This window comes from Motacilla alba, chromosome 3, assembly GCF_015832195.1.
Source record: "Motacilla alba alba isolate MOTALB_02 chromosome 3, Motacilla_alba_V1.0_pri, whole genome shotgun sequence".
NCBI lineage: Eukaryota > Metazoa > Chordata > Aves > Passeriformes > Motacillidae > Motacilla > Motacilla alba.
Window position 1 is genome coordinate 62,292,097 of NC_052018.1, and position 144,179 is coordinate 62,436,275.

Genomic DNA, 144,179 nt, shown 5'->3' on the forward strand with positions numbered 1-144,179 from the left:
GAGATCATTTAGGGCATTACAACAGTGTCTATAATCAGACTGTTCCAATGCTCTTGTAAGCCAAGGAGAGCTCTGCTGGCAGCACTAATACTCATTTCTTGATTGATAGCGAAATATCTAATGGAAATTCATGTTTTGTCCAGTTCTCTTGTTACTACAGCTGTGCACTGAAGGTGATGATGCAGTAAGAAAAAAAGTATTGTTCCTTTTCCCAACAAACTTGGTTAAAATTCCAATGTTTAAAAATAGATACTGAGGTGATTGTGAAAAACAGTTGCTGTCAGTACCAGGATGCTTTGGTGGTTTAGAAACTTGGCATAAAAGTCTAGGTTTTCCTAGCCCAGATATCCTGGCTCAGGCTCCAATTCCATAAACCGCACGACAAAGGATATTGTAAAAGTACGCAAGAATTACACTTTATATAAGCATGGGCACTTTCCAATCTCAACCAAAACATTAGCACAAAGACTTTACAATAACAGAAATGACATTTGATCTTTTGTAAATTTAACTTCCTCTGAATTTGTGTTCTCATTCTTTTTGTATTGGGCTCCTATTTTACAGTTGACATGAAAAAGAAGAAAACCACAGATCATTAATTTGGAATACCACACAATTAAATGCCAACTTTTGGCCCTATGCTAGTACATCTAACACCTCACATTAAGAACAACATTTGTCAGCAGTATCTATATATTTGTATCTAATGTTTTTTCAATACTAGCAAACAAGATAATAATTGTTTTTTGAAAGGCATTCCTATAGCTCACCATTGAATTTGCATGCATTGTATTGTACATGCACTGATATGTCTGTACACAAACCACCTCCACCCCCCAATTCTGCTTCAGGAAAGAAGTTTCTGTGCTGTTAGTTTCTCATAGCTCAGTATTATACAGTCTCAAATATTACTGTTACAATCACATTCTGGAATGTGATCATACTTAAGCTTGTGCTTCTGAAACGTCACTTACAAAGGACACTGTTAAATATTCCACCTGAAATTACTTCAGAAATTTGAGAACACTGCCTCCAGTATTAGTAAATCCAACTCATTTGAAAAAATCTTCACCATTTCATAAAGGATGACCTCCTATGCAATGCACTTTTTAAAGACTTCTGTAGGAATCCTGAAGTATAATATGGAACTTTCCCAGGAGAGAAATGAAAATAGAAATAACTGCAAAACCAAAGTTTTTTAAGTAACAAACACTGAACAGACTGACTAAAATTCTAGCTTACATAAGTAGCAAAACTGAACATGGTATACCCGATAAAAATCTGACAGAGGCCTCCTTCTCCTTTCTTAAGCAAGACTTAGAAGATTGAGAACTCACAATCCAAAGGAGAATGGCCAACAAGTATGTAGGTGGCAGTCAGACTGAAAAGAAGATTTGTTAACTGCAGCGTGGAACAAAATCAGCACTCTATTTAATACTGAACTTGTGTGGGGAAGCAGTTGAGAGAAGCTATGTGTTGATACTTTATCATTCAGAATGCCTGTAAAATGAATCAGTCAACACTTAAAAACTCACATAACATTTAACAATGGGGCCATAAATTTCAGTGTCTGTCACAAATTCCAATTTGGAATAGTTATAGCATATGTACCTACATTCTCCTGACATTTTCAAATATGTACACTGTTTGAACTGTTCTCCAACACTGATTTGTACTTTTGGGCTATCTCCTGTATTTAAAGCTGTCTCAAAGCCTATACTTAATGGAATGGAAATGCTTTGCTATAATTTACTTTAGGCATCAGTTTAGATGACAAATATTCCGTCTGTTACATCAAAAATTAGCAGCTTAATGATGGGGTTTAAAACATCTTTTTATGAGCTGTTACAAAATTTCTCAATTAAGAAATAAATGATTACAGCAAAATCATTTTATGGAAAATAAATTCAATAGGTTATGTTAGGTATTGTGGTCTGGAGGTTGGTATTAGGATATGTTCCATTTTACATGAAATTTTATACAGTAAATCTTTTAACACTAATTTATTTTCAGAAAGAATGTCTTGCTAGCTTCTCTAAGAAATTCTCAAACTTTTGTATTACAGTTTCCATCTCCATTCTGCTCAGAAACATTTACTTTAATTTCTTTCTAGGCAGAAGAAAGATAGCATATGTGCAAAAGATCATTCAAACACACTGCTTATGGCTTTTACATTGCTTATCACTTTTTTACTGATGATTCCCTGGTTTCATAGAGGAACCAAAAGGTACAATATAATCATGGCCAACAGAAAATATTTTATACACTTTAAGAAATACTTAAATTTTCATTTTCAAGCATAGTTACGTATTCCATTTCAGATAATTCAATTACAAAAAAACCCAACAACTTTAATTGAAAAGCTTCAAATCAATACAACATTATATCATAGCTTACTTATTTTTGCATGTAATACAAAAGCCTCAAAGTTCTTTTTATTATTTTATAAATAGAAATAGGAAAACTGAATATTTTACTACAACTTCTGATGACTGAAGCTGGTTTTAAAAACAGTAGTATGATCCTGAAATGAAAGAAACTTCTGACTATTTTATAGCAATGCTAGAGTGTAAACCAACAACTATATATGCAGAAGACTTGGCAGTAATTCAGTGTGATACTGAAGTGAGAGATCTATCTTGGACGAAACACTGTACAAAATATACTTACTGCTCAGGTCTGTACAGCATTACTGTCAAAAAAGTTTCACATAGTTTCATTCTGAATTTCCCCAAATGACAATAATCTAACCCAAGTCACTGTCCAGATTAGCATGCTCTACCATATCAGAAAGCAACACAAAAAATACCACATTTTTATCTTTTAAGTCTCAGTCAACTAAAGTGCTTAAGCATAGGTTTTTAAGTTTCATATTATCTGTGTGAAATCTGCTGTCAAAGACACTACACACTTTAAGGGATACAACCAGCTAAACTTTAATGCATGCTTATGTTTCTTTTATTTTCTTTTCCTTTCTTTTTGCTTTGAATATAAGACTCATTTTAGTCACTCCAAAGCAGTGCAGCTATAAATAACATGGATTTGATCCAGCAGCTTGGAAAGACAGAAAGATCAGATAAAATGTCATTAAAATTATTACATATATCAGACGTGCTTTATGGTGTACTCAATTATTACGTCACGCCAGTTAAAAGACTGTGTATTCTTTCTTTTAAACAGCATGGGGGGATTTTTAACAAAAAAGAGCTCTATAATTGCAGTGGTAGACCTCATAAAGACTCAAAATTCAGTTTCCAAGGTATTTTAATTGAATCCCAAGTCCAAAAGTCTTCACAACAAAGCAGACAGGAAAAGTATTAGTTGGAAATACAAAGCTCTATGACACTAATAACAGAGACAAACCTATAGTGTTTTCATGGCTGAAAAACGAGCTTTTATCCAGCCTCTTAAAAAGATGGAACAGTTTTGTTCTTTCAGTAATTCTTCCTGAAAGCTCCAATTATTTAGAATCTCTGCGTCCAGTTTTGGGATCATTGTTGATAAATATTAGTATTTTCTCTTAATTACCCATACAGATATATAAAATTTTAAGTGCTCACACAGAAGGAGCAAGAACCAATAATCAAGAATACATGTAGTAGTCCATACCCCTGTGGGGGATTAAATTGGAACACCATCAAAATTATTCCCTCTGAAGTATCAAGAGAAGTTTTTTCCAGAACATTTTCAAACGAAATACAAATGTCCTCAAGACTCCCTCAGCTTAGACTTATGTCTCAGATAATACAAATACTGAAGTAATTTACTTATAGAAAAGTCCTTCCCAGTGTGGACCTGTCAGCCTTCTCACATTCAGCCTCTCATTTCAGGAGGAAAGCACTAATCTTAGTTACCATTTTAAAGCTATTATACCTATTAAATAATTGTTTGCAATAATAAAACAGGAGTAAGAATTTTAACAAAACATCCTAATTCTCAAGTTTTTTACAGTGAGCGTTTTCCAATTCTGATAATTCAAATACTGCAAATGAATGCTAACTCTTGAGTGGTGTTCACAGTAGTTTCTGTAATATTTTGCATACATCAAGCCACTGCATTCATGTTTCAAGCTCCACTGTCTTTAAAATGAAAACAGAGATTCCTACTGTACCATTAACTGCTAATCTGGAACTGAAACAGTGGTTTCATAGTCATGAGTGATAGGATTGAGAATTTCTGTGTAACGCCACTTCCCTAACAGGTACAGTAATAAACTGTTAGTTCTTTAGGTGAAAGACATGAATCTGTTGGATTAAAGCTTCATTCTCTGCCTGTAATGAGTAACTTGAGGGCCTTCTGTAGATTTTGCACAGCAGTGCTCACATCTTCATACTGCAACGCACTGCCAGCATATTTGCAATATTTTTGAGCTCTGGCAAAGTCCTCTGGAGTCAAGCGGACTTCTCCTGCAAAAACATAAATATTACAGTTACTACAAAGGAAATCTGACCTAAGCCTCCTTTCTTATGACTTTTATATTTTACTGATGTTTTGTTTGTGGTGATATTATGAAAATCAGGCTAATATTTGTGGTAGTATTATAAAGACCAAGCTACCAAGTATTTCTTCTGTTCTGTTCTCTTTTCTTTCCATTCATATAAAGCTTAACTTCTTTGCTATTGAAAAATGTGAGGACCTTTCTAAACACTGGTATTTGCATGACCCAGTGCCTTTCAAAAGTAAGCCAATACCTTTGAGAAAGATCTGCTCTTCATCTAAGACAGCAAAGGAGAGCTTTTATATGACATTAAGTTAGCTGTAATCGTGTTACAACCTTCAAGAAACAAGGACAGCGCTTTTGGTGTTTACAGCATAATTACTCTGCTTTCTTCAGAAACAATACATAGTTAGAAACTGTTCCTTCTCAACTAGAATAACTTTTCAGAATGTAGAAGCATTTTTTTCACACATTTTATGTTTCTGTTTTTCCAAATAATTTTTGTAACACTGGAAAACACTAGCAAAAAATATTCCCATAATATAGTATAAACCATAGTATGTTACTTATTAATCAGAGTACTCTTGAAGTAAGTTAAAACTTCAGGAATTCTCTTGTGCTCAAACACATGCATTCAGCCTTGGAGAAGACATAGTAGGGACTTAAGCCCTAAATGGCAGAAGATTTTATATGTGAATAGTATCACTGATGTGGGTGTAAAATAAAGCCAAACTGTGTTACTGTACCTCCTTCCACCCACAAATTCACTGTGAGTTTTAAGGCTAATCCCACTGTGAGTTTTAAGGTCACTCCAATAATGGACTAATTTATATATATCCAAATACAAACAAATTATAAAATCTTTACTCAGGTTCTTTCAAAACAACATGTAAATGATGGATTTTTATGGGCACAGACAAATAATTATATAAACCACTAAATATTATGCATATATTTAATAACTTCCCACACAGAAGCACTGAATAGCATATATAAGCACTGAATAGAGAAAATGTGCTTGTAAATGCACTGTACATTTTACATAAAATTTAGTTAAACGAAGATTTAGCTCTCTAAGTACATTTTAATCTTAAGCAACTACATGAACATACTTAAAAGCCATTTTTATGGTGCAATTTCCATTAGCTAAATTTTTTCTTTCAAAATAGAACTGTCGCTAGCAATACTGTGAGAATGTTTACTAAAGAATCTCCATTCTTATCAAAAAATGTCTATTATATTTGCTTTTCCTTCCACCAATCTTACTATTTAAGAACATCTTTTGAACAAATAAAAAAGAAAACCTGGGAATATTAAAAATCAGACTGGTCTGCTGGTTTCCAAAACAACCCTACCCAAATAAAATCCAAAAGCCAAGCACACTGAAGATTAATTTTATCAAGTTTTAAAATATACTCTAGATCTCCACTTATTTTCCTTTCAATAAATAAATATAACCATTGAGGGACATAAAAACTTTGTGGGCTCATTATGATTGCAATGTATATTAATTTCATGCTTAGTAAGTGAAACCACATTAAATGTCTTAAAATACATACACATGTGAGTAAATACACGTGAGGGAGTGCATAAACACAGGCACACACCTCAGGTATTTTGTAACTTCAGGAAAGTCACAGACTAAAAAGCAGCTGGGGTCAATCTGTGACCACATTTCTGAACATCTTTAAGAAATTAAAAAGACCAAGTTTCCCTCAAAGTAGCTTTGTGCTATGATGCCAAAAGAAACTACAAAATTATTCTTTAAAAACTGGCCAAGGCATCAGTCCAGTATTCAAATAATTCATTGGAAGCAAGCCTAAATTCACCCGCCTAATCTTATTTTTACAGTACGAGCTCTATTAATGTTTTGCTGGCATAAAGCCTTATTTATTATGAAATCTACCTCAGATGCTATTATGACACAACTTGAGGGAAAAAAATTATTCGTTTTAAATTTATAAACCAAAATTTATAGAGTAAGAGGGTTGATCTTTTGATGTGCTCAGTAGCCTGAGCTCCTATTGAAATCGACACCTCACATCGGAAAAGCAAAATAGAAACAAACCAGCTCTGAAGTTTTACAAATAATGTAAAACTTAACTGCAATGACTGTACTTACATCAAAGGTATAACCACAAAAGTTAGTAACCTACTTCAATTTACATATTCAAAGATTAAGCAGTTTTGGAGGAAATGCCCTGGGGGTCCTGGCGGACACCGATGTGCCCATGAGCCAACAATCCACCCTTGTGGTGGAGAGTGACAATGGCATCCTGTCCTGCATTAGGAAGAGCACTGACAGCAGGTGGATGGAAGTGATCCTGCCCTTTTCAGCCACATCCTGAGTGCTGTGTCCACTTCTGGGCTCCTCAGCACAAGAGAGACAGACCGACGTGCTGGAGACAGTCCAGCAAAGGGCCACAAAGATGACTAAGGGAATGGAGCATGAGAAGCGGCCAAGAAAGCTGGGACTGTTCAGCCTAGAGAAGAGAGAGCTCAGGGGGATCTTATATCAAGTACATAAACACCTGAAGGGAGAGTATTAAAAGGACAGAGACAGGCTTTTTTAGTGATGCCCAGTGACAAGACTAGAGGCTGAAACACAGGAGGGGCTTGTCTAAAAATCAGGAAACAGTTTTTACTCTGAGGGTGACTAAGGTCTGGGACAGGTTGCCCAGAGAGCTTGTGGTGTCTGTCCCTAGAGAGATTCAAAACCTCTTTTTAGAACTAGCAATGACATTTTTTTCTCAAACTTCTTCAGTGCAGGAAATTAAACCACAAGGAGGGTGCATGGGCAGAGGGAGACAAAAAGGACATGGTCCCGAGTGACTGGTTTTACATGACCCTTCCTTGAGCAGAAGGGTTGGACTAGACCACCTCCTGAAGTCATTTCCAATCTCATGTATCCAGTGATTTTTGGCTCTAAGAAAGCCCAACAACACTGAGATACAAAAGGCATATTGTATTTATTCTGAAACAAACCTGCTTCCTGTGTTAATCTGAAATTATTAGGACTGTAGTTATATTACTGAAACATGACAGGAACACGGAATCTGTAACAATGAGCATGATTCTCTTAGTTTAAGAGAAATACAAAGTGAAACTGATTTGACTAGAGATGCTGAAATCATTTTGGGAACAAAACCAGCTTTAGAATGAAAGTAATGTGCATTTTACATAAATACATTTGCTTCTCCCTGGAATCCTTTTCTACCCTTCAGATGTTTTTCCTTTTTATGATGCCCAAATATAAGGCAGATGATTTAAGAACGTTTCAATCATACAAATTGGTGCATAAAAACAGTGATGGAAAAGGTAACAAATGGTTTTTGAAACAAGATACTCTTTTTTCCCATTAAATCACTTGAAATATTTGAAATATAAGTACTCAAGAATTTCTTTTTAAGACCATGAAAACACATTCAATGTCAAATTATTATTTTTACTTTGTGTGTAGAATATGAAACATTATACACACAACTACAATGGACAAATGCCTTCTTTATACTATGCCACCTGTGGAAGGGACCATATGGCAACATAAGAAGATCTTATAAAATCTGTGTAGCACAACTATGAATGCCTTTAGTGTTAGTAAAATCTAGGGGTAATAAATTTTTTAAGACAACTACACCAGAGAAGTGCACACACACATACACAAAGTTGCTGCATAATTCTACATTCTGTTGTCAAGACACATTAACCCATGATTAAATGCAAAAGCTTTGACACACTTTCAAAAGTCAGTGTTAAACTGAAACCTCTTCCCACAGGACAGGACAACTGTTGAAAGATTTATGCTAACTAAAAATCAAAGAACACTATTCCTTTAACTTAAATCTTTCTTTGATAAAATATTCTACTCTTCTCCACCTAAAGCTTTTCTCCCATAACAGCTTTAATCAAATGGCCTCTCCCATGTTATGGGAAGCAAAGAAAAGATATAATTTATCTTTAAAATATACATTTGATCTTACTACAAGAAAGAGTCTTGCAGGAATATGTGGAATATCCTGTTTGGCTATGCCTATACTACCACATTCAACACTGCCAAGGCGTCTCAGCACTCAAACTTGACTGTCTACAGTGTCAAACTGCTGGAACAGATTCCAGTATGGTTTTGGCCCATGAAAACTAGCACTTTCCCAAACAATTCCTGGGCATGACTTGCGGTCAGAGCAAGCTACAGACCATTCAATATGAGCAGTCTTAACAAGCTACCTTATTTAGGTTTAAAAGTTTAATAATATGGATGTGAGAGGTTCTGTGCCAGCTGTTCTCCATGCCAAATATTTGCAAGCCTGTATAATTTGTTAGCATGGACACAGACATCGTGTCTAAGTCATGGAACAAATGTACCTTGCACTGTGCTAGCTCTGTGGATCTGTTGGATGGAGGGCAACACTGATCCCTCCTTCCCGTGCAAAGGAAACCTCAGTTCCACAGGAATAGTACACACCTCAATATGCAGCAAGGATCTAGCCCAGATATGTATATTGCAGCTCAGGAACTGGGGAGGGCTCATGGGTCCCACAGTTCTGTACATCCATTAACAGATACAGGCATTTCTCAATCTACTTATGGGTTAGAGAACAAGGCCACTGTTAGCATAGAAAGGACTCCTCAGCAGCATGGGAAGAATGCACAAGACAATGACAGGCAAGGACAAACACTTTCCATTGCTCTCCACTTCTCTAACTTCTTAACTCCACACATGCCAAGAAAACCATCAGTGTACCACTGCTGACACACGCCCTACGCCCTCTGAGACTCCTGAATAACTGACAGTGTGTTTTCTAAGCTTTCAAACCAAGAACCTGTATGACCTTTATGATTTCTCTGCCTGCACTTTTGTAGCACTCCCTCATAAGAATGTGACACTTTGAGCTATTGCAAGACCCAAACTTGTAGTGACACAACAGAGATGTGCAGAGGAGGAATGCAGGCATGCAAATCTGCAGGTTAGATCAAGTTAGGAGATCTATTATGGTGCTTAGCAGGGGTCTTAATCATTTAATTACACAATATTACCTATTACGAATTCTCATAAACACACTTAATTCCTTCTTATTTATGTACTTATTAAACCAGGTTATCTCAGGTAGGTGGTAAAAGGGAGCAGTGCAATCATATTATTCAGATATGAATAATGGAATGTCTTAAACGTAATAAAAAATTAAGTTTCAATCAAAATTATGACATTTTTGACAACCAGAAACAAACACTCAAAGCAAGAAACAATGATGACTAAAATTTTTGGAGTTGTTACCAAAAAACCTGGTACAATGACTGTCTAGAAGATCATGATAAGCCAGTTAAACATGAAAGCTTTGCTTCCAAAAATCACAAAATTTGCCATCCAACTAGTTACTATGGCAAGGCTTAAGTAAAGCTTTGAGCCATTTCAGTTGAGGAGCTACCAAAACCCCCACAGCAGTCCCCAAAACTCAAAAACTATCACCAAGTTTAAATGTTACAGCTACAGGTCTGAGGTGTTGTTTTCAATGAAATGAGTTACTGCCACATCAGACATCAGTGCCAGCTCAGCTGGCCAGAGCAGGGTGCTAATAATGCCAAGGTTGTGGGTTTGATCCTTGTATAGGCCATTCACTTCAGAGTTGGACTCAATCCTTCTGGGTCCCTTCCAGCTCAGACTATCCTGTGATTCCGTGATTACAGTAATATGCCAGAAAAACTGTAGCACCTATAGTACCTTTTGCTTTTCAGGAGAATACTAAAGGTTAGTATGCCTCTATCAATGGCAAATTTTGTTATTTTTATTTCTATTGTAAAAATGGCTTTCTAATATATTAGAATGAAAATATCCTTAAGCATTCTCTATGCCAGCAGATTAAAAACAAGTTGAACATTGAATTCCAACTATAGCGTTTGATTGAAGCAAAAATGCTTTTTCAGAACAGTTATTTTAACACAGACACAGTCTTCAACAACATAATAAAGTAACTAAATATCTCTAAGTTATAAAATACAAGAATATACCTATCTCAACTTTGTAGTCATAACAGGCAATGTTTTACTGTGGTTAGTATTAGAACTTAACATAGCAAATTATGTATAATATTGTATACTAGTGAGAGCATATCCTGAGGAGGATAAACTGTAGGCCTCCTAGACCTCCTCCTCAATGAACATCCATGTTATATTGCCAAAAAAATCTGATTATTACAAACAGATGTAATTATGGGGGGTTTTTACACTCTTTTCTCTTTTCCATGGACAAAAAAATTCTTAGAAAACAGTTACATATGTACTCATGTACCATATGTACATGAGTTTTCAAATGAAAATCTAGGATAATTCCTGCTTCATTGTCAGTTACTACTCTTCCACAGGCCATGGTTTCTCCAGGGTTAGCCCTTATGTGTACACTTAAAAGCATGGAATACGCAAGCAGACATAAAATACATATGATATAGGTTATCAGTAATTTCAACATCAAAGACAGATGACATCTTAGAAGATAAAAGCCTTGATTAAATGGTACATCAAAATAACATCATTAGCAGTACCTTACAAATTGATTTTTTAATTTAGCACAGGTACTACTTCCAGTCAGGAAGCACACACTATTATTCTGCACAAAACTGCAACTTGAATGTTCTATGAATTATTTTATGAAATTAATAAGTAACTTACATGCTGACCCTGTAGAATAAATTTTAAGTAAAGGGAATGTATATTAATTACAAAAATACAATTTGGCAAGGTTATCAGGAATATAGGCTTTGCAAAGTATATCAGAACCTCACCTGAGAAGCAACAATATAAATAATAAAAAGCCTTATGCAATGCTAGCTCGTTAGTTCAAAGTAGTCACACAGACAACACTATATTGTAACAGCTTTCAAAAACTACTAAAATCTTAGCAACACAATGATTAGATGTTGCCCACTCTTTTTAAAATTCTGGAATAGTGTTCAGATAATAGTGACAATATTTGTCAAACTTCTTCCTTCAGTGCAGGGGAGACACAGAGGACACAGTATGTCCATATACAACAATACAAATGCCACAAGCTTACCTGCAGACTGAGCACTGTAAAGGGAAGGATCAACCAGAGGAATATTCTGAGGAGCAGGCTGAATGGTGTTACTTGTCACTCCTACAAATCAATGCAAAAAAAGGACCTGGATTATTTTTACTTATTGACTTTAACAGTAAGCAAAAAACCAGAACAGATATACCTTATGATTTTCAAATTACGCAGCTGATAGCATACGAATTCTGAAACAGTGTAACAAATAATTTGAATACTTTCACTTCAAATAGAAATGCTTTACAAAATAAAACAGAAGAATGTACAGACTGCCATCCATTTTACCAGTACAGGATTTCACAGAAATTTAATTTCAGGCATTAAAAAAATAAGAAAATACTAGTCCAAGAGACACTGGTTACCCTGAAGTATTGAGAAAAATTTGCTAAAGAAAAGTGTGAGTAAACTTTTATATTTGAAACTTAAATTCTACATTCTAATACCAGAGGCAGTCTATATTATTATACTTTTAAAGCCCGGTGTCAGTCACCTCACACTTGCCAGTTATCTCCTTCCTAATTCCTTTGAAAACGATTAATGAGAATAAAAAAGCTAGCTAAGTTTAAAAGGGAAATAATGGTGCTAGAAGAAGAAACAGCACTTATGCTGTGAAGTGTTCTTGTACCTGCATTCCCATTTTAGGTACACTCATTTGTTTTGATCAAAAACTGTATTTTTGCAATATGTCCAGAACATGCCAGACTAGCATAAAGTTATTTCTGCAACATCTGCTGTCTAGGAAGAGAGTATAATCACTTTTCTAAATTACATCACTCCACTGAACAATAGGTGGGGTTAAAACTATATAATGCACAGAATTCATGTATTCCAACAAGGTACATACTCCATAATTTTCACATCTTCCCAGACCCAAAAAAATCCCCACCTATCAGAAGTATTTCCCTTTGATAAAGCTGAAGAAAGAGCATCCTGAACTCTTCATAGGGTGAAGCATTTTTTAAATGAGAAAGTAAAAAAAAAGGAGGGATTGTGTGACAAAAAATCTCATACATTTGATAGCATAAAAACGTATCTGAACAATAAATGATCACTAGGCTTGAAATAAAGATATTTAATTTTTTATTATTATTAATAATTAATTAATAATTCTGCTCTATGTTTATTATAAAGAGGTCCCATAAGGTAAAAAAGTTTTATTCACCAATCACTTAATACTTTTTTTTTTTAAATAAATACAGCATCTGGGAAGGAACTTGGAATTGCCAAGAACTTGGTTTTGGTCCAAAAATTACATGTAATAATAAGAAGGATGTAGGAGCCAATATGTTTAGCCATAGGGACAAAATTCCCATTAATTATATTGTCTGAAGTCAATCACTAAAGCTCTTACATGGGAAAAGGGGCACAAGCCAAACCAAACCAAACCAGTAGGAATGGTACATCAGGCATGATTGCTATAGGGTTGTAACAATTTCAACACTATGTTGATAAGCTCCCACATGAAGAACAGCAGTCTATCTGCAAGGGAAAGCTACATATCAACTGAAGTAATACAATTCCATCTATAAACTGGAAGATTCAAATTGTGCTTCACAGTACAGATGTTGCAATGCAACACCATTTACTGATTTAAGAGAAGACAAATTCTGTCTGCAGGAGCAGTCACTTTCTTAGTCCATATATGTGTTTTGTAAAAGTGCTCCTAAACTATGATTTACATATTTCAAGAAAACATTAAAAAATATTCCCAGTGGCATTTTTATGATTTTAGCTTATGAAGATCCTTTTGCCACACAATACTGTGTTATTCTACTTTCTCTGTCATGGACTAGAATTTGGGCAAAAATTCATCTCCCGCTGAAGGCATGGATTTCTCAGGTGTGATTTGGAGATACCTGTGTTATGAGGTACTTCAGCTGGTGTGTTGGCAGGTGCATGGGCACCTGGTGGTATATGGATGCCAGTGTAATTACTAGTTGGTATGTTGTTAGCTTCATATGTAGATGATGATGATGATGAAGCTGTTCCACTATGGACAGAAGATGACCCCGCTTCTTCCCTTTCAGCATCTGCTAAAATTACACAAAATAGGAATTATTGCAACTACTATGTATAAACACTTGAAAACTTTGGCGTTCCTTAACACCACCTTTCAAATTTTTATTGCTAAAAAAACTGCCATCACACAGTGTGACGTAAAACATCAACCCAAACTATATACGTTTGATTTGAAAAGGTAAAAAGCAACATACAATACAACAAAAATCTAGACACTCACATACTTTCAAAGATCTCTTCTGTTCAACTTGAAGAGTAATTTCCTCGCTTGTCTGAATATAATCTGTCTCATTAGAACAATTTGTTACACCTTTGTGTTCTGCATCCAAAGTAGTTGAACAAGTTATTACAAATAGACAGTAATCTACATTTTAACATATACATGAACCAGAATATGGAAAAATGTATTTGCCTTACTAACTCTTCATAAAAGGCTAGAGAGTGCCAATTCTTTTACCCCAAATCAAACGACAAATAAATAAGAACCAAGAGGAACTTTGGGAAAGTAATGCCAAACAAGAAACTAAATGCAGCTTAGCCAAGTCATAATTGCATCTAGAACAGTTAGAATACATAATGAGCTGTAAGAATAATGAGGTTCAATATACTCCACAGCATGTACAAAGAACATACATATTTTTGAATTTAGTCGTGTTTTTAAGGTTCTGATCTACTTTATTTAATACCGCTTTAAAGGCTAAGGATCCAGTCAATTCAGAATATATGGTTGATTCCTGCTCCTTCCTGAACTTAATTGAATTAAGTTCAATTTAAAAAACTGATTTTCATTTACTGTGTATGCATTCACCTGTATCAATAATGTCAGATGGAACAAGCAGTTCTGGGAACTGCTTATTTAACAGCCAGTGCTTGAAAGGGAACAAAAAAATAAGGGAGGACAAACCTTGTATGTGTGTAGAGCTAGCAAAAGAGATCCACATTGATCTTCAACTACACAAGACTATGAGTTATGCAAACACTTCTGCTGCTTAATAATTAAATGGTCTGCTATTAAAAATATAACTATTATAAATAGCAGAATTGTTTCCCATGTAGTCCTTCTACCTCCCAGAAAAAAATTCACATGCTACCTCTAGGAAAAATGTCTAAACACCTTCTAATTTACAATACGATTTACTAATAAAAGCCTATAAAGCAAAGTAAAATCAAGTATTGTTATTAGAGCATTTTTAGTGGACTTTAGTAAATACACTCTGGTTTTATGGCACAATTACTGACACATGCAAATGAACACCTGGCAGTTTTCCGGAAGACAAAAAACACCTTAAGATGCCAGATTTTTCTTTTGCTGTATTTTTTGTTAGTAAGTCATACTGCAATATTGTGTGGCTAAAATGCATGCAAGTAAAATTAAATGTCTGAAAACTGGCAAAAAGGTGAGATTGAAGAGTAAACATTGCATGTGCTATCTTTTAAATAATAATGTAATGTTAGGAAACTATTGTTTGAATGCTGCATTTTTCACTGGTTTTGGTGTCAACTAAAAAAAATTACTAAACACTTTCAGAAAAAATAATGAACAAAAACAGAGGCTTACTTTACACAACATGAATGAAACAGTTACACACAACACTCATCACGCTGTCTGAAGGTGAGGCTGCCAAATATTAGTTGAAACACTGTTACCAATTATTTACAGCTTGGGCAAATTGTAGCCATAAAGTCGGAGTTTCCAAGCTGGGTGTCTGCTAGAAGCTAGGATTTTGGGAAAGCTGTTGTAAAAATTACTAAGCAACTGTTGAGGATGAGGCAGCAAGAGAAAATGTGCTTCCATTGTGCTTACTATCTCAGCTATGAGAAAATACCTGTAAATTCATGCCCATATTTAGGCTGTTAATGCATTTATTCCTTTATTCTGCCCCTTGCAGCTTCCTGTTGCCCTAATCTGGTTCTCAAGGCACATTCTGATTTCCTTCTCTGCACTAGGATTACATATCCCATATCTGCAACCCTTTGCCACATACTTGTGTCCCTCTTGCACTGCCCCAATTTTCTCTCCAAGCCATTCCCACTTTCAGCTTCCAACTTCCTCACTGCACAGTTCAGTGTCTCTACTCACTCCTGTAACAATGCAATGCTGAGGCCAACACTGGCCACAGAACACATGAACTCAACGGGTTAAAGTCTGGCAATGTTAAAAACAACCAAAAAAAGGTGTTAGAAGTGCTAACCACCAGTAATAACAGTGCCTGCAAGAGGCAAATTCACAAATAGGCAATCTACTTTTTAATCAGGTATATGTATCAAAAGATTAAGCTCAACTGTTTGATTTACTCATTGTGCAACTGGCCAATGTTAAAACTGTATTAAACATAAAAGCAGTTTTGCTTAAGTTAACTCTTCTTAGTCTTTCAAGTGCCCAAATATCATAAAAGCATTGTAGCTATTCTTTCAGCAAAGCAAATATTTAAAATATTCTTTATCAAAGACTAAACTATTAGAAACATTTTAAGATATCCACTCTCAGTATTTGTGAATAGTTTTTAACAGTAGTGCCAGATAGAAGTATTTCAGGCTGTTATAAAAGAACATTTAAATCAACAGAGGTTTTAAATTCTATGGTTAGAATGTCCAATACATAATTGAAAAAAAAAATCTTTTCCAGGGAATGAGAAAGAATGCTACAAAATTAGAAAATTATTTTCTCATGCAGCAGCAATAACCTAGAATTCAAAGTTCCTTACAATTTGCTTAAAAATGCTGAAGCTAGGCTGTGAAACAGTGACACAATTGTTTTACATTTCATTTCAGCTCCAGCTGAGTTTCTTGTCTTGGAACCTCATCAGCTTTTGTGCTTGAATCCCAGCATAATGTACTCACAAGCTCTTTAAATTTTCTGCAGAGCTGCCGTATACCCAGACCACCTGTTTGTTTTTTTTTTTTTATTTTTATTATTTATTTACTGAAGGCAAAATTTTGTGAAATCATCACTGCAGCTCCACAACCAACCATCCAAAGATACTTTTATATAAACAGAGGATTCTAAAGGCTTAATGGCATTCCCTTTCCTTGTGTAAGCAAGCACCAAGCATGAGTTAATTTCAGCAGCTCAGAGCACTAAATACAAAATTAGCAAAATTTTTATAAGGAGTCCAGACTCTTCCAGTTCTCTGGACTCCTATTTTTCATGAGTTCAGAGAATTATAATCAATATAATTTTTTTCTTTGTCTCATTCTGCTGAGTTGTTTCTCTTTTGCTTGAGATGTTGCCAAGGATTCACAATGTAAGGTTCTATTTGAACACTGCTTTTAAAAAACAAACCAAACATGTATTTTTTTTTTCACAACATTGAGAAAAGAACTCAAAACTCCATCACCTTTCCCACACTGTTCTTTTTAGTAGTTGGAACTATTAAGCTTTTCTGAAATGGAAATATAGCCTGCATAATATATATTGCAATGAAGGTGATTAAATTTAATGTATTTACTATGGCTATAGTATGGCTATTTAGGAAGTTTTTTTTCCATTAGTGTAAAACCTTGTTGGATGACCTAGGGCTAATGCTAAGTAACCTTTATGTGTATTCTCGGACTTGTATTCCAACTGCATTAATAAATTAAGCATGTCATTTTAAGGTTTCCATGGTGGCATCCTGACAAAAGCATCCATAAATCCAACAGCACAACTGCATAAAGCATGCCTATGTACTGTAAAAACATCTCCAAGAGTTACAGTATGGTTTTCAAGAATCACAAAAAAAAAAAAAAACAAAACAAAACCCAACTTTGGAAAAAAATGGTAATTTGTCAAGCTACAGAGACCTGGTTTCACTCTGTTTAAACAGACTTTTTCCACATGCGAGGGGAGGAAGAAAATGAGCAAGCAGAAAGGAATGGGGAAGGTCCAGTCATACATTCAAACAATACTGCTTTTCTTCTTACGATGCACAAAGAGGAACTGAAACTCTTTTGTATTGATTCTTTTCATAAAAATTAATTTGCATAAAATTTTTGTCTCAATTATGTGAGACATTATGGACACCTACACCATAAAGCTAACCATAAAAAATAAACATCAACATGTATTTTTAATTTCATTTCTGAGAAAATTAAGAGTGTGAGAAATAATCTCTCTACATGAAATACAATTCAACAAAATAAAAAATCAAAAACCATACTATCAAGTTACATATCTTGCAGGCTCCCTATTAAAAAGGATGTTAAAATTTTGATTCACTCAGCATTTGTGTCCCTTTTAAGATGCATGTAGACATACCCTGGTAATGAAAGCAAAAGTCTTCACCAATTCCCATTACCACTTGTAATGAACTGCAAAGAATACTAAGGATTTGAAGAAAGCCTGAATTCTGCTTTCCTTCCTACAACAGTTTATTTTGTAGCATTGAGCAAGTCAATTACTTCTGTGCATTAATGAAAATTAAGAAAGAGCCTATTTGTTGCTCTATTGAGAAATAATTAGCTTCTACAAGTTGCACACATGGATTTTTAGCAAAAGCTTTATAATGTTTACTTAGAAATTCTATTTTTGCAGTTGTTTAAAATTCAGTTCGCTTCACATACTCAGGTCAGCTTTACCACACTATGAGCCTGACCACTAAAAGAGCACTCATTTAAAGCTGAAAATATTTAACTGAAACTATTCATTACATTCAATATAACAAGAGATTTTTCTCTCACATGTTGCATTCTCCATTAAATCATCAATCTGCTGCAATTTGACAAAGATGAAGTGATGTTTGCAGTTGGAATTGCATCATAAGTATGTCTGGCTACAGCTGCATGGACAGCTAAGGAAAAGGCCTTGGAAAAGACTGTAAGTTGAAGAAGAAATTAATTAGTTTACTAATGCTTCACTTCAAATACAGCTGTGCCTACACTGGAGCACATTTCAGTGGGTAAGATACCCATGCCAGTGTTTAAGTCTGTAGGGTGCCTTTAGGTTAGGAAAACATAATAACAAGAACAAACAAGTAGCTTGGATATAAAACTATCCTACTCGGTATTTGTTCACAAATATTTGAATTTACTTATGTTGCAGTGTTTCTGGAACACTAATATATAAATAGTATTTTATCCAGGAAATTGCAAATAAATTATATTTGGCACCCAGGCTCTTAGACACTATAAAGATAATAATAAACTGAAATAGATGTTCAGTACACATTCTCCTTAAAAAAAAAATCACGATAATATCCTTTTTTTTTAATGTAACACTGTCCAGGACATATAAATTACAATGTGGAGATGCATCAAAATGTGAGATTACATGATGAAAAGATTGAGAACCAGAAGAGAAACTAGTTTTCTAATGTTTTGACATGTTCAGAACAAAAGTACTAAGTAGAAAATTACAAGTCTACTCATAACTTATTAGAAGTAATATTTATATTACTTTATATTAAATTATATTTCATATGTGTGCACAAATATAAATACAGTGGTCAAATATATTTATACATACATTCAGAAAACTTTATGCAGCCACCCCTATAAGGTGGCTCTACAGGTCAGATACATACTCTACAAGGCAGATCTTTCCCTTTAGCACTGTAGATTCTATTGACCCTTTTAATTGGGAAAAATTTGTATTACTAAATCTAAGCTTAAGAGATAAATTAGCATCAGCTTAATTGACAAGCCACAAAGTTTCACATGCCAGCTCAGAGGAAAATGACAAACTATTTGATGGTCTCAGTTGTTCCACTAGGTGTGTGAAGAATGATACACAGAGGTTGATATTGTGCAGAATTAGTCTGTTTTATTCTGCATAGTGAAAATATCCATTCCAATGACATCCTATCTCATAAGAAACCAAACTTTGAAATTTGTATTCAATCTGCATTGAGGAGAAAAGCAAAGAAACTGGTCACTAACAAAACCTATGAAACTGATCACTATCTAAAGCAAAACAACTTGTTCTGACACACACTCAGTTTGGTTAAGTGGATGTCCTTGGAATTAATCTCCTTAACTGTTAGATAAAGTGGGAACCTCAAGGAATCCTGTACAGGGAGCTCAGGTAGCCAGGGGAAGCAACTGAAAACACAAGGAAAAGGAGGATGAGTGAGAAAGAGGCAGAAAACCCAACTCAGTAGACCATAAACCTGTTTTGAAGCTGACATTATTACACAGGGAGAAAGGAGCTGTCTCACAATCAGGTCTTTGCTTTGAAACTGAATTCACTTGCCATCAGTCCCCTTTTAACTCCTACTTAACTTCTGAGAGAGGATAAACTGGCAAAGGGATCATAACTTTACAGAATAGATTTAAAAGAGGGACTGTGGTTGGTGTTAAAGAAATGTATGGTTCTGGCCCAAAGCTGACAATGCCTTCTTAGAGAGTAGCTGTATACAAAATAATAATCTCCACTACAAGGAAAAGAGTACTTTATTAAATAAATCAATCACACAGTAAGGTCCAATAAAAATAACAGCAGGAGAAGCTGAAAAGAAGAAGGCAGTTCATTGTGAAAGGAACATCAAGCTGGGATGCTGTGCTTCCTGAGGGGTGCTCCCTGAAGAACTGTGCATACCACCACTTCACCTTAGCACAGCCTTCCGCTCTTTTATAAAGAAAAGGGAAACACGTACCAAAACTCTCTCCTTCCATTCCAATGGGGCCAGGCTGAGGAGTCTCTCCATTCTTTAAGCAGTTATGAATGTATGCTGCCTTCCACCTGGCGTACTTCCTGTGCTGGGCATTCTGGGGGAGGGAAAAGGCCAGCCATTTTAACCACTCACTTCTGCAAATTAATGCATTCAAAACAGAAATACAGACATCTTTTCCACTTTCTCTGCTGTCATTTGACACCCTTTTAAAGATAAACATGGAAAATTAATAGGCGAATTACAAAAAATAATTAAAATAACAGCTCTAACAAGATCTCAGCATGAAAAGAAAATATGGAGATTTTCCATTAGTGCAGCATATCAGGAAAAGGAAATAAATTATACCAAGAAAAACTAGTACGAAAGACATAGCACTGTGTAGTAATTACTGACATGAAATAATGATGAAAGCTTCCTATCTCCATAAACTTTGATGATTACTTACTTTAGATTTAAATACTTGAAACTTTAAATGCCACTGCTGCTTATCAGAAATATGGAATTTCTTCTAATTATATTATTTTAAAATTTAAAATTTTATTTAAAAGCATCAATACAGAAAGGCTGAGGTAACTGCAGATTAATGTGATTTGTTTGCAATATTCTATGACATTGAGGATTTTCCGTTTTGTTTTTAAAAATATACTTTACTGCTCCTAAGTGCAACTTTTAGCATGTCAAAACATGAAAGGAAGATTGGCCACTTTGTATCTCCTGGGCAGTTACAATAGGGTTTAATCCAGGAAGAACTGTCAATTGATGCAAGAAATATTAAACTGATTATGCAAATCAATTGCTTTGCCAACAGTTGTATGGGAAACAATCAGTTCTGACAGTTATGAGGTAATATAAATCAAGGATCAAGGCTGAATATAAACATTAGAAATGTGGAAAGATTAGTGGAATAATTTGCCCAAATGAACAATGCAGGCTGGGATAGCATGGTTCACACCAATGCCAAAATTTTAAAAATTAACTTTTTATTTAAAAAAATAATAATTAATTTGGAAATTAAATCCAAAGTTTTTAAGAAATTAATAAACTGAAATTCAATACTGTACTTCACAAAGCCTATTGCACGTCATCTAGAACAGGGTACAGAGACACAATACAAAAGGTATCTCCAGCAAGTTCCCTTGCTCATATTTAATACATTGTATCACCCAGGATGCTCACACAATCCAAGAGAAAGATCTGGTCTTCATTTTTGAAAACAAGATGTTCTCCATAAAAAAAGCCTATTCTGATGACATATATATTCAAGTGCATTCACTCTACCTCAAAAAGAAAAGGTGCAAATGGAAAACATGGCTTGCTGGTAAACTTTGTTTTAATAATAATTTCTGGTCAGTCAGTGCTACAGATTAAATTCCTTCATTTTTAACAAACACTCCAGAAACCACAAAATGCAGAAAACACATACTCAGGGCAGGCTACCTTTTAGAAAAGATTATTATGCAATATTTAAGAGCCTGTACATCTCCCCTCTATTCTAGCATGGCGATTATTTATTGACAAAGTGTGAAGATGCAGTTGTATCAGGTGTCCATCCTAGGTGCTGGCAACTCAGCATGGCAGGAGTGGTGTCTGTGAGGACAGGCCAGGGCTGCCCCACGCTGGATAAAAGCAGCTCTAGTGCACCCACCTGGGACACAGCTGAAACATCTCACCATCTGGTGGTACCCCTGGGAGAGCATATTTAAGGACAGGCCAAGCACCCCCAACCCTGGCACCAAAATGATGGATGGAGAGAGGAGAATGGAACAAAGTGTTCGATGTCTGTCCTGCATCCCGACTGCAAAGTTTATCATTCCAGAACTGAGAAGTCAAATGCTGTTGGTTTGGTTTGTTTTCAACAAGCACTGCTGTCCCTTTTCAGAAGGCTGCCCTATTGAATGAATGTTACTCCTGAGGTAAATGAAAAGAATGCTGCTATTGCAGAGCTTCCTACTGCTCTGATCTGTGTCTTGTAAAACACATCTTCCTTTTGCCTAGTTCTAATATGGAGATATAGAACAACCACTCTTCATCTATGACACAATCCATTCACACTACCCAATAATCAAACACTTGCCATTTAAAAACATATATATTATGCTCAACACCCATTTTCTGATTCTAGGTGTCAAATACCTGCTTTCTATGCCTTCCGCTATTGCTTTAAAAGCCTTTTAATAGTTGACAGTCCACATATGAAGGCAATTTCAACTATCCATTGAAAAAACAGGCAGGCAGTCTGAATATAGATGTCATACTCTATAACCAGGTGTCAGGCTGAATTTAACTTAGGCTGAAAAAAACTTCTGCAAAAGTCTAAGACAGTCAAGTCATACTTCTCCCATCATCCCTTTACATGAGAATGGATAAATAAACTGTTGAAATGTAATGATGCTATACAGAGGAGCAAATATTTTCTGTATTTCTTGTACACTCTCTTTTATCATTGGTATTCACCAATTGAACAAAATGAGAGAATTCTGTTTCTTTCCAATTACAAAGCATTTCTGTCCTTTCAGCATCAACAACAAAAAATCCCAACACACAACAGAAAATGTACCACTGCTAGCATTTTGCACTGACATTTGTAACAATTTTTTCCATCTTCAAAGCAGGATTGCTTCAGGTACTCTGAGGACTCAATTGATCAGTGCAGTGTTCTGTGCACTGGATTCCTACAGACCAAGATGTTTTTTTTTTTTTCAGTCGAATTCAATGTGCAAATATGCATTCACTCTCTGGCTCTAGAAAATGTTATTGCTGGATCTAGCAAAGGATGTCAGGGTGCAGAGCAGATGGTTTTAAGAGAACACATCAAAAAGCAAACTTATTTGTGCCTCTCAATAAGATGAAAATTTTGGGTTGGTAGTAGTCTCAGGCTACGGAAGGTGGCGAATCTTGCAGGAACTCTTCACCAAGCATTTCTCTTGAGTAAGGCCTATCTTTAGTATCTACACTTACATCCTATAGTATTCCAGAGTGCACCACTATCAAGACCATGCTTTACCTTCTTTCCAATATTTACAAATGAAAGTAGCCACAACAACTGCATTTTAAACTGAGCAAGTACAACTGCACTTTAGGCACGCTTACCAGATTGGGGATTTACATACAGGATGCCAAGCCTGTGAATTTCAAGCAGGACATGGAAAAAAGTGAATGTGGACAAAGCTGGGAACCTTGCATCATTTTTCCCCCTATAAGCATTCCTACTTGCTCAATGTAATGCTATGTGTCCCACAGTAAAAACAAAACTTTGAGTTTCTAATTGATACTTGTCATAAAGCATCTTCTAACAGATGTCTAGTATTTCATCTGCAATTTATTTGAAATAATTAGCATGATTCTTTATGGCTTTCGAACAAGTATTTGACTACAGTGTTCTTTTAAATTCATATTCATGACGCATAAAAGCAATGTCTGTGCTTGGAAAAGCAGTCAGATAATACACTCCTATGCCTGACACTTACCTCCTCAGAGAGCTCCCCAAATACCGTTAGAACATCTATCAGGAGACTTGCAGTATAAAAGGACTTTATCATGTTTCTGCAAAAAAGAAAGCATTTTGCTAACTTGGCAATGTCAGTGTCTCAAAATCACATTTCAGGTGCTGTAATCTTAGACCATACTGGCTTATTTCAAGCCAAACATCGCTTTTTTTTTTCTTTTAATCTGATGTTACAGAAGCTGCTTCACAACATTTAAATCTAGCAATATTGATTATTCTCCTAACTACCATGCAGAAAATGTTCGGCATTTTTTAAAACTGGTTACATGTTCTGCACTTAGTTTCTAGCTTGGAATTTGTAGAACATCAGAAATCCTGTATTAGCTTAGAAAAAATACATGAACATGCCATAGTAATTGCTGTAAACCAAAACACATAATGGATCATCACAACTATTTTACTATCACTGGTCCACAGAAACTATAATATGCTTGATAAAATAAAGCACAATATTAGCCTGTGGTTTTAGAAGGCTTGGCAGTAGGTAAGCAACTCCCTAAGGAGCATAAGGAGGAGGATACCAGTTAATGTGTGATGTTGGAGACCTATAAGTAGTAACAAATTGAGTTTTCCAGAAGAGAAAAGAATGTATTAAATCTCAATTCTTGCTTCAGTTCAAATTAAAGAGTTTGGGTATTCACATTTCCTGACCAGTATCTTCAGAAAAGGAAAAAAAGATTTTCACCTACTTATGAAATTGCCCAGCTCTGTCTTCATTGTCTGCATACAAAAACATTTTCAAGGCATAATTCTCCACATGAGCAGAGCCAACAATTTCCTGAGTAATTGCCTCATTATCACCAAATTGCTTTTTCATCTGAAAAAATGTTGGAAAAATACATTAATTACTTTATTAGACCTTAGGAATTCTGCAAACACAAAAAGAACCTGCTGATTTAAACAAAATACAATTTAAAAAGAAACAACTTACACTTTGTTTTACAAATCTGCAGCTACTAATATAACAAATGCTAAAAGCAGCATGGGAAAGAGAACTCACATTGTTTTGGAGAGAGAAATATTACAAATAAGTAGCTCTGAATCTTCAGTCACAAAATGCTTAGAAAAACCACCAACACCCCAACATCTTCTCCACCAAAGTTAAAAAACCCCACAACTACAATGCTGTGAAGGAACAGCAACAGATATTTTTCCTCTTAGTATATGAAAGACCCAGCAAGCCTGTGTCAAGATTCAACACAGGCTTGCTGGTAAAGTAATGCATGCTTTATAAAGGTGCTGTAGAACAGAGTCATCATGTATCTCTCCTCTTGTAAGGTTATTTCGCTGCAGTTCATTACATCTTTCAAAGTATCTGAGCCCTACCTTGACCCGTCTAGTGACCTATGGATTTACTGGAATTTTCAGTGTAAGCAGCGTATTTCAATTCAAAGAACTCTTTTCAAAGATGTTAGAGTACCAGAATCCTCAGGTTTCCTAATAAAAATCAGTAAAGCAAACAACCCTCTAACAGTTACAACAGGTGGATTTACAGCTTCTGAATAGGCTCACTGTTTGCACATACGGAAATCTCAGGTTATCCTTAGAGAACAAAAACAGGAACACTGCATGATACTAACCTGCAGCCTTTATTTTGCCAAAAGATTTAAAAACAATCTCTGAATGGCAGTTATTTTTCACTGTGCGTGCAAAGAAAATTTTAATCATGCAGGCAGCATTTCCATATTTTTAAGATTGCTGCCAACTTTCTAAGACATAGAATGTTGCCAGGAGAGTTACTTCATTTCAGTAGTTAAATATAAGCTTTCCAAACAGAATTTTAAATTTAAAGACTTTAATCAAACTACTTACTCTATGCGGTTTTCAAAAAGTATTTGTTTTACAAGTGTAATTTTCTTGTGAAAGTACCAAAATTTGTGTGTTAAAAGGAAACACTCAGACACTGAAGCTAACTCAGGAAGAAAACTGTTTGCATACACATCTATTTCCCCAGCCTATCTGTATACCACATTCAGAAAAGAACTGATTACTATACTCGGTTTGATGCTCAATTATTTCAAACACACAACTGACACTGTAACATGCACTTGTAAAAGTACTAAAGTTAACCAAGCTGTTTACTGTTAAAATTATCCTTCACACAATCTGTGATTCAATACAGCAGTACTGGTGTTTTAAATGCTGATACAAAATTTCAACCTAAAACTCAAGGCATTTAAGCTTAATCTTAAAAAAAAAAATTAAACTGCACCCCTCTGTGCCCCCTGGTGGTTATGGGCAGACTCAAAACAGCAGCTCCTAAATTACAGCAGGGGTCTAATTTTTCCATAAACCCCAACTTCCTAGCCCCAAAACCTACTCTATTAGACTTGACTAGGAGTGCTCTCTCCATCTTCAACCACCCGGATACATAGAAGAATATTCAATACCTGTGCATGAGCTGTCACACAGACAATCTTACTGGTAACCAAAAGGTGGAACTATAGATTTTTGCTGCTTTTTTAGTATTTTCAAATTTGAAACAGAAGGGGTAACTGAACCCTCTATATTAACTGCTGTAGTACCACAGTAACCCAGCAATTCCCAACGTTTTGTAGGAAATGAAGAGCAAAATATTTTTGAGTTTTAATCTCACCTTTCCTGCTATGTCTCTCTCCCTTTGAACACAAACCCCACTCCTTTTAAAGATGTCAAAATCCAATGAAACAACACACCAAGAAATCACTGTACACTGAATTTTCCATTGCAAAAAATCAGTGATAAAAAAAGCAAGAAGCACAAGTTATGAAAAAAAAAAAAGACAAATGGTTCAGGTTTCATTTTTTTTTCTGAAGAACCACAGAATGGTTTGGATTGGAAAGGACCTTAAGGGTCATCTAGTTCCAACTCCCATGCAGTGAGCAGGGATGCTATTCACTAGAAGAGGTTGCTCAGGACCTATGCAACCTGGCCTTGAATAATTCTGTGGGCAAGCGGTCCATCTTTCATAACTGAAGGCTGTTATACTAGTTCCACACAAACTCGTCAGGCACTGCCAGACTTTGGATGGAATCACCGATACTGAACAGAAAAAGAACTGCTGCTTCATTTTTCAACACTACTTTCTGCTTCCAAATGAGCACTTAGACCTTAGAATCAAAAAACTTCTTCCTTTGAGAACACTGAAAACTACAGAGTATGAACATAACCAACTCCTGTAACTTAAACTGACCACCTGTACTACAACTTTACCTTTCTTTGTTTAACTCTCTTCTATTTAAGGCTTTTAATAGTATCAGGTCCATTCAGAAGAGCATGGCATAGCTATCCTTACCCACACAGATTAGAGTGTGCTTACAAGAATTTATAAAATAAAATCTCCAATCTCTAGTACAGGATACAATCAGAAGTATCTTTATCTTTTAAAGAGCATTTTTAAAAACTCCCTGGATATAAAAGTTTAGGTTAGAGAGTTCAAAAGCATCCCAGGACTAGGATATTAAGTCCTAGAGCAGCGAAAATAACTGTACAGACTTCAAGGAATCAAAGGCAAATGAATTTTAAAAAGTCTTCTAGAATATCTGCATTAACTTCCTCATGAATTATGATTTGTCATGAGAACATGTATAAATAAAGCACTGTAATTTATGCTGTCTACACAAAATCTTATGGCAAAATTTCAATTATGTTTGTGCATGCATACCCACATAGAGCTTTATCTCCTTCCAATCCTTCTGCAATTTATTACATACAAGTGAAGTTCATGCAGTATGCTTGCATGCAGAATAGCTGCAGAGAAGACACGGTATTTCCAGAAATTGAAATAAAAATTATATTAGCATTATGATCGTTTTTGAGGAAAGCAGTAAATTCTACTTACAGCTTCCAACTGATCCATAAGTTTGGATAAAAATTTACGGCATTCCGGCGTTTTACTGTCAATCTTCATCCCTGTCTGCATTGCATACAAACGACCTTGAAATGATACAAAACACACAAAAAACACTGGAAGTCATTATCTAAGGCAGAACCCTTAAGCAAACAATGCAATGCCCCCCAACACACATGAAAGACAAACTCATGATTTAACCATATACTGTCTCCAGTACTAGTGAGCACTGACAGCAAAATGTAAGGTTTGGCCTTGCAGAGATACTAGGAGATAGTTCAGGGAGATTTACATTTTATTTTTTCCCCAATGACTATTCCTACTCATTTTAATGATGTTTGTATCACTGTTATGCAATATCAAGTGCTTTTATAAACTACCACCAACCTCACTTGCAACTCACCTGAATAATACCTTCAAAGTGATTTGAGAGAGTGCATGGATATAAACGGAACTCCATGCAGTAGGAGCCAGTTATCCTTAAAAGCCTTGAACAAATGGTACTAAGCACCTACTATCTCCATGTATATGCATACACACCATCAAAACACTCAAGGCACAAACCTGATCTTTACATCAGGCAAGACAGACTTTATCAAACTTTCCCTCCAAGTAGAGTTGCCAGTTTTTAGTAAGATCTTGACCATAAATGATTAACATCTTCTGATTAAAAATTATCTTTTTACTACCAAAAAACTGTGAGTTTTAGATTTGCACATTGCAGAACTTTATAGGCTTCATGAAACTGTGGGCAAACACAAGCAAGCATTACATGCTAGGATTAACACACACCGAGAAGGGAAAATAGCCAGAAACATTCAGTAATCAAATGCAGAACATTTCCCACAAAAAAAAAATATTTCTCTCTCACTTCTGACTCTTAAGGGAGTCCTACAAAACACTTCCAAATGCAGAGTTTAAGAATAAAAAGCTGTAACTCCACCAAATATTGTCATGAGGTAGTCATTATGGAATACCCCATATCCTTCTTGCGGGACACAGAGTTCTGCAAGCAATCCTAACTTACCCCACAGCTTTAGTTAGCATCTTGTTCCTCCCAAGCACCTCTTCACACATTACAAAGAATCTTTTTCCTTCAAATTACCTCAGTAAACATGAATAAACACAATTGCTGTCACACTGCGCTTATCCTGATGCTTGCTGCAGAAGAAAACATTTCATACTCACAAGCTTGTCTGCCTTTTCCATCTATTAGCAATTTGTCTAATAAAATTAAATCTCTTTCTACAAAACATAAGAATCTGCTGGTTAGTGCCATAATTTAACTAACTTTTCTGGATTTTTAAAGTAGTATTTCCTATTTTATATACAACTGAGTGTTCAAACCAGACTAAGCATAAATTCCTTATTTGGGACTGCAAAGCTCACTTATTTTTGAATATTAAAGCTGTTGGGCTGCCTAACCATTTAAAGACACTCTCCCTGAAAAATAAAATACTTGTGCTCTCCAGTGCCTCTCTATTTTTACTATTACAATGTATAGAAGGATCTAGCATCTTCGTATTCAAGTTTTCAGTAAAGAACAACCAAGTGAAAGTCCTGAACAAAACTAAAGGAATTACTAAAAACTTAAGAACAATACAATACTTGACCATGACAAATGGAAGAATTTCTATCTAGGTTTCATCAAGTGACATTACTATTAAGTTAATTACTCATAGGTACTCTTAAGCCCACCTAATTTATCTTCAGGATGCTGATATGTTAATGTTAAACACTACAAAACTAGCACATGTGAGGTTGAAATTAGATTTCCAAGACAGTCAAACACAGAGAAAGACAGAATTGCATCTAAGGCACTAAAATTATTATTAAAAGCAATCATCAATTAAAATACCATCATCACATGACAAGGAGCTAATTCACAGTCTTCAATTTAATTGAATTTTAAGTACATACTTGATTGTAAGCTCCCCTGAACCCATTTCATGGTATAATATAACAATATAAAACTTAAGAATTAACATAAGGTTGCTAAACCTATGAGCCATCTAGATCAGTTATTTCTTTTTGATGGGTGGCAAGATCAGATATTTTCAGGCAAATAAATTAATTTTAGACTGATATGCATTAGGGTGACAAATTCAAAATACATTTGTTCATTATGGGATATAGATTCACCTTACTTGCCAAAGTATGCATCTTCAGATCTCATCCATAACTCATTTACATAAAAAGGACTCTGTCTCCATATAAATGGATCTTGCAAATGTCTTTAACCTTGATCAGTTTAAAAATTAAAATATCTTCTACATTGTAACTGTTACTCTTGTGTTACCAGTATGTGGGTTTTTTCACTCTCATTGCAAATACATCCATTTAAATTGTAGAAGCCAGATAATTTTTTCCTTCACTAATATCCCAAGGGGTGTATTTACAGGACTGAAACATCTGTACACTCTGTATAAAGCCTTGAAAAAACAGCCCTTTCCTGTCTTAGGATTTCAGCATCTGAGAAAGACTTTCAGACTCCTTCAGGTACTCCAGTGAAGAAATGCTGAACAACTCTTGAACACACAAAAATAACATGTCAGAGAACATGTTATATTTAATATAACAGAAACAAGAAAAATGTTTTTCTTGTCCATATATTAGTTTACACTGTGGGTGACACCAAGCAATCTTCCACACCAACACCATCCTCCTAACAAAAGATTCTAGGACCAAGGTACCCAAGGCTCCTAGGTTGTTAAAAATCAAAGTACTATTATCCAAAGAAAGAGTCAAGAAAGAGTGAAGGTGCTCTTGCAGCAGCAGCTCTAAGATACCAGGAACAGAGACATCCTAGAGACAGACTATTAATGTCACCTGAGATTAAATTAAATGCGTTCCACCTGTCACAGCAATTACATTTCTGTGCCACACAACTGACCACAGTAGACAGTTACCACATGCAGCCACAAAGTCCCAATTTGTATCACCGCCTATAGAAACTGTTAAGATTTCCTGAAAGATCTTATTAAGAAGCAAAAAAGTCAAAGCACACTGAAGTTACCCTAACAAGAGAGTCTACTGTGATCTTCAAAAGCTTTTGAAGTCTGGAATTTTTGCACGCTCACTTCTTCACATACATTTATATGTTTAAAGAAGGACTAACCTGTCCAGAGACAGGCCTCTGATAGGCCGCCATTCAGATAAAGGCAAAAGCTATTCCTTTTTTGTCAAGTAAGTGGTGATCAAGAAAGAGCACGAAGTCTGTGAAAACAGCTATTGACAGAGTATCACTACCTAGTAGCATTCAGAGCCAAAAGGTAGTCTTGGCTTAGATGCTGTTGATAAAACCTTATTGCAATGAAAGATGACACAACCTTCAGGTCAGGAAATGCAAAGCAGACACTACCAGTCAAAATCTCCACAAACATCAGTTTCAGTTGATGAACTGAAGAAACAGAAGAAAAGTACACTCCACCAGTTTGAATCTCATCAGTGACACACAGAATGTTGTTACGTATATTTAGGTACACTTACTGCTTTACTCAGTGCTGCTCTAATCAAAAGTAGGGCTTTGGGATCGAAAATCTCTACCATTAAACTTACCAAACAAACAGAAGGTGAAATAGTTGAAAAACTGAAAGGACTAGAGATTTCTAGGAAAAAAAAAAAAACAAAATAGGAAGAGGAGGAAATAAATTGGTACTTATGGTACTTATCTTGAAAGACAATACTGAAATAAATATAATAACCTTTTAATGTTTTAAAATTTTGCTTTTGAAATTATCTGTATGAAAAGCAATATGGGAGTGAAAGCAGTAAGTAATCCTTTGCCTTACAGACAGCAGGAAAAAGCATCTACTAGTTATACTTTTTTTCATTTTTGAGTATTACTATATCATATTCATAAGGAAAATAAATAAATTTATTTCCAAATGCAAGTTCTTCCACATCTGTGTCTTCTGTTATCCTCTCTGCTCTAATTTTGAAATGTCCCAAGTATTCTACAAGAAGGCTATCTGTAAGACTGTGTTGGTTTTGATACTACTACCTTTGCCAGTTAAGGTGTTCTCTTGCATATCTTTTATGTGTGCTTGATCACACAAGTATTAGTTATTGTAAAAACACATGATTGTAACTGAAAAACGTGTTTTCACCTAGTGAAGTAAATCTAATAATGTCCTTTTCCTGCCTAACTTGCAGCAAACGGGCAAATGCACCTCATAACTAAATTTTCGGCAGCAAGAGCAAAACATACCTTCCCTTTGTTAATATCATCAGTCAAATTTTAAACTAGCAATTAATGGTCAAAGAACTGTCCTCCATGTTTACATTGACATGTAATCTCAGTAGCAAAAAACTCATGAGTGAGAGATCAAAAATTTACCACCTCCAGGATCTCCACTAAGAAAGCCTACAGTGACATGAGTTCAGTTGCCCCCTTTCCCCACATACAAAAGAAAACTAATTATTTACATTCCATTAAATGGAATCAGCTGCTCTGATTTCTGTAATATTGCAAAAGCAATGGACAGTATTATTACTGTGTTTGCTAAGTCACACAAAACTTTTGCTTCAATGGAAGTGGTTCAATTTCTAATAAGTGGAAAGTAATCTCCTGAACAATATAGATGCCACAAAAGAAATCCTCATAGTGTTATGTATTACAAATGAATTGTTTTACCTTATAGAATATGACACTTGAAAGGCCATTTTACATCAAAATAATTTTGGTTTCCTCTTCAGAACTTCTCTATACATTAAACAAAATGTTTAAAGTGCTTGTCCCTAATGACCAGTGACACTGTTAAAACTAAAGAACTTGACTTACAGGAGGCATTTGTTTAGGAACTTCTAATAAAAGAAAATCCTCTGTGAACAGCCAAGCTTCTGAAAATGTTGATGTAAAAGAAAACTAAACCCATACAAGGTAGCTGCAAAAATTTTCAAGTTTTAAAGCCTAAATGTATATGAAGAATGTAGATAATCTTGGAATTAAGTGACCTGTATTTCTTATCTCTCTTCACTATTTATGATTAAGATCTGGAATATCTGGGATCAAACAGATGAATGAAGTTATTCCTCCTTTTTGTTTTATGCATTCAGTTTTATAATAGATACAGCTATTTTTTGCCCCTCTCTATTCAAACTAAGTAGCAAAAAAGACTTTTATGTGGCCAACAAAGTAGTGCTGTATGTGCAGAAATTAAAGTACTAAGGAGGTAAAGGAGGCTAGAGAGAGCTAATGTTTAAATATTAAATAACATCAGAAGTAGAGCTAAAGTCACTTGTAATTTTACACACAAAGACACAACTGTTTTGCCAATTATTAACTAAGAGTTTGCTCAGAGTTTGTAGACAGGACATTTATCTTCAAATTCATAAAGACTTGGCAAGTAATCATTCTCACAAAAATGTTTTGCCAAGACAACTACAAAATATACATCTTGATTTGCTGCCCTTAATCTTTGTTCAGTAAATACTAAGTGTGGGTGTGCTGGCTGGAATTATACAGTGAGCTTTACAGAAACTTCTCTGCCTTTATTTATGTCACGTAATACCATGTTATTTTTCCTTTGCTAATACACAGCACAATTTCAGAGCAAGTATTTTGTCTCTAGTATGTGCCAGACATTCATTCCTCATACACAGTAAGTTACTCCAGATTTATGTTTGGATAACAACTGAAACTCCCCTCACTCCCATTTTAAACTAAATTTGTGCCAAGTAAAAAATACAGGAGAACAAAAGTTCCAGCCAGCAAGCATGCACAATAGGTTTATTCTCTATCTTCTAAATTCTGTCCTACTACCCATCTTTCTTTTTCCTGGTCTAACAGGATCAAAAGATTATACTTCTTTTTTCCTGTGTGTATTTAATTCTCTAGCATAGAAAATAAATTATTGGCAACTGAAATATTTTTCACATTTGATAGTAACAAACTGACATAGAATAGTAACAAATACCATCGCAATAAATTTTAGTGATATTTTGATTCTGATTAAGGGATGAAAGCTTTACCAGGCCATAATTTATTACTCATTCATATTCTACATCCCTTTGTCAAACCACTGACAGAAAAAAGTTTGTTAAATGCTTGGTAAAGGAATCCAACAGCTGGAATACAAATGTGGGAAGCAAAGGGCACAAAGACATTAAGTTGGATTCTACTCAAATCCAAAACTACTGGAAACATTTTCAAATAAAAATGCTCTTGCTCTCATAAACATTAGTGCGTCATATTTCAATCATGTAATTTCTGCATTCAGGTCATAAATATATTTCTACATGGCTAAGTCTATGCTGTCTGAATTCCAATACTTTTACAAATAGATTTAATACACTGACAAAAAAACTTGGAAGGTCTTACATTGTCTCTTCATTACATGATGCCAAAGGAAACTTGCAAAAGACAAGACATTAGGCTGGCTGAAAATCTAAAACATTCCAGAAAAACCAAATTATTTTCAAATACTTATTTTCAAGTGAAATTAACTTAGGGAAACCTGTAAGGAAAAAAAAATGCAAAATTGGGGAAACAAAGACTACAAAAAATATAATTAAGAAACTCAAAAGAAGATAGCATCATGACCCTCTTGACTCCCAGATTCTTTTATGGTATTCTAAATTTTACTGAAGAAAATGAGTGGGTAACATTATAGTATGTTATATGCTAGACAAATTTTATTAAGTCAAAATTATCTCAAATTCCTCTTAAAACTCCTGAAAATTCAAGTAAGTCCCCTTACAATTCACAATAATAATAATAATAATAATAATAATAATAATAATAATAATAATAATAATAGCAGCAAATTATAGACAAGCAAAATAGGCAAAAAAAATTTCCAATGACAAACAAGACTGCTAACTATTAAGGTTAGATGACAAAACAAATAACATAGCAATACCTACTATGAATCTCAGGAAATGACTATATTCTACACTACCACACTTCAGTCTGGTTTAAGGACTTATTTTGGTCCTGTAAAATTTGAGTACCAGTGTATGTACAATTCACAATCTTCTAAGCTTTTCTACAATATTTAAACTACCTGTATTTTTAAAAGCTCATCTCTACAGTTAAATAAAGAAAATAAAATATTTCGAACTAAAACAGAAAAACTACATTAAACATAGGATTTATAGCAATTGAGATCTCCAGAATGTGAAAAGAGGAGAAGGCAGCTACTCTGGATTAGTTGTGGTCAAGTCAGGAGGATAAAACAGCTCTTAGTGATTAGACCACAAATCTGAAACACCCTCTTCTTTAGTTTAAACTGGAAGAAGCCTATTTCATGTCTTTAGACTACTCTGTGAGGTGAACCAAAGCACCCTAGATGACCAGAAGATAAGCTTCCAAAGTGTACTTCTGACTACTGTGATGGCTACCAGCATCCACAGCCGAATTAGGAGAAGTGCTGCCAGCAGGTTGAGGCAAGTGACCTTTCCATTCTACTCAGCACTGGTGTGCCACACCTGCAGCTCTGGGCTCGCAGTACGAGACATGGGAAGGGCCACAAGGCTGAGGAAAGGCTAGGGACATGTCACACCAGGAGAGGCAGAGAGCTCAGATTGTTTAACTCTTGGAAAGCAATGGATCAGAGGGTCTTACCACTGATGAGAGGAGGTTGGCAGTGGGGAATGAAAACAAAGCCAGACCCTTCTCAGTGGTGTCTACTGTCAGGATGAGAGGCAATAGGCTCAAAATGAAATACAAGAATTTCCAGTTAAACATAAGAAAAATCTTCTACTGTCTGGGTAATCACACACTGGAACAGGTTGCTCCCAGCAGTCATGGAGTCGCCATCCTTGGGGATGTTCTAAAACTGCCTGCACACAGTCCTGACCAAGTGATTATGCTCTGAACAGGGCACTGCACGAGGTGATGTACAAAGCCCTCCAACCTCAACAGTTTCATGATTCTGCATATCAGAATGTTGACACTGATGCATTCCTCCTTCAAAGGCAGCAGCATACCTCAGACAGGAAAAGACAGTCGTTAATTCTACTTCCAAAGAAGTAAATATTTAGCAAAAGATGGTGAATTATATGATGGAAAAAAATGCACCTTAGTACACTTACACTATACAAGTGAAATTTAAGAGTTTAACACAAATACATGTAACTCAGAAAAGGATTCAATCTCTGAAGTACACTTGTCCTATATGTTCTCATTCCTATCTCTGTTAGAACAGATTATTTTAAAATATTACCTATATAATCAAAGCAAAGCCCAAAATACTACACAACAGTTAATATCGTCTTAATTTTTGCCACTACCCACAGTCTGCTTTAAGGATTGTGGAGTTTATACAATTATCTTAGTTATTCCCACCACTTATTTAGCTTTTCTGTCTCCACAGACAAAGCAGTTTTAAGAGCACAGTCTTCCCCAGTTATAAGTCTTTGAAATAAACAGAGCAAGCAAACAGATTGAAAACAGAAAAAACTAGAAAGCAAAGGGAAAAGTATAAAGTGAGGAAAACTTTTAGCTTATACTCATAGCAGAATCAAGTCTCACAGTACACTATGAAATTGGTATTTACTTAAATATCTGACTTAAACATATTAACTTACCTTAAGAAAAGAACAGATTAAATCTATTCTTCTGTATGTAAGTTTCAATAAAAGCCTTTAAAACATTTGTTGTATTAATAGTCCACAAAATAGTTTTCTGCCACCAGCAATATGAGAATATGGAAAAAGTACTTTTACAAATGGACTATATAAAACTAGTACAAAAGATGAATATTGAAACCAGAAAGCTTAGGTATTTGATCATATTAGATATGGAATTCTACAAGCCCATTTTTTTAGGCATTTCAATGCCACAATATCCCAGTATAAACAAGGTCACTAAGAATGTGCTGAATCTCTCCAAATACCAGTTACTTTTAATGTTACTTCTTAATTACATGCATCTTCTAAATTAATCATTCAGAATGCACCAAGATCCAATAAAAATAGAATAATTTAAAAGCTCAATTAAAATATTTGATCATTATTAGTCATTCCTATTAAGAAGGACTAATTGGATTGGTAAAGGATAAGAATTGGTAAAAAAAATTGGTATTTCAGTTGTGAAATTGCACTGTAACTATATTTCCCAAATTCTTAGTCTGGCCAAGAACTTCACAGTCCTTTTTTTTGTAATAATAATACTAAAAAACTCTTATAATTTGTATGCAGAGAGAAGCTTGTTTCCAGGTGTCTGACTACACTTGAAAGTGACAAGCCAGTACATTTAACAGATGGATATTTCTGTTAAAAGCTGAATGACTTTTGGTTCAAGAGGTTGTCAACTAGTTGTGGAATAAAAGTTGTCTCTTGCTTTTCTCTCTTGCTTGATCTCACAAAACCACAAATATTAATACAAGAGTCTGGAAGCATTTCTCTGATGCTTTTCCATCTCAAGAATTAGAAAATTGAGGATTTTTTCATACCTCTTTTATACAGATCATAGCTACTGGTCTTACATTATTTTTTTCTGATGTTTAGTAGACCTGTAAAGTAAAAATCACTACACTTTGCTTTTTTAAAGTTACTAGAAATACAATTTCTCACACGAATTCATTGACTATCCAAACACTGTTCATGAAACATCAGTCCTTCTCTGGCAACTCACTGGCATTTTCTCAAGACTTTTGAATTAGAATGTTAATGTTCAGTAAATACAGACTACCACACATCTTTGCAAAGAGATTAGCAATGCAACTGGAAGGCAGAAACAACAGCCATTAATTAAAATCTTGCTTTGAACTCCAAGTTTTCGGAAGATACAGTTACCTCTCAAACCTTGCAATTTGTAAAAAAACAACCAAAAAACCAACACATCGGTCCAACTGCTTAGGCCACAGTTGGAGACATGACTTCTTCAGTTATTACACACCAGAGATTTTTTTTTTATCAGAGCCTGCCTCCTTGTGTCTGCAAAATAACATCTCAAAGTAGTCAAACAGTTAGACTCAAGTAAGTTTTTAACATAAAAAGTTATTTTATTGACTACCAATTACATATTTGCCCTTTGCTAGGCAACCAATGTAGCATACTTTTCAGGTATTCCATTATACCTGCTGAATAAACTGACCTTTACTGAACCTGAAATAGCTACATACTTAATGACAATGATTAACAAATAATACAAAAATGAAAAAAGTATCATATGGGGAGGAAACCACTTAAAATAAGGTGGCAGATTTCCAGAGTGCTGGACACTTACATTAACTATTAAGTGTCTAATCTCTTTAAAAGGAGAATTATTTTGTGAGATCATGTCCTACTAAAATTTTTTTAAAATAAACCTGGTTTCTTTATTTCTCTACAGCCTGTGTTCTGGGTAGAAGAAATGTTACAATCATGTGAATTTATGGTGCACACTGTCTGGAAAAAAAGTACTTTGATTACTTCAATCAATTACATCCATCTACTAACAATAGATAGGGCTAAAAAGGTAACGGTATACACACAACATATAAAGCTACTGAACATATTCTGCTTTGAATCTGGATACCTAAAAAAGAGGTTAAGAATGAAGGTTTTGTAAGGATTACACAGGATTACAAGCAATAAACCAGCTTTTACATTTTTGCAATGTGGAAGTACCACAACAAGAAGTGTTGTGTTGGAGTGCACAAGAACATTGATGTTCAACATTTTACTTTTCATGTGGAAAATTATGTGGCAGTTGAAAAAGACAAGTAATCCCCGTTGTAGCTATTTGTATTGTGTAAAACAGATTAATGTTAATTAAATTAGTTTCTGTAAATCAACATATGCCAGCAAAATCAAAAAAGCAGGACTCCTGCCTTTGCCCCCAGCCACTGTGTCTTGCTCGCTTTCTTTGTCTGTGTGGGAACACAGCTGTTTATGCAGCAGTGAATTGGCCTGGCTGAAAAATAGCTTGTTATTGTCTTTCATCATACAATTACATCAACATTTGCTTCTAAAGCAGTCCAGGGTTGGGAATGAGAAGCTAGAGAAGGACTACAGCATTTTCTTTAGGTGGCATTACTGATTTATGCTAGCTTAATGCTCAAAATACAACACAACACAAGAGAAAAAAAAAGGCAAATAAATTATGTAATTGTCATATAAATTTCCTGCTTTAAGAGTGCACCTACAGCACCTCTGATGAGAGACAAAAACATTAACAAGAGCAATAAGCAGTTTCTCAGAAAATTTTATTGCTAAGCTATAGAAAGCAGTAATGTTGCAAACACATCTTGCCAGAGTTCACTTGCTTCCAATCCTCAAATTCATTTGTGTCACAGCTCATTATTAGACACACAAAAGTGCAATATAACTAAAATTAACATAAATCAAAACCTAGCATACATATGCCCATACTACAAACTACTGTGCCACAGCAACATTAATAATATTGTGACCAAAGTTTTTTTCTGGGTATGACCCACTTATGGCAACATTCCAAAGCTATCCTAAACACATCACTGTTCAGACTGATGGTTACATCCACTAGCTAACCAATGATCCCACTCACAGAGTGGCTGTGTCAGCAGCTTTGTGATGGAGCACAGCCTCTCAACAACAGGGTGCACTCTGCTCTGCCTCACCAGCCCCCTGCTCCTGGGACATGCAGGGTGGCAGACACAGGCTACATCAGCTCCCTGCTCCAGGGACATGCAGGGTGCCAGGCATGTGCCTGCAGATGAGGCTGGTGGGGAAGCACCACACAGACAACACCACACAATCTAGCACTCACAGAGTTTTCTGCACTCTATTCCTTCCACATAATACATTATACAAAATGTATAGAGCTCTTCTGAAACCCATTTCAAAGGCTCCACAAAGAGATGTTTCACTTTTTCCAGTGAAGCATCGCTTTAACTCTACATAAATCCACATGGTTTTCAAAACATTATCTGAAAGGAATCCTGAAATCTTTTGGTATCCCCTGCTCTACACTCCTAAAAATCTCTCTTTCTAGTAAGGCTTTTACTATTCATAGCATGCTAGGAGTATATACAGTACATTTTTTTTGACAGTAGCAATATTAATAATTAATACTTTGGGATTCCATGTAATTATGCCAAACCCATGATGTTAAAAATTAATGTTTCATAAACCTTACTTTTGCTTCAAAGCCAGAACTAAATGAAGAAAAAAAACCAAACAACTATGGGGCACGAGTAGTGCATCTTCTTCAATCCAGACAAACTCATCCACCATGGGAGGAAGTAAGTGTCATCAGTGGAACACTGGTAAAAACACATTCTTCTCCTCTGTGTATTTAAAAAAACAAAGGATCTGAGCAAGACCTAACTTGAAAAAGAGGTGTCAGTGCTTTTTATTTTACATAATACTGTAATGAAACAGACATGTCTAGCATACAGTCTTTGCTATATTCAGTAATGAACCAGATGTGTTGAAGTACTCAGATTTAAAAAAATAAAATTTTCAGACTACTTAGGACAGACAAGGCAAATGACTTTACAGAAAATGGTAATTATCCAACACAGGCTTTTTTTTCCTCCACACTAAGACATAAGTTTCAGAATGCAAAAGACAAAGAAAAGCAGAGACTGTACACTAAAACATTTCTGGTTTAAAGTAGACTTGTATTTTATCATCTACACTAATGTATGTCTTTTTCTTGTATAGCCAGACAGTGTACTACATCTGACAGAAAAATCCAAAGAAATAAAGAAAAACAAGCAAAAAAACCTTCGGTGCAACCTGACCTAGCTGGTGCTTCCTGCCACACACAGTGTCACTTGTCCTGTGTTTTTCCAGTAAATAAAAGCAAGTACTAGTGAGAACATCCAGTGTAACACAGAAAAGGTAAAATCATTCTTCTGTCACTCAGACGACAGTTTTTTCAGAGCTACCTGAAACCTGAATTTCATTAACTCATTCTTCTAAATTAAGATCACCTTACAATGAAAAACTACCAGTTCTACATCTATTTTTTATTTCATTTTTCTTGAAGACAAGCCAAGTAAACCCCTTGAATGACCTCGTATCTCAATAAAAATACCAACACTGTGAGGACCCATCTTCCTTCCCTTTAAGGGTGGGCTGTCAACAACATAAACATACATTTCTGGTGATCTGCTAGTGTTAGGCCCTTTACAAGCGTGGCTTAACTGTAACAGGAGTTTAAGAGCGAGCTTGTATTTCTAATTCAAAGAAGTCTTTAAGAAAGGCTCACAGTCCATGCTGACGACCATTAGCTTAGAAGCCACATTAGCTTGACAAATCTACATATTAATTTGCAAGTTTTGCAGTAAGGTTTTGCTGTGCTCATTTCAGCGAAAGAAGCAGAAAAAAAGCAAACCACTCCCTTTGAGAACTCCGAGAAAGTGACAAAGCCTCAAAGAGCAGAAAATTTAGAATAGAAGCAGAATAGAAGCAGAAAGCTTCTATCAGCACTAAAGAGTCTCAAACTCAAAATACTTATTCAGGGTTACACGGGACCGAAGGGAGGTCTTTTCAGAAGAATAAAAACTCCGAAAAACTCCTTGACTGTCATTTTTTGCCGTGCTCATTAGGGCTGTCCCATCAGGACCACTTTACACGGCGCCGTACAAGCAGGCGGTGGGGCTCCCGGAAGGCGCGCTCCGACCGCCAACAGGCTGCAGCTCCGCACGCCCGGAGCGGAGGAAAGGCGGGTGGGGCTGCCGCGACCACCCCGCACCGCCCAGAGGTGGGGCTTCCCCCCGCCCCCGCGCCCCCGCGCGTCCCACGGAACGCCCGGGCCGCCAGGGGAGGAGCGCTCCGCCCGGTGCAGCGGCGGCCGGGCCGGGCCGTGCCGTGCCGTGCCGTGCCGGCGCCGCGGCCACCTCCTCACTCACAATAGTACGCCACCACGGGCTCGCGCTTGTCCAGCTCCTGCGCGGTCCGCAGATGGTGCTGGATGCTCTTGAGCTGCGGCGGCAGCGGGGGCAGCGCCGGGGCCGCCATGGCGCGGGCGGCGGCGGCGGCGGCGGGGCGCGGGTCTCGCTCCCGGGACCGGCGCGCGCCGCTTCCGCTTCCGGCTCCGGCGCCGTGGGCGGGCGGGCGGCGGGGCGCGGGGAGCGCCCCCTGCTGGCCAGGAGGGGACGGGCGGTGCTGTCCGTCCGTCCTATCGTCCGTCTGTCTGTCTGTGGGGATCTACAGCCTCAAACGCCACCTGCGTGGCCCCTTAGTGCTTGAAACGCGTCCCACGGCAGCCATGAGGAAGGGCTGGAGACTTCGGGGCGGTCGGGGCTGCTGCCTGGCGCAGCGGCGGAACGGCAGCCTGGCCCCGGCTGCCCGGGGCTGAGCAGTGACTGCCTCCCCGTCCCTACTGCCTCCCTCCCTTTGGCAGGCCAGCCCAGAGAGCTGTGAGACCTGGCCTGTGCAGGTACACCTGCAAGTAAAATCCCTTCTCAGATCGAAACTTCTCCTTGGGCTGTGCCAAGGCTTGCCAAGGTCCGTGAAGCCCTCGGGGGCTGAACTGTGCTTTTACTTCTGGGTCTCTGCCCTTCATCCCCACAAACTGTTGTCTCCAAAAATCAGATTAGTTACCTGGTATGCAACCAGCCAATAAATACACACTCGAGAGAGATACTGATTATTCATTTCAGAGTTGTGTGAGCCTGGGTGTTTAGGGGTATTCCATAAATCAAGCACTCAGCACTTAACTATTTATACATTTTATCAAACAAAGGCTGCTTTGGTTTTTAATAAGAGAACAATAGTTCTTTTATTAATTAGTTTTCTGTATTCTGTTAGTTAATGATTCTCTTTATTCTTCTGCTAATTAGTGAGCATGTTTAGTCTTTCTCCTTTGAGTCACTGGGTTTCTTGGGTCACTGGTCCATGAGCTGGTGGTCAGGATTTCCCCCGGCCAGAATTGCCTGTTACCCAGTTGGAGCTGACTGCAGCACAGTAGCCGAGTGGCCTTATTAGTTTCTTCCTTATTTTGTGAGTTCTGCCGAATGGCCCTGTGTCCTGTAATTTCTGCATTCCTTGTGTCAACTACCAGTTGGCATCCTTCTTCCCAAGCTTTGTTAATCTCCCCCAGGGTCTGAGATGGATGAAGGATGTCAAGCTCTAAACCTGGCAAACAATCTAAACCTGGTAAACAAGGCAATTCTACTACCAAGTCATTTGTTTTTCTAACACTTGGACATCAGTTAGAGCTTGATTGTTAGCTGCTGTCTTTTTTAACGGATTAATTCTCCCTTGTTGTTGATGAAGCTTGAAAGTATTCGAAGATTAAATATCAAAGAAAATACTTTCTTAAGAAAATTTAACATATTCCACATTTTGTAATACTACCATGGCCTGGCTAATAGGACTGGGCTGCTTCCTGGTGGCTATCAGAAAGTCTGTCAGCCTTGGAACGTGCATCTCATAGGATCATCACTTCCCAGATAACTTTGTCTCAGAGGAACCGCCAGGGATTTCTGGTTTTGCAGAGAGGGGATAAGAACAACACAAGAAATGTGAACTGTTGAAACAAAATGGTTTCAAATGAATCTCACAAGTTATTGCAATATAAATTTAGTGTCTATTACCTCATTCTGATGGCATAGTTAAAACTATTTTGACATTTCTTTTAGGTAGCCCTTTTGCCAAACCCCTTCTTGATCTCAATGTGTCTGTTTACAGAGGAAGAGAACATCAGTGCTCCACGGCATAAAGAAGGGTGCATGGGAGGGAGGCACAGGGTAGGAGAGGCGGTTGCATTGTCTCATTGCTGTCACGGGAGTGTGCCAGAAAGGGAACAGGAGGGAAATGATGTCTGAACAGAAGAGAGGAAACCATGAAAGAGAACAAGGAGTGGTTACAGGACTGGGATGCTGTGATGCTATACTAGAAGCTGGCTGGCCCAGAGCAGCTATACCTTTGATGTAAATGCAATCATGTCACAATTATGGCTCTTTGTTAAGTGAGAACTGAAATGGTCATGATGTCCGACTAGAGACAAAACTGACTGCAAACACATGAGCTGGGGATTGCTTTGAGTGCTATTTGTGAAAATTAGGTGGCTAGAGTATAGTGGAAAACAATGAAAAAGTCAAAGAAGCACTTACAGTGTGAACCTGATGTAAGCAACAAAAATGCTTCCTCAGTGTTCTGGGAGACAGGACTTCATGTTCGTTGTGTAAAGAAATAGAATTGAATCAAATAATCCCCATCTGTATTATACATTCCTTTTTAAATGGCAAAAACAAAAAAAAAAGCCTTCATGATCATCTCAAATAACTTGCTAAGCCTTTGAGAAAAAATCAGCTCAACACTGAGAAATGCATGAAGGCATATCAATCTCAGAGGGAGTAAGGGTGGAAGGAAGCTGATAGAAAACAATGCAAATGAGAATGAAAGTGGTGGGAGTTTGGAAGACTAAGCAAAAGAAAAGTTTATAGACACTTGAGAACACAATGAGCGCCAGGAAAACAAATGGCAAATACAGGAAAGAGAAGTGTTGACATCCATGGGGAAATGATTTCTTTACATGGACGTAATATCTCCATCATTGTGTTCCAGAAACTAATGGCAGAATGAGGCACAGAAAAACATTTGCATTAAAAGGCAATAATGCACTTCTTTTTTTTTTTTTAATGAAAGACTGAGGAATTTGACAATTTTAATTCCACAGGAAATGCAGAAAAGAAATCGGTATATCTGATTTGAAAGAAGGGAAGTTTTTAATATGTTCTAGAATGTGACCACAAAGAGAAAGGCTATGGTGGGGAGTAACCCAGCTCCTAAAGTACTCCAGGGATCCTCAGACTGTCCATGCCAGTACTTGTTCTTCAAGGCTCTTGATGGTAACAAGGACTTAAAGAACTCCTGAGGGCTTGGGGGTTTTGGCACTCTTCTGACCCTTCTGAAGTGTATGGAAATTTACAGAAGAAAAACAAGCAATGACATATTGAGCACCAGGGAAAATACTGACAAGGTTGTGATTAAGTTATTTTATTATTATACAAATAACTGATGAAATGGGATTCCAAGCAACTGTACCTAGCACATGAAAGTAAATTCTTTTTCTTAGTAGTTCTATATACTGTATGTTTTTCTAAATAATTTTTTAACCTGAGATTACATGTTTCAATTGGAAAGAATAATTCCAGATGGATATTGACACATACAGTGAAAAATTAGACATGTATCAACCAAAGAACATGGCAGATTATGCAAACAAGAAGTTAGCACAGTGATTTTTATTTCACTTGCAATGCTTGCAAATATCAAATAACTAGCTTAATATTGCATAAATCTGGTAGCTTTGACTGGACATTTCTTTAAGACAACATATAACTTGTTTCCACAGGGGAAAAATAATATTAATGCTTTAATATAGAAAATGTACTGAAATACATAGTTTTGTTCTTGATCAGCATATTTAAAAAAACCACACATCTACTTGTGGCCCACTTTGTTTTAAATGGCCCTGATTTAATCAAATCCAAGACACCTTGAACTTGCTATTCCATTTATTTAGCAGGTTTACTTTTGTAGTTGAGAATTACAAGGCTATGATAATTCAGCTGTGTTTTGGACTAATCAACTAACACTTGGTGGTAAAACAGTTGGTAAGAATTTTTCCAGAATTTTCTAAATATTTCTGAAATTACCCAGATTCTGTTATCAGAATCTCAGCTTTTTATGTTTCAAAAACAGATGGAATATGGTTGATTGTTATTGTAGCTATTTGTAGATATTTTATACAGGAAACTACCTCCTCCTTTCTTTCTGATTCTGAAATCTATTTTCTTTTCTTTATCTCACTTCAGCATGAGGAAATCACTTCTAAATTTAATATGTTTATTAGACCTTAAGAAGAAGCTGTTGCACACAAAAACATCTGATGCCTATAAAAAGTTTAAAACCTAACCCAACCCAGTACACTTACTGCATAGAATAATTTTAATATGCAGAGTTCTTTTTTCACTGTTATTCTAGCAGCTTCAGTCCTAGAAAAGACTTTTCTTTTCTTCTTTCTTCTTTCAGAGCAAGAAAAAGTTAGATGTGACACAAACAGCAGAAAATTCTGTGGGCCCAATTCTGCAGTCACACACAAGCAAAAGGCATTGAAATCAAACGATGATTGGGCCTAGGAAAGGCTTTTCTCCAAGATTTTATTTTGACACTTTGAAGCCGCTTATGCAAAATTGTTAAAAAGCTATTTTCCTCCTTCAAAATGTGATCTTACTAAATTGGTAAAAATCTTCTACATGGTTAGCCAAAACACAATGAGGCGTTGCTGTCAGCACAAAGAATACCATGCTACTCTTTCACTTTTAAAAGGAGATTCTGAGCCAGCAGGTGACAGTAGCTGAGCCTGTGCAAAGTAAGCTAGTATCCATGGATATGTTGTCACCACAGCCTAGCCAGGAGTCTCTGCCCCCAGGGGTTGAGTTGCAGGTTGCATGTCAGTGGCACTTCTTGGGAAGATGCTTGAATGCTTTGTGGCACCCAGAGAGTATCCACTATTGTTCAATTCTCAAGCCATGAGAGCATATAAGAAATTTGCAATAATTTTTCCTAGAAGGGCAATGGCCTTATTAACTCAGATGGCGCGTGTTCAGAAAAGCTGTGAATAGAAGTGTTTTTATAAATGTCTCCTCACACACAGACACTCCTCTGGAGGCAGAACTATCATAGGTGGCAGGTCATGAAAATATATTGCTCTTGGGGATCTTAGTGCCTTTGACCTTGACATGGAAATGAATATTATTCTCACAGCGTGCAAGTTTTTAGATGAGGAGTTTATGCCAAGTGACTATTCTGCCTCAGTAATCATGAGTGGTGTTCTCTTCTGCAGCACTGCATAGAGGATAGATGTTTTTCTGCTGTGGTTTGAAACCATTGTTACAAAAGTGCAGGTGGACAGAGCAGTAAATGAGTGCGAGTTGACATCATTGAGTTTTTAAGAAACCTAGCCTTCTACATGAGATCTCAAAAATTTCAGCAACACACAAGATCACTGTGATCACAGTAAATGTGTACATTGCAATAAGAAAGATTGTCTTTTCAAAGTGCTCTGGCACCATGCACCGGGTAATGTTAAACTTTTTATCAAGTGCTCCCACATCACACATGTAGATTGCGTTCACTTTGAAACCAAAGAGCTGAATCTGAAGCCAAAAAGCCACAACTTCAAGGACAATCCTTAAGAAAACAGAGAAGATATAGAAACCAGTGTAGGATGACTTTTGGAGAATATCTTCCTGTTTGATGCTCTTACAAGCAGCATAAAGGTGAAAAAAGGCTCCTGGTACCAGTACAATCACCAGCTGTAATGCCCAGAATACCTAAAATGTAGCAGAAATGTACCTGTCAGATCATTTACAACTGCTTTGGAACAGCTAAAACACATGCATATTGGAACATTTTGCAAGTCTGTTTTTAATATATATCAAATGTATAAAAGCTTAGATGACAATAAAGGTAAAAAGCAGTTATGTTTTGATTTGAAAAGTTTAGTTGGGTTCTGAAACATGAGTATTATTTTGAAGGATGGGAAACACAGCTCCTTATTTAGTCACAGCTAAAGGGATATTAAAAGGAAAATATTAATGAAAAAAGCTAGTGATAATTAGCCTAGTCAGTTAGTACTTATATGGAACAATCATGCTTTAATTTTTGCAGTTTACTTGCTTTACATTGGATTTTTACCATGAAAAAAAAAAAAAAACGAAAAACAAACAAACAAAAAAAAAAAAAAACAAACAGAAAAAGATAATTACCTGAGGAGTTATAGGTCTGAACTGGTTGTAACAGAAAAGATTAACCTCTCTCTTGTCTGGGTCACAGCTGAAATGCAAGGCCTCATTTCCATAAACAGCAAAGCCCAAAACACCAAGGAAAAACATTCGAATTGAGCCAAAAAAAAGAGTGTGGAATTGTCCAATTACTGTTGGCGGCCTGAGCTGCAAATCAGAGGGTTCATTCAACATAAAAAACAAAAATGAACAGTGTTATTGTTGGAGGTCTACTTGCTCTTTTTCATTATCCAGAATATTTATTTTATTCTACTTGTTTTAAAGGAGACATTTTGCCTATGAAGGGTGCAGTAGCTCTCTGCAAAACAATGTTCTTACAACACTTTATTGTTCCTACTAACTTTATATAAACGTTAATTTGTCTAGCACTTGCCAGTTCATTTGTTTCACTGCCTTTATCTGTATTCCGCGGCTGCAGAAGGCGCCAGACGGAGCTGAGCGCTTCGACCCAAAGTCTATTCGTTTTGCTGTTGTACTGATTCATTCACATGATGTCAGGTGACGGCAAAGCACGGACCGCCGTGCCACCATCAAACCTAACCATGCTTAGAACCATACTTATTCCCGCAAATTAAAGTTCAGCTTCCCCAAAGGGTCAATTGTCAGCCCGTTCCGGCCACCTGCCCCGCCGTGCCGGGCCGGGAGCACAGGCGGGCGGGCGGCCCCGCTGGCCCGTGCGCGGCTTGGGGCCGGACCCCGGCTCCGGCGGGGCCAGGGGGCGCGCCCCGCGTACTCACACATCCCTCCGAGAAGCTCCGGATGTAGTTGGGGGACATGGCTGGGGACGGTGCCTTGTGTGGGCGGCGCCGGCCGGAGCCGGAGCCCTCCCTGGCCCCGACTTGGACCCCGGCCCCGGCTCGCTCCGCCCTTCGTCCCCGGGCGGGCCCCCGCGCTCGGGCCGGCAGCGGGCGCAGCAAAAGCGGGGCCGGCTGGCGCCCGCCGATAATCCCCGGGCAGCACCGTCAGCAGCGCCTGCCGCCCGCTGCGCACCTGCCCCTGCCCCGCCGGCCCACGCCGGCCTTTCGCCGCCGCCCCGGGGTGCCCGCTGTACCGACCATCACCCCCGCCCGGCCCCCGAGCCGCTCCCTGCCCCGGCCCCCATCCCCGTCCCGGCTAATACCCTGGCGCAGCGCTCTCGGGGCTGCCGCTGGCGGGAAGAGCCGGGATCCTGCTAGCTGGAGCATCTAGAGTTTATCAACTTTTCAACCAAGTCCAATGAAAAAGGATGCTGCAGGACTTGGAAGCTGTAGATCCACGATTCTGAATTAAAAGAAACAGAAATGGAATGAAAACAAATAGTATTACCCACTTCAAAATTGCTACAAATAACTTAATGGCAATAATTGCTGCTAATAGTTTGCCAGCGTACTCAGTATGTGGAGCTGAAGCAGCTCCAGAAGAGCTGTGCGTGCGAGTCCGTGCATGCCTCAGACACTCCTGCTGGTACATTGCCGCAAGGAAGTACTTCAAGTCAGTAGTTTGAACCTAGTGGGAGTTCTACGGGAAGATGGAGAGTGGAAGAATGGAGATAGGACACCAGTAAAAGGGAAATGCTGATTTGTCATTCACTCACTCGGTGGTATGCAGTAGTTTATTTGGCGTGCACAGGAAAGTGAAATCAAGTCACCGAATCCAGAGAAGGGCGGTTACTCTTTTGCCTCTAAACTCAAAAGAGAGCCTCGCTTGTAACTGGCTGCAGCATGACTTCAAGCTGATGTATCAAAAACCATTGTTCCCTCTCTCATGTATGCTCATAGGCATGGAAACACAGGCAGAAGAGGGGAAGTGATGGGAATTGGTGTTTATTTTATTTAATTTATGGATTTAGCTCTCGTGTCTCTAAAAGATGCCTCAATGACTGTGTTAATGACATGGTTGGAATAACTGTTGTAAGACATCAGAACACCCTTTGTAAAGGGAACCCGCCCTGCATCTGCTGAAGTAGGTAAATTATAAAGAAGGTGAAAAGTGCTCCAATAAGTGCATGTTATTTACTGCAGCTCCTAGTTCAGGCAGTTAGTAAATGTCTATCTCCTGGAGTACTGTAAAAGGTGCTGTATCGGTAGCACTCAGATTTGGTTTCCAAACATTTTTAATGCAATCTGCTTCTCGGCTGCATAGAGAGAATGCTGAGGTTTGTGTATGTCAAATGAACTAAAAGCAATAATGTCTCTCAGTGGTGTGTGATCTGCAATAAAGTACTGTGGTTCTCAGCGTGGTGACTGACCTTCGCCAAAATGCAGTGATTTTGGTCACAGTGAATTGTTTTTCAATACATATGGAGCTTAATTATCATCTAAATGCAATTCTAGTGCTCCCACAATACATGAAATGACTAAATTAGTTCAGCAAGTTTAATATCAGTAATATTTCAATAATTTAATTATTTTAAAATGTGAATTGCCTATTGAAAATCTGTTGTTGAATGTACCTCAAAAAGTAGTTGTGTTTGTATTTATTAGGATCTCTTTAAATAGAAATGTTTAAAAACACAACAGAAAAACTCAACAATTCCTAGTTTCTAAATGGAGATAGATCTTTCAAAGCTTTTTGTCATGCTTGATAGAGTAGTGATTATTTGCACATTAATTGCTGAACATGAACCCATGAAGTTTGGTCAGCATTTGATTCCTCTATAAATAGAAACCATATTTCAGAACACATTTTAGGTAAAAATCTGCACTATACAAATGTTACTTTGTATCTTTTTATTTTTAGGTGAGAATCACATGATTACTTACCTGACTGGATTGTGTAATACAAGACAATCAACAATCAACCTCAGTAACAATATAGAAACTTGAATCTCTGTCATGTGATAAAGATGCTAAAGAGAGACTTAACTGGCAATGCTCTGATTTTTTCTAGGAACGCATAAGGCATACAGCTGCACTGAAATTAAAAAAAAAGAATTAATTCTGGAGAGGTTGTCAGATAAACCCAATAAAAACCCCATTGGTGTCTGCAGTAAAACCCCACCGAGTGTGATGAATGGGCCCACAATAAAATTGTCACTTTCTTTGAAGTGGCTCCAGTGTCATGTGAGCTAAAGCACAAGAATCCCATTATCTTCGCACTAGGAGGAACTAATGGCTATGTTTTTCTTTTGTCATGTCTGTTTCAGTAATGTGCTTGTTAACACCACATTAGGAAAATAACTTGAGATGGAAGTAGAGTAAGCTGGCATTGTGCATTTCTTTTGAGTGCAGAGGGAACTCAAGCCATTCCTTGAGACTTCCTTGACAGAAAATCATTATTTGTTTTGAATCTATAGGAGCAGCTGTCTGTTAGTTGTCTATCATGGACAAATGGGATGGAAGATGTTGATATCACATTTGTTTCTAAGTGAGTCTGAAGCCTGGGTCTTGACTCCAGTTTGGAGCTCAGCTGTGTGCTCTTTAACATTTTAATGAGTTGCAGTCCTACTGAATGAATACAGTAAAACAAATGGAATGTAAATGCATGCGTAAAGCTACAATTGTGCTTAGAGGGATGACCTGGGTGTTTAACATTAAGCACCCAATTAATTTCTTTATTAATGTGGTTAAAGGTAACAGCACCTGTTACCCTCATGCCATAAATAAAACCAGCACCATGAAAATGGTGCAAGAAGTTGAATTGATATCAATAAGATAAGGTTTTGTTTCCCAAAAGAGAACTTGCATGAATATTGGAGAAATCCACTTCTGCTAGCTTTCCAGCTTTGTCTAGTGCTGGAAGCAGCTGAATTTCCATTTTGGTTTGCAGAGTTCCCTCCATCAAAACAAGAAAGCTTCTATTGAAATAACAAGGAAAAAACAAAAGAGTTATGTTACGTTATTGTACATTTGACTGCCTGGAAGAAATCACTCTCTACTACAATGCATGCCCACTTTCCAGCTGTATCTACTGGTGTAATGAGTGATATTACAAAATTTATTGAAGGTTTGGTTCCTAATGCTCGGTGTTTGAATTTAGGTAGCATTTGTTCCTTGGTTGCTACTTTGTTTCTTTTCAAAATTTGACTGACAATCAGGCCTTCAAACATGATCACTTCCAGGGCTCCATTTGAACCCAGTTTTCATTTAATGTGCAAGTACCCATACTTATTTAAAGGCTACTTACTGCAGGTAGTGTTGGTGGCAGATATGCTTGGCTCTTCATGGGACTACACATGTTGTGATGTGCAAATCTGGAATTAGCCCTGGAATTATCAAGTGCCTTGAGCTGCATAAACGAGTGAAAAGAGTGTTTTTTCTTGTCAGTGCCAGACCCACTTCTCGGTAGAGGCTGTTTGAGAGATGTGTGGACCTCCTCATTCCTACATGAACTGATTATGAATCCCTACATTTGGGAATTACTGAGGAAGAAGACTTCCCTCTCATGTTTCCAGGTTGTTGTGGTTTCTCTCCTATGGTGTTGCACTCCATCTGTGGTGGCTGATTATGCCTGTGCAGTTTCTTTCCCACTGGGGAGATTCACCTGTGGCACTCTCTCCCTCACTCTTGTGCCAAGTACTGTGTCAGAGCTGCACAATGAAGTTGCCTCTAGGCTGTAATGTGAAATAACATCTAGGCATGGGTGGACTCTTGTTTGAAAAGAGAATGATGAACAGTTTGTATGTGGAGATCTGAATTCCAACTGGCTTATGTAAGGGTCTGTGGATCTTCCCCACACACGCCTTTTTACCTCTGCAGGAAATTATATTCATACTGGTTGAATATAATAACTGGTTGAATTATATTAATACTTCAGAGAAGCATTATCTAACTTTCTGTTTTTCCTAAGCTGAAGCCACTCACTTTCTTCAAAGCTTATTTCCTTGATATTAGAGTTCTAAACAACATGGAGTAGATAAAATCAAGTACTGATAAAAATCAGGAATATAAATTTCCACTGAAAATGTTTCTAATTCTTCAACCTTAGGAATTCCATCCTGTGGACTAGAGGACTGATAAAATTCAATAGGATGGAAGAAATTCTCCTGGAAGGCCGCAGTAGGAGTGGTAGTGTTGTGAAACAAAAAGCAAGGGGTCTCACCTCTCTCCATGCAAACTGCAATAAATTTACCTCAATAGAAGTTTTGAAATTGTTCTTTTGTTGATATTCATGCAAAAAGACTCAACTTTCTCTTGTCCCAAGAAAATCAATATTAAAGACAAGTTGAATTTAAACTAGTCTCCCAATGGGAATCATACTGTCTGTTGATATATAAAACCATTTTCAAGCAAATTAGCAAAAGGACCATACTCCCAGTGCTAAACTCACAGAGTTAAAGACTTGTATTGGATCCAGCCAATGGTAACCAAAAAGAGGGATTTGGAGTGTTAACAGAAGCATGACTATTGTTGATCTTAGAAAATTTCATGTATGCTCAACAAAATAAAGGGTCACAACAATTTATATAAATATGTAAGCCATCAGTGAGGCTGCCTCAGAGGGAGCATAGCTGAATTTAAAACTGTGTGGAAGGAACTTGATCAGTAACAAGAATCACTTCCAGGGGAGCTCTGTGATGATTCTGATGAGCTGCATAGTGGTAAAGGTGAAGTATCTAGCCAGATCCTTTCTGAGGACTAGCACTGGTTGGGTTCAAACAAATTATTCATTTATATCAGTCAGTAATTTACACAACTTTAACACATTTATATAATAAGGGATGTGAGAAGAGTCACAACGATCAATGAATAGATACAGAGAAGTGTAACTTTAAAGAAACATTTTTTTTATATAATCTTAAGAAAAGTTTATTTAAGAAGAAATCCCTGATTTAATTCCTAACTAGACAGCATGCCATGGACAGGCCATGCACATGTGACATGCTTTGCTTCTGGTATTTCAGTGGTCAGATTCTCCATAGACCTGTCATAAACTCATAGAGCTTCAAGAGAACTGCTGTAGTAATATGAACAACTAATTCTCTACAAGTTTGTGATTCCTCTCTTTTGAGAAAATGAAATAAAGGAATCAGTCTGCAGAGCATGTTACTGGACAATGCTGTTATTCCACCTTAACCTTTTATCTTGGAAACTTCAGTCCAACGGGTCTGCCTGTCTTCCATCATATTTACATGGCTATCTACATTCATGGCTTCTGCTGGAAACAGATGGAGCTGTTTGGAAAGCCTATACATGTGCAGACACTCGGAAGTAAAAGACATTACCTCACTGAAAATCAAGAAGCATTAGAGACAAGTTCTGCTCTTCAAAGAGGAAAAAAAAAAATCATTCTCCAGTGTGTTATACCATTTGCAGAGTAAGTAATGGATAAAACACAGCACCTGCCCCCTTTTCCATAGTCGAGACCACTGTGAAATGCAGCTTCACAAATCAAACCTTAAAACTTTAAACACAGCTGATGTCTTTGAGTGAGATCTATGCACAACCCACAGCTGGATGTCAGGAATAAAATCTCTTCATTTTCACGCCACTCGCTCCCTGCCACCCTGCGTTTCAAAGCACTGTGGTTTCACCTGAGTAAGATGCTGGAAGACGAGTTTCCGGAGGCGATCCCGCGTTCTGTCCGACGTGTCGGACAGCTCTCCGGTTCGCCAGGCAGAGCCTGGCGGGGGCTGCTTTGCGGTGGGCAGCGGCGGGGAGAGCGGCTTCCCTCTCCCCTCCCGTTTACCACGTCGTGCCCATCGCGCTCAGGGGCCGGGACCCCGCGGGACGGCGGCGGCTCCCTCCGGATCCGCCTCTCCCTCCCCAGCAAGATCCACCTCGGCGGCGCGGGGCTGGGGCGAGGGCACAGCCGCTCGCAGGAGGAGGGGCGGGGCGGGGCGGCCCCTCGCCGTACCAGGTATAGGCCGGTGCTGCGGAGTGAGGAGCGGGCTCGCTCTGCGCCTCGCCCCCGGCGCCGCGGCCCCGGCAGCACCGGCGCCGCTGGACAGCGCTGGCGGCTCCGCGGCGGCGGCGGCCGCGGCCGGACCGCGCATCCGCCGCGGCGGCGGTGGCGGCGGCGCGCCGAGGGCGCTCCCGGGGACGCGGGCAGGGGGCGGCTGTCCCGACGGCGTTCTCTGCCCCCAGGCTCAGGATCTCCTGCTCACCGAGAGAGGCTTGTCCGAAGAGCCGAGGGGCAGCGCACGGGAGTTTTTATTTCCCTCCCCTGGCACTGCTCCGGCGGACATTCCTCTACATTTCTTAAGGGAGAAAACTCGGCAGAGAAGGGGTAGGAAGAAAGGCAGTAGAGAAGGGGGGAAAAGTTGATTGACTTGCAGAGAGGTGAAGCTTTCCTCTGTGGCTCCCACTGCACTTTGCGCTGGAGACCTTCAGTCCACGGGAAGCTGTAGGATGGAGCCAGAGCCCCCGCCCGAGCTCACAGCGATGCCCCTCGGGGAGAATGGGAGTGTCCGCCTGGTGCCCGACACAGCCCTGCTGTCCCCGGGGAGAGGCACGGCCGTGTTCATCATCCGCTGTGTGATCCCTTCGCTTTACCTGCTCATCATCACTGTCGGCTTGCTGGGCAACATCACCCTCATGAAGATCTTCATTTCCAACAGCGCTATGAGAAGTGTGCCCAACATCTTCATCTCCAGCCTCGCTGCTGGTGATCTGCTCCTGCTAGTGACCTGTGTGCCTGTGGATGCCTCCCGGTATTTCTCTGAAGAGTGGCTCTTTGGAGAAGTGGGCTGCAAGCTCATCCCTGTCATCCAGCTGACCTCTGTTGGTGTCTCTGTCTTCACTCTCACTGCCCTCAGTGCTGACAGGTAGGAAAGTTGGGCTGCCCCTTCAGCTCTCTGCAACTTGGGCTAAGGCTGGATGAAAGGTAAAGCACCTCTCTAGATAAGGCATCCCTGGTTTGCAATCCCCTCATTCCAACCTGTGAGGTGCCCATGCTTCTTCCTCCCTAGGTGGTACTAATTGAAGTTAAAGGGTATCTGGAAATGGCTGTGCCTGGCCCCCAGCTTCCAGGGTGTCAGCTGCAAGAATTGAATTTAGCCCTGTTTTCTGCACCTCTGGGATGGTCCTGCAACTGTCCATATATTGAAATTTTATTAATTAGGGTAAAGTTTTAGATGCCGGATATGACCCTTGCCAAATCACAGTGTTGTGTCTATGGGCAGTGAGTGGAGTGACTTAAACCAGGTTAGACACAGATGTATTTTTAATCAATTTATTTCTTTCTGCTGAGAAGGTGTACACATGTGTGCCTGTATGTGTGTCTGTGCCTCAGTAGAAGAGCAGATTACCAGAGGTGACTGCCAGAACTAGCTTAGCTTCTGGGAATTCAGGGACACCAAATTGCTCTGTTTTAATTGTCAGTCTTAAACTTTTGTTCAACTATTCTTATTATCTTCTGAACTTTTAGAAAAGAAGAAAAATAGAAAAAAATATCCCCAAACAAACCAGAAAGTAACACTTTTATCTCCAGTACTTGTCAAATTAGGAAAAAACAAAAAGCTGAATCCCCAGTTTTTCCTCCCAATTACTGTGAATGGGTACTTAAGGAATTTATAGCAACTGAGTGTCTGTAGATCTATGCTTCAGGCTCTGAAAGACAAAATCTTGCAGTGTAATTGCAAACTTAAATTATATGAAATGATCTTTATTTTTTATCTGAGCAATTTTTTTTTTGGCCAGAAATGAAAATGTTTAATTCCTTCTCCATAGACATTAATCCATTTCCTTTTGTTTGGTTTAGAACTGAGCCACTGCATTATATTGGTGCATGATGTGAAGAGTTGAGTTTAGAAATACATCTTCACACTTAGCTTAATGTTTAGGATGTTAATGTTAATGTTTAAAACTTTTAATCCTTTATTTTCTGTTGTTTTTTTTCTTTTTTTTTTTTAGCTAATTCTGTCCAGTGTTTGATTTCACTTGAGGGTAGTCTTCAGTAAGAAATTAATTTCAGTTCTGTTTGAATCAGGACCTAACATATTTGTCTATAAAGACTGTAACTTGTGAAAACAGACTATGGTTTTGAAGAAGAGCTTGCAAAACATATCTTAAAGTGATTAAAGTGAACACCTGTAATTCTCTGATTACCTCAGTTAAATAGTATTTCAAAATCTGTCCTTACAGATCCAAGGAATCCCGGCAGTTCTCTTTCTGCTCTATTTCCACTTCTTAATATCTCATGGTGTACATCTTATTTAAAAGGGAAGAAGTTAGTGGAGATCATCTCTAGAGAAATGTAATGTGAGGGAATGCTGGTGATTTAATGTTTAAGGATTCATTCACTTGCTTTTTATATAGCTTTGGAACATTCACTGTTTGATTTTTCCAGATAATTTTATATCCCTCTTTTTATATCAGTAAAGAGTCAAGAATTTATAATACTGACTCTGTTTATGCTTAATGCATCTAGAATTGCACATACTAAAAAACAGTTGCAGTTTGAGTGCTGAGACCAAATAAGCTCATAATAAATACATTTCTCCAGCATTTTCGACTCCACAGTATATGCCAATGTCAGAAATGGTTATACTAGGAATTTGCCACATTTCTTTAACCTTTGTAGTTTTATTATAGGTCACTGAGATAAAGAAAACTTTTATTTTCCAGTCAGAAGATATTCCTCTGACTTCAGAGACCAGTCTCCTAGGGCCCAGGAGACTGCTGAGTGAAGCTGGCTGAACTTTCTGTGGTGCCTGGGTTGGAGTCAAATCTCCTTTTTGTACAACACTTTGTACAACACTTGTGTTGAACTAGAGGGGAGACACTTTTGTAGGGGGGTTTCAGTGACACCAATCTGTAGCCAGATTCTAATGTGTGTTGTAACTAGATCAGTTGTGGGTAGTTATGCTGGCAGATCAGAAGTGTTGGCAGCATCCTGCACCCAAGAGGTGCTGAGGAGGAGAGGGCTGGCTGGGGGCAGTGTTTTCTCCAGATAAGTGAATTTAGGGTAGGGTGTTAGCAGTTTGTAAGCAGTGATACCACCAAGAGGTCTCCCTTATAATCCAGTATGTGGTCTGGTGCACAATGTCTTCCTTAGTGGCCCCTTCTTTCACAGATAATGTTCAAAGTACATTTTATTTTAGGATCATTAAAGCCTTTCCTGCTTTTAGCTCCTTGTAACCATGAGACTGTATAGAATGCCAGACATTGATTACACTAAAGAACAGATTTAGGAATACTTAGGATTCTTTGGAGCATGCTTGTGTAAATTAGGATGAGGGAGGTTGTCTTGGTTTCTACAGTCAAATTAATACTTAGTGTTTATGTGGAAATTCTACATAACGATTTCCTTGTGTTTGATACATTTAACAGAAGTAGCTACAGAAGCTACAAACTCTGAATGATTGTTGCTAACAAACTGAAGGATGAAAAATTGTATACTACTATTTTTACTTTGGTAAAAGTAATAGTATATAATTGATATGTATATATTTTGTAAAGTTGCTTGATTTCATACAGATTTTTTTATATTTTTGTCACAGAAGTCCTTCTCAGCATCAGCAATGCTTTCAGTGTGACAAACATGCTCCTTTTATTTGGAAGCTTCATTATCTTGTATTGTGGTTATTTGAGTTTTAATTTGGGGGTTTTTGTGTGTGTGTACGAATGCAAGATGTAATTTTTAACAATGCTTCCCAGACTTCCCCTCCATGCAGATGGGATTTAGCAGCATATCTACTTGAGGTTGCTTATCACAGGAATAGCAGCTGGTTCTTCCCACCCCTGAGCTCCTGGAAGTCTGGCTGCCACGTGTGGGGAGAGGTGCCCTGCTGCAGCCCCACACATGTTGGGGCAGAGAGGGGTTGGAGGTCAGTGGTGCAGGTGGGGATGGTGGCAGCAGAGATGATGCAGTGGTGGCACTGGTGGTACAGGGTTTTGGTGTCAGAGGAGGATGCAGTCTCTCTCTCTTGTGGGATGGAGAGGGAAGCACAAGATCTGTGCTGCTGAGCCAGCTGTCCCTTCTCACGGCCACGCAGGAGATATGTAGGGACAGCAACCCTGCCCCTCATGGCCACAGAGTCTTCTCTACTGTGGGGAAACCAGACCACCTCTACAAACCTTAATATTTCTCTTGTTTATAAAGCCAAAGGAAAAAGAGAGGGTGGACAACAGAAAGAGAAAACTTAATAGACTGGATGACGAAGGAGGACAAAAATGTACCAAAAAAAGAGGGGAACTAAAAGGAGTGTAGGACAGAACACTTCCAATAGCACTCAGCACACCCTGGAAGTGCCCAGAGCTGATGCACAATAACCAGGGATGCCCTTCCTAAAGATGTGGTGGGAGAAGAATTGAAAAATGAGGCCTTCATGAGCTTGTTTCTCCAGGGTCCATGTACTACAGTTTTGGGAAAGGCTAATGGATGTTGACAAGAATGTCTCAGGACTTGGTGTCATCTTTGATAAGGAGGATAGAAATAAAGAAATGAGAAGTGTTTGCCAGAAGGACTGCAGCATGACACACATGAAGAAAATGTGTGCCAGCATCTCCTCACTGCAAAAAGGGCAGAAGGCAGGGATGAACCTGACTTGAACCGTCCAATGAACTTGCTTACTGCTGCACAAAGTGTTTTTCCAACTTGTGTTCATGATGGACCATACATTTAGCTCAGAAGGCAAACTGGGCCTGTAGGGATTTTTGTATTTTTCTCAGGGTGAGGAATCTCATTGTTTTGTGCATGGGAAGGAATCTAGGTAGGGTAAGAACTTAAACAGGGTGGTATGGAGAGGTGTTTCCAGGATGCTTTTCAGAGTTAGAGGTCTGGGTGGCATTTTAACCTTGATGTGGTCAGCTCTGGAGGGAAGTGAATTAGCACTGGGTGCTACAATGTGCACGTCTGGCATTACTGCATTATTGTGTGGTACCCACAAAATGGCAAGACATCTGCAGTGAATAGCCTTTGGTGGAATATACAGCAGCCCCTGCAAACAGCTTTAGATTTGTCCCACATAGCCTTTCCTTTTCTCTTTAGCTGTCATTTATGCCTCATTTTTTAAGTGATCTGTAAAAATAGGATTAAATTTAATTCTGTTTCTCTTCCTACACTGAATTTTATTTCTAATGAAAGATTTAAATGTGTTAGATCTAATGCAGTTCTGCTGCACTCTAATGGAGACAGCAAAGCTGAACTCACCCTACTACAATTGGAATAGCATTGTATTTGCTTTCTTCTTAAGTAATGTGACATAAAGACCCCTTTGAGACAAATACTTGATTAACAGGTAACAGTTTGAAAATTTAAATTAATACTTAAATAGCTAAATATAGTGCCTGAGATGCTTAAAATGTATTCTATAGATTTTCATAGCTAAACTATTTGTTCCTTCTATTTTTTTCTTTATATTTGTTTTAGGTTTGGAAGACTGCAACCTGTATCTAAAAAAAATCAAAAATGTTTTTTGCAAGTTTGCACTCTGTGCTGACTTCTGACGACATTTGATAGCAAAATCTGGTTTGGCTCAGTTTGCTAGTCTATTATCCCCTTTTATTTGGGAAATTTGGAAATATTCTGAAGTATGAAAAGCTGCCCTACTAACTTCTTTGGGTTTTCCATTAGTGGTATCACTCTAAGGAAAACTTCTTTTTACTTTTCTCACACTTTATTTTTAGTTTCTTCTTTTATGATGGCAGATGTTGATTTAGGCTGAAATACAGTGATTGAAAAAATATAAAATCCTCATTTCTGGTTACATGTAGTGGAGCAGGTGAAGCAGGACAGTGGACATGATTTCCTTTTGAGCTCTAATAGCTGGTAGTCAGAAACTAAGGACTCCTTATGAGTAAAATAGTGTTAAATGACATATTGAAAATTATTTATAATTAATCAAAGAATAAAAAAAATCAAAGATAAAATGGAAGATTATAAGTGAAAAACTATGCCTTAGCACTATACAATAGATGGGAAAACAAATATATGGACCAAGTAGAACTATGAGATTCTGTAAATATTTATTTTAGATACCCTAACACTTGAGGTAAATGTATTGAATGAATGAATTAGCAGACCACATTAAAATAAATGATGGTCCAGTTGTTTCTCTCACTGTAGGCTATAGCAGTATGGTTATAATTATGAAATAACAGGCAATGCTTAAGAAATTTAAGAGAGGTTTGGCAAGCTTTGTCTGTCACATTTTTTCAACTTGCCTTTTAGTTCATATATGCAAACTTGACTCTCAAAATAAAGCTTCCCAGAAAACCTTTGTCAAATGAGACAATGAGGCCTGTCCCCATCCAATAATTTTCCAATTAATTTATGCAGATAAAAGGAGTATGATGTAAAATATTCCAGAAAAAAAAAGAGATAGCAGAACCACCCCCTCCTCAACATGTTTAGACCTAGTGATTGCAGAAAGAATTTTATGTCTGGAGTAGATTAAGGAGTTAACTATTCTAGGGTAATACTGTCCAAGCCAGACAATTCAAATCAGCTGTTGGAGAAGTTCCTCTTTTGACTGTCTTTGCCCCGCTGAAAATGATTTCTCAGCAAGTAACATTTTCCTGCCAAGTTGGGCGACTGTTTCTCAAACTTCATACAGGCACATGCATCTGTTAAACTCCTGCCTTTGTGCATGTCCTGTGTGTACTCTCCAACCCATACAGAAACAGCTTAGGTTGAGGATGGTGAAGTGAGAAATGGCTGTGGTGTTTATCCCAGTCAGTGATCAATGCAGTGCCTGTGTTGAGCTGGCAGAAGCCACTTTGTTTTAACTATTGCAAATACCGGTGTTTAGATTGCCTTTTGTAGGCTGCAACCTGAACACAGAGAAACAGCTTCAATACCATCCCTCCTTTTTCCTGCTTCTTTGAGATATTCAGTAAAATATGTGTCTATGACAGACAAAATAGCTGCTAAACAGCAGATCCAGCCCAATCCTTAACAAGCATGTATATCACCCTTCATTTCTTTTATTTGTTTGCCCCTCAGCATAATGTGGTACACGATTCCCTTATCTGTTGCACTGCAATGGGTTAATAGGAATTAGAATGCTGGAATTCTCAAGTCAGCATTTAGCAGATCCTCAGAAATGATGTCAAAGATCAAGTATGCTCTACCAATGCTTTGTCCAGGGAAAAGATTTCACATGGTAAGTTTGTTAGAGAATAAATAATACATCTCTGCAGCGTGATGGAACTCTTCAGTATCTTCCTGAAAGGGATAATTCAATTGAATCTTCATTTTAAATTGTTTAATTACAGAAATTGTGTATTTATGATATGAGTGCTGCTGCAGAACCAGACTATCTATTTCTGATGCTAAATTATTGTATGGATTTTTATATGTTTTAATGAAACAAGATATATGCAGTCACAATCCCTAGGTCTAAACATGTTCCACTAGCAACTTCTAAACCGTGTTGAGATTCAGCATAATTTGACAGCGTAATTAAAAATAACAAGTAAGTTCTTACAAGTTTGTTAAATTTGTAAAAATAAGAAGAAACCTACTTTAGTGTCCATTGAAGAGAAGCATATTTTGGAGCTAAGTTGACACAACTTTTCAGGTATCAGAGAAGATAACCACAAGACAAACAAGCCCACAAAAGCTTTTCATAATTGCATCTGCTGCATGTAGATTTGTGTATTTCCAGGTTTGTATGAGCATATATAAAAATAAAATTGTGGTGTGTGTATAAACATGAGCAAAATGGGTTATTCTGATATGATGTAATTATATCTCATATAATTTTGTTTTTTCCTTCACATGATTATTCCAATTATTGTTTCATTTTTTTCCAACTCCTTTTTATAGTGTTTTTAAAGAATAGTTTCATGCTTGTCTTTTGGCTCCAAGTTTGTTTGATTAAATGTATTTTAAGGATTACTACATTAACTTTTCCCTCTATAATGTTTTTATATTCCATTTTTTTTACCATGGTGTGTGCTTGTGTATTTTCCATCTACACCGATTGCAGGGCAGACCAAGATCAGAAGTTGCAAATAAAATTGAACTGGAAATGGGTTTAAAAGTGAGAGAGTTGAGATTTTAGATGATAATACTGGAGCAAATAAATGAATTTGCTGATTTTTTTAAATTTATAAATTAGAGATTTAGGGTCTAGATTCTCAAATGAGAAAATCTAAGTCTGTTCTAGGTATATTAATAGAGGTTTGGTTATTTAATTCTTCCTGGCTTGTAACATTTCTAAAAATCATCTGACCATGTAGTGTTCTCCACAACAGTGTGCTATCTGCTGTGGCCTGTATTATAACTGAATTCATCAAAGAAATGGGAGAAATTGTTTTGTAACAACAAAAATTTGATAAAAGTTAAATGGCAATAAGCATATTTTACACTTGAGATTTCTTCTTTAAAACACTCTAGTTTCTGTAGTTCATATTTTTATTGGCCTTCTGATCCAGCAGTGATGATTCTATGAGATCTTTTACATTCAAGTATGGGTAGATATTTTTGCTGAGAGACATGCAGTAAGCACATAGTAAATATGCAGAAAAGCATGCAACTCTGTATCATCAGTCTAAAGGTTGGGGTATGGATGGGATTTGGATCAAACTCATTTGGAGAAATGGATTTCTCTTGAGTCAAAGTCCTTTGACCCTTCTGGACTGAGACTATAAACCCTGAGAGAATTAAACAAGGCTAGTTGTGGTTTTCTAAGCTTTTTTAGAAGGAGAAAAGAGAACTAGGGGACAAAGCCAAAAAAGTACCTAAGCTTGTCCATGTTGCACATTGCAAGGCCTAATATCTAGCCTAGGTACTGACTTTCTCGTCATCCCATCTACCCGTCCTGAGCAGAATCCAAATCCAGAATTCCAAATTAGTGTTAGAATGAGATAAATAGTCAAGAAAGGTGATAGAAGCACAGGGAATACACATGGTAAACTTCCTTATACTTCCCCCTGGGAAATAGTAAATACAGTTGTTTGTGTGAGGCAGCAGGCTAAGAATAAAGTTCTCTCCTCACAGGTGAAATATTAATTTTGAGCCTCTGTCTAGCGGCCTGGGTAATGGTTCCCAGACACCCTGGCTGCATGATGGCCCCATTTTGTTCCTGGAGAGGCACAGAGAGCTGCCTTTGCTGTGGCAGTTTTGTGAAGGGTAATGACTTTGGTGTGCCCCAGCCATTATTTAAACATAACTTTGAGATCAGACCCCTCAACTTGGCTGTGCCTAGTTTCAAGATTGTAAATGAAGCTGAGGTGCAGAATAGGTGCAATCTGGGGAGCTCCTGACATGCACAGCAGGGGAAATACAACTGCTTGCTTTTTTTAAAAGTCAAGAAAGAATGAGCACAGTGGGTTGGAATGGACCGGCCTTTGTGTAAGGCTGCTGGATGATGTTTTCAGGCGCCTGAAAGTGTGGGTTTTTTTTTTCTGCACATACATATGTCTGTGTATATCTATCTATCTATACATGCAGAAACCCATATTCAACAGTACCAGAGCATGGTACTGAGGACTGGCAGTCAGACACTTGTCAAACTGGTTTTGTAGAGGTCCATGATGTGGTACTGGGTCAATCAGTATTCTCGAAATAATTTCCAGGAATGGTTCAGGATTAAACACAAGCCCAGTAGCCATTACCAACAGAAGTGTAAACTTCCTAGTTTGTTTGGATGTGTTGGTCTTGTACTGGGCAATTAAAGAGATTAATTAAATAGTCATGGATGTCTGGCCACTGGCACTTGGCCTCCAGGCCTAAAAATAGACTGTGGCACTGTTTAGTTTGCTCATATAGATATTTATTAGATTCGGTTCTCCTCTCTCCTCTCCTCATTTTCACAGTAGAAACTTAGAGAAACTGCAACTCTAATGAAGACCTATTAGTCTGTCTTAAAATATGTTAAAACATATTCATCAGTGACCTGAAATTATCAAATAAAAATTTACTGGAAATACTGACATATATGAACTTTTCTGAATAATAGCTGGTGAAACAACTTACTAACATTGCTTTCAGGAGCAGAATTGAACAGATTATTATGGTACTTTTAACTCATGCTTTTAACTAGTGCAGAAATCAATGAATGTCTTTGGAGAAGTCCAAGTGAAGTCCAGATTGCAGGCAATGAGCTGGCATTGCAAGATTTGCATGAGCTTGTAAAAAGCATAGTTAGCTAATGTGAGGCAAATAGCAAGTAGCAGAAGTAGAAAGAGAAGAAAAAATGAAAAGGAAAGAGAATATTTCTTCTCTGAAACACTGGGTGGACAGGACAGGTAATACACTTTATGCAGAAGAATACCCTTCCACCATCCTGGGAAACTTCTGGTTTGATTTTTTAGGGTGGAGAAATCATCAACAAGTACTGAACTGTTATTGATAGTCTTTGGCTCAACAGAGTGTATTTTTACAGAGTGGAAAACTTTTTCCACTAAGGAAAATCTTAAGATTTTCCCCCTGAGGAAAAAAAAAACACATGTCAATGAGATTGACTTTAAGTGTGTTTGCACATGGTCTTCTAGTCTGCATTTCAAATACTGTTCATTATATTCACTATCAGACCTCAGAGATGCTCATTCCTGAGTAAACACAATTATTTGCTCTCAAGAGATACGAACAGAATAAAAATATTGATAGTACCTGAAAAAAAGAAATGTACTTTACATTGCAAGAATTTATAAGAATAAAATAGAACAATGCACATATAAATTCAAATGATAAAATGATTCCACAATGTTTTCAGCTAGATAAATTGTTGTCCTCTTAATGATTCAGCTGGAGTTGGGCCAATTGAACTGCCCATACAAGGAAAAGGGCTTTGGTCCATCCAAAATTTCATTTTACTGTAGAGTGGACTGCAACTGGACATGATATGAGTATTTTTAACAAATACTGATTACACAACCAGGCTTAATTTTTGGGTATATGTATAAGCTTTTATGTTGTTAAATTTTTGTGTTTGAAAGCACCATGCAGGGGCACAATAAAAGATTAACATATGAATGGTTTTGATAAATTACTCTGGTTTGCAGGAAATGCAGTACAATGGCACAACAACATCACTTTAAAAAGCTTATTTATAATGAGGCAAATAATACCAACCTTTCCAGCTCCAGGATTAAAATGAAAATTAAAGCAAAGTAATGTGAAACTTCCCTGCCCGGCTTCTGACACTTCATAATTATATTTATTTTCATTGTGATGTTATGTAGGAAATTAGGTGGTAATTTAGGGTCCTATTTGTGGTAGGTACTATATAAACAGCATGAAGAAGAAAGTCCTTGACCTGAAGGGCTTTTAAAAAAGGACAAGAGACCATGCAGAATCAAAAGAGCAAGGAAATATTGAGTCTAATCTAGTTAGAATGGTAGGCTATTTTCCAGTGGGTGCCTAAGTATTGACTAGTTATTTTGGGGTTTTCTTTTTAGTTTTTTTAAGGTCATCACAACAAAGTACTCTAGAAGAAGAGGTAGGAAACAAAGGAAGGACAGCACAGGTCTAGTAAAGGAGCACCTTTTTTTGAAATCAACTGTGTGGGAGGGAAACAGCATTGTGGATGCAGCAGAAACAGGAGTAGAGCTTTCCATTCTAATTTGGAGCTGAGAAATACCTTTAGAAAGTCATTGAAAACAAAGGTTAGGAGAAGTAGATAAAATAGATTGGAGTTTAGAAGGTAGCAAAATGTTATACCTCTGGAGAAAGAGGATATTCTTTTCATGAATTTATTTTGGGATTGTGTAGAGGGGAGGAGATTGCTTTAAAATGGAAAAAATACTATATAAAAAAACCTATCTGCTGAAGGAGAGTGGGCAAGTTTGTGCTTGTATCTGTTGGCAGAAACCACAGCTCCAAAGGCAGGAAGGATTTCCCAAGCTGGGCTCCCTTGTCAGCAGTGATAATGATAGAGGATATAGGAAGACAGAATTTACATGACAGCTTTTAATTAAAACCAAATGCATATTTTTAATTATTTCCTGAACTTCATAGCAACCTATAATTTGCTCTCTTTCATCAGTGAAGTAAAAGAAAAGATGAATTTATGGACTTATTTCACTAATTTGCACCGTTAGTCTAATTTACTGACTTATTTTTTATTGATGGAAAATAAGGTCTTCGTAATTTGAATGGTTGGTAGTATGTTTTAGCCTTACACTGGTTTTGTGCAAAGGAAGAGGTTGGGTTTTCACTTTGGGAACACTTCTCATTCCACTCAGTTTACATTTCATTTTATCTGTAACCTGTTTGTTTTCACTCTATAGCTTTTTAAAGATATAAACAAGATGACAGGTTTTTTTTAAACACTGTGCATTTTTATTGGCACTGAGTACTGTGAAGGGCTGAGTCCTAGGAAGAGTGCCACCTTGTAGCCAGTAAAGTAGCAAGTTGAATAAAAGAAGGGTTTTTTTTGCATTAAACTCAGCTGTTTTGTGAAAAAGGGCACTCTGCTTCAGTACCTTTCCACTTGGAGTAAGTTATGGCTCAGGGAAAAGCACACTATTTGCTGAAACAGCAATATATGCCAAAGTACAAATATATGTCACATCTTCTGCTAATGTAAAGACTTCTGAAAAATTCTTCCATTTAGAGAATAACTAGGCCAATTTGCTGCTAAAACAACTATTTGTGACAGTCATTTACTTGGGTCATAGGACTGTGGTCAAAATGTTTAGATGCGATGAAACGGAAAAGGAGAGGAAAAAATCTGTACTACAAAACATTGTTTTTATCCAATGTCCTCCTCCAAAATCCCCAACTGGCTCTTCCCTAAGAATGCAAATTTTTTAAAAAATGAGAAGATGTAAGGACTTGACATCACCTCAAAAACAGAGGATCTGTCTTTATGTAATGGAATAAAGGCAGATAGCAATAGGAGGCAATTATTGAATAATAAAGTCACAGATTGTGCTGGGGAGTAATTAAAGCTTTGTGCAGAAACTTCTGTCCTTCCTATGGCAGTATAAAGGCTTTCTTTACACCTTGGTGTCCAGGGAGTTTCTCACTGCATGTTAGCAGAAATGGTAAATATAAATTAACAGACACAGTTTGCTGAGTTTTGTTTTCTACTCCATGATAGGGGTGAAAATGCAGTAAAAATTCTCTCTGAATTTAGAGAGGATATGAACATTAGTGGCCATTATTTTTAATTATTTAATGATCACACAATTTATCACAAACCTGAGAAAGAGGACCCCAAGGCACATTTTGACTCACATATTCTGTGAAGGAAAGGTTTCCTTGGATACCACGATAGTGCTCTGCTCCAGATGTCTTCATGGCATAGCCTGTTGCAAACATCTCCTTAAGGTGTTGAGGGGCTATGAACTACCTGTTGGGACCTGCAAATTAGCCCTAAGGGGTGTTTGGGCTTCATTTATCAGCATTCCCTTCAGCAACCAAGTTATATTTGGGTATCAACTAATCCTTGGTAAGTATTCAGACACTTGCTCATTCCTGTACTTATTTATACATCTATGGGCATGTACATTTATCTGCATACATGGATATGGAATTTTATCACAAAGTAGAGGCATCTAACTTACTGTTCTCCTTAATCTAAGCTCATTGTGTAGCTAACAGAGAAAAAACCCAAGCACCCTACAGGGTGATTTAATATACCTAAAATCTGAATCACTTTTTGAAAGTACTTCTCCACAGACTACAAAGACCAGAGGATGAACAAAGTTATGTACTTGGAGTATGAATCTCTCCTGACTCCCTTTGTTCTGTTAAACTTTTCCTCGAATATTAGAGAAGAATAATTTTTCCATTTCTCAAAACTTCTACTCTTTCAGAAAAAAATCAAACCATCCCAAATCAAATTGAAAGCAGAAACAAAAAAAAAAAAAATGCAGTTAAGAAAAATCCCGAGCTTCCATATTGCCACAGCTTAGACAAAATGAAATATTTTGTTTAACCTTTGTTTTAGTTTTTAATAAAAGCATTGAAACATAATTTACTTACATTAAAAAAAATTAAAATACTTTAAAAATGCAAGTGGATCTTTAAGGTATCCTTGAAATATTTTTCTCAAATTCTATTTGTCCTTATAACAATTACATTTTCTTGTGGAAAGTTTGACTTTGTATCACCTCCTGGAATGATTTTTTTAAATAAAAATATTCCTGACCAAAGTCTACTTCTATTCATTTATTTTACTTTGCTCTAGAGGGATATTTCCATTCTCTGCAATTATTCCTGTTTCCATTGCAGGGGCTATGAAATTATCAGTTCCACAAAGGTTTATATGCAATCATACATTATGAGACATTTTTCCAAAATGCAGTGTCGAGCAGCAGCTTCCAGCTATTGATGTGGAAATGTTTACTTTATGTAGGAGTTTAATACCTTCTGCACAGGCCGTTGGGAGTCATAAATGCCTGACTTTATGAAGATGCATATGTTCCTCTGAGGGGGGCTGGGAGTGTCCTAGAGTGGGAAAGTTGTGGTGGCAGCAAGAGAGAGCCCTGGGCTTCAGGAGCCGAGGAAAGAAAGAAAGGAAACTCTAAGTGTGCATTTGCTGGTACACGTGGAGTACGGAGGTAGGGTGCATATGTGGAGATTTGCTGGGGGTATTTGGAGAAGCAAAGGGTTGAGCCATGGCTGATCCTTCACTTTTACCACACTGGCACAGAATGGGCACCTACAGCCATGTGTTGTATCCAGGTCTCCTTCTGCCTCCTCTGATGAGTGTATACAAAAAAAAAAAAAAGGTGGCGATTTAGAGAATGCAAGTTAAAGAAAGATTGAAAGCCCCTTAACATTTCAAATAAGAAAAAAATATGACATTATTTTAATCAAAGGTATGAAGTAAGCTTGTGGATTGCATGTTGAATTTGAATACCTTTTAATTTGTATCTGCATTTTGGTCAATTTCAGGTACAAAGCAATTGTAAATCCCATGGACATCCAGACCTCCAGTGCAGTGCTGTGGACTTGTCTCAAAGCCACTGCCATCTGGGTAATCTCCATCCTCCTGGCAGTTCCTGAAGCAGTGTTCTCCGAACTGGCTCACATCAATGACACAGATAATGCCACTTTCACAGCGTGCATACCATACCCCATGACAGATGACATGCACCCAAAGATCCATTCTGTGCTGCTGTTCCTTGTGTATTTCCTTGTCCCTCTTGTAATTATCAGTATCTACTACTATCATATTGCAAAGAGTTTAATAAAAAGTGCTCACAACATCCCTGGGGAACACAGTGAGCATTCCAAAAGACAGGTAAGCAATTTGCTTTTTACATCCTGGTAAAAGATTTGTGGGCTGTATACACATATGAATGAAAGTAAAGGGAATTATAACATCCAAGTTGTTGGATTTTGCAGAGGACTAGTTCATTTTCCACATGAAATAAACCAAGTATTATCTCAAGATTTTCCTTATTTCCATGATTACTCAATATTAAGCCCAGTATGTAAATTAATACAAACAAGGAAAATTATAAATTCACTGCCATGAATGCTCATTCCTAACAGCATATGAGATTGGTGTATATGTTTGTATGTGCTGTTACTGTAACCACTACTGTAACCACTACTACTACCATTCATACTGAGGAACGATGTTTTTGTAGTTTATTATGGTGGCTTCATCTGTCTCTATAGGCAGTCATTTTAGGAAAGAAATCTTACATTAATGTTTTGAGAATTGTCCTTTTTTATTTGTGCTTGGAAATGAGAAAACTGACACAGGCAGGGAAAACTTTACTTAGGGGATCAAGATTCTTTTCAGATGAAGGAGTGCTGGAAACGTGAACATAGAGCATTAACTGATTTTTTTTTTTACTTTCTTGGATACAGTACTGAACTTGCACTTTTCTAATATCTTTTCTGTTAGAGATACTATAAAACTCCTGGTATAGATTCTGTATATCTAAGACAAACCAGACAATTTTAAAGTGCTGGACAAAGCCAATCTTCCCTGTAAGGCACAGGAAGCAATAAGACAGTAACATTGGCAGGAACACATACGTACAAACAACAGCCGTGAAAGTGCCTCAGCTGCTTTGCAAAAGCATTAGTACTGATAGAGAAAAATAATTATGCCAATTTAAACAGATTTGAATTGTTTTCTCTGCCAGTAATTTAGAAAACTACTTTCATACTCTCAGAAATCTCTTTGCATGCACACATTCTTTTCGAAAGACTACATTCCTTTACGTCCTTTTTGAGAAACATTTCATTTCTACTCTAGTCTGTTTCTTGTCAAAAGTGCATACATATTAGCACTTCATGTATTATTTTATTTCCCTGTGAAATATAGAGAGCCTTTTGGCTGAACTCTCTGGATGGAAACAATATTTATTTTATACCACATTTCTGAACTCACACGTATTTTCAAAGAAGGAACACATTTTTTCATTCTACTTAGTTTTTTTCCCCCTTCTTAATCTATGAGGCTCTGAAGAATAGAAAATTCTAGTGTACTTACATATCTCCCAGCAAGAGGAAATAAATTCCGACTATTGCTATCAGCTCATGTTTCTTTAAGCCAAGTGTAATATTCACTCTATACTTCTGCACCTTTTTAGTCTGCTCTTGCAATCTGTCTGAGTGCAAATGCTACTAAATTTGAATGTTAGAGTTTTCCCATATTTTTTGATTTCCCCAGTTTTTCGTTTAGATAGACCCAAGAAAACAATTTAGAGATTAATTTCATGGGTTTTGAAAAAAAATGTTAGAATAAATTAGCTTGTTTGGTTTTTCCCCCCAGAAAATTGAACAGAGTAGAAAACTTTCCTTCCTCTGCAAAACCTTCATGCCTGAGGTACATAACAAATCTTTTAGGAGGAATATGGGGAAACTTTCTGCTTCTTTTTGGTGCCTTCTACCTGGCCAGTTTATCTCCTTCTCTCAGTTTGGAACCTTTGCGTAGGCTCCTATCCTGTCATCTTTTCAGCCACTCTCAGCATCTGCAATGTAATCTGTTATACCATAGCACTGCACTTAAGGTACATTTTGAGATATTCTTGCAATTAATGGAACCTTTCACCCTGGAATTAAGATGCTTTAGATGGTGTAATACAATTTTGGTGGTTTCCCCAGGAGAGAGGTGCAAGCTGAGCTCCTCAGTGAAAAACATAGGGATATAAGTACCACTGTGTAGCTAACATCCTGGTAATGTCTCTCTCCTGATACCTCTAGATTTTGAAGCAAGAAGCCATTTCTAAATACCTTTCTAACTGAAGCTTATGTTTTGAGCCAAACACTGAGATCTAATCAGAAAAGATGACGTTTCGTAACACCCTTTAGTGCATGCATGCAGGCTAAAAGCCAGGGCTTCCTTGGGTCATGAATCACTCTTGCTGCGTGTGTCATATAGAAAGAGCAACCTTCTGCAACTGCAAACAGCTAAGAAAGTTCACTGAAAGTTAACTGAATGAGGAAAGGGAAAGTAAATGAGACAGCAAAAGTAATTCAGGCTCTGAAGGAAGCATTTTTGCTGGCCATACTTGGGACAATTGCTGAAGCTAATATAGCAAAATGCTACATATTTTAATTAAGTCTGTTATGTGGAGTAACTCTATTTGTTGTTGTTCATTTGGGTTCTCTTCATCTTTTTAGATGGAAACTCGGAAGCGTCTGGCAAAAATTGTTTTAGTTTTCGTTGGCTTCTTTGCTATCTGCTGGTTTCCTAACCATGTGCTATACATGTACAGATCTTTTCATTACAATAAGATTGATCCATCGATGGGACATATGGTTGTTACCTTAGTGGCCCGAGTGCTAAGCTTCTGCAACTCTTGTGTCAACCCATTTGCACTGTATTTCCTCAGTGAGAGTTTTAGAAGACATTTCAACAACCAGCTCCGCTGCAGGAAGAAAGCTCAGAAAGAGAGGTCTGCCAGCTACTTGTGCAACTCTTCTGCCATTCAAATGACTTCCCTGAAAAGCAATACCAGGAACACAGTAACTACCATGACACAACTGAATGGGCACATCTTGAAACAAGAAATGTCATTATGATCTAATGAGTGTGATTTTTGACTGTGAAACAAATCTGAACTTTTTCTTTGCAGCTTGTAAGTCACTTTTGGCTCTTGTTCTTAGACAGTCCTCAGAAGAGAGGCTCTGTTAAATTCTGGCCAGTCTGAGGTTATTTCACACCATCTGACTCTTAGAAGTGAAGAGTATGTTTTATTGAGAAAACAAAACTGACTGACATAATACTGTACTTTAAAGGAGATGCTAATATATGTTTAACATAAAGGAAAGCAGTGTATCTGATAAAACATTGCTTAAAAGTATAGATTTCCTGATATGAAAATATGTATTTTTAACTGAAATTGATCCAGACTTATGTCTTCCTTTAACAGAGGGTGTGTGTGCTAGCTTTGCTGATTAAGACTCTTAGGCATTTTGGATTCCATGAAACTTTTATTTTTAAATTATTTTGTCTTTAATCAGCTCACATGACAGCACAGATAGTCAAGTAGACACAATGACTGAAGCTTATTGAAGCTACTTATACAAGGCTGTTCATATAAAAGCTTGAAGGGGGGTGTCAGAGCTGAATCCCTCCTTATACAGTGGCGTAGAATCTGACAAATAATCATTCCCAAGCCAGGTGAGAGGTTAGCTTCCATGTCTGAGCTCCAGAGAGAAGGTGCTCACAGTGTCTTTCTTAGAAGGGGCAGTAATAGCAGACAAAGGCACCTTGTGGAAGTAGGATTTCATGGTCAGTTCATGAGCCAAATGTAATTTTAAGTATGTTTTTCTTTACAGTTGGGTGGAACTGCTCCAGCACAGATCTGTCCCTGTCACAACACATTATCCTGTACTTCTGCAGTGACTTCTCCAAGGTGAATACTAGAGAGTACACTAGAAATTTAGATTGGACTTTGGAATTAGTTGCTAGTCTTATCATTTTCAAAAGCTGAAGTGCTAATGCAGTGTATTCGTTCATTGTTCCCTTTGTCCTTAATAATACACTTGCACTTATTTAGTTCTGTTTGTAACTCTGTGAACCACCTGAAGTCCAAAATTTCTTTTGCAATTCCTCTTTTTTCAAGACTAGTTATATCCCTACCCAAATTTTTAAAGCAATGAGAACTCATATTGATGTAAACTGTAAGTGTTCTAGCTAATTATCTAGGAAAAAAAAAATCCCCAGTTGTAACCACTCAACAGGGAAAGTAACAGATTGAAGTTCTTAATGTCAACCAGCATGGGCTAGCTGGTGAGACCTATAGGAGGATGTAATGCACTTTAAGTTGTGTGCAGTATTCAAGTGAGAAAACTTCTTCAGTTCAGTTTAGACTGACTCCATATGGTCTACCCGAGCTGGTTGCAGTTGCCCTGTGACTTCAGCAGCTCCTTAGAAGTTTTTATGCAGAGGAGCTGGTTAACATGAACTTGTAAATCTACGTGGAATGGTTTAGAAAACTGTCATTTTGTCATAGTTTAGGAGTGGAATTCCCCAGTTAATTGTTCCCACTGAAACACTCCAAACCATGTGCCACTGTCTCACTCCACACTTCCCTCTCTCCCTCCCCCTGCAGTGGGATGGAGAGGAGAAACTGGAGGCACAAAAGGTACATATCAAGGGTTAAGATGATAACAATTTACTAAAACCAGCAATGAAATAAGCAACAAACAGTAGCAACAACAATATTAATAAGAGTGTTATTAAAATTAATAACAAAAAGTGAAGGATTCATATGCAATCACTTACCACAGGGAACTTGGCACTACCTGGACCACTCACTTCACCATTGGCCTGTCTGGAAGGAACCCCTTCCTCCCCTGCTGCCTAATTTGGCATGAGGTGGTATAGAGCAACCTCAGGGTCTAGGTCATGTCTCTCCTGGCAACTGCAGAAATGAACCCTTTTCTGGCTGGAACAAGGACACATCCATAACTGCCTAACACTGCCTCATCCTCCTTTTTCTTCATTTTGTCTCTTCTCTTTCTTCATGCCTTAGTTTGGTGTGAGCCCACATGTTCCAAGAACTACTTTTTAATTTTGTATCACTAATTTTTCCTGAATGCCAGACGAAGTTTTGGATCCTGCTCTTCTGATCAGTCTCAAGTCCTTTTCACTCACAAATATTTTACACCTGCAAAGCACTAATGCTTAAAGTCTTCCTTTGTCAATTCTTGGTGTTTATCATTGACTGTTATCAAGTTTTCTGTTTATTTCTGCTGGGGTTTTTGTGGCTTCCTGCTCCTCATTTTGTTTGACAATCTTTCTACACTGCATAGCCTTTCACAGAACTTCTAAATCCATTGTGGTTTTTATTTCCAAAATGAATTTTTCTGATGTGGACATTACCAGATGATACAGGTGCCCTACTGGAAAAATAATAATCTAATTTGCTGTAGATTTGATGCTTCTGTTTGATTAATGCTCTCCACCCAATGTCTTAAATTGCTGTGTGTGGTATGGACAGTATGAACCAGCTTTCTGGCAGAATGGAAAGCTACTGTCTGTTCCTTTTTGTTGCGAGGGGAAGGTGTTCAGAGGTAGACTATAACTCCTTCTTGTCAGGAAATCAGCACAGTTTTGCTTCATTATTTCCCGGGCCTAATATTCAAAGTCTGTTTCAATAAGTAAACTAAATTTTATATAGCTCCTTTCAAATTCTTGTAGCATGGCATGGGGGAATCAGTTAATCTGTCTGGAGATTTACTAGGAGTGTTGCTAACCCAATGTGCACATTTTGGAAGTGTCTGTTATTGTGTTTTTGTACATGTTGTATATAAGCTGTATGTGTAAAGCTATTTTCAGACAACTCTGCTTGCTAACAATTAAAATTATAGTAGAATGCATTTTATGAAGTATTTTCTTCTAACTGTAGTCAAAGGAACAAAGAAAATCTGTAAATAAGATCATGTCAGCTTTTCATTTACCACATTGAGATCTATGCCAAAATAGTTGTTAAAATGTCATCTGATTTTTTTTGATATAAAAATTTTCTTATTTCAGAAACATCAGCTCTTTCCTATCTTCCTCTCCTGAGTTTTGAGATGGTTTCTTTCAAAAATATTTTTGCAATGATTGAGAAAACTACCATTCCTTCTTAGTCTTTGAAAAATGAGAGAATAGAGGTAATTACTGTTTCCTCAGTGTAAGACATTTTTTTTTTATACATTAGAGCTAGTACAGCATAAGTCTGATAGCATCTTCTCACTTCACCCTGTCAAACTAGAAATATTACATACACTACAGAATCCTGAAATGTCAGTATGGTTAAATTCTCAACCAACCTAAGATATCTCATTTAGCATTACACTGTGTTGTGATAATTATCTTCAACAAAGCCACTTCACTTGCAATACAGGACAAGTTTTTACGACACACCTGCCCCATAGATATTTTTCTTAACTCAGTCAAGACAGACTCACAGAAACTATGGCTCAGGAATTAGCAGGGCTGATTGAGAGGTAATAAACCATGCTCAGAGAGGGAAAGGGATAAGACCAGGCCACTAGAGATCAGTCTAGGGGTAGCAGGCTTGTGATGAGGGCAAAACCATTAGCCCAGCTGAAGTGCATCTACACCAATGCACAGGATATGAGCAGTAAGCACAAGAAGCTGGGAGCCGTTGTACAACGGGAAAGTTATATATTTGCTGTCATGGAAATATGGTGGGATGACTCTCATGACTGGAGTGCTGCTATGTCTACATACTGTTAGCTATCTTTTTCTCTGATGGCAAAAGCTGATGTGTTCGACACATTTCATTATTACCATTTTCATACAGATACAGATCAAATAAAACGCATGGACTGTAGTAAATGTCCACACAATGAAGGAATGACTGTGTTCTGACAGTGTTCTAAATCATCTTTGTTCCCCCAGGAGTGATATGGGCGTCATTATAACCTCTTGTTTAAGGTAATAGTCCTACCAGAGGGGATTTGTTACTGAATCTGCTGGTAACCAATGCAAGTGGGCTAGCTGGAGACATCAATACTGGAGGCAGTCTGGGCCACAGTGGTGGAGTTTGACATCTTTAGGAATATGGGTGAAGTAAGGAGTAAGGTTAGATCCCTGAACTTTAGGAAAGCAGAATTTCAGCTTTTCAAGGAGATAGTCAGTGGGATCCCTAGGATACTGCCTTCAGGGACAATGGGCCAGGTGGAACAGAGCTGGTACATTTTTAAGGATGTATTCTACAGGGTGCAATTAGTTAGCAATCCCCAGGAATAAAAAACAGGGCAAGGGAGGCAAGGGATCCCGATCAGAGTTGGGAACTGCTTGTCAAACTACAGGGAAAGAAGCACATACATAGATAGTATACATAATTACAGGTAACCTGTGAAGAGTGTAGAGATGAAGTTTGGTCGTGTAGGGAGGGGATGAGGAAGGCCAAGGTGAAGCTGTAACTGAACCCAGTAAGGAACACAAAAATAACAGGAAGAGCTTCTACAGGTATATGAACCAGAAAAAAGAAGTCGAAGAAGGTGTACTCCCCCTGATAAACAGTGATGGAAAACTGGTAGGAACAGATGAGAAGGCTGAGGTACCAAATAACTTCTTTACCTCAGTCCTCAATGGCAGCCTCTCTTCCTGCACATCTCAAGAGGACAAAGAGCAAGATCAGGACTGGGGGAGTGAAGTAAAGATCACTGTAAGTAAAGGTCAGTTCATGACCACCTGAGGATCTTGAATGTAAGTCAATGAGATCTGATGAGACACATCCCAGAGTCCTGAGGGAATTGACTTTTGTAGTTACCAAGTCACTTTCCTAAGTTTGTTTGAAGAGATGTTTCCTTTTCAAAGATCTTGTTTCCTAAGATGTTTGAAAAGTTATGGCAGTTAGGTAAAGTCCCAGGAGTAAAAGGGAAAAAGCCTGTGAGAAAGATGGAGAGACACTATTTACAAGATCATATAGTGACAAAGGAGAATGGGATCAAACTGAAGGAAAGTGGTGAGGCACCAGAAAAGGTTTCCCAGAGAGGTTGTGGATGCCCCATCCCTGGAATTGTTCAAGACCAGGTTGAATAGAGCTCTAAGCAACCTGGTTTAGTGAAAGGTGTCCTTGTCCATGGCAGGGTGATAGGAACTAGATGATCTTTAAGGTCCCTTCCATGATTTTATGATATATAGTTGCTCTAGCAGTCTGGCTCAGCTGCAGATCAGATCACAGACAAAGAAGAAAAGGCTAAAATCAGTGATGTGTCTCTTTTGAGTGAGACATTATTGATATCATTACTTCTAGGACCACAAGCTCTTCCACTCCCACAGGGCTTTATGTGCTGCCCAGGGAAGGAGATAAACATAGGAAGGATCACTGTAAATCCAGTATTTAATTATTTTGCAAATCTTTGCTTTGCTGCTTGAAAAATGACCTTTTACTATGGTTTTCTTGAATGCTCTGTGTGCTGTTTACAGAGAAGAGCAGTTTTGTGGGTTTAGCTTTTATTGAAAAAAGTGTCTGCATCACCCTGGCAGTTGGTATCACAAGAAGTCAGGCTGCATTTTCCAGCATTCTGACCTGTACTAACAACAGGCTCAAAATACATTTCAATTAAACATCAAAGCTTCAAATCAGCTTATACCTGGAAAGGATTTAGCAGCAGCTGACCAGAAAATCAGCTAATCAAGATGTATTTCAGAATAATATTATTAAAACCTGAGCAGATGCAAACTCCCAGTTTGACTCTTTTGCCCACAAGTGCAATAGAGAACAGAGACTACGTGCAGAGAGGAGGAAATGATCCTTTTACACAGTATGCATGGGAGGACCAGCATGATGATGATCACACCCTGTGAGACTCCCAAATGGGCAAGGACATGCTAGGAATTTAACCAACTTCTGAACTGCTCTTCAAAGATGTAAAGATGTTTTATGATTATTTTATAATGACAGTAGCAGCCTGACTTGGGCTAAAAAATCCTGGAGCACATTGCTAAGGAGTTTTTGGTAGTTTTTAACAGTACAGAATCAAGCACTGAATTGAAGACATTAAGATGATGGAACAAGGTCCAGAGAAGAGCAACAGAGCTGGTGAAGGGCCTGGAGCACAAATCTTATAAGAAGTGGCTGAGGGAGCTGGGGCTGTTTAGCCTGGAGAAAAGGACACTCAAGGAAGACCTTATCATTCTCCACAGGTATCTGAAAGGAGATTGTAGCCAGGTGGGTGTTGGTCTCTTCTCCCAGCTAACATGTGACGGGATGAGAAGAAATGGCCTCAAGTTAGGTGTACCAGGGAGGGTTTACATTGGATATTAGGAAAACAATTACAGAAGGGTTTGTAAAGGGTTTGAAACAGACTTCCCGGGGAAGTGGTGGAATCACCAGACCTGGAAGTGTTCAGAAAACATGTGGCTACAGCACTTCAGGACATGGTTTAGGGGTGAACATAGCGATGCTGCTGGGTTGACGGTTGGACTTGATGATCTTAGAGGTCTTTTCCAATCTTAACAATTCTATGGGTGTATGAATGCTGTGTATCAATTATTGTTTACATGGGGGATTGTAGAGTCTTTCCTCCTCTTTAGGAACATTCATCAGCTTTCTGTCCCAGTGCTTGGATTGTAGATGCAAGTGTGATCTGAGAAGTTATGTGGTGATGTACAGTATCAGCATTCAGTGACATTCAGCTGCCAACAAGCAGAGCTGTTGGCAATTCCCATGACATATTAGATCTGCAATCAGATGTGTAACTGGAGAAAATAGATACAATAAATATGTTTTTAAGCTTCTTGTATGTAAGAGAATGAGAGGAAGTCAGAGGAGCTTTCCATTATGGAGAAAAAGGCAAGTTTTTTTAGGTCATAACACAACACTTAGTACTTGTTACCTTACTGCCATTTAGCTAACCTGCCAAACTTTGTCATCATGTTGATCATACAGAAAATTGTTCTCAAAACGTAGATTATTATCCTATAGAAACCATTTGGAAAACAAAAAATTATTTTTGGAGGAAAAAATCTTGAGCTTAACAAACTAGCCCAAGTCCACATGAAACTATCCTATAGGAAATGCTAATCAGGTAGGTAAATAATTACAATTTAATTGTTAACATTTCCTGTTAAACATTAAAAAATAAGGAATGGCAGCATGTTGTGACTCAAAATCTGACCAAAAAGTATTAGAGCATGAGTCACAAAGCTTTGTTTAGGCCTCTGTTTCTTTACTGTTTTTGACCCTTCTGATCCTCTATTGACTTGTACCTTATGTTGTGCCTTATGTAGAGAGAGCATGAAGATGTTTTCTGTTCTAAGTTCTAGTAATGTAATTAATTAGAAATCTCAGATAAAATCCCTTAAAGGCATCAGGAACTCCCATGAAGAAAAATGGTGGAGATAAGAAAATAGTCTGGATCTCTGTGTTATTTTGTTGTTGAGGATTTTTAAAATAAATTTTATTTTAAAGGATTCACATATAGCTTAGAGATATTTGTTAAAATCTCCATTTAAGTCTGGAATAACTAGAAGTCATGAGTTTAGAAACATTATTTGGGCTCACATTGGTGTAAGTACAAAATAGGAAACATTATTTTGTATTTCCTTGGAAGGTTTTTTTGTACAAAGGAATTAAGGTGATACTGGTCTTTCTGAAAGATTTTTACTTTCCTCTTTATGTTTACAACAGAAACTCTCAGGCCCTGAAATATAACATCAATTTATATATGTTTATTCTTAGCAATGTAAAGCCGTAGTAATTATATAGTAAAACAGACATTCTTATATAACTTTGTTTTTAAATTTTTCTCAAATACATGCAAAGAAACCATACAAGTCTAATATCTGTTAATAGGAAATGCATATAAATATAGAGAAAACAATAAGGTAGTTCTTCAAAGTTCTTGTGGAATATAAATGAGACCATATGGGACTGAGTATCCATTGCACTACCTCAGCAGTTACCTCAATTTCAGTATAATTGGGTTCTAATTAAGTTTTACTTTCAGAGAAAGGCAGCTAAAAATTAAATCTTAAGAGCTTTATTTTTCAAGCTGAGAACATGTTGGCAAGTGTTCATTGTAATAAGCCTGCTAAAAATCCATTTATTCATCTCATTTAGCTTCTATAATTCCCACAGAAGCACAGAACCAGCAAAGAACAACTGAAAACCAAAGGGTCCTGTGTGATGTTTTCCACTAGGATTGTCTTAAAAATGGAAATTGCTCCCAAGAAAAGAAATTATGGAAAAGATATCAACAATTTTTTCTTGAAAATATCAAATTTTATGTGAAAAAACAAATTATAAACATTTTAAGGAAAATGACAGTATTTCTTATAGCTAAGCAAAAAAGCAGAGAAAAATCAGATATTTTACTTAATGACAGAGATTTTCTGGTTTTGAGGAGAAGAACATTTCCATTTGGCTCAGTTGGTCAGAGCATGGTGCTAATAATGTCATGGTTGTGGGCTTGATCCCCATATGGGCCATTCACCTAAGAGCAGAGCTGGACTTACAATCTTTGTGAGTCCAATTTAGACTATTCTGTGATTCTGTGAACCCAAACTGCCCAGTTCAAACTCCCTGGAATAAATCTTAAATCTAGGGAACTGTTTGACAGTCCCCAACTGTTTGACATATCCCCCCAAGTGATATGTGTAAAAGTGATATGTGTAAAAGTGTATATATCCAAAAGTGATTTGTGTCAAGTCATGTATACTGTGAATTTTTACTAGAGAATTGCCTTTATATTTAGCAACATTATGTATGGATTTTATTTAATGTGAAAGATATTGATACAAACAAGCACCACACAGTAATTTGACTGAAAGGCAGAAAGCAAAAGTGCTTATTCCATCAGTCTGTCAGGTGAAAATAAAGATATTTTCTGACACAGTCTAATATCAGATACTGAACAAGGGAAGGCATGGCACATCAGAACACTTCAGTGTTTTCCCACAGTTTGCACGATGGCAGAACTAAGAGAATGTTTCAGTGCAAAAGCAGTTTCTCTTCTTACTGAAGCAAGAATATACACAGCAGGTATAGTCCTTAGGTACACCCTTCAGACATGTCAGATAGATTCAAACTTTCCTTTTTTGAAGCTGTCTTTCATGTAATCCTGCTGGATCAATGGCTGTATGAAGTACTCATAAAGAATAAGAGAAAATGTCAAGTCTGTGACTTCTACATTCTCTTGTGTTTTCGAAAATGCAGCAAACAATGTCTGCTAAGTGAGCAGAAAATACTATGGGGGGTGTAATCAATGGGAAAAAACTCATTTTGCAATGCATGTGTTTTGCACTTTTTTGCTATGTGACAAAGAGGTGTGAAAAGATATGAAATTATCAAATTCATAATTTTAGAGAACCAGAATAAATCTCCTACCTGATACTGCTGAGTAGATGCTCCCACAGGGCTGCAGTGGGCTTCTGTACCCTTCAGAGAGTGTGTTGCCTTGTGGCATTGGTCAGAAACGGGAATGGATAACAGCACTGGACTCAGTAGGAAAATGCACTTGACAAAACCCCACAATACCAGATCACTATCAGTCTTCTGATGAATCAATTAAGATATTAAATATTAAACGTGTTAATTTAACATGACAAAGTTAATGTAAAAATTAAGAGTGTGCTTCATCTGCCTGTAATTACTCATCCAAATGCATCTAGACATGTCCAGGATTGTGTTCATTTTATTTGCAACTCACTCCACCTAGCATAGATGTGTCATTCACCTTCTACAGAGTGTGTTGCTTTGTATATGTCTGTAGCTATGATATTTTATGCAAATCCTTTTGTCAGGATTTTCTTTTCTTGAGAAGCTGAGGGGTTTCAAGAATAAGATGTAAACAATAACTGTTTGTTACTGTGGAATGTAACAGGTTCTTCCTTGATTGGTCCTTCTTAGGTGTTTTTACTTAATAACCAATCAAGGATGCAGCTGGGTCAGACTCTTTAGTTAGTTACAAGTTTTTGTTATTCATTCCATTCTATTCCTATCTCAACTTCTAATGGATCCTTTCTCTCTATTCTTTTAGTATAGTTTTAGTTTAGCATTTTTAATATAATATATATCATAATATGATAAACCAGCCTTCTAAAACATGGAGTTAAGATTCTGCGTGTCTCTTCCCCCATCCTAGCTACCCTGAAAACCACACATATGTCTATGCCCTCATCCAGAGTTATGCACAGCCTGAATGCCTGGATATTTATACAGTCCTTTAAAAGAAAGGTGTTTGCTGGGCACTCATAAATGAGACCACTTTTTTTTTTTTCTCTGTACACAGTCATTTCTCACTATAATCATCAGAACTGTTGCAGAAAAGAAGGTGGAAAATCCTTTTTGCTTTTGAAAACTCATTAACAGAAGAATCCCATAATCTGCAAATCATGGTGTTCTGCCAGGACAGAAAGGCATAAGCTCTGTAAGAACAGTGCTGAAAGCAGAAGTGGTGTAGTGTCTCAGAGAACAATGTATCACTACCAAAGTGCCTGCTTCACTGATAACCCCCAAAAAGGCTCCCTTCCATGTCTGCCTAAGAGTTTGATCAGTCAGTCCTGCAGCCTTTCCTCTGCAATTCAAGAGCTGCTCAGCATGCCCAACAAGCTGAGCATTACACATGCTCTTATGAGGATGCTACAGTAGCATGCTCACCCTGGAGGAGTTCCTCTGTCATGGGATGAGGAAATAATGAAAGAAGACATAGGAAGGTACCAGGGAAGAAGCCCCTAAGGTTCCTTAAAAAAGGAGACATTACTCTGAAAACCTGACTTGGTTTCATTCTGGACTTAGCGTCCAAGTGGAAGCATACTTCAGGGATCTTGTCACCATGACATTTTTATGAAAATCCTTTGCTAGGATTTTTTTCTCCTGAGAAGCTGAGGAGCCTCAGGAAAGAAATGTAAACAATAACTATCTGCTGCTGTGGAATGCAATAGGTGCTTCTTTGATTGGTCCATGTTGGGTGTTTCTACTTAATAAGCAATCAAGGATCCAGCTGCCTCAGACTCTCTGAGAGTTACAAGATTTTATTATCATTCCATTCTATTCCTTTCCAGCCTTCTGATGAATCCTTTATCTCTATTCTTTTAGTATGGTTTTAATATAGCACTTTAAACTATAATATATACCATAATATAATAGATCAGCATCTGAAACATGGAGTCAAGATTCTCATCTCTTCCCTTGTCCTGGGACCTCTGCAAATCCCACAGGACCTCACTGTATTTTCTTAGGTTATGGAGAACTAGAACCAGATGATGCTATATATGCACTTCATCCTGGTAGGGGAGTCCTTTCCATAGCAAAAAGATTGAGTTAAGGGTAACATGGAGAAACAGCAAGAAGAGCGATACATCACTGGGGATTTTGGGCAGAGATGGAGTTTCTTTTGCTTCCTTTCAGCAGGCATTTCTAAGTGAGTATTGCAGTGTAATGCACACACAAGGACTTTCCATTCAGTCAGGCATTCTGATTGTTCACACCATGAGAAACATCTGGACAATTTAATATGCTGCAGTTTGTGCTGTAGCAGTTAAGAGAACTATTTTTTATCTCCATATTGAAATTCAGTAAGTTTTTCAACTCCACAAGAGAATGAAAAAACGCCAAGCTAGAAATGAATCTATTATACAGTAATATTATGATAGAAATGCTTTAAAAGAAAAAAAGGAGGAGTATTATAGTCTCCGTCTGTTTTTACACCCCCAGGCTATGGTGATAAATAATATTTGGCTTTTCCTGTCCTTTCCCATTCCAGTGGCAAAGTTAGTGTTGTTATTTCTGGAAAAACTCCATGGTCCAAATAACAAGACAAACTTACTTTCACCATGGTGGGCATTGAAGATAGAACATTATTTGAAAAATTAATGGTCCTCATAAGATTATAATTTATGGATGGAGAAAGAAGGCATCTGAGGCCAGCCTTTAAGTCTTAATAGGTAATATATGAGACTTCACAGGCTATGCAGAACTAACTTTACCTCCAAGATGTTTACAGTGTTTAGGAAGGAAAATTCCTGAAGCTGTCTACAGCCTTCTGTCTGGGATGTGCTGGAGGATGCAGCAAAAACTATATGAAGCTGATATGTCCTACTTATATCCCAGCTGATATGAAGCTGGGATATAAGTAGGACATTCACTCAGACCTGAAAGTTGGATAATGCCTAAAAATACAAGACAGTCTTACTGCACCGGTATGCCTTCCAGGAAGAAAAAATATACAAAAATGTTAAGGCTGGTCTCGAAAACTTACCACACAGAAGGAGTTTTAGTAAAAAGGGCACTTCTCCTATTAGCCATTTCTAACAAAAAAAAAGAATGGTAGATCTTTGTGGTAGGACCCTTACTGTGATCTGGATGAGCACTTTATTAGAAGTATGACAGAGAGAGAGAGGAAAGTAGCTGAGAAGGCAGGCAAAAGGACCTTAAAACGCTATTATTTACTTTTAAAAGTAAATCCCAGCATCCTGTATTGACTGAAGAGGTCCTATATTTGTTTTAAAAGCCTTACTGAAATAGGACACTGTAACTTTACTGAGACCAGATAAAGGAAATTTCAAGGGCAGATCATGTCTGGAAAAATTTTCAAATTGTTTTAGCCCCAGAGAAGATTGAGAAGCATCAGGCTCCCAGTGCATGAATGTGCCCTTTGTGCTGACTGAGCCAGGCTGACCTTGCTGCAAAAAAACAGCCTGGGGAGAACTAGCAACCACAGTACATGTCCCATCGTGGATACCAGCTGAGCAGTCTGACGTAAGGATATCTTGTACTCAGGGCTCTCAGGCATGCAAGATATGAAGGCAGCAATGTGCTGGTGCTGTGGTCCCTCCTGGGGCTGCGTGGTTAGGTTGAGTAGACCTTACACTCCCTAAACATCTTCTATAGCTTGTCTTATGCACAGATTGAAAACTGCTAATGGATATACTACACTCCACTAAATCCTTTATATGTACACCTGACAGTCACAGGCTCTGTCTCTGGGCACAGTTCAGCAGAACAGAATCATGGCCCATGACAAGAGTCCAAACACTCCCTTAACACACACACACGGACATGAAGTACTGGTAAGAGTTAATGCTGAGGTGATTGCTTTGGTAAAACTGATGATCAGCATTAAATCTAACCAGAACTGTTAATTCAAAATATTTATGTGTTGGCTCTGAGTGCTTTTATACCTTCACTCTTCTAGTCACTCATATAGTCTTGGGTAGTTTTAGATGTGTTACAGTGCAGGTCACTTCTGAGAGGTTCCACTAGTCCAGTGTGATGAACACAGACACAATAATTACACAGAATTGTGGAATGGGATGGAAGGAACCTTAAAGAGCATCTGGTTCTGACCCCTGTCAAGGACAGGGAGCCTCTCAGTAGACCAGGTTGCTCAAAACCCTGTCCAACCTGGTCTTGAACACCTCCACATGTGGGGAGTACACAACCTCTCTGAGCAACCTTTCCCTCATCACCTTGACTGGAAAGAATTTCTCCCGAATAGCTAATCTAAACCTACCCTCCTTCAGTTTAAGGCTATTCCCCCCTTGTCCTGTCACTACATGCCCTTGTGAAAAGTCCCTCTCCAGCTCTCTTGTAGAACCCCTTCAATACCAGAAAACTGCTATAATTTTTCTCCAGAGTCTTATATTCTCCAGATTGAAATACTCCAACTCTCTCAATCTTTCTTTGTAGGAGAGGTGCTCCAGCCTGCTGGTCAACTTTGTGGCTCTCCTGTGGACTCAATACAGGAGGTTTAAATTCCTCTTAAACTGGGCCTCCAGAGCTGGACACAGTACTCCTGGTGTGATCCCACAAGAGCAGAGTAGAGGGCAAGATCCCCTCCCTTGACTTGCTGGCCATGCTGCTTTTGATGCAGCCCAGGATCTGGGTGACTTTCTGGGCTGCCAGTGCACACTGCCAGCTCATGTCCAGGTTTTTGTCCACCAGCACCCTCACATCCTTCTCAGCAGGGCTGCTCTGGACCAGTTAATTCCTAAGTTTGTACTGATATCAGGGTTGCCATGACCCAGGTGCAGGATCTCACACTTGCCCTTGTTTAACTTCAGGAGGTTTACACAGGTGCACCTCACAAGCCTCTCAAGGTCCCTCTGGATTGCATCCTTTCCCTCCAGCATGTGAGCTACATCATGCAGCTTGGTACTGCTGAACTTGCTAAGGGTGCACTCAATCCCACTGTCCGTGTTGCTTACAAAAATGTTAAACAGTGCTGGAAGGGTGCAGTTTTTTCCTGGCATGATGTGTTTTAAGATAAGTGTCACCCATTTTATTTCCTTTTCTTTCACCATCTCATCTATTTTTTCCTGTAAATATGTGTACACATGGTACCTTTGAAGATTCCCACTCTTTCTTGGTGTTTTAAGCATTAGCAGAATGAAACTAGTGCTAATAAAAATAATGTCATGTTATCTATTTCTGCAGTCAGAGTGTAACGTTAAAAAAATATTTTCATTGCATCCTACTCAAAATATCTTCTACATAACTCTCATTCATTTCTGTAAATGCTGGTAAATAAATTGGTTACTTTTTGTGTACTCTATGACTCTCAGTGATTTACCATTCAGGAAATAACACTGAGGTTTGAGAGCCTGAATTTTATCCATTTTGTGGTTTATTTCTATATGAACATTTTATAAACTTAGACTTACTGTCTCCTGCACTGAGTTGACAAGTAGATGTACCATTAAACATATAAACATTAATTTATGAAGTATTTTCCTTTCCCCTCACCTTTCTTGGCATGATAAATGAAATCTGAGAACAACAAAAAAAATGTTACTATTAACAATGCCTCAGCTTTCACTTGAAAAATATCTGTGATAAATTGACAAAAAATGTGTTGCTTGATTTGTCATTCCCTATCTATGAAACTATTCTATTCAGCTGTTAAAAAGGAAAAGAATAATATGCAGAAAGGTGGCTACTACATAAAAAAGAAGGGGGAAAATCAGAAGCCTAGTCCCTAATTTGCTTATATTAATCTTAGTCCTCTCCCTTAACAATATTCATTACCTAGAACATATAACACATTTTTTTCGATGAACTTTGCATTTCTAAAATCTTCCAAGCAGCTTCCTTGTCATGCTCATTCAGCTGTTGCCATATGTGTAATGACTCTCAGGAAGAGGGTTGATTAGTACATATTGTGACAGCTTTTCAAATTAAGGCTTTTTCTCTAAGAGCGTGAATTTCATATTTTGGTAGGAATCCATGAAGGATTAAACTTTTAGTTGACACGGCTGAATAGGATTTGAAGTTACTTAATCCCTAAAAACTGGCCTCTCAAACTTTTTGCCAGTTCACTTCCCCAGAATAGTATTTCATAATCAACTTAAAACTTTTTTTTTTTATAATTTTTGATGTAGTACTTTTAAGCAGAATTGTTGCTTTTTACTAGTTTTTGGCAGATATTCTGGCTCTGCAGAAAAAGAATCTATTTTGATGCAGGATTTCCAAAGTATTCATGTACTCAGAACTGACCAAAAAGGTGACCAAATATATGTTTCTCTCAAGTAATTAATACTCTAGCTGCTTGCCTAAAAGCAACTCTTTTGTTATGCTGATGTTTTCCTGTCGATATAAGCAACGAGAAGATTTTTCTTGAGAGGAAGAAATGAAGAGTCAACCCTGCAAAAAGAGTAATATTCTCTGTTGGGCAAAGGAGTTCTCCTTTGGTGTGTCAACAGCAATGTGATAGACCAAAAGTAGCTGTGGTTTAGTCCATCACTCATGACTCATACAATTGTCTAAGAAACACACAAAGATAATGGTCATCTTTGAGAGGAAGTATTCCCTGAATGCCCTTTTAGGGATTTTAAAAATCAGGAAAGTATCACAATGGGCACTAATGTAGTATGTAGATAAGGAGTTAAAACCTACGCAGTGAGATTCAACACCTGAATGTTTTTCAGTAGTGTACTCTTCCAACCTACCACCTCTTCTGGGGATTCACAGTGAATTTTAGATTTCCAATTAACATGCATGGGATATGCTCCTGTCTTCCACCCTTTGCTTTACCTTTATAAAGCATGAATTCCACTAAGCCTGTCAGGGAAGCCAATAATCCTAGCAGAGTATGGACCATGAGCAGTTTCCACACATTGTACTGAATCGTAGATCCTAAACCTGAAGCAAGAGTTACCCGCTCGAAAAGAGGCATCAATCTGCTTGTGACCATCTTGGCTTGAGTAAATGACAAAAGTGAATGGGAGAGGAAGGAAAGAATGATTAATTTGTTTGCCAGCATTACCTAGAGTGAAGTAGGTGTTAAAAGACAGACCAGCTGTGAAGAATAGGGAGATGCCAAAAGGCTATCACACACTCATGGGGATGTCACAGGAAACACAGGAAAGGCTGGGATAGGCAGATGAAACTGACCAGTGACTTGGGATGGGTCTGCCTGAAGGTATGGAACAGGCAGCAGTGATATCTTGGAGACAGGAACCTGGGTTAGGGGAAGCTGGAGCTACCTGGTGAGTGTGTCAGTAGGCAGCTGTCACATAAGCCTTTTGGCCATGCAGTAGCTCTCAAAGCTTCAAGGAAGACAGCTGCACTAAGAGATAATGACTCTATGATAAAACTGTGCAGCACCTGTGGTACTTCTGGCAGTTGCTGTATCAGCTTGATTTGTTTTTCATTTACTGTATATTGTTTTCTGGGAAAAAGATCTAGCTGGGAAGCAAGGAGGAAGGTTGCTTATTTCTAGGTCATGCTGACACATGCAGCACTCTGGAGTCTTCATCCCCTGGAAGAAACTAGGAAGGGAGAAAACTGGCAGATGGTGCACAAATCACCTGATACCTTAATTTTCTAAAAGTGATTGAACGTGTTGATTCTAGCAGGGGATGGTGGATACTGTAATCTCTCAGTATCTGGTCGATGATAAACCAGTCAGCCCAAATCCTCCATGATCCATGCTCCAGGGAATTTCCAGGCATTTTCTGTAACAGCTTCTGTGACATAGGCAGAGAAAGTACTCCTGAGACTATCTTTTGAAGAGTCAGGCTCAAACAATGAATAGGACAGAAGCCTTGTGTGCCTTTGCTGAAAGATCCAGATGCTGGTTCATTGGCAGCTGCTTACTGTCACTCTAAGTTTTTTATTATTTGCAGAAAAAATTGGTTGTCCTTCTACATATGTCTGCCTAAAAAACACCTGCCAGACAATTAGCTAATTGGTAGCCAATATTTTTTTGGACAGTGTGTTGCAGGGTCTCTTACATTTCAGCTCATTTTTTTTTTTTGAGGCAGTACAAAGTAAGAGAAAGCTGCTTCAGATGAAAAACTACCTTAAAGCTGCCCTAGGTAATGTCCCTGTCACTGCCAGTGGCACTGCAGGAAAGGGTCTGGCACAGAAGGGCAGTGTAGACTTGCCCTAGAGCTGTATTAATGATTTTGCAAGGAGAACTTTCTGCCTTCATGGGCAATGGACATCATCTCTTAGTAACAGAAATATATATTTTCTTGCTCTATTTCACTCTAGCTATTTTATTAATTTATTTATTTTCCATGGTGGACACTCAGTTGTGCCCCAAGGCAAAACCTCCTTTTAATGATGGCCACTGAATAGCATGGAACAGCAAAGATGAAATGTCAGTAGTTCTAACCAGGCAGGGTACATGCTTGGTTTCCAACCATTCTTTACCACAGCCTGCTAACTCATATGACAGCTACAAGAATGCTCTTCCATCACTGGGATTAGTTGCTCTATTTCAGCTGCCACATCATGGAAATGCCTTTTTCCAGCACCAAGGAACCTGAAATTGAAAAGACAGTTTAGGTATTCTTTTCTCACTGAATTGGTTGCAAATGATGACAGAAACATGAGCAAACTCATCTTCAGTAATGTGAGAAGAAAAAGCTAAACTAAGGATGTGCAGTTATAGAAAAGAGGGGATGGTTATAAATGAAGCATCTTTCATTTAGATCTGAATATGTAGATCCACTTTGATGAGTTAACAAAATCTATTGCCTTTTCAACACAGTATTAGCTCTTAATAATATTAAAGGCATTTGATTTCCTTGACTGGGAAGAAAGCCAAACCTAATCACAGGCACTGTAAATGCTGGTCTAATCCCTATCTCTGATTTATTTTCCAGGTATTAATACAACAATATTTCTATGCATTTCTATTTCTTTCTATGCATTGCCAACACATGACAGAAAAGTCCTCCAGGAGGCAGATTATTTTATGTTCAAAAAAAGTTGCTTCAACTACTCTCCTAAACTCCCGATTCATTACAGGGACACCATGTAGGTTTTGAGAGCATGAGTTACTATTATTACAATTATTGTAGCCAAGAGTGAACAGAAAAAAAAAAAAAAAGAAAGCAGGGGGAAGAATAGTAGAAAGAGGATAGAGAAAAAAAAATCATCATAGTGAAAGGAAAATAAAATCAATTTAAGAAATCTTTTCATGTAGTCATCATAGATCCTTCACAGATAATAGACTTGTATAATTTTATGGGAATTCAAGCACAAGATTAAATCACAAGGAAGAATGTCTTGCTCAAACACATTTAAAGAACTTTGTCAGCTTCCAAAATTTTTATATTGTTAATAAGTGATCTAATTAATAGCTCTGGGGGATAATTTGGACAAGTTAAAGGAAAAGCAAAAAGAAGAAGTATTGAGCTCAGCTATTTGTTCAGGTCACCAGCACACAAAGTAGAAATCACAGCCATAATGTAGGCATCTTGTGCAGATACATTCTTTAATGCAACACATGGCTAAACAAAAAAAGAGAGGGTTGATCCCATCTGTCTCACCCATGCTTCTTGCTCTCAGTATTCCTTTCTAGTGTCACAATTTCATTTTAAAGCAACCTACTCCCAAATATTTTATGCCTTCCTGAGAATTTGTTACATGTTTTGTTTTTTTGTATGGTATATCAACTGTTAATATTTATCATCTATGAATGCAAAATCATGTTCTAATCTATTGTTGTGTAACAATTCCTTGACAGTATCTTCAATGTACCGATTTATTCCTCTATATTAACCTATGTTTTAAACTTAAATCTTCATAATTCTTCTTTTAAATTATCTTTTTACTTAATTTCATGTTATTGGCGTTAGAATTCTGCACTAACGTTTGTTAAAACTTTGGCCTTGCAATCTAACAAAACATGAAAAATATAGTTTTTAAGAACTATATGGAAAAGACCTATATGCTTATGTACATATATAGTTAGTATGATGTCTATAGAACATATTTATAAAAAAAAAGTAACAGTGCCTGTTTGAGTGATAACTGGTGGTATAAGCATAACTTCTTTCACTAATTTCAGTTTTGTAGGTGAAATTTGTTCACAGCTCAACAGAGTAACCATTAGGAGTGGTTTCTTTAGGTGAAGTCTGTAATTGAGAATGCCAGGTGAAAATAAAAAAATCAGAATAATTTCTGACATATTTTAAGTATGGCACAGGGTTCAAAGACTGCTACAGACAATGAGGTGAAGGGTGTATTGTATGAGGTAAATATAATAACACTGTCACAACTGGCTTCAGAATTCTGCAGTAATTATGATAACTGGGATAAAGTAAACCAAATGACAAAAGCAACATGTACCTGCTCATGTTTCAGCAGGGCAATATATAAGTACAGTGGGATATGTCTAATGGTGGCAGCAGCCTTTGCTATGGAAAGTGATGTTCCCCCAATGGCCAAGTTGCCACACAACACTGATTCAACAGGTTCTGCAGATGTGATGGGTTTCTCATCCACTGACACCTTCTTTCCTAAGAGACCGATAGTAATACCTAAATATTTTCTTGGTTCTAAACTTATGCTTGCATATTACAGCTATATAAATACAGTATTGCCATTTCAGTGTGTACTCAGTGTACTAAAAATCATAATTTAGTTTAAAAAATATTATTTTTTCAGTTGTTTTATACTGAGTGGGAGTACACATAATTGATTTCTTTTAATAATGAATGTGAAAAAAAAATCAGGCCTATTTCAGTTGGAATTTCCAAAGATATAACAGGTCTTTTAAATATTACACGTCCACGGTCTTATTACATGTTCATAGGAATTTATTTCCCTTTCAGACACAGTTTGACCCAAAACACTCAAACCCAAGCAGTTCCCACTATCACATTTACTGTCCTCAATGCTTACATGAACACTTACAGGGAACATCTACTGAAGCTGCAATGAGTGGTCTGATTCCCAAGAATCACTGTATTTGGGGACTGTTTTATCCTGGCTCCAAACAGTCAAGCATTGAGTCTAAAAATAGTATTACAGTCAAGTCACAATTTAAGGACTCTAAGTCAGTAGGACACCTTTGATTGCAGATGTTTGTAGACTGTTGTACCATGATTTATCAGCATTCATGCTTAAGGACATCTGTCATGATCAGCTACTTTTGTCTTAGATAATTGAATCCTATCTTTCCGTACAGGTAAAGAATAAATGATATTAAGAAAATTCACTTTAGGAAGACATAATTTACAAATTTTACAGAGCTGCCTTCATTAACAGTATTAACTTTAGAGCCTGTGAATATCTAAAAAGTTACACATAATTCAAGAATGAAGTGAACCAGAGTTTAACTCAGGGAAATTAGAAATAATTACTCCACAAAAGCTAGAGCTGCAAAGACCTAACTTGAATATTTCTGGTCAGGGAAGAAATGAGTCATCGATTTTGCATTGCAGGTGCTAAATGGATATGTTTGACTTCACTATCACCCGCAACAACCTATCAGCTTTGTGTAAAATAAGTGCCTTCACCTATACTTTCACCTGTACTGTATTTTTCTGAATGAGTGTCACACAAAGAGAAACATAAGGATCTGAAAAGAAAAAGATAAAGCAAAAGTGAACTTATAAGGTTAGTATGGAGTGTAAACAAAAACCTACTTGATCACTAAGACAAAGTAAAAAAAAATATAATGACATTCTATCAGATCCCACTCATAAAATATTGTCTAACTAATGGGAAATAAAGTTTTCATAGTTGCTGCCACTGTCTAAGTTTTCACAACACCTTTTTTTTTCGAAGTTACAATACTCAATTGTTGAGTAGCAGGGATTTATTTCTCATCATAAAAATGGAAAACAAAATGTTTCTTGGGGTGTGAGAAGAACAGTACCTCTCCCTGATATTGTCCTAGTAAAAGAAATAAAACAGGAAGAAACAGCTCATACCTTCTTATATTTTAAATTGTACAGTATATTTCCACTTCTAATGTTGGGTGACCAACTCCATCAAGAACTTTTCTCCCAACTAATTTGCATATCTACTGGAGACTTTGAACATTTATACAAGTAGTTAGCCTTAAATGAATGAGAAAGAACTTCATTAAAAGTCAATTTCCAGACAAAGAGGTTTTTATTCCATGAAATACACTTCAATCAAATCCACCACTGAACCAAGCCTTCTGATAGGCAGAGTTCTCCTTCTTCTTTCAATGTGGTCTGCAATGGGCCTGAGGAAGTATCATAATCCAATATATTTAGGTCTCTGTTCATAGTTAATGAACACCAAGGTTGGTGTAGAAAAAGATTAAGTTGCTACCTGAGGTTTACCACATACCTCCTTCCTAGTTCCATTATTTCATCTCGAATAATCAGAGTCACCAAACCATGACTTACCAAATGGGAAAACTAGGAAACACTAAGAGCTACAAAGAAGAGGAACATGCCAACCAGCAAGGAAAGATGTTACCAGCGCTAGTGCCTTCCACTATTGGTGGCAAAACACTTGGAGATGGGAAACAGTATAAGATGGAATGAAGTATTTCAATTCCACAGCCACTCTCCCATCAAAGAACATACTAGAAATACTTTTTTTTTTTTTCACAAGCAGCTTACTGTTGTAGTATTGACAATTCCCATATTGACACTAATTGAGGTTTCATTAGGTCTACTGTCAACAATATTTTGCTGAGTGGGAATAGATAAAATTGGTCTGATTCTCAGCCCTTCCAGTGAGGCCCATTTCATGTGTTAAGATCAGATTATGGACAGATGCCCCTGCCTGAATTAAGGTGCAAAGGCAACCATATGATGACAAGATACAGATTTTATTTAACATAGATTTTATTTAACAAGAAATGTGAGGGAGAGAGATAGAAATATGAAATAATAATAATAATAATAATAATAGAAATAATATTTTATTTACTGCTACTATTTCTTCTTCATCTTAGTATTCTTATTCTTATTATTTTTCTTCTTTTACTTCTTCTGCTATTACTATTTTTTCTTATCTTGTTCTTCTTATTTTTTTCATTATACTTATTCACATTTTTGTTCTTATCCTTTTTTTATTTTTCTTCTTCTTATTTACTACGACTATTTTTTTACATCATGTGATTCTGATTCAGATTCTGATTATTCAGATTCTGATTATTTTTCTTATTATTCTTATTTCTATTTTCATCCTTTACTTTTTCTGTGGGGTTTTTTTTTGGGGGGGGGGTTGTTTCCTTTGTTTGTTTGGGTGTGGTTTGTTTTTTTTTTTCTACTGCTATTTCTTAAAACCAACTTCTATTTGGTTTGGATGAATTGTGTGTGTTGCAGTCCTGCAGTGTGCAGTGGGGTCCTGGGAGCAGCCCCTCCTGTCTGTGCCTATTCCTCATGGTTAAAATCCCGAAGGATCTCAAGTAATCCTTTCAGGATGGAGGAAATGGCTTTAGATTTCACTAGGAGAGGTTCTGATTAAATATCAGAAACAATTTTCTCCTGTCAGAATGGTCAGGTGTTGGAAGAAGTCACTCAGGGAGGTGGTGGTGGCGTCACTGTCTCTGGAAGTGTTCAAGCGCCATCTGGACGTGGCAACTGGGGACCTGGTTTAGGGGTGATGCTGGTGGTGCCAGGGTCATGGTGGGAGTGATGACTTTCAAGGTCTCTTCCCTCCCTGGTGACTCTCTGTGATTCATTGCTGAACCACCTGGCACCAACCCATGGGTGCTGGTTTGGGGCTGGCCACATGGGTAACATTTGGTCTTGGGGAGGCCCACTTGGGGCGATCCAAAGCAGCCGGGGATTGCTCAGCTTGCAAGGACACGTCCAGGCCAAGGCAGCCGGTGTGGCTCCCTCAGGACGCTGGGCAGGCTGCACGCCATCCACCATCTGTGGGGCCCAGCCTGGCACTGGCAGTGGGCACTAATTTTCTGGCTGTGCCACCAGGCAGGGGAAGCAGAAGAGACTGCGTGGTGCCCTACAGGTGGTGCCCACAGCGCTGGCTGGAGGTGGGAGGGACATTTCTGACGGGAAGCCGGCTGCTGGCTGAGGGCTTGCCCTCCCAGCTGGGGAGCCGAGGGGCTGGCACAGCTGTGCAGGCTTCGCCTTTGGATACTTCCCAGTAGATGCTGGCATCTCCAGGGACCAGCTCTGCCTCACTGCAGGCTTCCCTGTGGAACACTTTTTCGTAGCTACCAGACCAACATTTCCCTGGGACAGCTCTGGCTCACTGCAGGCTTCCACTTGGGAATCTTCCTAGTAGATACCAGCATCTCCTGGGGTTAGCTCTGGCTCACTGCAGGCTTCCCCTTGGGATTCTTCCGAGTAGCTGCTCTGGGGTCCTGCTTTGCCTCACTGCATGCCTTCTCTTTACAGCACTTCCTGATAGATACTGTCATCCTCTGGGGCCAACTCTGGCTCACTGCAGGCTTCCCCTTGGGATATGTTCTAGTAGCTACCAGCATCTCCTGGGGACAGCACTTGCTCACTCCAGGCTTCCTGTTAGGAAACTTCCCAGAAGATACCAGCATTTCCATGAGACAGCTCTGGCTCACTACAGGCTTCCTTCCCTTTGGGACACTTCTGGTATCAACCATCATGTCCCTGGGTCAGCTCTGGCTCATTACAGGCTTTTCCTTATGACACATCCAGCTATCTACTGCCATTCCCTGGGGACAGCTCTGGCTCACTGCAGGCTTTTATTTGGGATACATTCTGGTAGCTATGAGACTCTCTTGGGGTCAGCTCCTGTTTAATGCAGGCTTCCCCTTGGGAAGCTTCCTAATAGCTACCAGCAGCTCCCTGGGTCAGCTCTGGCTTACTGCAGGCTTCTCCTTGGGACATTTCCTGGTAGTGACCAGCATTTCCCTGGACATTTCTGGCTCACTGCAAGATTCCCCTTTGGATTCTTCCAGGTAGCTACCAGCATCTCTCTGGGGAGTGCTCTTGCTCACTGCACGCTTTCCCTTGGAAAACTTCTGAATAGACACTGTTCTCTCCTGGAAACAGCTCTGTCTCACAGCAGGTTTCCCTTGGGATACATTCTGGTACTTCAGAATGTATACCTTCTGATATGAAGTGATATGTTCAGCATTTCCCTGGGGTCAGCTTCTGCTCCATGCAGGCTTCCCCCTAGGAAATTTCCTTGTAACAATCAGCATCTTCTGGGGTCAGCTCTGGCTCTGTGCAGGCCTTACTTTGGGTCACTTCTTGGCATTTGTTCCTTTCTCCTTTAGATGACTCTTAGTCTTCTGCCTCATCCAACTGAGAAAGCTCAAGCTCGCCAGCCAAGGCCCCTCCTTGCTGTCTTCCTGTGGCAGTACTGTGGGGTCCTGTTCCTGCCTCCTCCTGCTGCTCACCGAAGGAGTGTGCTCTCTGGGGGCTTCGGGATCAGCTGGGGGGGGGGCAGCAAGGGCTGTGTGGGATCAAAATCTGGGTCTCTTCCCTTCATCCTTAAGCTGCTGTTTCTAGTTGTGCAGCCATGCTCTGCTCCAGGTCCCTCTGTTCTGCTGGCTGGTGGCCAGGGGCCTGAATCTCCAGCACAGCCTTGCTCATGCTAATGTGCCACGATAAGTCCAGCAGAGCCTGGCTGCAGCCTAGGGTACTGTGTGAGACAGGGACTGGGCTCTCTGTCCCTGCTGATGGCACCTCCTCACTAAGGGCAGGAGAATTTCTAATATTACTTCTACTATACCTTCTTCTGCATAATTTTATTCTCATTGTTATTCTGATTCTTATTCTGATAATCTTTTATTCATTTCATGACACCCCACTCTCCCAACCACACACACACTTTTTTTGCAAGAATAGTTCACTTGTTTTCTTTAAAGAATTTGAAGAAGGATGGAGAGGTAGAGACTGTTTTTTGAAGGGAACTAGACATGTTCAAAGGAGAAGCAAGGTCTTAAACATACACAAATTTGCCTTTTGGGAAGCCTGTTGGTGGGTGAACAAACAGCTAAATGCAGTCCTACTTGCAATATGCCTAAGGGGACATCTGAAAGGGAAAGCATGCATAACCCACATGGGAGCACAGAGATACAGAATCACATGTTTATCTGATTGTTCTTAGTGAATTCATTTCGTTCTTTTCTGTTACATCCAAGCACTTTCTGTTCTATTCCTTTCTCCTGAATCCTATTTCATGTTCTTGTATTAGTTGTGCAAATAGCCAGCAGCACATTTGTAGAAGGGCCCATATTGTTTAATTTTTTTTATTGCTAAGGAATCTCCAATGAAGAATTTTCCAAGGCTTAAATAACACTCTGTATCTCTTGGGGTGAAATAAGAGATGTAGCAGAGAAGCCTGAAATAACATTAATTGAGAATAACTTTAAAAGCTGGCTTTTAGTTTCTGAAGTCAGTTTTCTATAACAGAAAATTTAAGCACTCATATTTTGTCTCTGATAAAGAGATATAAATTCTTGCTTTAAATAATGGATAATTACAGTCATTGTGGCTCCATAATCTGCCTTGCCAATGAATACTGTTGACCAGATGTTTGATGCACTGGCATTACTGAGCTTTTCTTCTGCTATTTAAAGTTATGCTGGATTACACTTAATTACATTAATCAGTGTATTTCTATTATCATCTCCCTTAATAACAAAATCTTGACTTCTCTGCTTGAAAAATTGCTGGCTGTGATCAGGCACCTGACAGCTTTTGAAGAAGAATGACCTTTAACATGAAGCCAAAGAAGATGCTTGCTCTTATTTGTGCTTGGGTGAAGTTCAGCTCATGTGCTTTCTTATTTCTCTCTGAGAAGGAAATTTGTGTTAGACACAAACACTCCAGCAGTGTTTTCTGATACTGTAGGGCTTGCAGCTGTTATGAGTCTAAGTCTAGCATTAGGAAATAATTCCGATATCACACATTGCTGGTTTAGTCATCAGCTTTTCTCATTTTGAGTTGAAGATGTCACCATCTCCTGATGGCTAGACTTAGAATGTAGCTTGTCCCGGCTAGATGGTGGCGAGGAGCTACAGTCCCCTCTCACTCTCTGCCGATTCCCAGCTACCAGGAAAGGCACAGCGCAAAAACAAAGGCAGCAGTCACTGATCCTGGGATAGTTTATTTGATGTTACAGCTTCACCTTCAGCACTTCCCAGGACCCCGATCTCGGGGCAGACAATAGCTTATATAGCGAGGGAGGGTCGCAGGGGATAATACAAAATTCAACAAATCAGGAGAAATAGAGATAACATACAAGGCGGGCATTCAAATATCAACCAATGAAGAATCCTGAGGGAAAAGAACAGTTTCAGTGAACTAATGAAGTTTAAAGAAGTGCAAAACTGACAGGGAAGTTTTCTGAGAGAAGGCAGGTTTTAGGGAGAGAATGGCATTTCATGAAAGGAGGAGTAAAGGAAGTTCTGGGAAAAGGGGCAGAGACCAAAAGACAGCAAAGGAACATTACAAATCAAACAATAATCATACTAACAGGACAAAACACACCACAACACTAGAATTCTAAGTGGCTTCAAGCTACTTAACAGTTACTACAAAGAATAACTTAAAACATTTTGCATATTTTGGAACGTAATATTAGATCTCAAATTATGTTTGGATTAGGTTCATTTCTCCCTATTGTTAAAAAGTGTCACTTATTAATACAGCCTTTTCTTTCCCAGAGATCCTTGGAGCATGCTGTCTGTCACCATGATATTTTATGAAAATCCTTTTGCAATGATTTTCTTCTCCTGAGAAGCTGAGGAGCCTCAGGAAAGAAATGTAAACAATAACTAACTGCTGGTGGAATGCAACAGGTGCATCTGTGATTGGTCCATGGTAGGTGTTTCTACTTAATAACCAATCAAGGATGCAGCTGGATCACACTCTCTAGTCAGTCATGAGCCTTTGTTATTCATTTCATTCTATTCTTGTCCAGCCTTCTGATGAATCCTTTTTCTCTATTCTTTTAGTGTAGTTTTAGTATAGCATTTAAACTATAATATATATCAAAACATAATAAATCAGCCTTCTGAAACATGGAGTCAAGATTCTCATCTCTTCCCTTGTCCTGGGACCCCTGCAAATCCCACAGCTGTCTACTTTCTTCTGCGTGATGGCCTGTAACAAATAACTTTTGTCTCCCCTTCTGACAAAAATTGCAACTCCACATGCTAGCATTATCACCTGTTAACACCAGAAGGAGTGCTACCACTTTCCCTTGTGAATATCAAGTTCTTGCTTCCCTAACCCCAGGGGAGGAAGGATGAAGGAAAAGGAGTGTCATGAATGTGGGCTCCTGTCACTTCAAAGTTCATGTTTCATTAAGGCAGGGAATTTAAACTCTTCCTTTCAGCTTTGAAAAGCATCTATTTTGCCATAAGTTACACTAGCAGCAGCACCCCAGTATGTGTTGCTGTATGAGCAAAAAACCTAGAGTGTCCTGAGGCCTCCAGTTTCAGATTTTGTCATCTGTTTGCCTACTAAGAAGAGGAGTGAGCCATATATCCTCAAGACATATAGCAGCCTTTGCATACTCACATAGTTCCTGGCAGTGAGCGTCATTTAGACTTTTGGGGTGCAGCCATTTCATTCTAGACTAGTGCAGTAACAAAATCACACCCCTGCATTTTCAATAACTTGGAAAACCACCACATCATTTTGCTGTTACAGTATCTTTTCTTTTTTTTCACCAAAAATTCAATCAATTCAGGAGATGTAGATATTTTGTGAGCTTTATTCCCTAATCCATGATTTCAGCACTTTAATTAGAGTATATCAGTATTAAGTATATCAGACAGCGGCGCAAAGTGTTGGCTTAAAAAATTTGTATGGAAGCAATAGCCTATTTCTATCTTTTGCTCAATTTTGGGGTTAAAACTTAAAATATTAGGTTTTCTTTGATATATGACTGAATTTTTCCTAGCAGTTTTATTTTCTAGATAATAAAAACAATTTCAATTTTTCTTTACTTTCTTGCACCTATTTCAACACCATAGCTCTTTTCTTTCTGTTTCTAATTGTAAAGAAAAACAAAAGAAGAAAACAAAGTTTGAAGTGTCCTTTTTATTACATTATAAGAAAATATTAAGTATAGTTACTTAATACAGAAATTAATTAAATTAAATTACAGTAATACAGAAAATATTAAGTACAGCCCTTTTGTTTTATCTTGATGAAATAATCTCTGTTACATTTCAACACAGAATTTTGATAAAAAATGGTATTTGCTTTAAGAATTGCCACATATAGTTTTTGTTATAATCACCTCATAAAAAGCCTAATTCTCTGCAATTTTAAGACAATGTTCTCAGCAAGAGACTGAAATATCACAAAGAATGATCTCCTGGTGAGAGGAAGCAAAAGAGAGATTTCTCTCAGCAAAATTCAAATTAATTTCACAGAGTTTTGCTCAGCACAGCAAAGGGAACCATAGCAACATAAGCAAAAAGCTGTTGTTGGCTGATACAACTGAGACAAAAATTAAAGGGCAAAATCAATAGTGTTCAAAGTTTGCAAGCAAAGATGTGATCATCATTCCAATTTTGCATTTGGATTCAGAGCTGATAAAAAATCAGGTATAAAGGTCACAGATAAGTAAATTTGAAACGTCTGGGTTGCATTTCTATTGATATAACAAATTTTAGTAACTGGAAGGGTGCCTTGTGAAATGCAAGACTTTGTGCAGGGTGTAGGGTGTTTGGTGGTAATTTCCCCAGTTCCTGGAGATTCAGTGAATTAGAAAGACAATCTACTGTGCAGGTTGCTACTGCATGTATTACACTGATTAACAATCCTGATCTTTTTCTGTAGATGGCCTGTCATGACACCAGCACTAAATGCTGTTTTACTTCTCCTGCAGACTGGACATTATTTTGCTTGGAGAGTCACAGTCTTCTTGGGAATAAAAACAGAAAAATTTAGACTGGATTCAATCCATAAAGAAGTGATGAGAGACAAGATTATTACAGGCAGCCACTGTAGCTTCCTTTGTGGGAAAAGAAAACAGAAAAAACCCTCCAGAAGCTAAACGATCCCCACCGGAGTATATCTGTTTTACAATATATAACATCAATTTGAATTGAGACAATGACTTTGGCTGATAAAGGCTCTGTAAAACAGAAAACCTTTGAGTAAGCGGTTTGGTTTGTACTTTATGACCTTCAGATTTAAATCTGGCATTTATGCTAAAGGTAATTAGATGAGAGCTGACCTGAAGCTCTCAAACTTTGTCATTAATTAGAAATAAGAGGTGAATGGAGCACCTAGTTCAGGAATTTCCATTGAAGATTTTCAAGGAGTAGTTTTCAGTGCAGCATGACTCAATCTACTCATCAGTAACCAAGAACCTGATTAAAAAAAAAACCCAAAAACCAGTGTAAACATCAGACAAAGAGTCTAGTGTTATCCTTATTTATAGAGGGAGGGAACTAGAAAATAGATGGCTTTTCCTCTATAAATGGCTATTTTTTTCCCTATGGAAGGAACACACTGAATCCCATAGCTTTCCACATTTTTAGAAGGATTGTGAAAATTTGCACATAGGGAGATTATAAGACTAGAAGTGATGAATGATCTGTAAAACATGGCTTTCTTCCAAAGAATTGAATAATTTTTTAGTATATTTAAGGGAAGTAAGAGAGGCAGTGATTCAGTTGTAAAAGTATCTTCAGGAAGAGAAATAGTAGGTATTTTAGGATTTTTCCAGCTCACTTAAAAAAAAAAAAAAAGAAAAAAGTAATGAAAGTAAATGTGCTGGACTTAAAGCAGTATAATTTAGATGAGGGAAAATAAGTACATTTTTTAAAAAGCCATAATTACTCAATTAGCTGAACCACCAAGATAAGCTCTAAATATTACTAAGAACAGTATTTTTATTATCCCACTTATTCTTGAGATCTTCAAATGAAGTTTGAATTATTTCTGGGAATACATGCTGGCTGAATTCAAATTACTGTGGTTAATATGAAAATAATGGAGAGAAATTCAAGATACACTAGAAGACAAAGAACTGGCTAGTTCTTCCTAGCTTTCAGGTTTTTCATCAGCGTTTCCAAATCCACCTTTTTAAGCCAGTATACTCTGTATTCAGTAGCAATACATGGATCAGACATAATGGGTGTGTGGGGGTGTGTGTGTGTGTTTGTGTGTGTAAATTAGTAGTGGTGAAAAGGGGAAATAGGTTTCTGTACATCTCTTGCAATGTTGGGACTCACCCCCAGATTGGGGTGACCCTGAAAGATGGAAAAGTCTCTCCTCCAACCCGTGCCTTCAAAGAAAGACTCAGTAGTCCTCAGTTGTCCAGTCTTAAGGTAGTTTATTATAAGTTATCTAAAAGATTTTCTTCCTGAACTGCTGTGGCCCGTTCAGCAGGTCAGACAAAGGCACACTGCCCTCCCAGGGGGCTGGTGCCATCTTTTATATCATACATTACATATTACATGTTTACACTTTTTCCCCAATGCCTACTATCTATATTGAACGGTGACTTTCTACTCTAAACCAATCTGTGAGTGCCAACATCACAAAGACATGGAGGTTAGGAAGGAGAAAGAAAGAGGACAGGACACACCTATATCCCTCCATCTTAGAACCCCTGACCCCCATGTACAAAACTTGGACTCTTGTGTATAAGGCTTAAAACTCCCTTGTACAGCACTCAAAAATCCTTCCTTTCACTTTGTGACTACTTCAACTACAATACCTAAACTTTTGTGACTTCTTGTTCTTCCTGCAAAGTTGGTAAATTGTTCCATGGGTCAGATTCAAAGCCACAGGGGTTTCTGGCTGCACACCAGGGTCTCAGATGCTTCTGACCTGGATCTGGAACATCCAAGAATGAGGGACATTCTGGGTTCCCACACTGCAATAGTTTTCTCTCATTTTTCCTTTCTGCCTCCAAAAAATCTCATGGTCATTTCCTAACAGTCAGCTTACACTGAGAAGGATTTATCTTAGAAAGATAAGGAAGGTTGATGGAGGTAATACTTCCCAATATGGTTTTATGTTTGAGTTACCAATAGCACTTGGCAGTTCGACTGATCAATTCATAAAGCTCATTGAAGGAGATGGGCAAAGGCTGCTTCCATATACAAATATGTATGTAAATATCTGCCAGCTATATAACCCGGAGAGTGGTAATACACCCCACTAATTTCTGCTGCAAAATGCAAAGCCTGAGCAGATGGACAGTCAGAACAGCACTGTAGCTGACATGAGGACTTTGCTTATAACACTGGAATTGTGACTGTGTATTGCCAAGCAAAATATTTGCGATGCAGAGTGAGCTTGTATTCCCTCATGCTTTTAAATCAGCCATGGGAAGTCTTTAAATTTTTTTTTAAAGCACAATTGCAGCATTTTAAGGCTCTGATTTTCAAAAAAAACCCAGCCTAGGATTAGAAAAGTGTCCTAGTCAAGCAAATACTTCTACATGCAGAAGGTTACCGCATTCTTTTAGCAACTGAAGGCTTTGTACAAGTGGAAGGGAACTCATTTTGCAATGGGCAAATCTGAGTAGACTGGGAGCAGCCAGGGATACCTGGAACATTTGTGCAGTTGTGATGCAACCTTCTGATTAATTTAATATCTTCAGAAGCAGTAGATACCATGGATTATAAATGCTCATGAAAGCATGCTTGTGGTACAAATGGAGACCAAGGCAGGGAGTCCCGAATTTATCACTGGACACAAGCTCACAGGGTGCAGGAGCAGTACCTGGCAGGTGTGGGAGGTCACATCCGCAGCAGGAAGTGCTGTCTGGGGGCAGGGTGTGTTAGTTCAGAGGTAATTTGGGTGCACAGAGCTTTCACACTGTCAGCCTTGATGGGCCAAGTAATGGTAGCAATAGTCTGAGGGGTCTGCTGGCACAAAACTCGTCTGGGAAACCTCATCAGTGAGCTATACTGAAGCATTAACTTCAGCAATGTACCACTGGCAATCTGGATAATTTTGCTGAAACTTCTCTCCTAAATGTCTGTGCATGTAAAATTGATTGTTTATGATGCAGCTTTTACATGATGATGCTTTGTTATTGCATGCTGTGTCATGTACATGTTTTCTTTCTAGATCAGTACCAACAGTATTTTTTTTCAAGCTAATTTTCCTTGCTTACCTTATTTTTCTTCCCTGTTTACCTATAACAGCTATTTCCAAGCTGTTTGAAGTCAGCAGAAACACTACTAGAGACTTCAAAGGAAGCTGAATGTGTTTTCAAGAACAGAGCGGAACGTGCCTCCTGTGCTAGAGGATCAATTTACACAGGGAATGTGAAGTGCAAGCAGAGACAGCACCAGGCTTGGTCATTTTCCACAGAAAAGCATAATTCTTCTGAGCAGAGAAGATTGTTTGTGCAGATTACCTGTCATATTTGGGGAGGTGTGTTTAGGCTGGCATTGATCAGTCTAAGAAGGCAGAAACCATTTTAATTTGTGACAGGTGACAGGTTTATAGGATTAAATAGTTTGCTGGTGGAAATAGCTATACATCTTGTTTCTAACAGATCTTTCCACTGAAAATGTATCCTGAATTGAATCTGATTTGGTCTGATTTCAGTGAATCTGCTAGTTAATGTTTCTATTCCACAGTCCCATGCTTGCTCCTATAGAGCCTGATTGATTTTAAAGTGGACACAATGCGTTTCTCTTTACCACTGACACACTTCCTAGGCCAGCTTGACTTAGTTGTGATGTCTTAAACAATATGACATTTTTAGTAAGCTGAGGTTCTAATTGCCTCATCTGGAATGGCAGTAATTATTGCCAAACCAGGTTTCTTTTTGGTTTTTTAAAATTACTGTTCCAAGAATGATGGCCACTTATATCCATGTGCTTTTCTAGTGTATCCAGATATATCAGCTGTTTTTTTTCTGTGCAAGGGAAAATGCTCTCAGTCTGCTTTGCAAAACACATCTGCATTAATCTCCCCGCAAGGCTAAAATTCTTAAACTTAGTGGCATTGGTTGATTGTCAACAAAATCAACTAAATGTATCTGCAGTTTTCTATGTTTATTGTTCTATTAATTATAACTCATATAATTGGCTTTGTGATTTTTGCATTGCAACTGGCTGATCACTCACCATTTAGCTTGTCTTATGCAATAGAATATATTTGCTGCTTAGATTTACAATTGGTTTATAAAGCAAGATTCCATTCAATCCGTGTCCATACTGGTTTCTACTTTAATTTTTATCATGCCTCCACTTCATGATAAACAAGCACAGACTCTGCTCAGGGAGTCTTTCCAATTACAGAGACCTGAAGAGAATTTTTTTTCTTTTTTAAATTTACTTAGGAGAAAATTCCCTCTTTTAAGCATGAATAGGAACTTATACTGAAAGGATAAGTTAGGCAAAGCTACTGGTTATTTATGTTGTGAACAGAATTATGATCTAAATTGTTCATACAGAAGCCCAGCAATTTACTTGAGCAATTAGCCAGAGGCTAATGTGCTTCCTTGACTGGTGATGTGACTCCATGAGCTCTGTGTTTTAAATAATATTATCCATATAATTAATATAGATTGAGGAGATGTTCAGAATTATAATGAATATGGTAACTCTTCAGCTAAACAGATAATTATATCAGGAGGAAAGAATTAGTCAAATTGTGTTGGGTTTTGGCAGACACTAACATTGGACTGCTATATTTGGCTTCATTTGTCCCCAGTTGATACAGGCGACCCAGTCTCCAGAGACAGACAGATGTACATGGTTCTCTCTGTCACCTGGTTCTTGTCTGTGGTGTTCTTCTTATGGCAACAAGCTGCTGCTGGTAGAAATTTGGCACAGAGACTCATGAACAAAGCATATAGGCATTTTTCTGAGCACACAGCAAGTATTTGGAATACAGAAATATTTTTTAAAGTTCCTTCACTCCCACCCTCTTTATTTTGTGTGCGTTTTAACTAATCAAAACTCTCTGAAGCCAAAGCACTGAGGTTCAGAGGAAAGTTGTTATTTTGGATTCAGCTACTAGAGTTTTAGCTTCTTGGAAACAGTTAAAATTACTCTAAGTGTTCTTAATTTTGAAACATTTTGATGCCAAAAATCTGCCTACTATGTCTTATTTTGGTCTTGGTTGTTTTAAATTTCACTGCACACTCAAAGTGTGTAGTAGTACTTGCTTATGTGCCAACTTACTAATAACTAGTGATAATGTTAATAAAAAGTATCTAAAACTAGGCCAAAAATGTTCCTCATTTGGCAAAGAAAATACGCATACATGTTATGAAACGCTAAAGGCCCAACTCTGTAAAATCCCCAGAAGAAGGGAATTTTTACAGAGGCAAGTCTTTCTAAAGAAGAGTTTTTGCTTGAAGTTTCAAAGATGCCCAAATCAAAATAAAGGTCAAGATTTCAAATGTCAGAAATGCAGAACATATGTATGTACATATATAGGAGTGTCTCTGTCTCCGTGTATTAGATTGTAGCATGTTATTTCTTTCTGGTATGTTATATATCAAGCAATAAAATCAAATTATATGCATATGTGTGTTTTACATGCATGTTTTATATGTGTAGTCTTTAGATATAAAATATAATATACATAGAATATGTAAATACATGTATGTAACCATATATAATATTATGAACGAACCATGAGGCCCTGAATATTTTTACACTGCCTGTTTGACTGCTTTCTTCTGAATTCTGTCCTTTCCTGACTTTACTCAGAATCACCTATGAAAATGCTGTTTCTACAAAACTTATAAAATCTATTATATTGTCGCAGCCACTGCATGTCTTCTTCAAGTTCTTGTGCATCAAAAAATGTATTTATTGAGTGGTGCAAATATAATATGCTTGGAAAAAAAATTGTGTCCCTTTTACCCAAGTCTTCTCCTGTTTCTACTTTCACAGCTTGTTTGGTAAATTAAAGGATAACTTCCATGGTGCTAATTTTCCTGTAAGCATTTTCCTGTGAGCCCTAGTGAGGGCTACTAACATCTTCCCTTGTGCTGGGAGAGAAAGTGTCTTACAACTTCCTCACCCCAGGGAATTGGGTTTTTTGCTGGATTCATAGCACTCATATTCAGTAGTGCCTAATCAAAAAGTATAGAGACAGTAGGACTGAAAATAAAAACAAAATTAAAATAATTTTGTATTTGGTGTGTGCAAAGAGTCATTCACCCTTGGCAATTGTAATAACAATTCTATAATATAGACCATAATCATGGACCCCTTTTATGGCATCCTCTGTTTTCATCAGGTTTCTATCAGTGGCATACTTTCACTTTTTTTAGGCAAAACAATGTGAACTCTAATTTTTTCTTGAAGAGTCTTCATCTTAATAAAATTATTCAAAGAGAAGAAAGAGTTTTAATTTTTTCCATACTCAAGGACTATTAGGCTGGAATATAATTCAGAACTATAAATACAGTTCTATTAAGCTTTTTTTTTCAATTAAGATGAAGTTATAAAACCCTTCTGTATTTATCACAGAATCATAGAGGAAACGACTCATTAAGGTTGGAAAAGACCTCCAAAATCACTGAGTGCAACCTTTGAACAAACACCACCACACCAACTGAAAACAACACTGTGTGCCATGTCTAGTTGTTTCTTGAACATTTCTGGGGATGATGACTCCACATCCTTCCTGGGCAGCTTGTTCTAATTCTTAACCACCTTTTCAGTGAAAAAATCCTTCCTGATGACCAATCTGAACCTCCCCTGATGCAGCTTGAGGCTGTGTTCTCTTGTCCTGTCGCTGGTCCCCTGGGAGAAGAGGCTGATCCCCACCTGGCTACAGCCTCCTTTCAGGCAGTTGTAGAGAGTGATAAGGTCTCCCCCGGGTCTTCTTTTCTCCAGGCTTAACAATCCCAGCTCCTTCAGCCATTTCTCATAGCACTGGTTCTCTAGACCCTTCACCAGCTCTGTTGTCCTTCTCTGGAGTTGCTTCATCACCCCAATGTCTTTCTTTTGGGAAGGAGCCCAGAACTGAACGTCTGACTCTAGTTGTGACCTCACCAGTGCTGAGTACAGGGGGGAAATCCCTGCCGTGGGCCTGCTGGCCACACTGTTTTTGTTATAGGTCAGGGTGCCATTGACCTTCTTGGCCACTTGAACACACTGTTTAGGATGTTAAGCTGCTGGCCAGCACCCTCAGGTCCTTTTCTGCTGTGCAACTTTTCAGGCCTCAAGAGCTGCATGGAGTAGTTGTGACTCAAGGCTGATGACCAGCACTCTGTCTTGTTGAAACTCATACTGTTGGCCTTGCCATACTGATCCAGCCTGTCCAGATCCCTCTGCAGAGCCTTCCTGCCCACCAACAGATCAACAGTCCTGCCCAACTTGGTGTCACCTGCATTACTGTTGTACTGTCTTAAACTGTGACATCCATTAAAACTTTCTACTGATTTTAATGACCTTTGAATCAAACCCCCGGTGTTTTATTTGCGTTTAATTTTGATTGATTTCCACTATTTCAGGGTATTTTCAGCAAACAAAAACAGACACCCAAACACACAGGAGAATCCCAGTAAATTCTCTAATAGGAGATGAAATTTATATGTAGTCTACCAGTTAGACTACTCCATGACTCATGGAATGACATGCATGGTGAGTTTATAAAATCAAGCTTGTAACAAAGAGACAAAATGGGAAGTTTAATTAGTTAGACAAATAATTGTAATCCCTGCACATTGTTCTGCTTGTGCAAAATATTTGTGTCATCTTTCTACTACGTAATTAAGCTAAACAGAATTTTTACCTTAAAGAACCCCCAAAGTATCTCACTGACTTCCAATGACTTCCACCACTCATGTTGTTCAAACACCCACAGAGCTGAATATTAAATAAATAATGCAAAAATATATATATTTTTTGCAGCTGCATCAGTAAAAACCTTTAGTGGCTGAAGTATTCTACAGGCTTGAACTCCTTTCTTTATGAAGTAAACTCAGCTGCTGAGACTGACTGGTGGTCTAGCTAAATATCCACAAAATTCTTTGGGACAGATTGTTTGGTCCCATTATCAACTTAGTATATTGCATTTTGTTAAGAATAAAGGACTCCTGATGTGATGAGTTTAGGGCCAAAACATCCTTTGAAGATGAGAGCTCAGTGTAATTGCAATGAAATCAGTGTAAGCGATAGATAAAATCCCTTACAATCTTAAGTAAACAGAAAATTGCCTATATATTCTTTATTTCTATGGTTTTTATTCCTTTTAAACAGAAATTATTTTCAATTTTTTTTTAAAAATAAAATCCACAGTAGATAAAAATTCAGTATTATATAAGCCTATGATTTGTAATTAAGTAGGAAAATTTCAGTGCCCTCTCTCCTTTTCTCACATATGCATTGCAATCATATCACAACCTCCTCTCATTTTCATGTCAAAATAGTAAGGGAAATGAAGCAAAAGAAACTCATCATGTCTTCCTTGTCAAGCATGTCAAATAGGAGGCTCTACAGGCTATATAATTTATCTGCCATTTTCCTCTGTCCAGGAAATTAATTTGCAACTGTTCTTAAAACTTTTAGTGATCATCAGAATAAGTTAACACCCAGAAGTAATAAAGTACAACAACACAGAAAAAGAAACCCTATACTTCTTGTCTTCTTATGCCTTATATATTAGTTGCAGTCTTAGTCCTAGCTAGAAGGAAAAATAGAGATTTTATCTGATAATGAGTGAATACTTAGTTCTCAAATAACAAGCTTGAAGCTACTTTTGTCAGTCTTCCAGTGGTGCAAGAGAAATAAGATCTGAAGCCTGAAAAAATTTTCTGCCTTGAGTCTTGTCTCACTGACCTGAATCTCAGTCCATTACACAGTGCTGGCCATTTACTGTGACTCTGAAATCAAATGCAGGTGTGTGAGACATAAGTTTCTCACGAGATCTGCAGCATATGCTTGGAGATTCCTTTGGACATCACAGCAGCCACTGATACCAGACTCATCAGCCTGTGCTTGGCTCAGCTGCTCCCAAAGCTGGGAATTTGAACTGCTTGGCAACCTTTAGACATCAAAAACACATTGCTATTTGTGTGGCTTTGCCCGGGAGTGGGAGCTGTTCTGGTGTTGCTCACAAACTGCAGGAGATTTAGGGGCCACAGATCAGTTTTCTGACCCCGCATCACTTGGTGTCCCTAAATCTGCTTTACTTGGTGACTGTCAATGGGAAAGGGAAGTGTTTCCTTCCAAACCCTCACTTGATGCAAATCAGTATCACCCATGTGAGCAGAGCGATAACACTGTATCTGGCCCATGCTGTGTTTTGCTCCTTGAAGTGTATTTTCCTCTCCATTAAGTGTTAGGGACTCTCACAGGCCAAAAGTATTACTTTACATTTCCAAAAGCATGTTTTATTCATGTGTTAATAATGTCCTAGATAATTTAATATCATGTATCCTTAACTTGCTATTTAATGCAAATAATACAACTATCATAAAGAAACACACACATAATTTTATGCAAAGACCATTCTAGCTGTCTATTCCTGATATCCACATGAAAAGCTGTTACTCTGATATATCTTCTGGGCTAAATATTTTTACACATTTCAGATCTACTTGATTGAATTAAAAAAACCCAAGAAAATATATTAGCTAAATTTAGCCCAATCACAAAGCTTTTTCTTGAAAATGTTTCTTTCAGAACATACATAGAATCTGGGCTCTTTAGCATTTCAAAAAGAAAGAATGTTCTCTAGAAACTTTTTTCTCCCTTTGTTGTTTTCATTTGTAAGCCTATTGTTTATCTTGAAAACATTGTTCTGTTGTACAGGAAATTATTAATTTCCTTTGTCTGTTTCCATTTTTCATATGCTTGCTCTGTGATTTTCAGGCTCTGTTGCTTCCTTTTAGTTGCTCTACCATTTGCAGGAGAGAGGGGGAAAATGCTGCCCATTTTTATTTTATGCTTCTCTTCCATTTTCCCTCCCCTGTTACATTTGTGCAAGTCCTGTCTTACCTTTTTCATGCAATTTTCTCTCAGAATTCCATTGAAATGAATTTTAGGAGGATTTAAAATATTTTTTATTGACACAGTGTTATTGCATTTTTCTAATTTCACTAGTGAAGAAACAGATCTTACCAATAGGATCTGACCATCAAACATGTTTTGTAATGAAAGGATTATCCTGAGGGCAGCACCCTCTGGGGAAAGCTGTGACATTGACTTACACTTGCATTTTACTACCAATGCTATTTGAAAACAAAGGGAAAAGTGTGTGTGGGGGGGGATAATTTAATATATTTCCACTTATGCATTCCCAGTTTCTGCCAGAGATGCCAAGGATCTGATTTTCAGAAAAGGGATGGGGATGGGGAATAAATTTAGTCAGGAATCCTAAATGAGGTGCACCAATGTGCAGAGCACTGGGTGACACTGAGCAGACATGAAAAGGTCTTTTACCAGGGTTCTGGTTGGATTTAAAATGACTACACATGGGAAAATGTGTTGAGCCACCAAGGATGAGGTCAGCATGTCTGTTTTCAGTTCAATCATGTCAACAGCCTTTGATAATGCTGACAATCCTATGTGACTGTGAGTATTTTGTGTATTGCTCTATATTGCAGATATGTGAATTACAACTCTTTATTTACCACAAAACCTTTTCAAGAAGCAGAAGGAAATTACCCTTCACATTGTATCTGTTAGCAGAGAAAGAATAATGAGTACACGTGGGAAGTTTTACTTTGCAGGGTATTGCAAGGCAGGAGGCATATTAGAGATATGGGCTCAAAGGAGCCATCCCTGGAAGATCCATATCCCAAAGAAAACTGAGAATCTGTTTCAGAGGAATTCAATAGCACATGTAAATATAGATAATTAGGGAAATTGTGATAACACTGTCTTTGTGTAGAAGAGTAAAGAGGGAACAACTGAGTAACATTTTCAAAAGTTACACTCCAAAACTCAAGGAAACCGCTTCAAAATCTGCTCCAATTTCACTTTCAAAGTTCAGAAATCCCAAAACAAATGCAATTTCTGTAAGTTTTATTAATGCCATTGAGTGGTATTTCACTCTCAGGCATGGGGAATGTCAGAGGTATTGCTCTTAATTTGGGTGTATGGAGGTGACCCCTCCCAAAGAGCTTTGTACTCCTTGGTCGCATTTTTCTGAACATTTCCCTCATGGTCTTGCAAGGCCTCGACCAGCCCATTACATATTGAAAGAAGTTCCAGTACTGATATCTTTTTCTTATCATTCCTGGAATCTTTGGCCACTGAAATTTATATTCACCAAAGGCATCATAAAATGTAGTATCATAAAATCATAAAATAGCACAGAAGATCCAGGCTAACCAAAATGTAGTCCTTCAGAAAAAGCTGGTATTAAGTTCATGTAATGCCTCTTATGAAAAATTTCTTAGCTTGTGTGTGTGTTTTTTAATACTTCTTTACCACTTTTTTTTTTTTTTTTTTTTTTTTTTTTTTTTTTTTTTTAATAAACCTGAGGGAATGTTGGTGTGCTACAGATCTGCCCTTTTTGCTGCAGGACATAGTGTTCTGTTATGGGAAGATACAAATATTTTCATCTGTAGTGCTATCAGCTTATCTTGTAAGGATGTAAGTTCATGTTCAAGGCTGCTTTTTAATTAAAGGTGGTTTAAGTTATTGTGGTTACCCAGCTGTGTCTCCTGCCCTTAAAACAGTCACCTGAGAAAAAAATCTCTGAGCTTGGGCAGAAGTGTGATGGCAAGGTGAAAAACAAACAAAGAAACAAAACCAAAACCTGAAAGGTTTCAGTTTACAACTAATTCAAAAACCAAATTTAATGCTTAATCTTAAGAAGGACAGAGATATTTCTGAATGCTCTGCTTACTGAATTTATTGGGACCGGTGGCAAGCAGTACTACTCCATATCCAAGTCACACTCAATGCATCACTTTGCCACAAAGCTGTCAGAACTCCAACAGATGGAAATATTAAGTCATCTTGTATTTCCTGCCACATTTCTAGAACTGTCACATCACCAGCTTGGTCAGACCTGGGGGTTTGATTGGCCCCTGTCAGATCTTGTCACACTTGTGCTTGCATGGCACCAGAGAACAGTGACTATGAGAAGCATGATACTTCCATCTTCTGTACCAAGGATGGCATTTGCTTATCCTGTCCTGTATGTATGGAGCTGGAAGATGCAGTAACACTACAGATCTCACTGTCTTCTCATCAAAATGCACTCTTTTGTTGTACAAATGTTTGACTATTGTACAAATGTTTGACTAATTAGGAGCAGTCAAGTTTTGTAATATGTGTAAGCTGTCATTAAGCACACTATGCTTTTTAAATCCATTTGTAACTTGCACATTTATCTTGGCTTCTTTGTAATTGCTGTGAAATAGAGTTTCAGATTGTTATTTACCTGCTGTGTTACAATTAGCATGTTCCTAATAGCTTCAAAATGGGAAACTAAAGCTAAACATCTGAGTCTAATTAACAGTTCATGTCACACTTTACAGGAACTGATACTTGTTGTTTTTGGCAGAGTTAAGAGCCAATAAAATTACATTCATAATGGTCATATTAGGGTGCCAAACTTTAAAATGTAATTAGTAAAAAATGAATGTAATTTGACTTCTGGAGAGACTTCTATCTGAGGAAGAGGGGGATATGTTACATTATGTTTAGGAGATTAATGGAAAGGAGAGAAAATAAAACTGCATTCTTCACAGTACAAATTCACAGCCAGTAGAAGCTGGATTCATTTTCATCGGCATTATAATGTATAAAGATTGCACACAAGGGAATGGTGGTTTAGCTGTCTCTGGCCCACAGTAGTTTGAGAATAGCAAGTGGCATCCAGTTAACATTGTCGGGAAGGCATGAAAATCCTCATTTGTACTTCTCTCAGCAGTTCCTTGAAGGGTTAATCTAATGGTATCACTGAAGATCCTCTGAATTCTGTCTGGGAATTGTCAGCCTTGTTCTAATTAAATAGGAGCCTTGGAAGAGAATTAGTCTTGAAATTTATTACAGAGTGAATTCTTCATTGCTTTTCAGAAATAGGTGTTCTTGTCCCTGGCAGAAATACTTCCTTCCCGTCCTTCCTCCGGTAAAAGGTCTATGGTTCCTCACATAAATCTGCGTGATTGTGACGTTGGTATTCACCTTCAGTCCTGCTCTTTATGTTCTTCCTCTTGTATTCATTTTTCAAAATGTTTTCTTTTATTTCCTACTTGCTGTATGATATCCTTGAATACTGGTCTCTGCTTCACTGACTTTTTTTTTTTTTTTGGGAGAGGTGTTCAGGCCAGGGGTCTAATTAGTATTTTCTTTTTTACCTTACTATCACTTTTTTCCCCTAGCATTCTTACAATAAATGCTTCAAGGTTCCTATTTAATTAGATATCGGCTAACTACTCTGGGAGATTTAGGTGAGATTCAGTGATGTTACTAAACAAACAGTGAAAGTGCTGACGAATGATCAGATGGTTTAAGTACCAAGAATGCAAAGGAGATTTTGGTCTTTTGTAACTGAAATGTGTTCACAGCAAGAGCTACCCCAGAGAGACGGAGACTGTGTGAGTACTGGAACAATAGATTTTTAGGTCTGTCATGATTATAGGGGAGTTCTATTAAGGAAAGAGTTTGGGAAGTTATGTTGGTACCTGAGAAAAGGAAAGTTATACAAGTTATACAGTTATACAAGAAACATAAATGTATGAAAGACTAACAAACAGCAGGAAATCAAACCAGAAAAAGTGCAAATTTTCATGATAATAATAGAAAACTACATAAAGGTAAAACCAGGACTTTTTCCATGGGGAGTATAAAAGGGATAACAATCAATAAATACAGCTGCAATGCTTCTAAAGTTGCTTTAAAAAACAAGACACTTAAATCTATTAATCCAAAATAATGCTGCAAAATATGGTAACAGAATATGGTGAGACTTGCAAACCTACCAATCTTCATGCCACTGAAGACAAAAGAAGATTTGTGTGTATTAGTCCAAGAGTTTACATTGCAAAACACCAGGAGCTGTTTAGTTTCCAAAGTTAAGTCCACCTTCATTTTGGATATAGAGGCAAAATCTTCAAATGTTTTTAGATGGAACTCAGTCCATTCTCCAGAAAGATTATTGCCACAGGTACTTCTGGGAACTATCTGGGACTTGTTCTATTTCTGTTGTTGTTTGCCACAAATGTACAACAAATCCACAGTCATTAAAGCTAGCTGTTGGAAACCTATCAGATTTTTCAATTGTGTCCAGGAAACTCCAGGTTTATCACTTAGCACATATTTCATCTTGGGCTCAAGTCTAGACTCTCCAGTCATTCACACATTAGCACATACAACTGGCACAAACTTCAGTAGAGATATTTTCCTGGCTTGGCTTGGCTTGCCACAGAACAGCTATCTGGCACCTACCTCCTCCTGAGCACAGTGCTAACATTTTAATCCTGACCTACAGACAGGTCATCAGCATGAAACACAGGACACTTGAGGAAGGAGATTCTGAGCTGGCAGCTCTAGACAGACTCATTTCCCGTAGAATTTTTCTGACCTTCAGCTGCTGTTCCAGACTTTCTGTCTGCGTCTCATTCATTTGCCCCTCTGTTCACTCTATCTATCCTTCAACTTTTGCAACTTGGCAAATCCATAAATGTACATGGCTAACCTCTGACATACCATGCAGACTTACTGCAGAGATCTACCTATTCATCTTCCTTATTATTTTAAGGAGTACTGACTGCTCCATCTCCTGAGTGAAAAGCAAAGTTCTGATGTGTTCATTGTGTTCCACCTCTAATCCTCATAGATACAGATGATTCTTGGATCCCAGTCATTAGCAGCTTTCATTATAGAACTATTTGTAGAAAGTTTTTTTCTCCCACTTTTTTCCTCTCCAAGAGGCCAACATTTGCTGATTTCTATGAAAAAAACTCAAACCAAAGTAAAACAGTCCTGAAAACAGTTTAAACATTCATTGTTGCTTAACGTGTAAGCTTACTTAGATTGGTAAAATGGATTAAAAGAGCACATTTTGGTTCAAATAGCTCCCAGAGAAAAGTGGAGCTATTCCAAGCCTCTTGGCTTTCCTGACACATATGGCACTCCTGCCTGACAGCTTCTACTAACTTGTTTTTAATTGTGCCACAACTGTTATTACAAACTGTGAAGACTGAATTTCTTCTGGGTTACATTCGCACAAATTTTTAGCAGAATTGCTTTGTCAAAAAATAGGAATTTAACATCTGCAGCAATTTGTCTCTGTAATCAAGAGGTTCTGATACCAAAACAACCAGGGCAACCTTTTGCGAAATGACTATTAACCAGTAACACCAACTAAAGGTCAGTTGTTTGGATACATGTGCTTTGGCTCTGGCCATGAAATACATGGAGGAAATGGAGAAAATGCAGTGCCTCACTGTTCAGCTATAAATGGCACAGAGCTGGGATTTTGGTCCAGTTGCTGCAGAGGTGTACCAAGTAGCTGACCAATGGAGGGTTGTGCCATCAGCCATCTTCCAATGGAGAACCACACTGAGACTGCAGAGACTGTGCTCTGGCTTTGCCTCTGTGCATAGATTCAGACTGGCACAGACTGGTGGCTGCTACAGACTTCTCTGGGTGAAAGAAAGGCGGCTTTGTAGCACTGTCAGAGAAGAACTGGGGTAGAGCCAGAGCGTCTCAGCACTGTGCTGAGGTGTGGCAGATTTCTTGTCACACTTCTCCAGAGTTAAAGGCTTACTTGCACTGTGGGAGAGAAGCAGATACATTCCGTTTTTATGAAACATCAAAAAGGCTTTTATTTTCCCCCAGTGTCTTTTATCACTATATTACCAAATCTCCCCTATGAGGTCTTTCTCTGAGGGGCCATTTTCAGCTCCAGAGGCCTTTTATGTCATACATTTTCCTACTATTCAGACATAAGAATATGATGTTTAATTCTTCTCACCCTTTAGGATTTAAAAGCAGATGAGATACCACTGTAAAACTCATTCTTTACCATTAAGTATGCAGAATATCAGTCTCTCTTTTTCCACAATGGAATCCACTGAGGATCATTTTCTTTTAAAAGATGGCTGCTTATGGTGGCAGATCTGTTTGTATCCTGACACCTTTCTAGAGACAGAAGTATTATTTTTCTGACAATCTTTCAAAAGCTCTTTGGCAATGCAGTATGCCTGAGATAGTTCCATAACCTGTAACTATATAGTTTCTGTCTTTGCAGGTAGAAATGCCTTTTAGAAAAATTGATCCTAGTACAATGAGCAGCAGACCTGTGAACTTTACTAATATCCTCCTTACATATATGGATGTAAGATGCTTCCATTTTGAATGGAAGTAAAAATGGAAGTAAAAATGGAAGTTTAAATGGAAATTTTAGTTCCATTAAAAGTAGATACAAGTAAGATTTATTTATTTCCATTAATACTAAGATAGTAAGATAGTTCTGCTTGGTCTGCCTTTGCTTTTGTAAAGAACCCAAATTTTCTATTGTCATTTCTAATTCTGAATGGCAATATTGCCTGTAGTACAGGACCCTGTTCTAACTGAATGAATACAATTTTCAGAATTATTTTTCTAGATGGCAAAGATCATACCCAACATATTTTCTTCTGTCATAGCTCCTTCTAATATTTTATAATATGAAAAAGCTTTTATTGATTCCAAAATTTTTAATGAAAGAGCCAATACTCCCAGGAAAAAAATGAAGTGAGAAGATATAATTGAAAACTGTGCCCTAATACACAGAAGGAAAAAATTAAGATTGCATAGATCATATTGAAGTTTTGTAAGATATTGTTAGGTAAGATTCAATTTCTGTGCTAATTCTAGCAAAAGTTAATTTAAAACTTTCCTTGGAATGTGACTTTAGAGACGGCTGAAGTTGTTCCACAGCACTAGAAATCCAGACATCCAGTCCCCCCATACATGTGATTCCATTATTTGGATCCACGTAACTGTCTAAGAATGAGAGCTCTTGATTCTGGGTTCACTGCTGAGACTAACTTCAGTTTTGAGTGGCTGTGTGCCTGCTGCCCCTCTCTTGCTTCCTGTACAACTTGCCTGTAGGACAGAAGTACATGGCTTATCCTTAGGCCATAAAGCAGCTCTGTATCTCATGCTGGAGTAAGAAATGAGATGTGTAAATGCACAGGGCTGCACAGGCCAGCTCAAGTTTCTGGAAAAGCAAAAAGTTCTTTCTGGAAGAGACAACAGTAATTATGAACATGGTTGTGGCTTGAAATGAATCATGATGAAGAGATACACCTCTTAGGTAGAAACCAGCTCAGGAGATAAATTTGCCCCTCTCTTCTTGTGGAGCATGGAACAGCACTATGCAAATTTATATGCTTCAGGCTAAAGGCTATGTACTTGCAGATTCATGATCAGAGTATGGCCTGTTCTGCACAAACATATTTATACCATATTCAGGCCATGGGTAGTTTAGGTGTTACTGAAGTGGATATCTGCACCAGCATTCCCATTTACTGGGTGTATGAAAAGTCAAACCTGTTGTATGTGTCTGTGTGATTCCAAGCAGAGCCAATTTGTTTGTTGTTTTTCTTCATCATTTATATAAATCTCTGAAGGAATCACAGCATAATAATCCATGAGAATTACTAACTCCTTTCATTTTTATTTGGAATAACTTCCATAGAAGGGACTTGTCTAGATTTTAAGCAGATAGGATGACTTCATTGCATATGTCAGAACAATTACACAATCTTTCTCTAATATTTTAATTAACACAGATAAAATTACTGATAGTGCACTTATTTTCATTTTATTGCAAGTGAGGGTCAGGATTTCCAGAGTGACCCAGAAAATTTAATGAAACAGCTAACTTTTGTAGTTTTAAACTGATTGGATTTTTCTGCCTCTAGCTATCTCAGTTTATTTTTATTTTTTTTTATAGATTAAAAGCAAATTTTACATTCATGTAACAATTTACTTCAAAAATGAACTTCAAATAAATACATGGTCCAACATCTCATTCCCAACAGATTTTCTATTTGGTCAACATCGGATTAAGAAGTTCCACTTCTGCTTAACAATTGTTAACTGCCTCTGATGAGTGTCTGCCTGGGAATACACCAGAAATATAATCCTTGGCCCTGGTACAGCAAGAAACATCTGCTTAGGTTTTGACTAAAACAAATACAGCCAGAATTTTTGATGTCAAGATGATGACTTTGGAACTTGAAAAGATACAGTAAGGCAAACCTTGCAACAGTTTTACACATTAGCTTTCAATTCTCTGAGTTCATAGGTATATATACACGTCTATCTAAACCATGGGCAGAAAAGGGAAGGAGATATTTCTTTGCAGAAATTCAATATTTGAAGTCTCTGCAGGTTGCAATGGTTGCATAAAATACTGCTCCAATAAACCTAGGACATTGTAAACATGACATTGTTACTAATATATAGTGAGGACACCGTTAGCTTTCAGTAAGTTCTATGTGCATTTATTTTAATAAGTTTTTTTTTTCCTTGAGTAACAACACTGCTGATTAATGAATAGCTAATTGATTGAACTATAATGAATCAGAAATTTCTTAAGTTCTATTCTTGTTTTAAATAAATTCAGCTTTAAAAATTGTTAGTTTGAATTAGCTAGTACAGGAAATCTGTCTATATTTGCTAATTTAAAATATAAATCAGTGAAAACATTTAAATAAAAAAAGAAAAAAAAATAAAACCACAATGAAATAAAAATGTCTATTTTACTTTCATAAAAGAATAAGACAATTTTGAATTGGTTCATATAGATATAGGAAAGGAAAAAAGCTTTGATGCAAAAGCACTAAAGTAAATAATTTTAGTAGAGCTAAAGAGGAATTTTTTGATGAAAGGTAAGGCTAAATAAATATCCCTTACTATTTGAGCTGGTTAGTAAAATTTTAAAAGTCCAATTTTTGTGATACTTATCTTTTCTCCTCTGAATGTCCAAAAATCCCCTTATATTTCCACATTTTCTATTTCACATTTTTTCCCTTCACCTTGGTTCACAAGACAGGCACAGAACATAAATGTAAATAAAGATATCTGACAAGTTAAACTGTGCCCTTTGGAATTTGTTTGACAAAATGAAATACTACATCTGGATTTCTCTGCTGTATTTTATAGTATATCCATTTAATGGCAGTTTTTCAGTGAGGTGGTGAAATCGAACACTGTTCACAAAATTCCAGCAGAAGCACACAGTCCGCACATGCAGTATTACAAAATGTGCGCACTGAAATATTAATACTGCATATTGAATTGCCAGAATTTCTAAAGCTTTTGCTACTCTACTGCTCAATGCATTGAGATGAAGAGACCCCCAGACACCAGCTTCACTACCATATCAACCCCAAATTCTAAGTTGTTCAGCCATAGCAGAAAGCTAAAATGTGTGAGCACCTCCTCTTCAGAATGGGAAGTTTTTAAGGCACAGTGCAAGACCAACGGAGATGAACGGTTTCCTAGATTCACGTCCATGTTTTCTGTGCTCCTCTCCTAATTGCACTGGGTTGGTTGCATGATGTCAGAAAGCTTGCAGCATGGATGACACTTCTGTCATTGTGGAGTGGGTGCTTCACAGCTGCTACAACCAATGGAAATCATGGAATCATCGAATCTCCTGAGCTGGAAGGGACTCACAAGGATCCCTGAAGTCCAGTCCCTGGCCCTGCACAGGGCAACCCTGAGAATCACCCAAGAATTATCATGTGCCTGGGAGCATTGTTCAAATCACTTCTTGAGCTCCATCAGGCTTGGTTCTGTGACCACTTCCCTAGGGACCTTGTTCCAGTGACAAACTACCTTTTGGGTGACAAATCATTGCCTTATAACTAGCCTAAACCTTCCCTGACACAGCTTCATTCCATTCCCTTCTGTCCTGTCACTGTCACCAGGGACAAGAAATCAGTACCTGTCCCTCCACCTTCCCTCACAAGGAAGATGTTTTAAGACGGAAATTATCTCATCTGGGAACCTTTAGAAAGATAAAATAAAATACAAAAAAAAAAAAAGAAAACCAACCAAAAAACAAAAAACCCAAAACCAAAAATAAAATAAAAAAAACCAAAATCCCAAAACCAAAACAAAACAACAAAAAAACCCCAAAATAACCAAAATACAATACTTTTGTAGCTACCTGAAAGACTTGAAGGCTATTTGCTGTTTGCAGATCTTTTGATAACCATGAGAAATTATTCTGCTTGCACCTATGTGCAAGAAGGCAAGAAATCTATCTAAGGAGAAAAAAAATCAACACTGCAAGGTGATGGGAAAATTTAGTCGGTGAGTGGCTTCTGGCACCTTCTTCTCTCTCTGGCTTTAGAAGTAAGCTGTTCAACATCATGACCTTCTTGCACATTTTTGAGGCAGAGATCTCCCAGACCTACAAGCAGCATGTGGAATGAACAGTGGTAGGATAACGGGTAACATTTAACCTACTAGAACAGATTAAAATGAACCAGTGCTGGAGCTTGTAACAATGGGTTGCTAAAGAATTCAACTCATAAGAAAAGGAGATATGTATGTGTAGGTTTTATCAAGTGTTCACCAACATTTAGCAGAGTAACAAAATATTACCAGATTGTCCTGGGGAGGACAACTGTTTCAGTGCAGATGTTTTCAAGGACCAGTTCTTGTGCCAATAGAAAACAAAATGGATTAGTTGATGGAGGCTTCAGGATCAGACCAGGCATTAAAACCTAAGCTAAACTAATTCAAACACTACTAAAGGGAAGGCTCCACTGTATGCCATGTGTATTGGACAGAAGCAAAGCTGAGATCTACCACAAAAAGGGTAAAATTTCACAGACTGGAAGGCAAAAAAAAGAAACAATGTTGTGAGAATTGCCTTAATTAAAATCTTAAGATGGTCATAATTTATTGCAGAAGGTACAACTGAACTGCTGCTTTTTGAATGAGACTGAGTCATTCAAAGCTACCCCCATGCTGAAAGCACCCCCTATATTTAGCTAGAACTTTTTTCTTTAAGGACAGGCAGTCTTAGCTAAGTATAACAAGAGTCAGAAGCAGCAGTAGAACCCTTGGTAATTGATTTTCATTGCTTAATCACTGTAATGGAAAATTATGCCTAATCTTTTGCTTTCAATTTCTTTTTATCAGCTGTTGGTTTTATTATGCTTTTCTTCACAAGATTAAAGAGCTGTAAGATGACCAGTAGTTTCTACCTTTAAAGAAACATATACGTTGTAAATAGATAATTTCATCATCCTTTTGAATTTTAAAGATGCAATCCCTCGTTATTTTTTTTATTCTGTTCTCAGCATTGTCTCATTTCTTCTACTCTTCTAAACTTATGAAAATTAAAGTAGATGTATTACTCTACTGTCATCTCATTAAAGTTCAGATTTGGCAGAAGCCATGCTACATTCTAACAATATGCTGCTGTTTAGCACACAGAATACTGTTATTCCCTTAGATCTATTACTTTGCATTTGCTATACTGAAACATTGCGCTTAAGCAAGTTTCATTTGACAAACAATTCAGAGCAGCCTCTCTGATCTAGTTTGTCAGCTCTGTGTCATCTGCAAATACTGGATTGCTTTTATTTGCTTCTCATAACTGAGGTACTGAGAGCTTTCAGTCTATTATAGCACTGTAACTGCTAGAAATACATCTGTTTTATGATGATTCCCCCTTGAGAATGGCATTTTATCATCATTGCTTGCATATATTCAAATCTATTAAACTTATGCTTCATGGATGCTGTGTCTACTAATTTTTTTATAAGACTGCTGTGCAGCACTCAGATGAATGCCTTGGTTTTGCCTGCATTATGTCTGTCTCTATTATGTGCTTATGTGCTGTAAGTGAAATCTCCAAGGATATCACATTTGTTTGACAGGATCTTTTTTCCATAAGAATCTGTTGACTGATAGTCATTATTTACTTTCTCCTGAGTTCTCTATGAAATAATCTTAAGCCTCTATACTTTTACGGGTGTACTGGCCGGGCCACATGCCTGTAGACTGCCTGATGCATAAAGAGAGCTAAAAAATATTGGCTGTTCCAGGTTCAGCTGCCACAAGAGCTGGATCTGGGATTTCTCATTAGAGTCCCATACAGCAGTTGTCAGCCCCCAGACCAAGCCCACTTTTGATGGCAGCAGTTGTAGTTTGGAATGCTGGGGAATCCAGGAACTTGAGCATTCCTCCAGACTCTACTGAAAGAAGCATCAGGAAAATAATAATCTCCTTGGCCAACACTTTGTTACTCTGGGCAAACTGTCTGGGCTTTCCTTAGCTTACATTATTTCACTACAATCTAGACTGCTGATTAAAGCCTTCCATAAGTAGTCAAATAAGGAAAAGCACTTTGACATTTGTATCTAATAAAATATTTCCTTGCTTCTTTTCAAGTAAAAATCAGAAATATTAGTTACACAGTTCACACCATTATATTTAATGGAATTTTGGTATTCATTCCCTGTTCAGGTATTCAGTCTGTTTTCTCCTTTGCAGCAGTAAATATGCAGTGTACTATAGGTTTATGAAAAGTTAGAGCTTGCCTGTATATTCATGTTAATGGCCTGAAACAGCTTATAATATTTTTGTTTGGTGGTGTACACAAAAGGCATCTTCTACTTGAAAGGGTTGTCCTGTTGTTATACTTGTCTCATTTTTAATTGCTGCTTTATTTTCCAAGTCTGTAATAAAAAAATATAACAGACAAAATTTATTGTTTTAATTATCCCTGGATGGGTAGTGAAAACTTTGATCCTGAAACATTAAGGATATCGATTTCAGAGAGTTTCTTCCTCAAAGCATACAAATAAGATTTTCTACTGGTTCACAGTGAGAGAAAAGGAAGAGTCAGGTGTGTTATTCCTGCTTAATGTCTTCCCTTTGCACCATGTATCCCTGCGTGTGTGGGCACATGGTAAACTGCATTCCCTAGAAGTTTTACACCCTTCTCTTTCAGGTGGGTGGGTAGAAGTCTCGTTCATGCATACTTTTTGGATTTCATTAATAACCTGGATCTGAAAGCATGCACAGAGAGCAGTGCCAGTGCCAGACTGGTGTTTCATCTGAGCAAATCTTCTTGAGGCAAGTACTCTGGCAATATCAAATTGGACCCAAAGCACACCGTGCAAGAGCAGAATTCTTTTGGGTATCTTCATAGCTAGAGTGATGTTTTTGCATAATGTGTTACTCTTGACTTAGCGTAAAGGATATGATTTTATCTCTTTATCTTTTAAAAATTTTTTGCATTCTTTTAGATACAAACGTCAGTTACAAATGAAGGAAGTGTCCTTGGCAGGGAGGAGAGCATGGAGCTTGGTGTGTCTCAGGTTAGATCAATTGGATCATATATTTTGATTACAAGAATTTAATTTTGAAAGTTTTTGCAGCATTGAGAGCACTGGTACTGCAGAGGAATATTATATTTTGTTTGTTTATTTTAGATTTATTACTGCTGGAGAAGTTGGCCAAAAGTTTTAAAAGTAAGGAAACAGTGAGAATTTCCACAGAAATCAGGATCTTGCAGCATATCCTTCCAGGTTCTAAATTCTCAGGAAACTCATTCCACAGCTGTAGCTGGTTTATTTCCAGCATTTTCCATTTTCTGGACTTTGTAAGGTGTATTGCCAAAAGCATTAAAATCTAATCTGAAATAAAATGCAATAAGTGAGTGTTAGAACAAAGAACAAAAAATGAGAAAAGGAACTTAACACAAATGGCTTTCTTGAGCTTTGATTAAACTGAAGTATTTCAGTCAGTCGGTTTCCTTGAAACCCTGTTCTTCAGATTTAGAACTATGCAGAGGAGAACAGTAATAATTTAAAAGTGCTTAATGTTTTATGCAGAAGTTTATGTATCTGAAAAGAAAAGGAAAAGAAAAGTGTATTATCTAAAAATAATTTAAGTGGTTGTTTACACTGCACTGCTTATATTACTCTGGAAATGCATTTCTGTACTCTACACTAGGATAATTTCTATATAATTTCAAAATTAACAGAGATGCAGAGATTAAATAGCTTAAGAGAAATATTCTTCAAAGTTTGTGATGGTAATGAACACAACAGTACAAGAGTTCTGAATAAATTCAGTGTGAAGCAAATCCTTTTTTCTTATTCAAAAGATTCTGAATACCTGGAAGTGAGCTAGTGCTCCCAATGCTTATTTTGAGAGTGGACACTGCATGTTGTATTCTACTTTTCAATAACCTTCTGAGGCATTGAGGGGATGTAGATTTTGCCAGGAGTATCAGTAAAAATGTTTTGGTCTGTCCCTCGGATGAATTTTTGGGGGAGACTTGCATGTATTTCTCAGTTTTTACTCGTAGAACATAATAAATGGATGTTGGATAGTCAGTGCTCCAGAGCACAGAGTAATTGTTGTGTGATTTCAAGTTTGTGCAAATGCCTGCACTGTAGCTTAACAGAGACTGATGGTAACTTGTTTCTCCTGAAGTCAATTTCACAGCACTATGTAATCAGCACTAATATCCAGCTGGTGTTTTATCCTGTTTAAAGATATCATTGATCCAGACTGCCCCCTGTTAATCCATCTGGAAGGGTATTTTGCCCATGTACTTCTACTGTTCAAGTTGTAGCACTCCAAGTGTGAAAGTGCTGCAGTTTCAGTATTCTGCATGGTACTAAAATACCTACAACCAAAGCCTGGCAAGTCTCACAGGACCTTGCCTGCACTTATGACGCTGAACAAAGCTACTTTATGCCAGACCAGAAATAAGTGAAGGTGCAAGTGCTAAAAATTGTCATCATGTTAAAGCTGTGGAGACAAGGAAAAGAAATTAGGGAGTTTGGCACTCACATCCTATGGGGGTTTAATGGGACTTATACTCCTCATACATAGACAGAAATCTTAAGTTTGGGACCAGATTTTGAAAAGATTTTACATATTGAATGAAGTCATGTCATCAGGAGCATCCTGGCAGCTCAGCACAGTGACATCCCTGTGTTACAGCTGGAGCCAATTGATACCAAAAGTAGGTAAAGTGAAACTCTCTCCTACGATTTTCTTAGGTGTTGTTTGCTGTCAATGACTCTTAATTATCTGAACACTTAAGAATACTTAATATTTTTTCTTAGTCAGGAGGTAAAAATAGCTAATAGAATACTGCTGTCCTATATTAATCATGAACAATCTTATCCCACTTCCCAAAAATGTATCATGGGAATTGTGTGAAGGTCTTCCTTCACAACAGTTGCAGAGGTTTAATTGAATCCTTCTTTATCAATGATAAAGATAAAAGTATATTTCTAATCCTTTATTGATTATTAAAAATACTTTTTAAAGAGCTTTTAGGATGTCTATTTTTGAAATCTTCACACAAATATTTTCAGAGGACATTGATAACAGCATTGTTTTTCTATTAAATAGTTCCTATAAAAGCTAAAACAAAAGACTCCATGATTTTTATAGTCCAACTGGTGTAGCTATGTTTGAAAACAGGACTTGAGATAAAGCAGTAAAAATAGTTGTGGGTTGTATCTATACAAAACTCTATTTAACTGTATGAGTTATATTTAGACCTTAACAGAAGAAGTAACTACAACCCTGCCATTTTGTGAAAGAACTTGGTGTAATAAAGAGATTAATTTACCAACTTCTTGTGTTCCCAGAGGAGTACAGCGAATAATATAATAGTATTGTATAATAGTATAATGTAATATTAAATTATACAGTATAACATAATTGTATAATGAATCATAAAATTTTATCAATTTGTAGTCCAAAAGAAGAGTTGCAAACCTGTAGTAATCCCTGTGTGAAGACTCCTAGTTAAATCAATTCCCACAAACTACTTTCCAGACCCAACACTTTTCCAAAAATAATATTATAAGCCTCTTGAATAGCAAATTCCTTGAGTTCTTTTTTCATATTAGTCAAACATTTCTTTACTCTCTTCCCAATAGATGCAGTAAAGAGACAATAATCATGGTAAAAAAAATGGCTTAATAACATTCTTGTCTCTTCCCAAAGACTGTCAAATGTCTCCTTATGACATGATCCCACTGTGTTAGTAGTTGCCTAATTAAAATTCCATGCAGCTCTTTGAAAGCAGAGCATGTTTATCACAAGATGATATGCACTGTATTTTAATGTGTTGCTTCACTCCTATTAAATAAATATTGCATTTGTTTGATACCTACAGTGCTATATATAATTGTTAACAGTCTCATGATGTCTAATATATTCAGTTACTCCTGATGTATAATATTTTTCTGGTAAAATGCTTCACTTTTGTAGCTAGATGTAGCAGTTGTGCTCTGGTATATAACTTTTCATTCGGAGAAAGCAGTGAGAGGGCTGGATTTTGCACAAAGTATCCTGGGCAATTGGTCAGACACAAGGGAAAATGTTATGATGCTTCTATCACAGGAGCTTCTTGCTGCCAAAGAAATGAGCCAAGCGTGGCAAACTGATCTAGGCTCCCCTGTGTTAGCATTAATGGAAAACATCTGAAAAGCTTCCACTGGGATTTGCCCATAAGTGTGAGCAGGGATCTGGGAGGACTTGTGCCTCCACTTAACATATAATACCTTCCAATGTCAGAAATATTGATCATCATCTCTGCCCTTGTGCTCAGTTGTCCTGTCATGAATAAAACATCTGGGAGTGGAACTCCAACCATTTATTGATTTGAGTCTCATTTCCACAGAATAAGATCACTGATGTCTCTCATGTGTCAATCAAAATGTCTAAGAGAGGGATCTTCAATTATTTTCCCCCATCTATGAAAGTTCAGCATTTCACAGAGCTTTTTTTACAAAATATGTATTTAAACAGAATGTGCTGCGTTGCTTCTCTATATCGCATAGGGCTAAAACATCTTTAGGACAGCTATTTAATTTCATAGATAAATCTTACTTTTTTTTTTTCACCATTCCTTTTTCTCACCCATTGCACCATTGCTTATGACCATAAAATAGTAAATTAATGAAGATTGAAAGACTTGGTTATAGCTCAGACCTCTGGCAGCACAATTTCACTCACTTTATCTTTCTTTAATCTTTTTTAAAGCTAAAGCCACTGCTGAATATGAAGTGAAACATCACTGTAACTAAGTCCAAAAGAAATTTAGAGAAGAGGTAAAAACAGAGGTCTTGAATCTGATAGCTTGAAGACTTAGTAAATGCTTTATAGATACTGCCTACTAAATTAGAAAACAAATCAGGAAAATATTAATTGAAAAAAAAAGAAGAAATAACATCTGTTTGGGAAAGATCTAAACGAATAATCTCTTCCAGGAGATATCTAGCAGACATTATGCTCTGACATTTAAAACTTGTATGAAAAGAGAATGAGAGTATTCTACAGAAGTCTCAGTCTCTAAGTCTCAGTATTTGCTGTGGGAGGATATCTACTTGTAATGCAAAGGATGAGCTTTACAGCAAATTTTAGCATGTTGAATTTGGTAATTTTTAAGTCCCATTCTTATATTCAGGGGGAAATTAATATAACTTGCAGTTAGTGCGCATGACCACATCTATATCTAATCTGAATAGAGGTGAAAGACAAAGTATTTCTGGGCATTCCCTTTTAGATAGTCATCCCTAGGGTAAATTCTTTGTGTGACAGGCAGGGTTCACAGCATTAGTGGTGTCCAAGGCTCACTTCACAGGCTGACTCTGCTCAGTGGTAGTTTGAACATAGTGGTAATTAATGGCCTTCAGAACAGGCCCATAGGCAGGAACATAGCAATACAAATCATGTCAATATAGACAAGGCTGTGTTTCCAATAAATATTTTCAGCTTCTGATGAGAGAATATGGCAGTTGCTAGGTTCACAGGGTGGTGTGAAGGATTGGGAGGGACCACCAGAGGCCATGTAGTCTATCCTTCAGCTCAACACAGGTCCAGTTAGTGCAGTCTGCACAGTACTTTATGTGAAGGATAGCCACAATTTCTCCTATAAATCTCCCTTTCAATTCATGCAGATGATGAGTGAAACACGCCCAAACATACATTTATTTTCCATGCAGACCTTTTTCTCAAGAGAGGTTCAGCGCTGTGTTCTGAACCACTCCAGTGTGAACAGCAGGCACTGAGCTTGATCTCTCAGTCCTATAACAGGCTCTAAATGCTGGGACTTAACCTTTCAGTGTTGTTTTTCTTCCTCCATTTTCATCAGTGCAGATGGGTTTTTCTTAACCCTGTGAGATCTTTGGTGAAGGGTTGTATTCTTCTGTGCTAGTAGAATGGGACTAGCACATCAGGGTCCTCCTCATCTTGGCTTCATGGATCCTAGTTTGGCATAATGAGACTGCAAAGAATTCACAGAGGCACAGTGAGAAGCTCACTCTAATGAGGCATCAGATCACTGCATGGAACAAAACACAGGATTCTTTTTAAATACCGTATCCCTGTTCACATCAATTTAAATGACAGGCAGATATATTTTTAATGAAATATTTTTACATTAATTAGTTTCATGTCAAAAAGCTAAGCATTATGGAATAGATGAGAAAAACAATTTCTTTAAAGAATGAAATTACTACAATATAGATTAATGCAGGACAAATGTTCTTGTGTAATATATGCTATGAGATAACTTTATTGTTAGGTACAGGGTGTAACTTTTGGTCTTTGATATGGATGAGAGCTCATCTTACATTTGCAAATTTCTTTTAAGACCAGAGAAGGAAAACAGGAGACAGGAGAGTTGGGAAACAAGATGGGTGATCTTAGACTTTCATTAGAAAGAGAATGGAGAAAAAGTGGACAGGGAGAGTAATCTAACTGACAAAAAAGGAGAAAATATATATTAAAATGTTGCTTTCTTAATCAAATGGGCAGAGTAATGAATATCCAAGAACTTCCCTGCTGGCATAAATTAGAAGACCTTCATAATTCTTTTCTAATGCCACAGCACTCAGGAGCAAAACAATACATTTTCACTTTCACCTCCCCTCAGAATGCTGATGTTGTTCCTGTTCTGAAGAAGGGGAACTAAATTTAAAAAATAACAACTGGCAAGAATTTTAGGACAGAGTAGTGGGAACATAAGGAGTAAGAGAAATATGAACAGAAAAAGCATGAGTCTTTAAAACAAAATAAGGTGGGAATGGAGAGGAGGGAGGACTTGGACAAAGGGGGAAGAAAACAATACATGTGATCACTGAATGCCCAGAAAGAATGCAAAAATTAGAGAGCATTGAATCACCAATCCATCACAAGGGACTCTAACCCTATTTAATAGACAAGTTTGCATGAATATTCCTGTAGTTTGTTAAGATGTTGCACTTTGAAGAAGAGAGGAATTATATAAATATACTAATGATTTTAGACTGTGCTGCATTGATCCTGGTGGGATGGCAGCTGCTCATCAAACTGTGCTATCACTCTCCTCAGCTGTGTGGGGAGAGGAAACACAACCACACATTGGTCAAGGTAAGAGCAGGAAGAGTTCACTCTCCAGTTACCACCGTGGGCATGACAGACTTGACTTGAGGAAAACTTGATTTTATTTATTGCAAATCAAATTAGAGTAGGATAATGAGAAATAAACCCAAATCTAAAAAACTCCTTTTACCCACATCTCCCTTCTTGCTAGACTTTGCTTCACTCCCTATTTTCTCTCCCTCCTCTTCCCCCACAATCCAGGCAACAGGGAATGGGGGATGCAAAACTATTTGTCACATATTGTTTGTGCCATTCCTTCCTCTTCTGGGGTAGGACTCCTCACACTGCCACTATTTCCATGGGATGCAGTCCTTCAGGCACAGACTTCTCCAGGATGGGTCCCCCGTGGGGTCCCAAGTCATGCCAGTGAACTTGCTCCTGTGTGGGTTTCTCTCTCCGTGGGTCCACAGATTCTGCCAGGACCTGCTCCAGTGTGTGCTTCCCATGGGGCCACAGCCACCTTCAGGCACCCACCTGCTCCAGTGTAGGGTCCCCCATGGGCTGCAGGTGGATCCCTGCTCCATGGTGGACTTCCATGGGCAGCCGGGGAACATCCTGCCTCACCATGGTCTGTACCATGGGCTGCAGGGAAATCTGTTCTGGTTCTGGGACATCTCTTCCCCCTCCTTTTACACTGACCTTGGTGTCTGCAGGGCTCTTTCTCTCTCCTCTCCTGCTGATGTTACTGTTGTGCAGGTTCTTTTTCCCCTTCTTAATGATGTTCCCACCATTGCTGATGGGCCTTGGCCAGTGGGGGCCCAGCTGGCTTTGGCTCCATTGAACATGAGGGAAACTTCTCGTAGCTTTGCACAGCAGCCAACAGTTTACCTGAAGGTAAAACTGTTCCACACAGATCCAATACATGAGCAACTGACTGCTTGTTGCAATCCTGACTGTGGTCAGTGGAATTTTTGCCATGGTTTCTCTGTAGTCTGTTAATGTTAAAGTGAAAAATGAAGGATAAAAATGATCTGTGGTGCAAGCAATGATGTCACATGGGTGGCAGATTACCCTAGAAGATTTAGAGTTGAGGATATATTTTTGAAAAAATTGACCTAAAAGTTGTATTTTGTACAGCTTGATAATAGCTAGTGGTATTGAGCTGAGAAAAACTGAGAAGATGGATTTTATTCTATAAATAAGTGGAAATAAATGTTGGAATGAAGCAAAAGGTTCTCCTTTTGCTTCAAAAGACAAAAGCAGTGAGGCAGTGAAAAAATCCCTAAGAGATGAGTTAGCAGTGCTGTGATAATGTGTAGTCAGTGATGTAGTACATGTACTGTAAAAAAAAATATCTTCTTGTGTATTAGATCTTCACATCCAAAGCAAGATTCATACCCAGGAAGTTCCATGGGTTGGGAGCATGAGGCGCCTTTTCTCATGTGAAAAAGTGGGTCACCATCACGTGTTTCACAAACATTATTATCCCACTGGCCAAGGAGGATGCTCCTCTCTCAAGTTTTGTACAGTGGGTAAGCTACCTGTTCAGAAAATTCTGTAGCTCTTTTCTGAGAAGTAAAAAGTACTAAGTATTGTTAAAAAAATCTACTAAATTTATCAACAGTCAAGCCATGCAAATTTACAAACTATAATAATAATAATTCAGTTTTGAAGCCCCGAGTTATTTTCTTTTAAGTTTTTTTCAAATTAGTGATCTGTATATATTCATTAGTTCCTTTCCTATTCACAACATGTGTCTGTGTTATTTATTTGGTTGCTTTCTATTCAGAACAAGTAATTTTAGTGAGAACCACACATTTCTAAAAATGAGTTAAATTCTGTAATTTTATGTGACAAACTTTACCCACTTGTGATACCATTTTGTAAATACATTTTCCCTTTTTTATTAATTGCAAATTAGAATATATTCATGTTATTTATAGGTTGAACAGTGATGCAATCACAAGCATGAAGATTAGAGATTCAAATTTTGTGTATGAACACAGATATATGTCTTGTGTTAGGGGAGGGAAACTGCTTTATAGATTTTCAGAGGCATCTCCAATTTAACAAATACTTGAGCTTTGGTGTCTGTTTCTTAAGTCCCATTGAGAGGATTACCTCTTGGCAGACTTCTGAAAGCTTTTCAACAAGCTACTGTGAGTTGCATATGAAAAAAATAAGCAACTGGAGATCCATTTAAATGGAACATTGTCAAAAACGAATTCTCATGAAATCAGTTTTATGTATAAAGACATGAAATCTGTTTTTCCCCTTCTCTGGATCTGAAAAACTTCCTGCTGTGTCTAGACTCAACAAATACAGCTTTTTTTCCCCCCATAAATTATTGAAGTTACTTGAAGCATCTCAGCTCTGTTCATTTCTGCTATCCTTATTCTTCTCATAGCTCCATGAGAATAGAGACCAAAAGTATTTCTTTAGACACTGTTCATATCTAAAAAACAGATGTCAAATAATAAAGAAAAAGATGTATGGCCTTGTCACTCAGGAGGTCAGACAGGCTGAACGTAAACATAGACATGAAAATTTACCAGGAGCAATGCCTACTGGACCCCAGAATTTCTCTAAGGGACACATGCAGCTGAACTCTTGAGTAAAGAATTTTGTTGACTCCCCCCCCTACTGTGACACACAAATATTCTCTTATCTATAGTGTGTTGTGAAAGACTTACAATAAACTGCAGTCTCAGTGACTTAATAACAAATGTTAGTGGAACCTACTGTTGAAAAGACCCCAAACCAAACCAAAACCCACAAAGATTGTAAGATGTTTTGAATATGCTTTCCAGCAATTTTATTTCTGATTATGCAAGTTGGTATATCTGTAAAAAAATGGCTGGTTACAAGAATGAAGAATGTGTTCTCTGCTTTTGTAGAATTTTCCCTTTGTAAATGCACTTGAAAAGAAAAATAGCAATTAAATTTAAAGAATTTCTTGTTTTTTGAATTCTGAAATGATACATTAAAAATGTTTAGTGGGTGCAGTTTATTATTGGAAAAAAAAGTAATTATTTTGCTCTTTAATAAAACATACACTAAAATATGGTGGAATTGAATAAATAAAACAAAGCACCCAGAGATTTCTAGCATAATTACAAAACTGATATTGGATTATATTGCTTTAGAAGTGAAGGGAATTGCAGTTGGGGATGTTTCTCCATAATTACAAGTCCTGAAGATATTTTGTTCTCCCTAAGAAGGAGGACTAAACAAATCCTGTGAGTCATTACATTTGCATAATGACTTTCAATGTTTAGCGTTTGGAAACTCTCAGGAAAAAGTGCTGGTTAAATTAGAATGAGTGACCAAACAAACTTCATTTTTAAAGACAATCCATTCTAAAATGTAACCTAAAAACTCATTTGATAATTTGAAAAATAATTTGAAATTATTTATTGATATTACTTTTTTATTTTTTTTATTCTAAATACAGAAAATCCTACTGCTTGGATTTCTATTTGTTCAGTCCGTATCAGGTTGAATGAAGACCCCTGACTCAATAGTGCTTTGGTTCCACTTTACATTGTTGCTACGGCAGATAATTTAGGATATTGAAATTTTGCAAACTGCTGCACTAGGTAACAGTGCTAGGTTTTAACACAGACAATAATTTTCAAGGAAGAAATAGTAAAATACCATGGGTGAAAATGAAATGAATTTTCAACCTTAAGAAAATTTTTTTAAGGAGCCCATTTACAATTAGTCAATTTCTAAATGAAATTAAAGTAGTAACTTTAAATATAGTTTATACAAAAAATGTAGTAATAATCATAATATGTATTATTAAAAGTTTTGGATTCAGTTTTCACCTGTTATTTGGATAACTATTTAATTAATCTAATTAAATTTACTTAATTTAATATTAAACTAAATTTACTTCTAATTTCTCTTAAGGATAATTAATCACTTTAAGCATCTAATAAGCAATACTTAAGCAGCACCGAAGAGCTGTGACAAAATATTTAAAGGCATTGGGACAAAAATTATGTTTCATGCACTTGAATAAGCTTGAATTTCAGTAAGTAAAGGAAATGTTACAGAAAAGCTTTGTTACTGTTTTCAGTTACTGGATTTTCTCTACTACATTTTTACAACTTGTGGTCAAAAGCACCTTTCCAAGATTAAAAAAGCATACAATGTGTACCAAAATGCAGACTAGGGAGCTGGAAAGATTCAAATACTAAGCCCACTGGTAAAGGGATTGCAAAATTTAGCAGACTGTTTCAGGGTGTGCAAGACAACATATATTAATGAAAGAAGAAATATAAAAATCATGGGATCTTATCACAGAATAAAGATTCTCTCTTTGAGACGGAGTAGAACTTGCTAAAGCTACCTCTCATAGGGAGCATAGTGACTCACTCCTCATTTCTAACCTTCCCTTTTGGATGAACTGACTTCAAAAGTCAACAAATTCACAATAGAATATTAAAAGAAAATTGAAAGTAACTTCCAGGTAAAACAATGAGCAAAGGTCATTGACATATACTATCAAAGTTAGGGTCTTTGTCACTAGAAATGAACTTTGTAACAATTTCCTAAAATAGCAGCAATTTATATTGCATATATCCTCTACATGTGTGATGCACCTACACCGTGCGTGTATGCACCCAGAAAAACATTTACACATATATGTAAATGTTTACAGATGGATGTAATGTAGCTGGGCACACAGAAATATGTGCCCAGCTGTACATTTACTTGTGCTTACAAGTATGTACACATGCAAAGCAATTATTTTTCCATTAGTAGTATCCTGGACCATATGGGTGTGTGGGTGTGTATACACTTACACATATGTGTATATGCTTATATATATACATATATGCATAGACACACACATAGAGACGTAAACTATAGGCTATTACTGATAGCTATATACTTTATAAATACTTTATTACTGTTTTCCTACTACTAAACCTAACTTTATTACTGCTAAATCTGACTACTTCTAAGGCTTGATCTCAGACTAGTCTGGTTGTTAATATACCCTAACATAGAAAGTATACTCTACAAGAATGTTTGTTAATTAGATATTTATGAGGAAAAAAAAATGACCTTGCAGCTTGATTTCTAGAGGACGTCAGTGGACATGGCAGAATCAATTCAATTTTCTGCATTTGGCCAAGCTAGCTAATTTCCCAGACTTTCAAAGTCAGTTGTGAAAACATTCTACCGTGTGCACAGGAATTATCTGCTTGTAGCACCCAGAGAGGCTCAGGGAACAGAGCAGGGAATAATCAAAATATCCAGTAGTTTCTGACAGCCTGGGAACACAATCCCAAAGAAACTATCTTCTGAAGGCAAGGAAATTACATGGGGATGTTGGAAATGCAAACATGAAACAGTAAGAAGACATCTGGTTGCTTCACAGGTCAGGCTCCAGCTATTCTCGTGGTGCTTTGGAAGAGCAGAGTCATCCATTTGCGTCGTGGGCAGTAGCACATGCAGACCTGCCTATGCTTAGCCCATCCAAACTTTGAGAAGGTGTTATGGTGAGCATGTCCATACTCTCAACAACAGCCTGGGAGGATTTCCAGGGGATTTCTTAAATGTAAAGAAAGTGTGTTGGCTGTAGATGGTGACTTGCTAAATCAATTGACCTAAGAATTACAGCAAAAGTGTTTTGCTTTATGGGTTATTTTATTTTTCGTATTCCTCCAGGAAAACTGGAGGGAAAAGGAGAAGCGCAGCCTCAGTGGAGAAAGAAATGGAAGTCACAGGAAGGTTTCTCATGTCCCTTCTGTAGTTACACACAGATAATTAAATATTTGGCAATCACTGAGTCAAAAATTCATTAAAATCTCCCTGAATATTATAAATTTTTCTTAAAAGTGTGGATTAATTGGTATTTAAAATATTTTAGAACAGCTAAACCTTTACCAGAGAGCACAAATCATAGGAACAGACTAACCTAACCTGTGTTACACAGTAGGATTAGCAGTAAAGAAAAATACAAGTACATTTTATATCCTAGGGATTGCCCACTGAATCATACAGTGTGACAAAACCAGAAGTCTTTCTCCCAGTATAAATCGATCATTTTTTCATGTCCTGTGAGTGTCAGAATAAGAGTGAAACCTGACGAAAAATTGTAGCTTGAGAAAGTATCCTGGCAGCCATCACATCAGTTTCTTTTCCAAGACAGAATTTCTTTCGATTTTTGAAGAGAAGACTGAAATAGAGAGAAGGACTTCTAGCTGCACACTTTCTGCTTCTTTTGAGATACAAGAAAGAGCTCAGTCTGCCTTCATCTATGTTTCAGAACCAGGCCCATTTCTTATTTTTGCACAGCACATAAATTATTTCTGGAACCCATTGTCAACATACATTCCTGAGATTAGTCTGCATAAGAATGACTCTAACAGTTCTATACACAACTAGGCACGCAGGCTTGTGTAAAGAATGTGGACCTAAAGTAATGATACTCCTTTAGTTTGAGGCATAAGAGTATAGGAGAGATTATGGAGAGAGGAAAAGAAATTTTCCCTTTGGACAGGCTATTCCACGATGAGGTTTCCTGTCTCTTTCTTTCACTTAAAACATCTGCTGTACTAGAATCATTTTTATGGCTCCCAGTGCGAGTCTTTCATTACTCACCGTGGCGGACATAATTTATTAAACACAGTCCATAATCACATTTTTCACATCATTCCTTTAAGGTCATACATACTTACATGTCAGGCCCGGTGCTAGTGAATGAATACCTTAAATGTAATTTCTCAGCTGCCACATCTAGCTTCTTGTCAGTACCCAGGCTGGTTAAAACCCCCTGAGTCACGCTTGTCACCGATCTATCTTTGCCAGAAAAGCTACAAGGCTTTCTGCTCCAATTTCACTTCTTTACAGGAAGAGGAGAGATGCTTTCTTCATTAGAATGTGACATGGGTACCAACTTTCAGCTCATGAACCCAAGCTGTGGTGGCAGCACACATTTCTACCAATCCTTCCAGCTTTATAGTATGGTTTATATAGTGAGCAATAGGCAACCAAGGTTTCCTGAAGGAGTTTCTCCTCTACTATCCATTTATGAGAAAGTAATTGGGCACAGAGGGAACAGATCAGTATATCAAAGCAGTCAGTGTTTGTGCCCTTATACCAAGGCAGAATCTTTTTTGGCAACTTTGTCTTCTGGGTAAGTTTAGTGTGGTCCTCTGGACTAAACATTCCTGGCAGGTGTGTGGTTTGAAGTCAGTCACACCACCACCACCAAGAGCTGGAGGAAAAGCTTCTAATACCTTAAAATGCATTTGAGCTATAAGCTACTATTGTTCTTAGTTGGATACATTTGAATATATTTTGGTTGTATTTTCTTGGATAGTTTTTGGTGTCTCAGATATTTTTCAATGCATACTGGGGGACTTATTCCCCTTCCAAATCTAAACTAAAAAAGACTCTGGTAACCACAGATAAATCAGAACAGAAATAAGAACAGAAATAAGGCTGCCACACACTTTTAAACTAAAGGTTAACTCTGTTACTTGACTCTGATGCACAGAAGTAATTGATGTCTACATGTCTGAGCACTGGTGTAACTGTTTTCTCAGGAGGTGCTTGTCTTCCTGCAGCAATCAGGCTCTTTAGCAGGAATGAAGTCAGGATGCACGAGCAATCTCAGGTCTGTGACTTCCAAGAGACTGAAAATGCCATTCATCTACAAATAAAATATTTCCCAAGTTATTGTATTCCAAACTGGGAGTCCCTTTTAGATCATAAAGTGTCTAACAAAACTCTGTTAACACAAGTGCAGAGACCAGATGAATGTTTTTATGCAGTTTATCATCCAGCAAATGTAAAAGTGAAGGGACTGTTAAATCTCACAAGCCTTTGTTCTGGAACACTGCAGCTGGGCCTGCTGGACCCACTCACATCTAAGGAGTGTTTGGGACAGGTAAGCTATGAAACTTGACATCATCTTCATTAAGAAGTCAACTGGTAAAATTCATAACATGGTAAGTGTGAAAATCTAATCCTTTCCCTGCTTTTATGTACATTGATGGCACTGCCCTGAGTTCTGGCAGATTAATGGCATCCTTAGTGCAAGAAATCTGGGGGCAAGTACAGTCCTTTTGCAAAGGAGCCTCCTAAGTTGAAATTTTTAGATGTATTGAGGCCATCGGTTCATCAAGTTCAAGTACATTCAAGTTCCATCGGTTTTGTTTTATCTAAGACATTATTGTGGGGAGGATCAGCTCATCTAGATCTCTTGATCTCTCATTAGAGCCAACCTACGTGAATTACATATTGCCCAAAGAGATTTTGGAGTCTTCCTCGAAGATAATCAGGAACTGTCGGAATACAATCCTGTGAAATGTGCTCTTTGATGACCCTGCTTGAAAAGGGAGGTTGGATCAATGACTCCATGGTGGTTCTGTTTGACCTTATACATCAGTCTTGATTTAAACTATGTGTGACATACTGGACTGTATCAAGAGAGGGTATTCATTATAATTTCTATTACACATTTATTATTATTATTATTATTAATATTATTATTATTATTATATATTCTATTATTTCTGTTGAAGTCAGAACTTTGCAGTGATCTGTATTTTGAAAACAATGCAGCCCATTATCCTCGGATTTGCCCCATAATCTTTATTCCTGCATGATGTAGGGCCTCCAAGTCCCACTAGAAACAAGAGTGGGAAAAAAAGAAGAGGTTGTCATGCTAAATCTCTACAAAACTGAAAGAACCACTTAGGGAAGGACTCTGACCAACAGCTGCAAGGCTTATGAAGATCAGTGTTTTCTTCATCATCATCTCTGTGAGATGCCTTCAAATAAAAGAGAATGTCTGCTGAGTACTGAAAAGCACCTGAAATGATACCTGTGAGAAATCTGACTGACTCCATTCATGGCAGTGTATTTCTGCTGCGGTTTCAGTGCCTATGTAACAGACTACGCACTACCAACTCATTTCTGGTGCATCAAAGATATTTTGTCCTGGGTCTTAGGGCCTCCTTATGTGACTTAAGGACACCACTGGTGGATACTCTCATGCTGGCTTCTCAAAATGTGATTTTCAATGTGAGAACTTGAATGTCGTCCTGGCTTGAAGCTAGGTTTCCTGTCCTGAAAACAAAACAGTCAACTAAAAACCCCCAACAGTCTATCTGTTAGTCAACTTACTCCTTTTTTAGTAATCAAAATTTTCTTTGTGAATTAAAAATGTTCTTGCAAATATTATAGCTGAAAATGTGTAAAATATTTATCAGAAGCTTACATTCTCATATTCTCTATGTGTATACACATATTTTTATGCATATTGGCACAGGAAATAGATTTTGTTTAAATCTATTTAATTTGTTTGTAAATTCCACGTTTAAAAATTGGAAGACCCTGCAGATTGTTTTGTTTCAGTATGTCTAAAAAGATTCTGTTGCTGTCATCTTATAAAATGCATTTGAGATCTTTTCTGGTATAGAGTCTGAACTTCACAAAATTTGTCTTATTATCATCCATCACCACTCCACTCAAATCACACTGGAGGCAAAGAACACAAGATGCATTTTAAGTGTGATTACACTGAAAAAAAATGAGGTTGTGGATTTCTGTGCAGCATTTGTCAACAGATTGTATGAAATACTAATTTTCCAGGCAGAAATATGATGGTTTTTTAGTCATCTTCCTTTTTACTATTAATGGAGTGGAACAGTGAAAATGAATCACCATATAAATTATTTGAGAGTAAAACTGAAACACAAGCAAATATTGGTTATGATTTTGCATGCAAATTATCCTTTATGCAGCTGTAAAAATAATGCATTTTTTAGCAATTCAAACTCTCTCATAAGACAATAGTGCCTATATCATGTCACTTAAAGACTAATAAGTAATTTGTCCCAAATACTTTTTTTACCAAAATTAAATCAAATAATCAAGCACCTAATTTACTATCTCTATTTACATACACATTTTACATAAAATTTCATCTCCAAGTTCTACCTGGACTCTTTTTCAAATGCACTATGTTTCTCCAACAGATTGATTGTATTGCTCATTTTCAAAACTGATTAAAACTCATCTAAAAACTTTTGGTTGTAAATTTTGTTATGCATCTCAGAGATGAGACAGTTTGTATGTTAAGATTTTGACACAGGGTATTGTGAGAAGGCTTTTGCAAGCAAAAAGTGGGCTGCAACTGCTCACTTTGGGTGTGTGATGTCACTTTATAACAGCCTCAATTTAGGTGACAGGACATTCAACTGAACATGGTCTTTCAAGCAGTGCCAGGCTGCTGCAGAGCTTTGTGTGGAGGTTTGAGGACCAGACAGAATGTGAGGGGAGTGGAACGGTGAAAGTGTCCTCAAACCTCATGCTGAGACCTAGTCTCAGTCATTTGCCACTATGGGAACTGAGAAGGCATGCTGTGGGAAGTTTGCATTGCAGATGAGGTACTGAGTCTGAGACATACCCATACTTTCAAGCTGTACGAATATCTCTGGACAGGCTATGAATTTCAGGTGACCTGAGGCATGTAACCTGGATTTCATTTTATAGAGAGCCTCGTCATGTAGAAAGGACTCAAAACATCTTATCTAACTTGTACTGGCCATGTGATACTACTATAATAATTCAATAGACAAAGGCTATAGACCAGGAACCCTGCTGAGGCCTACCTATGCACTGGGTAAATAATTTTTAACCTTTAAAACACATAAGATTTTTGAGGTTTCCTCATTTCAGTAGAATTAAGGCCATGCCATCACAAGTATTCACAAGGGTCTGTATAAAAGCCATTAATTAGACTGGCCTCAGAAGTACCTCCAGCATCCACTATCACAATGCTTGACAATCTGCACCTCCCTGTCTGGGAGTGCAAGACCATTTCTGTCACCACATCTGTTTGCAGCAGTAATACTAAAATCACTGCACCTAAACCAGCCACCTATCATGCTGGGTATTGTAAGTGAATGAAAATAGAAGAGAACCCTTGCTCTAAGGAATATGTTCTCTGAAGAGAAGAACTGGACAGAAAAGGGAGAGAAAAGAAAGGATCCAAGTGTCATCATTCCCATTTTACAAAAGCAAATTTGCAATGTAAAAGGTTAGGTAAACAAAAAGCTGCTGTAGATCTGGGACTGGGAGATGGATGACATGAATCTTCTATTAAATCTTATTATTTTTGATTCCTGCATCCCACCAACTCCATTTTAAGTTACCCTCTCTGGAATTCTGTGAGGTGAATTGCAAAACGAAAAGCAACTCATGTTGTTTTGGCTGCATATTCACTCTCTTGCTTTCCAGCTGCCCTATGGCCTATTTTCTGTAGAGATGAATTCTTAGTTACTATGAAGCTTTTCTGTGTTGTTTGATTTTTCTCAAGTTAGCAATTACTCTAATTGCTCTAAAGATATAGCATAAGTATAAAATATAATAAACAAATTTTAACATTGGGAAGGACAGGAAAAAGATTACTTTCACCATCAAAAGAAGTACTACTTGGGACAGATTATAGACACCTGTGAAACACCTTTCTTATAATTGTTTTTTCCTCCAAATTTATTTCTAATTTGTATTCTCTTGGCATTGACAGTTTTGCCTTTTCTTTATTTGCTTTGCTCTTTCATAATAAAGGGTGTACAATAAAGGCTTCTCTGAATTTAGATAAAAGTAGGTGTTTCTAGATAGAGGCTTCATACATGGAGGACATGCTGGACTGTTACCTATTTAAAGGAAGCCTCTCATGAGCCACTGATGGAGTTGAAATTACGTCCTCATAGAAGTATTTTGCTGCCTTGGTTTTCCCTACCTCCTGATGATGATATGGCCTCAAAGGAAACACATCTTTTAAGTGACCTACATGCCATCTATTGGGTTTTTTTCTGCACCAGGTACAGAAAGCTTTCCTCTTTTTCAGCAGTTTTCAATGAGAAAAAATTCCCAAGTTCATGCCTCTGAGGAGGACAGCACTGGCAATATAAAGCTTCATCTCAAATACTGCCTGTATTGACTGGGAAACCAAACTGGGATCCAGTGATGGTGCTAACTTCCCTGGCTTACTGTACACAGCTTAGCAAGGTAGGACTGTTTGGATTTCTATAAAAATCAGGTAAAACCAAACCAAATTGAACAGTTTTTTTTTACTTTCTTAAGTGGAGTTATGAAATCTTTTGTCATGTTAGCTTGAGTTGCAAAAACTTTTCCTAGAGAAAGTCAATTAAGACTCTCTATTGCCTTTGCAATAGTTGGACTTACTCCTTTGAGAAAAGGACAAGAAACAATTAATTACATTTAAACATACTGATTTTATTTTAGCCATTCCTTGAAACAGACATAAAAAGTACCAATACATGGCTTTGAAATTCAGAAAATATAATTTTTACAAAATTTCACTGACTTTCAGCTACAAAGGAAATGTAACTCAGAAACAAACAATACCACATCAGATTCAGTACTCTTCTTTTTTTTTTTTTTTTTTTTTTTTTTTCTTTTACCAGGCTATTTTAAACATCGACCTCCACTGCTTTTCTCATACTCTATCCTTTCCTTTTGTGTGCTGTTTTCTTTTGATGTTTGGGCTTTCAGGAAAGAGAAGAGTCTATATTCCCACTAACCCCAGGGATCTTCTGATAATAAAGTAACCTGAAATATTTTTGATGGATAAGGTATCTCTTGGAAATTCTGCTGTGGATGAATATCTGTATTATCACAGGATTTTTGGCGATTCTTTACAGACCATCATAATTTTCTTCTGTTTTGGGGGATGTGTTCAAACCATTCCTGTCCATTGCTGCTCAGACTAGCAACTGCCCATGAATACTGATTTATTGTACTGTGCAATACTATTGATCCATCTCAATACCATGTATTGAGAGTCTTACCTTTTCTTTTAAGTGCTTAATTCAATATTGCTTTCTGATATCTTCTTTTAAGTGTGTAACAAAGCTGTTTTAGAATTCTTGCAGTATTTGTCTCAGTTTATCTCCAGCTGTCACAGAATCTGTTTGTATCATCACCTCTAACATTTTATTCACACAAATTGAAGTGCACTAGGAAATGTCTATAATTCCTTTGTGCCATAGGGGAACTTGATCAAAAAAATCATGCTAGGTACTAAATGATATGCTTTAGGCAATGCCTAAGTTATTTCTAACTCTCATAATAGATACTAAACTTCAATATGATGGTTTCCAATATCTCTAGTGAAGTCACCACAGTATTTCAGAGAACACCCAAATAGTTATTCTTCCTAGTTTTCAGGATTAAAATATTCCACATCTCTGAGGGTTTTCTGCTTGATGTGCCTGAAAGCCCCTCTCTACACAAACAGCACTGACTCACTGCCACTATTTCATTTTCAGCTCCACTAAGATCTGAAGGAGCTGATTCTCTACAGTTAGTTGTTACTGCTTCCTGGATGCAGTAGAAATGTGCCAGTTCTTTACTAGAGCGCTTGATACTGATGTGGAATGTATGGATAATTCTCCTCAGTGTAAGTGCTTGGCCATGGGAGACAGTTTTAGGCTGGAGAATAGGGTCTGAGAACTGATAAAGTCATCCTGATATTTGACTACCTATTTTACATATTCTTTGGTGTCTTCATCTGGGAAAATGTCCTGGGATGGGGGTTCCAAGTGATGCAGGGGAACCTAGCCTGAGGCAGTCTGGTCTGAACACTGTTCTGGTATGAAGCTGTGGTTGCTGTATGCATATTTTTACATATTTATATATATGCATGTACACACACACACACACACACACACACACACACATATACTATATGTATACACACAAATATATGTATGCACATATATTTGTAAAAGGCAGGAGAATCAGAGAAAGAAAACAGATTGTAAAGGAAACAGATCTCTGTTAGGCCTTTTCTTCAGACAATTATTAAATAACCATCTGTAACGGGCCAAATATAAAAATGAGGCTTCACTTCCCTTACTTGCAGTAAGAGGAAAATAATATTTTTACCAAGATGATTCTTATTTGATCAGAAATTTTTCTTAGAAAATCTATCTACAAATGTGTCTGAATGAT

General features: G+C 37.7%; 3 protein-coding genes across 6 annotated transcripts; 1 reads left to right on the plus strand and 2 right to left on the minus strand.

The window, feature by feature from the left end:
• Positions 1-2,160: 2,160 nt before the first annotated feature.
• On the minus strand, positions 2,161-41,404 carry VTA1 (vesicle trafficking 1). 4 transcript variants are annotated; one of them, XM_038131359.1, is made up of 8 exons: positions 41,211-41,404; positions 27,433-27,527; positions 24,302-24,429; positions 23,575-23,650; positions 20,090-20,201; positions 13,355-13,528; positions 11,484-11,564; positions 2,161-4,406 (listed from the first exon to the last, which is right to left on the minus strand). In XM_038131359.1, exons 1-8 carry the CDS (start codon positions 41,317-41,319, stop codon positions 4,261-4,263), a joined length of 921 nt encoding a protein of 306 aa, XP_037987287.1. In that variant the 5' UTR covers positions 41,320-41,404; the 3' UTR covers positions 2,161-4,260. The 4 variants fall into 4 exon arrangements, with proteins under 4 accessions (XP_037987287.1, XP_037987286.1, XP_037987288.1 ...); XM_038131358.1 differs by having other exon boundaries at positions 13,355-13,531; XM_038131360.1 differs by lacking the exon at positions 41,211-41,404 and adding an exon at positions 40,829-41,110 and having other exon boundaries at positions 13,355-13,531.
• A 2,779-nt stretch (positions 41,405-44,183) lies between these two features.
• Positions 44,184-48,152, minus strand: GJE1 (gap junction protein epsilon 1). The gene is made up of 3 exons (XM_038133878.1): positions 47,855-48,152; positions 47,082-47,264; positions 44,184-46,646 (listed from the first exon to the last, which is right to left on the minus strand). Exons 1-3 carry the CDS (start codon positions 47,891-47,893, stop codon positions 46,251-46,253), a joined length of 618 nt encoding a protein of 205 aa, XP_037989806.1. The 5' UTR covers positions 47,894-48,152; the 3' UTR covers positions 44,184-46,250.
• A 5,761-nt stretch (positions 48,153-53,913) lies between these two features.
• On the plus strand, positions 53,914-74,663 carry NMBR (neuromedin B receptor). The gene is made up of 3 exons (XM_038133876.1): positions 53,914-54,801; positions 68,775-69,123; positions 71,466-74,663. The coding sequence occupies exons 1-3, from the start codon at positions 54,386-54,388 to the stop codon at positions 71,865-71,867; spliced, it is 1,167 nt and encodes a 388-aa protein (XP_037989804.1). The 5' UTR covers positions 53,914-54,385; the 3' UTR covers positions 71,868-74,663.
• The last annotated feature ends 69,516 nt before the right edge of the window (positions 74,664-144,179 follow it).

Coding starts and splice junctions, on each gene's coding strand:
- GJE1 (XM_038133878.1), bottom strand. CDS start 47,893: ATGTCCCCCAACTACATCCGGAGCTTCTCGGAGGGATGT. Junction 47,265..47,854: donor GGAGCTTCTCGGAGGGATGT/GTGAGTACGCGG, acceptor TCTGATTTGCAG/CTCAGGCCGCCAACAGTAAT. Junction 46,647..47,081: donor TCAGACCTATAACTCCTCAG/GTAATTATCTTT, acceptor GCTACATTTTAG/GTATTCTGGGCATTACAGCT.
- VTA1 (XM_038131358.1), bottom strand. CDS start 41,319: ATGGCGGCCCCGGCGCTGCCCCCGCTGCCGCCGCAGCTCAAGAGCATC. Junction 23,651..24,301: donor AGAGCTGGGCAATTTCATAA/GTAGGTGAAAAT, acceptor TCTTTTTTGCAG/AAACATGATAAAGTCCTTTT. Junction 4,407..11,483: donor TTACAGTGCTCAGTCTGCAG/GTAAGCTTGTGG, acceptor ATGTTTTTGCAG/GAGAAGTCCGCTTGACTCCA.
- NMBR (XM_038133876.1), top strand. CDS start 54,386: ATGGAGCCAGAGCCCCCGCCCGAGCTCACAGCGATGCCCCTCGGGGAG. Junction 54,802..68,774: donor ACTGCCCTCAGTGCTGACAG/GTAGGAAAGTTG, acceptor GGTCAATTTCAG/GTACAAAGCAATTGTAAATC. Junction 69,124..71,465: donor GTGAGCATTCCAAAAGACAG/GTAAGCAATTTG, acceptor TCATCTTTTTAG/ATGGAAACTCGGAAGCGTCT.